This window comes from Oryzias latipes, chromosome 7 (assembly GCF_002234675.1).
Source record: "Oryzias latipes chromosome 7, ASM223467v1".
Taxonomy (NCBI): Eukaryota; Metazoa; Chordata; class Actinopteri; order Beloniformes; family Adrianichthyidae; genus Oryzias; species Oryzias latipes.
The window spans coordinates 13455039-13599217 of NC_019865.2; the positions used below are offsets into that span (position 1 = coordinate 13455039).

At 38.7% G+C, this 144179-nt stretch overlaps 9 protein-coding genes across 14 annotated transcripts; 3 read left to right on the plus strand and 6 right to left on the minus strand.

The window, feature by feature from the left end:
* Nucleotides 1–1248: 1248 nt before the first annotated feature.
* On the minus strand, nt 1249–3853 carry LOC101156409 (transcription factor Spi-B-like). Its single transcript, XM_023956637.1, has 5 exons — nt 3779–3853; nt 3076–3283; nt 2869–2987; nt 2549–2702; nt 1249–2387 (listed from the first exon to the last, which is right to left on the minus strand). Exons 1-5 carry the CDS (start codon nt 3797–3799, stop codon nt 2080–2082), a joined length of 810 nt encoding a protein of 269 aa, XP_023812405.1. The 5' UTR covers nt 3800–3853; the 3' UTR covers nt 1249–2079.
* Nucleotides 3854–29917: 26064 nt separating this feature from the next.
* On the plus strand, nt 29918–64679 carry lgr6 (leucine rich repeat containing G protein-coupled receptor 6). The gene is made up of 18 exons (NM_001278833.1): nt 29918–30135; nt 44790–44861; nt 51255–51326; nt 53094–53165; nt 55784–55999; nt 56121–56192; nt 58854–58922; nt 59331–59402; nt 59537–59608; nt 59991–60059; nt 60317–60388; nt 60643–60708; nt 60827–60898; nt 61735–61806; nt 61980–62105; nt 62611–62765; nt 63356–63436; nt 63541–64679. Exons 1-18 carry the CDS (start codon nt 29918–29920, stop codon nt 64677–64679), a joined length of 2787 nt encoding a protein of 928 aa, NP_001265762.1.
* Nucleotides 64680–65746: 1067 nt separating this feature from the next.
* ube2t (ubiquitin conjugating enzyme E2 T) lies at nt 65747–69295 on the minus strand. The gene is made up of 7 exons (XM_004070482.4): nt 68836–69295; nt 68544–68653; nt 68143–68212; nt 67963–68068; nt 67707–67805; nt 67356–67439; nt 65747–66029 (listed from the first exon to the last, which is right to left on the minus strand). The coding sequence occupies exons 2-7, from the start codon at nt 68650–68652 to the stop codon at nt 65922–65924; spliced, it is 576 nt and encodes a 191-aa protein (XP_004070530.1). The 5' UTR covers nt 68653; nt 68836–69295; the 3' UTR covers nt 65747–65921.
* Nucleotides 69296–69439: 144 nt separating this feature from the next.
* LOC101157291 (uncharacterized methyltransferase YdaC-like) lies at nt 69440–72056 on the minus strand. Its single transcript, XM_020704697.2, is given in 5 exon segments — nt 69440–70451; nt 70555–70735; nt 70914–71033; nt 71035–71171; nt 71943–72056. Coding segments are annotated over 4 exon segments (633 nt in total). The 5' UTR covers nt 71170–71171; nt 71943–72056; the 3' UTR covers nt 69440–70254.
* Nucleotides 72057–72206: 150 nt separating this feature from the next.
* On the plus strand, nt 72207–75753 carry LOC101156654 (transcription factor ETV7). Of its 2 annotated transcripts, none has more exons than XM_011477151.3 (9): nt 72207–72399; nt 72527–72677; nt 72783–72947; nt 73017–73190; nt 74172–74285; nt 74372–74515; nt 75096–75238; nt 75340–75440; nt 75533–75753. In XM_011477151.3, the coding sequence occupies exons 1-9, from the start codon at nt 72370–72372 to the stop codon at nt 75687–75689; spliced, it is 1179 nt and encodes a 392-aa protein (XP_011475453.1). In that variant the 5' UTR covers nt 72207–72369; the 3' UTR covers nt 75690–75753. The 2 variants fall into 2 exon arrangements, with proteins under 2 accessions (XP_011475453.1, XP_004070775.1); XM_004070727.4 differs by having other exon boundaries at nt 72208–72399; nt 72524–72677.
* Nucleotides 75754–77523: 1770 nt separating this feature from the next.
* Nucleotides 77524–82277, plus strand: LOC101156893 (patatin-like phospholipase domain-containing protein 2). 2 transcript variants are annotated; one of them, XM_011477152.3, is made up of 9 exons: nt 77524–77845; nt 77921–78153; nt 78508–78573; nt 78655–78867; nt 79216–79276; nt 79359–79580; nt 80035–80152; nt 80757–80884; nt 81812–81923. In XM_011477152.3, exons 1-9 carry the CDS (start codon nt 77638–77640, stop codon nt 81814–81816), a joined length of 1254 nt encoding a protein of 417 aa, XP_011475454.1. In that variant the 5' UTR covers nt 77524–77637; the 3' UTR covers nt 81817–81923. The 2 variants fall into 2 exon arrangements, with proteins under 2 accessions (XP_011475454.1, XP_004070776.2); XM_004070728.4 differs by having other exon boundaries at nt 77526–77845; nt 80757–80879; nt 81812–82277.
* A 12008-nt stretch (nt 82278–94285) lies between these two features.
* On the minus strand, nt 94286–111255 carry LOC101157131 (potassium voltage-gated channel subfamily A member 10-like). The gene is made up of 2 exons (XM_004070729.3): nt 110715–111255; nt 94286–97345 (listed from the first exon to the last, which is right to left on the minus strand). The coding sequence occupies exon 2, from the start codon at nt 97178–97180 to the stop codon at nt 95441–95443; it is 1740 nt and encodes a 579-aa protein (XP_004070777.1). The 5' UTR covers nt 97181–97345; nt 110715–111255; the 3' UTR covers nt 94286–95440.
* Nucleotides 111256–113708: 2453 nt separating this feature from the next.
* LOC101157775 (potassium voltage-gated channel subfamily A member 2) lies at nt 113709–122036 on the minus strand. Of its 3 annotated transcripts, XM_011477154.3 has the most exons (3): nt 121407–122036; nt 120589–120681; nt 113709–120027 (listed from the first exon to the last, which is right to left on the minus strand). In XM_011477154.3, exon 3 carries the CDS (start codon nt 119897–119899, stop codon nt 118412–118414), a length of 1488 nt encoding a protein of 495 aa, XP_011475456.1. In that variant the 5' UTR covers nt 119900–120027; nt 120589–120681; nt 121407–122036; the 3' UTR covers nt 113709–118411. The 3 variants fall into 3 exon arrangements, with proteins under 3 accessions (XP_011475456.1, XP_011475457.1, XP_011475455.1); XM_011477155.3 differs by lacking the exon at nt 120589–120681; XM_011477153.3 differs by having other exon boundaries at nt 120589–122036.
* A 16506-nt stretch (nt 122037–138542) lies between these two features.
* On the minus strand, nt 138543–143881 carry LOC105354379 (potassium voltage-gated channel subfamily A member 3-like). 2 transcript variants are annotated; one of them, XM_023956618.1, is made up of 2 exons: nt 140696–143881; nt 138543–139325 (listed from the first exon to the last, which is right to left on the minus strand). In XM_023956618.1, exon 1 carries the CDS (start codon nt 143450–143452, stop codon nt 141857–141859), a length of 1596 nt encoding a protein of 531 aa, XP_023812386.1. In that variant the 5' UTR covers nt 143453–143881; the 3' UTR covers nt 138543–139325; nt 140696–141856. The 2 variants fall into 2 exon arrangements, with proteins under 2 accessions (XP_023812386.1, XP_023812387.1); XM_023956619.1 differs by having other exon boundaries at nt 138543–139342.
* Nucleotides 143882–144179: the final 298 nt, after the last annotated feature.

Genomic DNA, 144179 nt, shown 5'->3' on the forward strand with positions numbered 1-144179 from the left:
AAAATTTTTGTTTCCAGGAATACATTCTGTTTAGCCCCCCCCCCCCCCCCCCCCTCATAAATACAAACATGGATTAGCTTCCTGTTACTTAACACGAGAGGCATTTTCATATTTGACTGCAGCCCCCTCTTTGGGATGGTGCAATCATGGACCACAGATTTGGCTACTGATAATGCATTGGATGGAAGACTATGTGGAAAATGTAAATTAGCTTCCAACAGATTTTCCTGTAAATGTTTGGATGAACTCAGACTTGCTAACATGAAATGTATGACAATGGATTACATGGAATTAAACAAATGTTGATTTAAAAAAAAAATGTCATGCTGAATGTAAATACTCGGTCTCTCAGACCAAGTGTTGATTAAAGGGACTTTATATGTGGAGAAGATGGTTTATCAGTCACAGAGGAATCCAAAAGCATGTTAAGACAATGAGGCAGTAAAGCTTGTGTTTCAGAGCAACGTGTCTGCAACCTCATCATCAGGAAGGGGGGAAAAATGAAGATACAAATAGAAGCTTATGAGACGAGGTGTAGTAGATTAACAGGCCATAAATTGTAATTTTACTAGAAAAAAAGAAATAACAGTAAGATGAAAGCATTCCGGAACAGCAGCCACCAGAGTGTGGCCACGACTGAGTATCTGAAAACAGGGAACAGAAAAAGGAATTTCTGTTCCAAAAAAGAAACCATAGCCTCATTTAGAGTTTTGAACTTTGCAGTGGCCACACCCCATTTAATCATGGTGTGTATCTGGAGGCATCAGCTTTACACAGAGGGGTCAACAGGGCACAACAAGCCCAGAGGTCGGTGTGACCCAGCAGCTCACTGCAGGGATCCAGCGGCACCGCTCAGTAACACCTCCAAGGAAACCAGGAAGCAGAAAATCAGCTCCAAACAGAAAACACAAATATTTGCAAAATAAACTACAACAAATCTGACTTACAGAAATGAATCAGTCCCCTAACACCGTTGAGCCGTTGCTGCAGGCAAGAAAAAAAAGTACTTCTCTTTTTTTGATTTATGTATTTCAGAAGGACTAGAGAAGCATGTTGATTTTTTTTTTCCGTTTAAAAAAAGAGTAATTGATTATACAAGAGGATGTGGATGATCGCACACAAAGAAATGGTTTTAATTATGAACTGTTGAGGCATTCACGCACAAATGCATGATCCAGACTGTTATATAAGGAAAGATTTATTATGGTGTTTAAAAATTTGATTAAAATTAAAACAATGCCTTAAAACAGATTTTACTTTTTAAACCAGAAACAGTTCAGCTGCAATGTAACTTAAAATAACAGATGTAACAGTGCGCTGAGCCGCAGAGCCTGTTGCTGTACTTTTTAGCCTTTAGCTGCCTGTTATGTAACTAAGGGAATGACTACTGTAACTGAAGTTTGACCATTTAAGTCATAAAAATAGGCTTATACTCAGCATCTGAACATGTTTTATGAATGAGGGCTCTTGTTGTGAAGAGCTTATTTTGAATACTTCATTACCATGTCTATTTGTGGTGTCTTTTTTATTTTTATTTTTTTTACATGCAATTTGAAGGCAGCACATCTGTGTACACCTATGTTTTGTGCATGAACCAAACCAAGATCATAATGGTTCCTCGTTCTTGCAGACAGGCAGAAAGAAAGGCTAGCTACAGACAAGGTTTTCTGAAAATAATTTAAAATTTGTTTTATCTTAAAAAGAAAACTTAGGGAAAAAATACATTTTTACAGGTTAGGGTTTTCTAGAAGTCTAACACAAATAATCTATTTACAAAAAATAGAAAACAGCTTTTATTTTTTTGTCAAAGGTTCAAGTTCTACTTATGAAGTAGATTTCACGATATAATCTTTTAGATTCATTGATTTCTCTTTATACTATTTCCATCATATGAGTCTTCTGGTCCAGTAGAGTTCTGCATCAGCAAAAAGCTCTGACGGATGTTTTTTTTTTCTTTACTTCATATTTTTCTAAATACTCAGTATTCATTCCTCCAAATATTCCTTAAATAAGGAATAGGCAGTGATAGAAAGAAAGACATTTCTAACTCATTCTACTTCTGACATCCCTACTTGTTGTCTACAGTGCATTAGAATTTCCTTGTAGACCTCTCAGTGTCTTCTCATCGAATCGATAGGTGAGCTTCCTTTTCACTTTGTGAATTTCTCCTGTGCGGGAGTAGTTCCTCAGTGCTCGTGCCATCTTCTGGTAGGTCATGGTCTTGCGGTTTCCTTTTCTTCGACCCCAGAGCTGTGCTAGGCTTTCCTTGTTTTGGGAGGAAAACTGAAAGGTTCCAGAGGAGGACTGGACCCACCAGATGCAGCTCCTCATGGAGGGCGTCTGAAGCATCTCAAACAGGAACTGGAACAGGCGCTCCTTCCTCTTTCCTGCAAAAGGGGAAGGAGGCATAGATCAAAAGTCAGGTCACAACTTTTTTTTGTGTTCATGTGACAGGGAAGTTTGTTTCTGTATGAATTGGTTGATATTTAGGACTTGCATGCGTTTTCCTCTTAAGGTTGGGGTCAAATGTATTTTTGTTTTGTCATACCTGACAGTGGCAGAGGTAAGGAATTTCTGCTTTTTCTGTCCCTGCTGTCAGACGGTGGTGAAGGGGAATCCTGGTAATCTTGATACTGGGAGCTACTTGATTGTGAGTCTGAGTCAATGTATGCAGGAGCCTCGTAAGAGTATGCAATACGTTCCTAAATAAAAATAAAAAGAATTGTTTCTTCATCTATAGCACAGCCACACGATATGGTTATTTTGCAGTAATTCTCAGAAACAACAAGGCAGTAAGAATATTTTTTTTACAGATTGAAACGACAATAATTCTCAAATTTACAGTTTGTAATGAGTTCTTAAACTCACCCACTGGTTGTTATGAGGACTAGACCAGGCTGGATGTGGTGTGAGTCTTTTGAATTCCTCGATGGGAGCGTGAGAACCGCAGTGCCACTCATACGCATGCTGGCCTGACCAGCTGTTCTCTGCGGACAAGCAAAAACGGGTTCAACTCAGAAAACTTAGACACAGTTTGTTCCACTCGTTGACTTTTTGCCCAATTCTTGTCTTTACCTATAATCCTAGAGTCCTGGTGTGTGTGCGCTTGCTGCCCCACGGCAGTTATAGATGATGTCGATGTGTGAGCAGGCTGGATCTCAAGCAAATTCTCCTGGAGATACTCTTCTATGACTTCCAGGTCCACATCAGGGCATGAGGAGGGAGCTGCTCCGCTCCAGGCCCCGCGGCTTCCGCTTAGCTTAATCTCAGCTCCATAAACCATCTGACAGACACAAAGCTGCTTTTAGCTGTCAGCCTCAAGCAGGATCTATGTGTGCGTAAATCTTTTATGCTTCTTTATCTCTGTCTTCATCTATTGTCAGCTACAATCTCTGGCGCTATCAGACTAAGAACCTGCTTTTTTGTTTCAAATCCATCATCACAGATTCATTAACTCAGTTTTGTTTTCTGGACATAAACACGTGTTGAAATCATCCAGATCCACCTCAGGTTTTGAGCTGGTAAAAGCAGCAGCGAGCAGCAAAAATACATACTGCCTTTAATGTGTGTCTTAGTTTGACTGCCAAATGTATGCAACTATTTGTGTTTTCATCTGCATAGATAACATTCATGTGACGGTGAAAAACCACTGAGCACCTGGAAACAACTGGAACACTATCAGTGTTCACACACCTGTGTGGACATTTCAAACCTCAATGGCAGCATCATAAACACATTTATCTTTAAAAAAAAAAAAAAAAAAATATTACACACTCACCGTCTCCATTTCTGTCAACATACTTCAAGAAGAACCTGAAAAGAAAAAGAGCGTCCTTCAAAACCCCAGAAGCAAATCTAAAAGTCAAAACAGGGAAGTGAAAAACATTTTTGCAGAGCCCTGCAGAAACAGCATTGTTCAAGTGAAAAGAAAAAACAAACATGTAAAAAAAGGAAGAAAAACAAGTATATCCAAAAACTGATTTCTGTACCTCAGTGGGTCTAAAATCCTGTGTTGAATCCTATGAAGTAGAACGCAACACGCTCACCTGGATGCTCCTGCACCTGGATACTATCTCTTCAGTATTTGTACACATGACCTCCTTCCCTCTCATTGGTCAGTCAGCGATGAAGTGGGAGTGGTGGGAGGGTAATTCTGGCTGTCTGTTGATCTAATGTACTTTTTTTCTCGAGCAGACTATTAAATCCCACAATTTTAGAAAACACTAAGGATACACTTTTTTTAAAATTTTTCATATCTTTTCCTTTTATTCAAATGCTTCAGTCAGTGCTTATTCCTAATTACATTTTATCTGCTGGAGTGTGGTTTCTTTATCACTGCATAAACCACAGATAGTGGAATCTGTTAGCATAATCTGAATATTGGTGCAATCTAAAATTATGCTTGAAGGAATATGTAGATTTCATATTTTTTAAATTGCAGTAAAAATGTTGAAAAGACAAATTTGCCTAGTTTTCAGCAGTGAACAGTCTAATTTTCATGACTTTTTTGCTAAAAAGCCCTACCAAAGAAAAGGTCTGAAAGCTTTTTTTGTTAACAGGGAAAATTCAGCTTACTTACAGTACAAAGCTTTATTTGTTTTACAATGATATATTGATGTGTGACAATTTTAAACACTTCTAAGAGGTGTTTGTGTTTTATTGAAGAGAAAATATTGCACAAGGTGGTTTTACTGTGACCTTGCCTTTAAGGTGGCCACATTTTACTGACTTTCCATGGCTCACAAGTGCACAAATACACAATCCCTCGCTTGTAATAGATCACAATGAAAAAAAATGTAATAAGATGTTGGAACAGCTACTGCATTTACAGCATACTAAAAAAAATTACGTTTTGTTTTCTGCATTGGTACATAGACTTGTGAATTAAACTGACCCATTTTTTTTCATGAATTTGAACCCATGACTGAAATGTATATAGAAAAAGACACTATATTGCAGTTTAGTAAGTTATAAACCAGTATTTAAGCACAGAGAAGCCACCTGTCAATTCTAAAGTGGGCTTTGGATGTAGGTCGACAAATAGACGTCAGTTTCAGAAAATTTCCCATAATTATCCATTTACCCACCAAATGTGACTGACAAAATGACATCTATAAAGACGCAGACAGCATGACATTGCATCACTGCACACAAGTCTGTAAAAGTTCATGCTCTACATTGCGTCTCTTTGTTGACTACCTTCCTTTTTTGTACTGTTGTCATATCAGACGTGGATTCCAGCAAACAATTGGCAGGGCAGTATGTGTCTTTTTTGAAGGTAGTGTGCGGCTGAGGGATTTCCCCAACCAAACCCAACAAACAGATGGATCCAAAGAGCTTGTTGTGTAAGCAGATTCTCCAGCAGAGCTGTCAATAGAAAACAACCCTCATGTTTCTCATATTTGGAGACGAATGAGGTGCCCAAAAAAAAGGTTATATATCCATAGCAATGTGGTTTATAGGGACATAGGAGTGATATTAAAAAATAAAGAAACAAAGTTGCACTCTTTTTCTTCAAATAACTATGTTTTCCTGCTGTTGAAGACAGAAAAAAGTCTTACTTCTATGGACTTTCTTATGTGAGATTATTGAGATTGAGAGTCAGATGCAAACTGTGAAAAACGTAAGATCAGAGGCTTGTTGCATCCAAACTGACCATGTTATTGCATTGCTGCTGTGCTGAAGCACTTACAGGGTCATAGATTGGTTTATATTTATCCTTTAAGAAAGAGAAAAGAAAAAGGACAAAAATGAATAAAGATGTAACAAATCAAAACTTGTGTGATCTGTTTTTGTACATTTTAGGTGAAGCACCATTGTTAACCTCCTTAGATAGATGATAGATGATATACATTGGTGGACAAAATTGTTGGTTAAAAGAAAGAAAGTCCACAATGCTCACTGAAATGACTTGAAACGTTCAAAAGTAACAATAAATTAAAATTTATTAAAAGTTGAATAATCAAAATCAGCCATTACTTTTGAGTTGTTGATTAATATAATTATTTAAAAAAAACTAATGAAATAGGGCTGGACAAAAATGATGGTACCCATAATAGGTAATCACTGCAATTAAACGGTTTCTGTATTTGTTAATGAGCTTTCTGCACCTGTCGACAGGTATTTTGGCCCACTCCTCATGAGCAAACTGCTCCAGTTGTCTCAGGTTTGATGAGTGTCTTCTCCAAATGGTATGTTTCAGCTCCTTCCACAGATGTTCAATGGAATTCAGATCTGGGCTCATTGAAGGCCACTTCAGAATAGTCCAACGCTTTTCTCTCAGCCATTCTTGGGGGGTTTAGGCTGTGTGTTTTGGATTGTTGTCCTGTTGGAAGACCCATGACCTGCGACTGAGACCAAGCTTTCTGACACTAGGCAGTACATTTCTATCCAGAATGCCTTGATAATCTTGAGATTTCATTTGACCTTGCACAACTTCAAGACACCCTGTGCCAGATGCAGCAAAGCAACCCCAAAACAGAACTGAGCCTCCTCCATGTCTCACAGTAGGGACAGTGTTCTTTTCGTTGTATGCTTCATTTTTGAGTCTGCGAACATAGAGCTGATGTTCCTTACCAAAAAGCTCCAGTTTTGTCTCATCTGTCCAAAAGACATTTTCCCAGAAGCTTTGTGGCTTGTCAACATGCATTTTTGCAAATTCCAGTCTGGCTTTTTTATAATTTCCTTTCAACAGTGGTGTCCTCCTTGGTCATCTCCCATGAAGTCCACTCTGGCTCAAACAACCATGAATGGTGCGATCTGACTCTGATGTACCTTGATCTAGGAGTTCACCTTTTATGTCTTTGGAGGTTGTTCTGGGCTCTTTGGATACAGTTCCAACTATCCGTCTCCTCAATTTGTCATCAATGTTCCTCTTTCAGCCACGTCCAGGGAGGTTGGCAACTCTCCCGTGGGTCTTAAACTTCTGAATAATATGTGCCACCTTTTCACCAAACAGCAACGTGACTATTTGTCTCCCTTTAAATAGGCAGACTGACTGATCATGGGTTTGAAAACAGCTGTGATGTCAATTAAAGGACATACCTGAGTTCATCATGACCCCCTGGGCAATTAGTTCTCAGTCTTTTAGGGAGGTACCATCATTTTTGTCCAGCCCTATTTCATCATTTTGTTTTTTTTTAAATAATTATGTTGATCAGCAACTCGAAAGTAATGGCTGATTTTGATTATTTAATTTTCAACATTTCAAGTTGTTCATTTTGAACATTTCAAGTCATTTCAGTGAGCATTGTGGACTTTCTTTTTTTAACTGAGGGGTACTAACAATTTTGTCCACCCCTGTATGACATGTTCACTCATTGTTATCTACTCAGGCCATCATTTTGTGATAAAAGTAGATTTACAGGAAAGTGATCAATATCTTTCCTCTTTTTAGCATAAAAAATATCTGTTAACATTTAAATGTTGCTAAAATGATAGATGACCAAGATCAGAGTTGTCAAAGTGTGAAATTATGCAGTAGGCTGAAAACCAGAGCGTCCCTAACATTTCACTAAATGTGCAAATGGTTCGATATTTTAATGCATGATACAAAGTAAAATTGGGGGATAGTCAGATGTTGTTATAGATAACAAGAACATATTTAAAAACTTTCCAAAAAGGAAATAAGTTCTACCCCCATTTGACATGCTGAGTACTTTGAAGATGCACATGCAGATAGACTGTCACACACACTTGGAACTATTATTGCCTTTAGGCAAGGTGCTAAAAACCTTGTTTTTGTTTTGGCATGGTTGCCTTATGCTGAAACTGACATGAAATTCTGCGCTGACCATCCATACGCATGAAACCTGGGGTTACCTAGGAGTATTTGTTTTTCACAACATGGCAGTTTACACAATGCTTGGCACAGCATTTCTTTTTTTTATGTTGAAGTGAATTTAGAACCACTGGAATATCTGTTCATGGGGAAGTATCTTTCCATTTGGGAACTTTCCTATACTCAACACCCATAGTGACCAAAAATTTCATTTGAATCTTTGTTTATGTGTTTCAACACATATGCATGTTATTTAATAGTGGTAAGATTTTTTTTCTGAATTTCCAAAGTCATAAAGCCTATTCCCATTGGGATATTATCATGGTTGTAGCTCCTACTTATCAGTGTTATAACTCTTTTATGGGCTATTACTGGCAAGCTTAGATGACACCAGCTCCAAAGCTGCAGCATTACTGTTTTTTATAACTGACACTGAGGCAACTATATGGCACATGCATGACAGTGTTTTGTGCACAGGTCCTGAGCTTTATTTAATGGAAATATAGAAAACAACATTCAGCCAAAATTACAGCTCTGTAAAAAACACAACAAAAACAGACTATTTGTTTAGAATTATTAGTGAAATTTTAGCTTTGATTGGCGACTCTATTAACTTTTAATGTGAATGCATGCAATAAATATATTCATTTCTGTCAAATGTTCAGCAATATTACCAAGGAAAGTCATTTTTCCCCCCTAAGGTATGTTTCCTGTATGGCTGCTAGTTTTGTGTAACACTGAGTTCAAATGAAAGTGTCTGTATGCTTCAGCAAAAGAGTTTGCACAGAAGTAGATATTGGTGAGAATTTCACTGTGGTTATCTCACTTCTCTCACTGGCCCACAAAAAATGAGAAGAGCTAGAAGTCTTGAAGAAAGGAAAAAACGTCACAAAGTCCATTCAGACGTTAAATGTCGGACGAAAAGAAAAAGTCCATATGGGGATGAGGCAGGTACATTAAAAATATGAGGGCTGATGAGACAGCTGGAAATCAGAGAGTCCGACAAGACATTTCACACCAGAGAAGCATTTTCCAAAATAAACAGGAAGTTAAAGTTTTAACATGGTTAAAAACAACTCAAGAGTCTAATAAAGAACAAGGAACTAAAGCTAATCTTAAAGGAACAGACAAGTAGCCAAATAAAGCAAGTTAATGTAACTTATGCCTTAGTCACAACTGTCCTTACTGGTGCGAAAAATGGGCAAACCTGTACTGGTTTGATAGCCTGCACAACATTTTTAGAGCGCAGATTGCTCGGTTAGCCAGTAGAGCGAAAAGCATGCACATTTTTTCTCCTAAGGGCATGCTGCGGACAACAGGTCGTAGTGGACACTTAAAGAAGAAGGGCGAAGTAGGTGAGAGGCAGATGTGTCGTACAGATTTTTCATTTCTTTGAACATACCCCTCGAAACCTGTGCACTGTGCAAGGAGCCCGTTGGTGTTGTTCCTTCGATAAGTGCACGCTCCTTAGGCACCCCTTGCGTGCTCCAAGCATCCAGCCTGAATGTTAGAAATGAATTAGACAACTAAGGTGTAGTGTTTGAGGGTATCCCATGGGCCACCTAAAGGCACTTACGTATCACCTCCACACCCCGTGCATGCAGTGCACCCACCTTTCAAATTAATAGAGTGCAGCGTTAAAGCATACTTCACGACACACTTATCACACATGCGACGATCCCTTTTCATGATGTCCCTTAAGGTGCAAGACACACCCGTGCTCCCTTTAAAATGTGGCCTTACCTGTCTACGACCCTCCACTGACAATAAAACTGAAAGACGAAACATGTTCAACTCTTTTTACCAATGACACTAAATTGGTGCGGATAAATGCAACCGATAAATTCTTTAACCCATGCTGTTGTTGCTGAAAGTATTTTGATTTTCATGACACTGACATATGCATGCAATATCATTCAAGCGTATTTTCTTCCGTGCTACATTTGATAATGTCACTGTAAAACAAATGATCAGAAAAGAGGTTGTCCCAGCAGATCATCTGAGGACGGTGTAGACAGATCTGGCTTGATGTGGATAACAGTGCCAGCTGTGGATTTAGATGTTGCACTTCAGGAACAGTCTCATTTAAAGGTGCGGCAGCTGGAATTCGAGTCACGGATTAAAACCTAAAGACACTGAAAACATTTAAATGACAAAAAAAAAAAAAAAGAAGACTCGATAAACGTGTTTGGGAAAACCCTAAGCTTTCAGGGAAACGGCTGACGGTTAGGACTCCTACAGCTCAGCTTGCACCTGGAAGAGTCAAACGTGTTGATAAGGCCAGACAGACTCTGGACGCTTGCACTCAGAGGCAAACGCAGGCACAGGAGGGAGGGCAGTGATAACTGATATTTTACCCCAACCTAAAATGTTTAACTTATCTGATCTGTGTCACTAGAAGAACCTTACATGTTTTTATTTACTGAGTGGTCAAATCTGATCTAAAAATAGATGAAAATCCAGAGCTCCAAAAATAAATGTGAAAGCAGAAATGAGGAATTTCAATTATATCAGTTTTAACAAAAAGCAATGCTGCTATCAGCAGTTCTGATCTAGCTGCAAACTTTACCATATCAATTTGTGAACCAACAGAAGTCCTTGTTCAGTTTCTGGCCGCAAGCCATGCGAACGCATTTGCTGCAATTAATGTCTGTTTCAATCACATTTGCATACTTGCTCTGTTGCTAAGCACCTGTAACATCTTCAGGTGAGTCTGGCACGCTGCACTATCAGTATGCCCCTGTCTGAGTCAGTCCTGATGTTTAACGGTCACGGAATAGCAGGTGACACGGAAAAACCGCTTGTAAATGTACACATATACATAAAAACGTTGTTGACCGCTGTTGTGTTGGATTTAAAGCAATTATTACTATTGTGGTGAATCTTATCAACCATGCCATCAAATACTGATGAGTCAGGGTGTGTGTGTGTGTTTGTTTGTGAGGGCTGATGTGGTGTGTCTGTGTCCAGGTGTAGTAAGTTTACAGTTAAACCCTAACTCCCTAGATTAGTGCATATACGCAAATCACCTTTACACATGCAGGTTACCTGGAATTCCCCCAGCGACTACATAAAATGGCCTTCTTGTGTGACTGCGTGTGTGTGTGTGCAAGGTGATCATTGACAGACTTGTTTATTTATAGAGGTTATCTTTCTATGAACTTGTCCTGGGGTAGCAGAGGTTATTCAATAGTAGGCCCTGAATACTCCTATGATGCATTTACCTTTGATGCGGGGATAAATAATTCCTAATGGAGCAAATGAATTGTACTTCGAAAATGAGTTTTACGCTCACATAAATAAGCACGGTTATTACCTGAGGACAGGTGAGAAAGGAGAGCTGTCTTAGGCAGCTGAGTAGGCAGTTGGACATGCCATAGTGTTGGCATATGAGTTGCGTTTCTGAATTATAGGAAATTATGCAAAACCTGAGGTTTACCTAGCTGTCGCCGCTCAACTCCCCTCATTCCATCTGGCCATTTGGGCTATTTTATTGTATAAAGGAAAAACAACTTTTTTTTTGCAGAATTTATTCCTATTTGTTATTATTTATTAGACTTATTAAAAAATGTTTTTATTGCCTTTATTCCCAACTTACAAATTCCTATTTGTTGGAATTTGACCAGTTATACTGTACTTTTTAGCAGTCTTGATCTGAATTTATGAAAGGCTTTCCCTTGCATTTGGCCATAAGAAGTGCTACAATCAAATGGTACTCCTTCTGGAGGATGATGTACACTACTCATATGGGAATGCTGGAGATAAGGAATGGGACTGGGAACTGGTGGGACTTTGCATTCCCACGGAAAATTGTTTGTGTCCTCCAGCGGGCAGTCCTACAATCTGTAGTCCCAATAAACACTCATAAACGATGGAGACGCGCATACGACTCCACCACTCTTATCAGAATAACATATAAACTTGAGTGCGAAGACTGTACATAAATCATCCGTTTTCACAGTGAGATAAGCACGGAAGCAAGAGAGTCCAACTTAATGTTAGCACAGAGGATGAATTATGACATTTTAAAGAGATTTTTCTCAAAAATCTATATGTTATGGTTTACCATTCTGAAATTTGTCCATTTTATGCTAGGGAAAGTCTACAGACATACACGCACTGCAGTGATCCTGCAACCACAGCTTTACTTTATTATATTCTTGTGATGGAGCCCCACACGTCCACTCCACAGCTATCTTAAATACGAAGACAAAACAATGACAATTTGTCATCTCACTGGCAACAACCCCACATGTTATGTCTGCATCTGACTGTAAATTAATCTTTCAAAGGGTGATGGCTGTCATATTCAAACAATGTTGACATTATAGAACAAGGGTTTCTCTGTAAGTTGTGCTGCACATCGTTAGGACTAAAATGTAGCTACAACACTCTTTAGTGTGAAATAGATCTTCGTTTGTTGTCATGATCAACTTAATGATTTGCCACTGAAGAGTTTTTCTGCAGGTATATTGTGTCTGCCTGTTATTACCCATAAATTCTTGGAGATCCTTAAGGAGGAAACCCAAACACAACAAAACACTAACTGGCATTCCGTCAAATTAGGGGCCTCTATGACACACCTTTGATAGTTAGTGTGTGTTTAAAAACTTGTTTCACTGGTGCAGTGGAGCCTTTAAATACCATCAAGCTACTGTTATTTAACTGAAAATAAATGCAAATTCAAACCATTTTGATGGGAATTTTTTACCTTGAGAGAAAAAAATGTTTTACGACAACTGAAACATTATGTATCACTACAACTACCCAACTACATGGATTCAAAGTACTGTACAATGTAAAACAAAAGAGAAAGTAGGAATTTATAGTCTAAAATTATTAAAAACTTACAAACTCAGATGTTTTGTCTAAAGTGCAAAAACTCAGGAAGTACTGGTCTGCAGACCTGAATGATCATAGAGAAGAATAAGGATGCAGGACATTCAGGAGATTTTTTAAGAAAACACTATTTGAACTATTTAAAGTGAATAATGGAAGTTTCAGATAGCAATAAATATGTACAGGGGCCTGACTCCCAATGAAAATTGTGTTTTTAACTTGTTCTTGTGGTGTTTTTCTCATGATGGAGGTCATATATAATGAAAATTGAGCTTAAAACTGTATTTCTGAATATTTCTTTATTCAAACTATTCTGAATTAGGAACAGACTAAAACAAAAGGTGTTTTAAAATGCTTGTAGTTGGTATGTAAAATTTTTATTGGCGGGCCACAAGCTCCCTGCTCCATTCTGATGCATTCACTTTGCAGACTCATAGATCCACATACGTCTTCGTTTTCCTCATCTGAACTGACATCTGGCTTAAAACTCGATACACGGATTGCTCCAATATTGCTTGCCATTTTTATTACACCGCTAATTGTAGGTTGGGGTTGTGTGGGACTGTAAGCTAGCGGAGAGAGCATGTAAACAAAGAAAGGATGAGAATTCAGGGCAGGGTCAGTCCGCGCCAACGATCCTGCTCAAGTTGAATTTCTAATGAACCACTGCTGCTCTGCTGAAACTAAAGAAACAACAAGAAAGAAAACAACACACGTTATTTTTGGCTTTGCCACAAAACAGCATAATCATAATTAAAAGACCACCGGGAATGCTTTTAAAATAGATCTGTATAATAATAATAATAACATAACTTGTTCTGTATGTGTTATTATTATGTACTTCACCTTTGTCATGTGATTTATCAATACTTGGGGATTTCTTAATGACCTGAATTTGTATAGTATAAATTACTGATCAGAAGTCAAAAACCGGATAATGATAATTTAGATGAGGAAAATGAAAAAAAATGAAAGTTAAGTAAAGCAGAGCAGGGGTGGGATGATATAAGTTTGCTTCCTTCCGCTCCCTTTCAAGCAATCAACTGAATTCCTTTTGACAATCTTAATATTCATCAGTTTCATTGTGTCATAAACTATATGTAAGAGAGCAAATGTGTTTAGGTATGTTTAAGAATAATAACTGAACTATTTACTAATGAATTTTTGCGATCAATTTTTTGACTAATTATTCTGTGTTTGATATATCTTTGTATGGATTCAAATTTCTATTGTTTGTTTTGTTTTTGTATGATTTCTGCTTTGATTGTTTGAAGTAAACCATTTCCATTCCAATTCAATCTAAAGATAAGTAGGACTTTAAAGTGTTGTTGTGATAAAAAAGTGCTTCACTTTGATTAACTGCTTCTGTTTTTTTTTTCCAGAGGCGCAGGACTCCATCTGGTGTACTGCAAATACTACTTTAAATCAATTTAAAAATGTACACATTGTCACAAGCACAGGCAGACGGCTGGGTCCAATTGCAGCTGGTTTATTAGCTCAACTAAAAGTTAACAAAGCTAAATCAGGGTCAGGCAGGCAGGGGTGAATAACGAGCATGAGAAGTAACAGGGGTAGTCGGGGTCCAGGTGAGAGTCAGGGCAGGCAGCAGGCAAACAGAGTCAGAGGCAAAACAGGGTCAGGAAACAGAAGTCAAGATCCAAATACAGCGCTTGGTAATGCAGGCAGAGTGGCACAAACAATAATTTGCACTGAGTGAGACTCAGTACAGTGCTTAAGTCGACTGTGACCAGAAGGGGAGATAAGAGCTCCGACATCTGACCCCCAAATCTATGCACTTTGGTAGCTTACCAAACAAGATGCAATAATTCTGCTCAGAAATTTTAGGAAACTAGGATTTTGATTTGAAGGGACTTAGGGTATAAATGCAAGAAAGCATTTCCAAACATTTCTTGTTCGCAAAGCAGCAAATAATTTGAAAAAAAAATTAAGCTGTTCTGGAAGTATTCATGTCAAACACATGCACAAATATGCAAAAACTTCAAATCAGCTCTGCTTTTAGTGGAAAATTGCTCTAGCAGGAAAGACTTAATTTGAAGGCAGTTTATGAAGCTTATCGATGGAAGGAAACTGAATTTGTTTTTTTTGTTTTTTGCTGGCTGTTTGAACTAATGGTCTGCTTAATGCTACTCAGATGGTGCTTGTGATGTATGAGATAGTGAAGTTACATTATTCTTGGGTTTCACCTGTAGGATTTTGTCAGTACAACTAAGATGGTGGATGGAAAATAATTTTACAAAGACATTTGTTCTTACATTGAACAATATAACTCACCTGAGTCTATGTGTTGCATTAGAATGCACAATAAATGATCATTTTTGACAGCATGGTATTACCTTGAAATTGTTTGTTATTAACATGTAACCTATAACACCTAAATGATAAAAGAAATTATTATAAATGTGTAATAGCTGAATAGAAATGCTTATAAAATCTGTCCATCCATTCTCTAAACCTGCTTGATTCCTGCTCAGGGTTCCAGGGATGCTGGAGCCTACCCAGCTACTGAAGGGTGACGGTGGGGTACACCCTGGACAATTTGTCTGTTTGTTCAATGGTAAGGGCTTATAGAAAAAGAACAAAGCAGAAATTGTGCAGAGGGAAAGTAGAAAATTGCAAAGATCATCACTGCAAAGCACTTTTGTCAGACCAGCGTTTGATCCATGAGACCTACATCCAGCTGGGATTTTTGCAGTAATTTCTGCCAAATTCAGGAGTGTCCAACTGAGGTGTTGTGATTGTGTCAGCCTCTGTGTGTTTGATGGTAACATGACAGCAGATGACAGGCTTCCTCTTTCCACTGAAAAACCGTAGCGCCATCAAAGCAACTGCTGCAGTATTTATCACTTCTTTTTTGCTGAAATCCTCAAACACCAAAGTTTGGTCACTGGAATGAAAAAAATGCCTGTTTGGCTTGTAGAGGCATGAGATTCGACTTCTGTGGTTTGAGGAATTTTGCTGTGAGTGCATTGAAGGAATTGTTATCTCTTCGCCTTGGAAATGCAGAACAAAGCATTTGCATAGTGATGTGATGAGTGTTAGATATCTAAAGGTGAGTCATAATTCTGATTTGGCTAAGTACTTCAAAGTGTAAATGGACTTTAAAAAAGCAAAACATGGCCAAAAATATCACTTGACACTTGAAATAATCTGCCGATTTAGAATGGAGGAAATAAGAATCTGATCCCTTTCACATTATGTCACCTTAATGGTAGGTTCATTTGTACACTTAAATAGAAAATCATAAGGAAAATCAAGAAATCAACTTTAAAGAATGTATATACATTTATTTGTATTTCATTAAACGAAATACGTGTTTTAAACCTTCTGCTGGAGAGACTTAGTACTTTGTTGCAAAACCCTTTTCAGCAGCACAGAGGTCAGACGTTTATTGTAGTTGATGAGCAGGTTTCGACATATATCAGGAGGAACTTGGGTCCACTCTTCTCTGCAAATGACTTCTAAATGACTAAGATTTTGTGGCTGTTGCTTGGAAACTCTGAGCTTAAACTCTCTATAGGTTTTTTATAGGACTGAGGTCTAGAGACTGGCTGGACCACTCCATAAACCTTGATATGCTTCTTCTCCAGTCATTCCTTGTTTGGTGTGTCTGTGTTTTGGGTCATTATTCTGTTGGAAGACCCATTCATGGCCAATTTCAAGTCTCCTGGCGGAGGGAAGAAGGCTATCAGGATTTGATGGTTCATGGCTCCATCCATCCTCCTACCGACCCAATAAACTAGCTCTATGCAGAAAAACACCCCCAAAGTATAATGGTTCAACCTCCGTGCTTGACAGTGGGGACAATGTTCTTGGGGTCATAGGAAGAATTTCTCTTTTTCCAAACGAAACAGGTTGAGTTGATGCCAAATAGCTCAATTTTGTACTCATCTGACTTCAGCGCCTTCTCTGCAGGGCTACTTTGTAACCACTGCAAGATGTTAGACACCTTGAGTGTAAAGTATATCCAGTGGTTTTCTAGGTGACTCTGGTGGCAGCTGTTTTGAGATCATCAAGTAACTCCTGTTTTATTGTTCTTGTGAAACCCCACCTGGTGACATCTTGTTTTGGAGCCCCAGACCTACAGGTGGATTTTGGTCATGTTGTAATTCTTGTATTTTGGCACCAACAGTTGTGACCTTATCCCCTAGCTTCTCACTGATGGCTCTGCAGTCCATTCTGGTCTAGTGCAGGTCTACAATCTTCTCCCTTCAATACACTGAAAGCTCTTTAATCTTTCCCATGCTGGTGAGTCTGATTGATTCTGTGGACATGTGTCTTTTCTACACGTGAATAGTTTCAACAGGTCCATTTAACCATTGTGCTATCCTATGGGGTCAATATGACCATTGACGTGTTCTCCCTACCATGACAAAGGTGGATAAAGGTGAAGAGGATTTCATGTTATCCATGGAAACCAGTGAAGATCACAAATTACTGAAGAAAAAAGTTCAGCGCACTGTCTAGTGGGGTCTAGATGACCCAACTCCCAATGTCAAAGTGCCTAGGATAGCACAAGGGTTAAAAGAGGTGACAGGCTGATTAGGAGACTCAAACTGGTCTGTGTGAACCAGAACTCTTAATGGATACTAGGGGTTTCAAATACTTATTTGCCTCAATGGAATGCAAATACATTTATATAAATTCATTCAAATAGATTTATTTATTTTCTTTGTGATTTTCTCACCGTTCAAACCATTAGACGGTCAATTTCTTTTTGAGAGGGCAAACCAACAAAATCAGCAGGGGATCAAATACTTTTCCTCCGCTGTAGATCTTACATTTTTACAAATGCCTTTGCTGCAAAAAAAAAAAGTATTGCAGTCAGTTTGTGAAGTTTGTGAGCAGCGAAACAGTGGTGGTTGGTACTGAGAGTGCCTCAACTGACCCTTCTAGCTGCTAAAGGCTTCAGATATTGCTGGTTTGAGTGTTGCAACTTTGGAAGCCGTTGTCCTTTAGTGAACCCATAATAGAATGAGTGAGTCATAATTATATCACAAACAAACACGTCTGTTGGAATGTGGGACGTAAAGGAAATTATTTTACAATCCTATTCTAAAGGATGACAGTTTTACATTGGATTGCACCAGTGGTCTAGATTTGTGATTCACATTTCTTTGCACTATCTTGACTCCTGATTCACCTCCAAATTCCCCTCAAAAACATAAACTCTGAAATACCGACCTCAACTTTATCATCCATTTACTTTTACACTCATGTTACATTTCTTTCCATGACCCATGGAGAATTTTCAAAGTTCCTCAATTAAGCTTTTTGTCTTGTTGTAAACATTTTTTTATTTGCTTTTCTTTTGTTTATGACCTCATTTATTTATGACAAATTTTTTTTACAGCTTGGAGTCCTGACAGAAAAATTAATGTATGACTAAAGATAAATGAATCTACCACTGACTATATTTAATCAATATTAGTGGCAATGAAGCCTAAAAAGCCCGCCTCAATGCTTCTCAGGCAGCAAAAATGAAATTTAGAAACTAGTTAGAAACTAATTAGTTGAACTAAATAATTGCTATTAATTCCATGTTATACCTTCTATTTTTTAATATATCTATTTTGAAACATTTATCATTACTGTTACATGTAGCTCATTGCATAAAACAAACATTGTTTTTTTTATTTGAATGTTTATGAAACGTGAAAATGATTAAATAATTGATTTTTTCTAAATATTTATTGTAGCCAATGATAAAAATGGAGGGGGGAGGGTTTTTGTGTGTAAAATCTGCTGCACTTAAAGCGCTTTTGTTGTTTTAAAATTAAAGAATAGTTTACAAAACTAAATGAACTTCACTAAAAGAAATAAAATAAAATAGATAACAACACCAGTTTAATTACAAGTAGATACAATTCATGAATGGAGCCTACTTTGGTAAAAAAAAAAAATATATATATATATATATATACATATATATATATATATATATATATATATATATATATATATACATATATATATATATATATGTATATATATATAAAAAAAACGCCCCTCTCACCACCCAGTTGGGGCCTTGAGCTTGATGTATTCATGGATCTTGGATGTTTCATCCTGGATAGTGGCTTTTACGCTCACTAGTCCTCGGCCTCCTTCCTTGCGGCTAGCATACAGTCTCAGGGTGCTGGATTTGGGATGGAACCCTCCATGCATGGTGAGGAGATTTCGTGTTTTAACATCCGTGGTCTGTATCTCTTCCTTTGGCCATCTTATTATTCCTGCAGGGTATCTGATAACGGGCAGCGCAGTTTTGCCATTGAGCTGGCTTCTCAGGACTTGCCTTACTCGTTGGAGGTATTTAGCTGTTGCAGCTTTCCTTGTTGCCTGCTCCAGGTTGCCATTTGCCTGTGGGATTCCAAGGTACTTGTAACTGTCCTCGATGTCTGCTATTGTTCCTTGTGGGAGTGAGACCCCTCCTGTGTGGACTACCTTGCCTCTCTTTGTCACCATCCGGCTGCATTTCTCGAGCCCGAATGACATCCCAATGTCAGTAGGCAAGGCAAGGCAAGTTTATTTGTATAGCACAATTCGTACACAAAGTAATTCAAGGTGCTTCACAAAACAGAAAAATGCATTAAAATCACAATACATCATTGAAATCAACGTAAAATTTACTTTAAAAGAAAAGAAAAAATTTGAAAAATGATTTAAAAATAAAGGAAGGAAAGGAAAGAAAAGTGCAGATAGGACCTTTCAGTCATATACACGGCTAAACAGAAATGTTTTAAGTCTAGATTTGAACATGAACACAGAAGAGGCCTGTCTTACGCCTTCAGGGAGGCTGTTCCAGATTTTAGCTGCAGAATATTGAAACGCTGATTCCCCTTGTTTAGTTCTGACTCTGGGAATCAACAGGAGGCCGGCCCCTGAGGTCCTCAGAGTACGAGATGGTTCATATGGCACTAACATGTCAGAGATGTACTTTGGTGCTCGGCCATGGAGAGACTTGTACACAAGCAGAGCTGCTTTGAAGTCTATTCTTTGAGGTACAGGGAGCCAGTGCAGAGACCTGAGCACAGGACTAATGTGATCATACTTCCTGGTTCTGGTCAGGACTCGAGCAGCAGCATTCTGGATGTACTGAAGCTGTTTTACAGCTCGTTTGGAGAGGCCGGTGAGCAGGCCGTTACAGTAGTCTAACCTGCTGGAGACAAATGCATGAATAAGTATCTCCAGGTCTGGTTTTGACACTATGTTTTTGATTTTGACAATGTTTTTCAGATGGTAAAATGCCGCTGATGTTACTGACTTGATATGGCTGTTAAAGTTCAGGTCAGAGTCCATGATTACCCCTAGGTTTCTGACTTGATTTGAGGGTTTAAGAGACAGAGAATGAAGGTAGCTACTGACTCTTTCTCTTTGTTTCTGTGGGCCAAAAATAATAACTTCGGTCTTGTTTGAGTTTAGCTGTAGAAAGTTGCTCTGCATCCACGCACTGATCTGTTGGAGGCAGTACTGTAGATCCTGGTGGTGTGGATCAGGGAGTCAATGGCACGCTCACTCTTAGCATATAGCTTGATGTCATCCATGTAGAGGAGGTGACTGATGTTGGCCCCATTTCTGAGTCGGTATCCATAGCCAGTCTTGGTGATTATTTGACTGAGGGGGTTGAGACCTATGCAGAACAGCAGTGGGGACAGAGCATCACCTTGGTATATCCCACATTTGATGGACACTTGTGCAAGTGGCTTCCCATTGGCTTCAAGGGTGGTTTTCCACAGCTTCATTGAGTTTCCTATGAAGGCTCTTAGAGTCCTGTTGATGTTGTACAGCTCCAAGCATTCAGTGATCCATGTGTGTGGCATTGAGTCATAGGCCTTCTTGTAATCAATCCAGGCTGTGCACAGGTTGGTGTGTCGTGACTTGCAGTCTTGAGCGACTGTTCTGTCGACCAGGAGTTGGTGTTTGGCTCCTCTGGAGTCTCTACCAATGCCCTTCTGTGTGTTACTCATGAATTGATCCATGTGCCTATTTATCTTTGTTGCAATGATGCCTGACATGAGCTTCCATGTTGTGGACAGACAGGTTATTGGCCGGTAGTTGGATGGGACTGCACCCTTTGAGGGATCCTTCTGGATCAGGATCGTTCGCCCTTCCGTTAGCCATTCGGGGTGAGTCCCATCTCTTAGCAGCTGGTTCATTTGTGCTGCCAGGCGCTCGTGGAGTACGGTAAACTTCTTTAGCCAGTAGGCATGTATCATGTCAGGGCCCGGTGCTGTCCAGTTCTTCATACCTGAGACTCTTTCTTGGATGTCTGCCACTGTGATGGTTACTGGATTCTGTTCAGGGAGGTTGCTATGTTCTTTTCTCAGAGAGACTATATATATATATATATATATATATATATATATATTATAACTGTATACATTTTCTACATTTTTTAACTAAGCTCAGCACAAACAGTTGAAGACATTGATTCCTTGCTATGCCAGGCGCCCCCAAAAGAGGGCGCGCTATAGCTATGACTGAACGTGCACAACAAGCAGGGTAAAGAACAAAAACAAAAACACTTTAAATTAATATTTATGTTCAAAGGTAAAGCAAAAGCTGATAGTTTAATTTAGTGATGCATTTATTTAATTTGGATATACTTGTTCACGTTTCTTAAATGCTGAAGTAAACTGAAACTGAACTGAAATGTTGCTTTAAGGAAAACTAATTTCAGTTCTTTTGCCAGAAATTAAAGAAGATGCAGTGTTTCAGTACATTATTTAGCTTTAACCCTTGTGCTGTCCTATGACCCCACCCTTACATTGGCGTGTTATCCCTACCATGACAAAGGTGGATAAAGGTGAAGAGGATTTCATTTCAAGGTGATTTATGAATACATTTAGGTATAATTTAAGTTTAATTTAGTATACAGTTGGTTGTTAAGTTTGAAATCTGCTTCTGTTATTGCTCTTCTTAGTGTTGGCAGAAGATGGCACAGTTTCATCAGATTATGCAGCATCAGCCTGCAGGACCAGCTCTTCACACGACATAATTGCATGACTTAATCAGATACTTGCACATACTTTGCGCGATTACACGTTTCATCCAGTCTAGGTGACTATATTCAGTTTAATAGCTGTAATTTTCCAACTGCTTCTGCTTCCTAAATGACTGGAATTCTCTTACACTGTTGTGAAAAGACCCTTCTATTGATTTCTTGTTTTTTGTGCCGAGTGTTCTGCCCTTAAACTAATGTTGTGCATGACGAAGACTTTGTGGCAACAGTGCAACACTTTTAGCCGTGGTTAAACATTCCACATCATTCTCTCTCAACAGTAACACAACTATCATGCACAACTGTGTGTGACGACAACAAAAGTCACAAAAAGTCACAAATGTTGTGCTCCAGAAATAGACTTTTTCACCAGAATGGATCTGGCAGTTCTCAATACAGCGATTTCTTGTGCTTTTCAAGGTCAATCGACTGTTTAGAAAGAGAATTAGCAGGTATAACAGTCACACACACACAAGCGCACACCGCCAAACTCACTCAAAATCACAGCTCTGGTTGGAGTGCCAGTGGCGTCGCTCAGAATATCATCAAACAGAATGGAGCATCCCTTTCATTGGCAGAGTGCATGTGCAGACCCGTCTGCTTTACCTAGCTTATTTCGCGATATTAACTCTCATTTATCACTCTGTCACTCCAGAGGAAAAAAGCAAAGTTAGGAACAAAACACAGTAGAGCTTGGTGTAGTTTAGACTGCGTCTTCAGAGATTGTTTGATGTGTCGGAAAGTGTTTGCCTTTGGTGCTTTTGCAGCTTTTTGTGCGCTTGAGATCAAGACTACTTCAAATTAAGCTGTACAGCCTGCATCAGTAGCTCAAGCACACATATAAAGGGATATTTAAATTATGTGGCTGCAGGTTCACATCCAAAAAGTAATGGAAATGACAGGAACAAACTTTTTCAAAAATGTAATCTCGATACAGTGCACCCAAACCAATGTTTGCACTTCCTTTTTGATTTTAGAGATGAAAAAAAGTTGTCTTGTTTCAAGCACGTGTGGATAACGCCTGATTTATCAAGTGCTCCTGAGTGGGAGGGCCTCCCTCTTATGTTCTTTGCTTGCTATAACACTGGTAAAGAAATGTCTAAGTAAAGTGTTGTAGTGTTTTTCACTGGGAAGAACTGGTAAATCGCAGTTAAATCCTGTAGAATCCTAGAATCCTGTATTTGATTTAGTGGAAGTGGAATAGTTCCTCAGCCTTTTTTTTTTGTATTCACCCAACAGCGTCAGGGAAAGGCTCCAGCAACTTCGTGACCTCAAAAGGAATGGCTTATGTTTAGAAGATGGATATCCTTTTAAAAATGAGTTCCAATCTGCAGTAGATTTCAAGAAATTCTGAGGGGTTAAGGCCAAGAAGAATCTGGATGAGTTCAATAAAACAGGTACTATCCAATTTTCCTTCAATCAAGCTTTAATATTCACCAATAGTTAGTGATATCATAGACCACCCGGTGTCTTTTAACTTTATTCCCGTTTTCAATATGTTTGTTTTTTACTTCTCTGAACTTTTAAATATGTACATATGCGTGCTGTTTATGTGCATGCATGCATTCCCTGTTCTTTGCTGGCCCTTTTGCTCCCTGACCTCATTCCACTTTCTTTTGCGGCTCTTTCCTTTTATTCATTTCTTTGTGCAGTGAGATGCAGAAAGGGGGGTGAGGGGAAGGAGAGGGACCTTTTGTTAGCTTTCAGGTGGTTTCACATGAAAAGCCAGAGTACACACCTAGGTTGCCGCCACGGGCTATCTGCAGCGTCTCCCTTGCTTCCGCTGAGTATACCTGAACTAGCCTTCAATTGCCTCTAAAAGCCCAGGTACACACAAATCAGACAAAGGCAGAGTGAGTGCACGCAGTTATAGAAATGTACAAACAGGTTGTTTTTTTGCAGAAGGGACAGTTATTTTCTTTATGAGGAATTATGGGGTGTGGGTTGTGATGGACGGGTGCTGCTTGATGACTTTCTCTGTTCTCTCCTTGAATGGACTCCTATTGGCCCAAAAGAGCTCAGGTAGCCTTGTGTGCGCTTGGATTTGCGTGTGTGTGTTTTGCCCCAAAGTAGACCACGGTGAGTGCTCTCAACTTAGTGTCAGGTGTCAGGTAGCTACTTGTCTTTGTGTCTTCAAGGCTGAGGTTGCTTGGATAGTGTTTACAGTTCAGGAAGCACAACGAAGAGGGGGAGGATGGAGCAGGAGTGTGGAGGGCTCACCGGCTTTGATCTGAAGCTGTTGGTTTGATTGCATGTTTGAGCGGGAAAGTGAGTGTGAGAAAGAGTGATATTGAGTTATAATGTGAGGGTATCAATGCTTTTACAAATGTTTGCACAAGTGCAACTGAGTGTTTGTGCTTGCTTAGTGTACTGTATGCTTAGGCCTTTCACTACTTTCAAAGCTGGTGCTTCCGTTCAGGCGTCTTCGGCAGAATTTGACTTGACATTTTTGGCTATATTTTAGAGGATTGATAACACCCTTGGGACCTGTTTAGGCATGATAATGAGACAACCCTCAAGTCACCTGAAAACAAGAAGACCACTTTAGACATGTTAAGTTGGTCCAGATCTGAACTGTTCTCACAACTGCAAACGTTAAAAGATATTCAATTTTTTCACCAAACAGACTGGCGACCTGTCCAGGGCATCCCCTGCCTTCGCCCATAAGTGGCTGGGATAGGCTCCGGCAGCCCCGTGACCCCAAAAAGGAAAAAAAAAAAAATGGTGGGTGCCATCATCCAAAGATTAGGCCATATGTACTGCTCACTGATCACCTGTAATTCACACTGATGACAGGGTTAAACGAGACCTAAATGCATATTTCAGCAGCATAGTGGTACTGTGGCTTGCACAAACTCTAGACTGAACTCAGCTGGTTTGCAGAGGCAGCAAGTTTTCTACTTTCTGGCTTTTGTAAAAATCAAAATTTAGAAATTTTTAAATTTGAGGGATCCTGTGTTTGTTTGTCTGTTTATTACTTTCCCATTACTGAAGCTACTAGTCCACAGTTTTCTTTTTCATAATTATCTTCATCCTGTCCCCTCATCACATCAGGTCATAGGAGTCTGGCTTTTTGCTAACTTTTCTATTCAGAGATTTTCCTCTCCACTCATCTTTATCTTGCTCATTATGTGGATTATTCATTGACATATTTTATTGGTCACTAACTTTAGGTGTTCAATGAGGATAATCTGTTATTTTTGCTTCATGTTTATGTTTTTATTTTTTATTTGTTTAGTGCTGTGAGACAACCTTGGTTGTGTACCTGCTCTTTATTAAAAAACCTGATCAGTACTGAAAAAATAAACTTGACACAAGAGACACCAGTTTTTAAAATGAAGACAGTTAAACCGCAGCAATGGTGTAAAAGAGGATATTTATGTTGGACTATGGAACTGATGTGTCTGGAAAGTAATAAAATCATTCCTAACAGGTAAACATAAACAAACAAATATTGTCAATCTCTCGGTTTACGTTGCAGAACCAAGAGTATTTAAGCCTTGTCAGAGATTACACAATCTTTGTCCTGGGACTTTATTGGTCAATACCATTATCCTTCACTTTGACATGACAAAATTTCTCCATTGAAATGGAAACTGGATAAACAGTTCAGCTCAATTTTGATTTAGTCACCAGCAAGTTCAAATCAATTAATTAGTAAAATGCAGAAAAGACATGCATAGGCTACATCACATGGAACATTCCTGAGCTTCTGGCCCAGTCTTCTCTGATTCAGTGCTCAAAGTCCCATCTTTACAAACAACACAATGTTATACCCTAGCAATTTATTGAACTTTAACCCACCAATTAGTGATAGATTAAACAGAGAATATTTTACATCACGTCAAAATTAGATAAATGAAACAGAGCGTCCCTTACGCAGGCAGTTTAACAGACGTTTTACTTTGAAAATGTGAAATGTTCATTGACTTTCATTCAGTTGATTTCCAGCAGATCTATTACACTTATACTGACAGTCTGTATTCTCAGCAGTCTGTCAGTCTGAAAGAGGACTTCTTGTTAATGTCAAAAGTAGAACCTGTACTTGTTAAGTCAATTTACTGGTGTTATTAAAGTTAGAGTGATCTTTTTTGTTCTGACAGGCGACCCAGTCTTCCAGATGGTACCAATTGTTCACTTCAGTCATGCTCCAAATGGGGACCAAGTCTACCAAGAGTACTTGAACTTTTCTAACCCTTTTCTCATCCAATTCATCCTTTGACGTTTTGATTGTAAAGAAACAAAGAGTACAAGTAATGCTAATGTGTTTTTTATTGAAAGAAAATGTTACTTTCAGATTTATAGACCAGTTGTGATGAATTTTAGGTGAGCGGCCAGTGACTCTGTATCCTTTAACTAAGAGTTTACATACTGTATGACTACATCATATGTTCATCACTTAAAATTCAATTATAATGTGAAATGCAAGTAGATAGACACATTTTTCGATGTATTTTTCTTTTGAAAGTGTGCACTGTATTTTTGAGATTGGATATTTGCAGTGCGCTCATTCAAACCTTGTTTCTTTGTGGCTGAATGAATGTACACTGGCATATGTACATGCAGGAATGTCTGAATGAATGGATTGATGGTTGGTTGGTTGGTTGGTTGGTTGGTTGGTTGGTTGGTTGGATGGATGAATAGACTTGTTTAGATGTTTTCTTGCATTTTCTTAAGAATGCAAGCTGCTTGAAATGACCTTAATTATGAACTGTCTCTTTACAGATGAGCTAAAGGAAGAACTAAAGTGCAAACACAAGAAACCAAAAAGGGAAAATGACTTCCAGGAGAGTAGGCACGCACGATTTATAGAGAACACTGTGTGCCAGTTAGGGTTTCCCTGAGGCTAGAGACTTAAAGTGCATTTAAAAAGATGAGTGAGAATAAGTGCCAGGAGGGGAGAGGTAGTGGTAGTACAAAGGTTTTCAGGTGTACGGACCACATAGTTCACGAGCTGCCTGGAAAAAAAACATCCCTATTGCTTGATGGCAAAATACAAAATCACGCAAAATTGACTTTACAGCCCTTTAATGAGTTACTGACAAAAATGTATTGAATAAATGAAACAATTTATACAGTTTTTTAAGCAACAATAGCCAAAGCAATAACAAAAACTGACTACAAAGACGGATAATGGAGAGGAAGAAGGGAGAGTTTGACAGATGGGAGCAAGAGAGAGACATTGTGGTGAACAGCTCTGAAAGAGTTTTTGTGGGGCTGCAACAAAGGCCCCTCAGAAAACACAGTGGCACAGGAATGTTAATTAATTAATGAGAAACTATTCAGGCTACAGAGGATTGTGGAAAAAGAAAGACATAGAGGAAAAAAGACAGAGAAGCAGACAGACAGGCCAGAGGGTACACTAACCTCAAACAGGGTGCAAAGACTTTCATCTGTACAGCTTTATATTTTCAATAGCACATTGTTGTGTTCATTCTAGGCCCAGCAAGCATGAATGGTGCCTTTTGAGGCGAGTCTGTATGTCACAAATGTAAACGCTGCATCTTTGTGTTTGGCTTTATGTGAGTACACTTGAATGCAAGCAAGATTACCGCTTCATTTGCTGAGCCTTAAGATTTACTTCATTCATACCAGCATTGGTAATCAAACAAAAGCTTAAAAAATGATGAAAACAAAACAATTCTGCAGGAAAAAGGATTTTATTCAAGTCTAAAAAAATAATGGTAGACCTAAGGGATAGAACAACTGTTTTAAATGACAGATCACTTTAAAAAAAAATGTTGTCTAATTTATGAAAACGAGGGAATGCATAATAGGACTGTTGTGCAACAAGCTGTACTTTTAGGTGAACAACACATGATGCTGTTGTGCAACAAATAAAGCCGAACTTTCTTGTCAAGCATTCTGTCTCCATCTCTCTAATCTCTCTGACTCACACAAATCAGCACTTTTTCTTATTTCGTTACAATGTAAGCCTTTAAAAGGCAATAAAAAAAAAAAAACTTTTTTTTTTTACTTTCTTTGTTTTTTTATCCACAAAATTCAAGATTGTGTCTTACAGATGAGGCAATTTGGACTGTTACTATCATTTAATGTTCTGCATCTTACTATCAGCTACATTTTAAACATAAAAAAGCACTGTTATAGTCACACTGGATTAGCAATGATGTAAATCATATTTACTCTACCAAAGACCCACTCCCATTAGAATTGTGTTCTTGGTGTGCCTGATATATTTTTGTGGCATTATTGTCATGATGGAGGACATATTTAAAGAAAATCAACATTAGAGTTGCATTTCTGAGTTTTTTTTTCATTTAAATAGTGAATTGGGAGCAGACAAAAAAAATGCAGTTGGAAAAACCTTGTATGTGTGACATAGAACCCACAGCTTCAAGCCACAAGCTCCCTGCTCCGCTCCATTCTGATACATCCTTTTGCAGACAAGTAAATCCATATGCGTCTTCATTTTCCTCATCTGAGCCGACATTTGGCCAAAAACTGTAAGGCTGGATAGCTCCAATATTGCTCACCATTTTTGTTGCATCAGTGATGTCAGTTTGGGGGCGTGAGGACCTGTAAGCTAACAGGAGACCAGGTAAAAAAAGGAATGATGAGAAAATGGGGGCAGGGCTTACTCGATGTCAACAATCCTGCCAATAACGCAGAGTTAAATTTCTGATGAATTTCTGCCGTTCTGCAGAAACTATGTCCAAGAAAAACTATAGTTTTTTTAATATTTTCTTTATTTTGGATGCAAACGGCATATTTATAATTAAAAGACCACTGGGATTGCATTTAAAATGTATCAAAAGATGATCGTGGGGGACTTTAACAGCCAAGTGTTGACGAATCCGCTTTTTGTCCCAGATCAATAACTTATTGTAATTCTGCTCTGTCTTGCTTGTCTTGTTAAACTTAAAAATGTTGTCATCTTTTCACTGTACCTCCTACATTTTACTGTAAGGGTGAAAATTCCAAATAATAAATAGTTTCATTTAACGTTTGGTAAGCTAATTTTACACTAATGTAACTTTTTGCAGCCTCTTTTTAAATGAAACAAAAAAAAAATAACTTAAAGAAGTTGCTAATAAAAAAATTTTTAAGGACTTTTTTTTCAGTTTCCTTCCATTTATCATCTTTATCTGTATGTTCCAACTGCACCTCAACTGTCTTTCCAGTTTACATGTTTAAGATAAAACAGCAAAAACCAACCAACTTTATTTCTACATAAAAATAGGTTGATAATAATTTTAAAATATAATAGTCAATAGTCAAATATTTCTCTACAGAATCATCCTCCTCTCAAAATAGACCCGAGTGTGTGTAAAGTGTAAATAACGTTTCCCCTAGTCACTCTAAACCTACTTTATCTTTATCTAAAAACATCTATGAGTTTGAGTTTCTGCATGTGTTATCTGCATTCCTGTTAAGGAAACCTGAGAAGGTGATGAATTTGATTCTTCTGCAACGAGGGCTCCAGAGGCGTTGGAATATTATTTTTTCAGTCACCTCTGAACTGTCACCAGTCACATAATCTGACCCTCTGTGTTTCTTTCGCTCCCCTTAAACCTCCCTGTGGCCTTCATCTTCATCCTTCACAGCCTCGCTTTAACTCTGCCCTCATTCAGCTTTGTTACTATTTCAATTTAAAAGATTCCTTGAGGAGCAATACTTTCTCCTCATTGCTGTATTGTATCACCATCACCTTTTTCTATTCTTTTTCCGCCCATTTCTCATACTAATTGCCCACCCAATTTCCTCAAACTTCTTCACCAAGTAATACAGGGAGGGGGGTGTGTGTGGGTAGCGTGAGGGAGAAAAAAGAGAGGGAATAGTTTAAGAATTGTGGGCCCCTCCCACTTTCCGGAGATGCTCCAGCCCATCCCTAAATTGCAGACCAATGAGGACAGCTCATTCGCAACTCATGCACTCCTTCTGCAATAGGTAAGGAGAGAGAGACAGAGAGAGCAAGAGATATATGAAAAGAGACAAACAGAGGAGGGGGAAAGCTTTAAATGTGTCTGTGGAAGAGAGGCAGTGCATAGAACAGGCCAGATTGCAAGATTAAACAAGACGTTTGAGCAAAGTGGAAGCCCATGAGAATAAACTAGAGCCTGAAGGATATGCAGATGAGCACAGATGAAGAGGTGGACCTTGTGACAGGATAGTTTTACGGTGCGGATAACCTACAAGAGGGAATTCAGGCAGTAAAACAAGAGAAAAACTTTGGGAAGGCTCAGTGTTCATCAAAGCTGCCTCGTAAAACATCTCAGAGGACAGACAGGAAATCTTGAGGCGCAGGTGGACAGACAGTCATGCTGCTCAGGCTTCTGCTTCTGTGGGCTGCTGGAGGACTTTGGGGGCCCAGCGCCGTATGGGGGTACGGAAAGATTCAGGACGGAGAGGGACCAGAGGCGCCTTCATGCCCATTTCACTGCCACTGCGAAGAAGATGGCATCTTCCTCACGGTGGACTGCTCTGAGATCGGACTGTCATCTGTACCAAGCAATCTCAGTCCTTTCACAACATACCTGTGAGTAACAGATGCAGTCGTTTAGGACTTTCTGATGAGTTAGATCATGTCCCATTTTATCAAAAGCAGGTCTTTTTTCCCCCCTATGACACATAGCAAATCCTCCATCCCCAAACCTTCTCATTTGTCCTGACTGCATGCTATTTCAATTAAAAATGTTGACTGAAAAATGAAACATTGCTGCCGAGCAGTGGCCGCTCCTTTATCATTCTGTGAAAGCAGAGCTGAAAGCCGTGGTCAGTTTGACGTGTGACCAGAAATCACTGGCATGGCCCACATATAGATAAAAATGGATGGGGTCCAGTGGGAACATGTGTATGTGAGACATTGAGAAAGAGCATGTGCTGGCCACTGTGGTGGAATAACTGGACCACTTTCAGTGTCAGGTTTCCATCACCAACTGGAGACTGAGAGCGCCAGTGCACTTGCGAATGACATGGCTTTTACGTTCATGTATGGATGTGTGGGAGTGCAAGCTTTAGTCGAGTATGGATTTCTGTTTGAGGACCTAGTGTTAATAAACACACTTAATTACATGGGACTAGTTTTAGCCTGTAGATCTTTTAGAGGTTGTTGGGAAAGTTGACCAAGGTTCTTACCTCACCAAGATAAAAATGCTTTGCTGGGATTTATTCAGCTAATGTGTTTCTCCAAGTACAATTAGAAAATCTAAAGAACCAAAAAAAAACAAACAAAAAATAAAATTCTGCTGTATAAAGAGGGAGTCAGGAAAAAAATTAGAAAAAGGTTATGATCTGTGTCTTACATCCTGTGGCTCAAAGCCAGACCTTTCAAATTGCATCACTATGTAAGCCCTCAGAGGACAGATTACTGACATTCTACGATAACCGAGATTGAAGTTAGGGAAGTCAAATCCAGGAAACAGGGTGTGATGGAGCAGCGCTCACCAGGGGTTCTGCAAGTATTATGTCAGAGGGTTCGATTTCAGAAAGATCAACAGTTTATGTAGCAACCGGCTTTATTAGTGACGCATGAAAGAACTCCTCTTGAACGATCCCTGACTCTTTTGGTGTTTGGGGAGCCTGCGACAGCCAGATTTCCCCATGTTTCATGTGTTTGCAGTGTTTGAAAAGTTAAAACACGTGTACTGTTTATGGTTATGAAATATGTTCTGTAACTCCGTCCAGGAATCTGCTACCTATGGGAGCATCTGGCTTTTGGCTTAACAAAGGGGCACAGCTCAATCAGCACAGGCACACACCCAAACAAGGCTGAATCTTTTAGAGGAGAACGTGCTGAGCATCTGAGTCTTCCTCGGAAATAAAAACTTTGATGACCTGATGACTCCCTCTGGGAAAATGTACATTTCTGCACACAAACACACATCATTCCCGGCGAGCACAAGCTTAATTGTTCATTTCCCCTCGTTACCTAACAGTGGAACTGACCAATTAGTGAGTTTGAGGACAGATTTAGAATTAGATAAATAAACCCAGCGACCAACTGCACACGCCCACACAAACAGACTGACACACAGATTTCCTTCGTACAATAGACAAGAATTTGGAAGAGCTGAAGAAACAGGGATGACATAAAAAGGGTTTTGTTTTCTGCACCTATAAACAAAAAAAAAATTCACATTCAAACCCTTAAATTAATGTACTTCTCTCCCCAACACGCACAGTTTTGGAGCATTAAGGCGGATCAGGATCTAAAAAGAAATCATGCTCTGCTCTGCAGGCTGCCATGGTCACAGGGAATTACTCACGAACAGTCCACTTTACAAACCACATCCTCACAAATCTGAGAAAGCACTATCCATTGAGCAATATCCACCCGTGTTGCGGGAGAGCTCCTCAAAGGGGTCTGACATTTATGATTCAGAGGTTACCTCATATTCAATTGATGATATTAATGCAAAAACAAAACAAAAAAATGTGTCTGAGAATGTTTCAATTTCAATGCTGTAGTTGAATTTAGTTCCAATATGCAAAGGAATTTAACTACTGCAAGGCAAAGGTGCTAAGAATGACCAGGAGCAGAGCTGATAGAGATTTATGACAATAATTGTTTCCGTGGGCAAGGCTTCAAATGAGCTGTCATGTGAGACGCTTTGGAACCTTCTCTTTGATTTCAGATTAGGAAGCAAAGACAGCACCTCAGGCTGTGTCTATATGACTGGCTGGATGTGTGTAAAGGCACAGAAGAAGAAATACAGTTGAAGGAAATAGAGATCTGTGCTTGCCATTCGTGATGTAGGAGATGGATTACACAAAATCAGTTGTTTACTAAGAGAATTTGAAAACTATAAAATAAAATATCTTCTAAATCATAGTGTCATGATTGTGTGTCTGGACCGCTGTGTTAGAAGCTCACACTTGCGATGCATGTGCATGAAGAAAGGAGCATGGATGTGGGACTTGGGTTGAGCGGCGTTTAGGTGATGCTTTTGGTAGCGGTGAGTGCGGTGAACTTCTAACAATGTTTTGGCCTTGGCCAGGAAACCACAGCTAGAGCATTACCAGACAGAGGAAAACCGAAGGGAGCAGGAGCATGTGTGCGTTTGTATGTGTGTGAAGACCACCCACACTGCAGCGCGGGTTTTAAAAAACTTCTTTTTTTTTTTTTTTTTAGTCAGTGAAGGTGAAGTAAGCATATTAGAATCATGGGGAGATGGAATATTTAAAAAGGAAACAGAGAAACCGAATGTGCATTGAAGGAACATGAAGACAGTTTAGGCAATGTTGCACACACACAAACACACACAGTACATGCAATCGCAGGGGACAACATCCTGTCTTGGCATGGTGGCCGTGACAGTAACAGTCGTGTGCGTGTCATTTAGCTATTATGCTGCTGGAATGATTCCTATCAGGAGTGACCGGGGGTCACACTGTAAACATCATGTCTCAGAGACAGGGAGAGAAATGAGACAAATTGTATTTAAAAGAGAAGGAAGGGCATCGGAAATAGGAAAAAAAAAGTTACCAATATGAGAAAAATGAAGAAGAAAAAAAAGCAGTGAGACTTCTTGAATGTGTGCATAATAACAGTTGAGGGTCCGCCATAGAGCAGCTATCATCTACAGCATCAATGTCCTGGCTCCAGACGTCTCTGGTCGCCCCTCGCCTTAATTACACTCCTGTCTCTTGTTCTCTCTGTTTACCCTGCCATACCTGTTCTCCTTTCTTCACCTGTTTCCTGTTGTCTCGTATAGGCTGAATAGGAATTTACGTATGTGTGTGTGTCCTTTTATAGCAGGTGTGGAAAATGGATACACAAGTATGAATATAATATGAATATAATATTTTATTTGTTCAGAGTTTAACCCCCAAAAAACAACCTGAACGCGTACAGCTCAGGGTGGTGGAATGACTAAAGTAAAGGGTGTGTACCAGAATGCAATGGTGTAAATGTTTTGCAAGTGTGTGTGTGAGCTGGGGGAGGAGCAGCTTTGGCTGCGAGCCAAGCAAATATCGGAGAATTGCACTTCTGATTATACAGACGCCCAAAGCGGTGTCATGGACCGTCATGGTTTATCTGTTCCGCTAAAAAAGTTTTAGAGAAAAAAAGAGCTGAGTATAAAGGCCTTCTTCTTGTTTCATGTCTTCTGCTGTTCATCCGGTCCTTTGTTCTTCTTCTGCATATTTTACGTACACACCTAAAGTGTTCTCAGAGTTTGAATTCGTCATTCAACCCCCACCCCCCCAAAAAAAAAAAAAAAAGACAAAAAAGCCCAACAGTGAATACTAGCAGAAAAAGAATTTCCGCTTGCTACAAAAGAAATATTTGTGCCAGAGGGGTGTTGGAGGAAAGGAATAGGCAGTGTGCATCAGATACTACACTGGTCTGTGGTTTCCTGAGAGCAAACTGGGAGGCTTTTAAATTCCGCTCAGGGGACACAGACAGCAGGTAAGCAGGTACAGGACAACAATGAGAACAATGACGTTTCCCTTGGGAGAGGCAGGCAGTGAAGACACAGAGGCCATAGTGTGCTCTTCCGCTCCATATCCTGTCCTTTAGAAAAAGGAAGAAAGCAATCCTGACATGAGATCTTGAAGGGACCAAGGGTGGAGGAGCAAGAGATCATTAAAGAAAGTGCTCGCAGTCCCTCCGTGTATTAAAATCAACCCCGTTTGTTATCAGACTGAATATGTGATTCCCTGTCTGATGGCGTTGAGATGCTCGTATTAGGAGAGGGTTAGGAATGTGCTCCTTGGGATAGGTGGCTGTGGGGTAAACGGCTGCTTCTGACTGAGAATTCAGATGGCCTGCATGGCCCGGATTCCAGTTCGTCCTTTCCGACCCTGTGAATCCATGGGAATGTTTGTTTGCATGTGTGTGTCTGTGTGTGTGTGCCTGTATGTGCATGAGTCTGTGCAAATGTAATAGCTTTCTCATTTTACTACAGAGAAGGCATTGTCCTATGCTAGGAGGGCCATAGTCAACCTCCCTTACTGTCCCAGTGTAAGATCATGCAAAAAGACTGATTTGAACATACATTCTATGATTTGATATAGATGACACTAGTGGCCTAAAATGAAAGTAAAGCCCTGAAATTTAAAAAAAGCAAATGCAACAAAAAAAAAACTATTTTGACCCAAAACATAAAGTGCAAATCCAATTTGACATCCTAATGAAAACAAAAATAATGGTCCACACAGTGAGGCACGAAGGAGAACTCTTTGCCAGCGCTGACAGCAATGTGTGTAAGACATAGTTTTCAGAGTCCCACCCAACATCCCAGCATAAGTCTGTCTCTTTCTGTCTGCCTGTCTGTGTGATCACTGGCCAGACCTGCTGAGTAAAGTGGCTCATGCAGGGCTGGCAGCGTGCAGGTGATGACTAGTAGGGTGTAATGATACTTAATGCCCTTTCCAACAGTGCGCTCACTTAGTCCCATCTAAATAAGAGTCTGAGATGCACATTAGGTAACATGTTGACTGTGCGTGTTCACATTCACATGTCAGGATGGATAATGTGTCCAAACAGCTCGCAGAGCTCACCTCAGCAGAATGTGACCTAGCTCATGGTACAGACATGCATGAATGTGTGCACACACTAACGTTTGACCTGATCTGAGGAAAAATATTGATTTAAGGGGAAAATGCAACATCAGGCCCTTTCAGACCAGTACAGTACAAATTATGCGGAACAAATGAGCAAAAAAAGCAGAAAAGGTTTTGACTTCCACATAATTTGCTGTTTCACTGCACGGCAAACCAAACTGCCCAAAAATGTCCCACAGTTACAGCTGCTGCTAATTTTGGGGCATCTCAAAACGATAGTGCACAGAAAAACACATCAAACCCAAAAAACCTCTGCAGTTTTCTAGTCATCATGTCTGAAACACCTCTCTGCTCAATGTTTGCTGACAAAACACTTCAAAATGTCAGTAAAGGTTCTTAGTTATCTAGGTGATGTCTTGAAGTTGAGCCATGACATCTAGACTTAAGATCTTATTTCTTGAAAAGTTGTACCACTCACCCAACTGACAACTCTTCTTTATTAATTAACTAAAAATGTCGTGCTCATGCCACATTGCTCTCACCATTGGATTCAGTTAAATTCAACTGCATTTATATAGCCCAATAGTCGTCTCAATGGGCTTCATACCGGTAACTTTATAAGAAGTTGAACTAATCTTCGATAGATAATTGCTAAACTAAACAGACTAAGATAAACTGGGTATCCCTGCCCTTAGACTCTCCTTCTCAGAAAGGAAAAACTAATAAAAACTGATTCTGAGAAGAAAAAAAAAAAGACACCTCAGGGATGATCTGTTGGATGGTCTGACCATGCTGATTAGGTAACTCGCAAAAGCCTACGATGTGCAAAGTTAATGATCAATACTGCCATGATGATGTGACTTGTAATACATGAAGAAATAGGAAAACAAAAACAACTAAAACATCATTTCTATTTCCCCGCAACAGTTTTATTTATAAAAGCATAATTTATACAGCAGGATTTCTCAATGGGTGACAGGTAAGGACTTGTATGTCGATGAAACAGACCAAAGAACTATCGACTACCTTTCTGGTAGTACTGGCCAAAACTAATATGGACAACAATTAAGAACAATGTAGGTAGTGTGTGCTTGGGCTTTAAAAAAAAAAAAAACACTGTAATTTGTGATATGCACATTGCACAAGCTGATAAAGCGATGTTGATAAAACAGCCCTGATTTATTTGCATAGTGGACTGAAAACTTAGTCAATGACATCTTGAAGTTCAATTGTGTAAGTTAGAACAGAGGTGTTTTTTTTTAACCTGGTTGATTCATTGTTTTAAGAGTGAAGAACCATCTCTTGATAATTACATCTCAACTGTGGATGGAAACGGAAATACAACTGAAATAAACATTTGGGTTAAAAAACACTCTGACATCTTGATGAAATTTAAAATAAATGTGTGCTTTAAGTCCTCTCTCAGTGCCAAAACTTTTGTAGAGAATTCTTCTTAACTGATTTTTTTTTCAAAACTGGACATCACAGGTGAAATTTCCATTTGTTGTAAAAGAGGAAAAGAGGGACTTTTACTGCTGCGGGGTCTCTCCAACTGCAGCCAGACTTACTCACATCTCTATTACATGTCTGAGAAGGAATAAAAGAGGAAATCTGGACTTTTTACATGGATGGCAAGAGGCCAAGCTAAATCTCTTTAAACCAACAGCAGTCACATGCCTTCTTTGGTATGGAGTAAGATTTCGTTGAGCGCTGATCTAAGTCCAGTTCTAGATGTTATCCGCAAGTGCTATTAAATATTTGGGGCACATGAGATGATCATAGATTTGTGGGTGTAAACGCAGATAGCCAGCGATGGATTTAGCCAGGGTTCCTGTTAAATCCGGTACCCTCTTCTTTCTGCCACCCAACCAAATAAAGTCATGCAAAAAACTTCCCACTGATACAGTTTAGTTTTATTGTTCATGCTGAGAATCTGCTTCAAATAATCATTAACTTTTATGGTTATAGGGATAGAGAGTTGATATTTGTAATATTTTGGGATATCTTGATGGGATTGGCTAGCTTTATCCTTTAAATGATTTAATCTAAAGGCTTTTATTAAAAAAAAAAACAAGCCCAGACAAAAAAATCATGCCAGAGCAATAGATTAGTGCTCAGGATCATGAATGCCTTTCTGCCTGCAGAGCTCCGGCCCGCTCACAACAGCTGCCTGTCAGTCCTGTCCACATGTTAGAGGCAGTTGCATGTTGTGTAGCATCGACTGTTCCAACACTTCCTGTTCCATTACTGAAGTGCTTGACCTTTCACCCCCCCCACCCCCCCTTGACCGTGTGCTGTGTGGGAGTACGAAGAGCGGACGTGGAGTGTGTTTGTGCACGTGTGGATGTGCGTGTGCAGTATACCAGGGTATGAATAAGTCCCAAAGGGCACAAGCATGTTTCCCATGACATGGCCTCAGACTAAACAGGCACTCTCTCTACACCCAGACATCCGCCTGCCATTCTCCTCCAAACCGCAGCAAGTACAGAAGAGCGCAAAACAAGGAGGGATCTTCTTTTTCTCTCCCATTCACCCTTCCCCTCTCTGTTTCCTTGCACTTTTGTGGTCGAGTTCTCCCTATGGCCTTCCTTGTCCAGGTGAAAGACTCATCCTCATCATCTTTTTTTGCTCATTGCACCCCATGAATAAGAGACAGAGAGAATGAAAGAGGTAAAGATAAAGAAGGAGTGCCTTTGGACACAAAGGGCAGCGTACCCCTCCCAGGAAGTCTGGGAGAGAGGGAAAAGAAAAAAAAAACATCTTCACAGGAAGGAGGAGGGAGGACAGCATTGTACCTTCCTTCCTGATTCTTTGTGCGTTTGCGTGTGTGTGTTTGCGCGTGTGTGTCATGTGTGACTAGGAGTGAAATCGAATGCCAGAGCAGTCAGTCTATTCCCATAGAAAAAAAAAAGCAAACACATTGAGACCTCACCCTCACTTTTAGTGCACACATGCTGCTCTTTCATGCAAATACACTAAATGCACACAAGCATTTAGCCCCTCTTAAAAGCACAGACTACCAGGTTCATTGTGTGGAATAAAACATCCTCTTTGATCGTGCCTCAACAGTTTCAAAGAGCTAAGCAGAGAGGCTCAGACTTAATCCATCTGAAGACGTAACTGTCATGGTTATACTAAAACAGAGCCAAGGTGCGGCTCAAGTGCCCCCCATTGCTGAACCCCTTCCCTCTGGGCAAGGCTCTACTGATTTTCACTGTAGACTTATTACTCTAATGTTCTTCACACATAAACCAGCTTCAAACGCCTGAGCTTATTGCCATTATTGGCTCTTTGGTTAACGTCTCCACCTGAGGAATGGACAAAAAGCCTAGAAAAGAGCCAAGAAGTGCAAGAGAGAAAATGAAGTCAGAAGGAGTCTTAAGGGTATGGCGTCTCTGAGTTCAAGCCCCACTTTGATCATCTTTTGGTCCATTTTAACAGTGGTCTTGTAACCCTTGTGCTATCTTAGATGACCCCACCCTTGCATTGACGTGTTCTCCCTACCATGACAAAGGTGGATAAAGGTGGAAAGATTTCATGTAATCCATGGACACCAGTAAAGATCACAAATCATTGAAGAAAAAAGGTTCAGCGCACTGTCTAGTGGGTCTAGATGACCCAACTCCCACTGTTAAAGTAGCTAGGATAGTACAAATTAATCATGATGAAACCTGTCATTTTCTAGGACAATGATTCTGCAGTGCAGCAGTAATTCATCAGAAATTCACCTCTGAGTTGTTTGCATGTTGGTATGGAAGCTACCCCAAGCTAACATTACCTGTGCAACAAAAATGGCAAGCAATTTTGGAGCTATTCAGCCGTACAGTTCATAAATTGGAAATGTAATTTTGAGCTCATTTTTATATATATGTATATCTTCCATCATGAGAAAAATGCTACAGATGCAAATTTAAAACACCAAGAACACAATTTTCATTGGAGTGGGTATTTAAATTTCATAGAATAATGACAAATCTACTCTTGCAGACAGGATGCATCTTAGACAGGTAGACAGCAGGTTCTGGTACAGTCCTATACTAAGTTTGCATGAAACTGTTTTTGCAGTCTTTTAGGCATAATCCAAAACTTTAGTTTTCACAAATTTGTGACAGTATGGCATGGTCTTTGCAACATTTATCAGCATGCAGGCATAGCAGATAAACAGGATTTGCATATGCTTCATATTGTGTTGGTGAATTAACCCTTTTGGAACAAAGAGTTTCCTCATCAAGGGGAAAAAAACCTGCAAGAAAGCAAAATGTTCAATACCAATAAATTATCATCACTTCATATAAATAGTGCAGTTATTTAAGAGAGGTGTAATCCATTACTTTGAGCATGCAATGATGCTGTATGCAAAAATGAGCTTCAAAAGAGGGCCATATTATAGTAAATGATAAAAATTGTTTGTTCAGTTACCATAACTGTGTGATTATGTGACGACTAAGAGAAATGAAGAAGTCTATCAACACTATTTTTCTTTTTGATCAAACGTCTTTGATGTCATGTCGATAAAAATTACAATCAATTCTGAACCCAACATCTAAATTCATCTATTTTAGATTATTGAAGCACTTTTGAAAAGAAAAGTAACTGGCGCCAGACACAATTCACCAAAATACCTGCTAGGAGTCATTACTAATGCAAGGAAGTTCCATTTTAATCTTTCTAAAATGGTCTAGATTGCAAAAAAAAAAAAAAAAGGAAATTAGGTTTAGAGCCTCATTAAAAAATACTTTTTTTTGTCTTGATTTTTTTTAAATAAAAACCTGGAATAATTTCTTATTTCATTTGAATTCTATTTGACCACAAAACTGGTAACAAACAAGGACAATACAGAGCCTTTAAGTTTGTCCAAACGTTTGTCCTCTGCTTTTCAAATTAAAAGCCAGGCGACTGTCATATCAAGCTAACAGCAGTGGTTATAGAGGTTAAAAAGTGGTTTATAGTAACTTCTGTAAATCTCAAGGAATTATAAACTGACTGGTGAACTTTCATGGCTCCACTGGTCACCAGAATGTAATACATGTGAAATCATGTGGTTTGATACACCAGCAGCTTTTGGAAAAGGGTATGTTTTTATATTGAGTCAGTTTATTTCCCTAAATTAAAACCATCTTTCTTCAGCTTGCTTTTGCTCATCTTATCTGATTGACACATTTCAGCGCTACAGCGCTAATGCTAAAAACAGACACCTGACGGCCGATGCTATCTGTGCTATAGGCTGCGGGTGTTTTCTTTCATCAGGGTGGTCTTTCATCCACCCAAAAAAAAACAACGAGCGTCTGGAGTGTGCATGGCTGTTTGTGGCGCTAGCGTGGGTGTGTGCACCTCTGAACAGAAAACACGGTTGTTTTTTTGCATGTGGCGAACTGTTTAGCTTTGCTAAATCACCAGCTCTTGTGAAAAAGGCTTCCAGTTTGAAACTGGCTACAATGGAGCTAGGGGCACATTCACACCCACACACACGCACTGCCTTTGATCACAGAGGCGATAGCATACTTCAGTAGTTCTACTGAAGGAGAAAAGGAAATATGATAAATCACAGTATTGTAACGACAGGACTGTGTAACCTCATGCTTCAATTGAAATTTTAAACAGAGATGCAAAGAGAGAGAATGAGTGGATGAGATTGAGTGGAGCGAGGGGCTGACTGAAAGGGCCGGAGCTGATGAATGGAAATGTACCTCTGCTTCATGCTTCTGTTCTTTTCTTAAGACTAGCTCCTTTCCATGGGTTGGTCCATCCATCACAGCACAGCACAAAGCAATCAAATACCTTCGGTGCTTTCTTTCTACTTTTGCCAAACCTTCCTCTCTTACACTCCCGTACTTACAAACGCACACACTTTGGAGAGGAATGACTAAATCTATCAAAGCAGATTGTATACCTGCAAATCACGAAACAACGGTGGAGTAGGAATGGAAAATCGTCAATTTCTTCTTCTTTCCTCTGAAACTGGCGTAAACTTCTCTCATACGTGCACAAAAAAGTAAAATTCTTCTCCAGGGAAAGAGAAATCTATCTTGTAGACTTTGTTATTCCTACAAAATCTATGAGAGGGGATAAAAGGAGCAATTAAGGGGTACATTTGTGAGTATGTTTGTTGCTGCTTTGAACAATGTTGAAAGTGTATTTCTTTTGTCATTCAGTAGCAGAAGGAGATCTAAGTGGATGCGGTGGTCTGTGTTTGTCCGCTGTTGAAAGATTTGTTGTCTTACAATCAATAACGGGGCTGATTTCCTAATACTGTGATGTCCGAGACACTTTTCTTGCTCTCACATAAAAATGAACAGGAGAAGCAACATGTGCTTCCATTCTCACACCAGCGGTCTGCTCCTATGCTCATTCAGAGCCCGTGCATGATGCAGTAAAAGGGCCACTGGCGACGATGCCCACCACATCTGCAGGCTTACTGGGAAACAATAGAAGTGTGAAAACGAACGACAGACATCTAACCACTCACACCACAGTCACCACAGTCACCTATAAATGGAAAGAACCCACACACCTAACACATTCTCATACAGACACACTGGAGACACCCATAAAGTGAAAGCCCAGTTCTAATTGTAAAACTCCCAATTCTCTGCAAAGCCTGAATAATTTTTGAGCACTCCCTTTTTTCATTTCTTTTGCGGCTGTTTATTTACGCTGAAAATATCTGCACGTCACTGCGCCAGCCGACACAATGCACATGTGGTAGTCATCAATCATAATTATCATGGTTTAAAAAAGCCACAGCTGTTATTTGATTTTAAAAACAAGCCGTGGTGCGGTGCCTTCCAACGATACGTCAAGCTGTCAGCGGAGGCCTTGGCCTGCGCAGCAGAAATGTCTCTCTTTAGCTTCCTTCTGAGTTCGTTGGAGTGCACAGAGCTGCATTCGGCCTTTCCCAGTGACTCGCCAGCGTGTCTTTATTTTCAAACATTTGTTTTTACTCTCCCCAGTGCTGTGTGCTTACTCTGTCTGAGTGACTCTGCCATTCTAAACTTCACACAAACTTTGTATATGGCGCCTTTAATCAAGAGCAGATAATGGAGTGCTGCCTCCATCTGTGGGCGCATCCACAGAAGCTGGCTATGCATGACAGCCTAAGCCCTTCTTTGATCATTCCATCTCTAAAATATCTTTTTTCCAATCAGAATTTTAGCACATGGATGATAAAGAAAGTTTGACGTGTCTATCAAGCCAGGCATATTTTTATAAAATTGTTCATGATGTCACTCTTGCTTTGAGTTCTTTCTACATTAAGGCCAATTTGTTAAGGTCAATTCTGTTTTCATCCTTAGTTGTTATTGAATAAAATCCTTAATGTTTTAGCCAAACATCCTTAATGTACATTTGATTTCTAAACTTTAACATGTTTATGAATTATTATTTGCATTTTGAACTATGATCCATTTGCTTCAAAGAAAAAAATGTGTGAAAACGTCTGAAACGCAAAGTTGATGCTTCTCGATGTTTTGCTTTAAAGCATTTATCTTTGTGCAGAGATATGAGTACTAAAATGCACTCATTTATAAATGTGAGATAAATGCAGTTGTGTTGTTACCAGACTGGGCCATTTTATATTTTCAATAACATAGTTTGCTATGTTATAACATAACATAAGGGCAACTACCAAAATTGGATCTGTAGGTTTGTAGCAAGAGATTTTTGATATATAATTTTCTATTGACTTGTTAGAATTTTACTTGTTTGTCTTAAACTTTATTTTAAAAAATGTGAAAACATTGTGAGTGATGTTTACAATTTTTTCTTTTTCTTTAAAAAAAGAGCATATCAGATTTTTTATCAAAATGACATTTATTTTTTTTAGGCATATATTTAGTCATTGGGCTATTCTCAAATTCATTGGTAAGCCTCTTTTTTTCTCATGACCCTCAGTTAGATCACAGAAATGCTTATTCATTACCGATTCCATTTAGGTATTCAATATTTTTGAAGAATGAGAATTAATTGTTATAGATTTTAATACTTAACAAATAGGCTTTTCTGTGTAACTTCTTCCCATCTGCTTGCTCTTTACCTAACTATGTTTAAACATTTATTCCTATCTGAAACAGTTGTAGCTTTAAAAATGTATTGCTTTTATATCATCCACTTAACAGTTTCATGGCGTGCAAAAGCAATGTTTGGAAAGTTCAACTTTGTTTAAAAAATGCCTAAGTTAAGTTACAGCACTGTTCATTCACATTTCCCGTCTCCTGCATGTTCTATGCAGGTTTTTCCTATTCTTAAGAAAATAGAATCAAGCATGTTGACTGAAATAAACATATGTGAATACAACTAATAATGTCATTAAATCATTTAAGATGTCAACGCCAAGGTAACGCTAGTCTTTTGCAGACTGTCATTAGATCCCATTGTTTCTCTCAGCGCGCATCAAACACAACCTTGAAAAACTCCTTTGATCTTTTGCTCGGCAATTGACCCAACAGGATTTCAAACCAGGAAATTCCCATGCTAGAAAACTAGCAAACCATTATCATTCTTTCATGAAAAATTATTAATTGGATGCAGATCTGTTGAAAAGCCCCATGATTATCTGACCTACAAAATGTCATATTGATGAGAAACATTGGTTGGAGCCTGAATCCCATCGCCTGATGTTAACTGTTATCTTTGACAGGATACCAAGCTCTCGGTGTACCAAACTTGTCTCATCTGCTAATTATGACAAACAGATTTTTAAACTAAAGTATCACCAAGCAGCATTTTTTTTCATTTTCCACATACTTGAGGACAGATCCATCCAGCCTCCGCTGTCAGCCCGGCTGACTCGACAAACAAACAGAGAGTGTGTCAAAACTCCCAATAGCGAAGAGCTTCTGAGAGCACAGTTTACACTTGCTAACCCGGTGGTCTGGCTTTATGAGCAATGGTTAGTGTCTTACACACAAGCATAAACACATGCTTATATGAGCTTCTCTGCTAAAGAATCATGCAAAACCCAGAGGACTGGGAAAGTAAAGGAGGTGTCATGTCACACATTCTTGCTTTCACTGTGTTTAAAAAAAAAGAAAGACCTTACATGACTAAGGCCATTAGGTGAGATATGTTTTTCACTGGAGGCTGACACAGGAGTTGCCTTACAGTTTTTAAAAACGTTGCTCTAGGTTAGCATGAGCATGAATGCATCGGAACATCCTCTCCCAACGCAGTCGCAGCAACCATTCCCCTGCAACACACACTAATGGTGGGGTGTGTGTTTGTCAGGGAGGCAAAGAAATACAGTGTTTCTGTATTTTGGAAGGGAGCTAAGGAAGAAGAAAGGAGACTTTTGAGAAACTGAAGACAGGAAAAAAGGCTGCAAAAGGGAAGGAGAAAGAGACAGATATGAGGGGGAGGCTGAAGGGTCAGATGTGAGAGAAAGTAAAGTGAGACATCTGGAAAAGAGAAAGAGTCACTGGGATGAGAAGGAAATTACAGCTGCCCAACAATGATTCATTGGGGAAAATTCTCTTCTGCATCTCCGCCCTTTCATCCTTCAACCTCTCCGCCTAACCTTCTAACCTCTGCCTGTCCAATGTGCTGCTCTTGATGATTGATTGCACGGGGAAAAACACACTCCAACCATTTGTTATTTCACACCCTCAGTGCCTTCAAAGAAAAACAACAAAACTATACACTGATTGACTTTTTCTTTTTTTCATAAAGCTTTCTGTTTTGTATCTCCAGGGACCTGAGTATGAACAACATCAGTGAGATCCAGCCCAGAGCTTTTCACCACCTGCACCTGTTATCAGAGCTGTGAGTACAAAATCACTCAAGCCACACTTAAAGTTCACAAACCCCCAATGTCACAAGTCGCACATGATGAGGATTGCTCATTTCCTGACCTGCTGCTACGTGCAGACCTCAGTGACAGGATCTGGCCTGCCTCTGATCTCCCCCACAAAGAAACCGCCTGCAGAAATATGCTAGCAGATCCTGGAATGGCTGTAGAACAGAAAGAGGCAGAACCTGATAGTCAGAGAGAGGGAATATATGGCCCTCTAAGTATTCACAGAGTGGGTTATGTGCTCGGCAGTCAAACTGTATCTTACTCCCCCACCACTTGACTGCATTTCAGCTGGACAACTTAGCTGAAGCAGTACACACGTAGACGCAAAACCTTCGCCAAATCAGATGCACCCAGTGCAAAAACTGCAGCAAAGCCAATGTGATACATGAGCACTATCTGCAAGTCAGTCTTTTTTGTTTTGTTTCGTCTTAAGCCTTTGAGGAAGGCTCTCAAAGCTTAAACCAATCATTTATCAGGCTGATGTGAAAGAATTTTGATTGGCATATATTGATAAATTGTTCAATTGTTTTAAAGTTAAATTTAAGACATTGTAGGATTTTGTTTTTTGGGTTTTCAAGTAGTTTCGCTGATATTTCTTATTAGTATAGAACTTTAAAGACCCACTCCAATAAAAATCATGATTATGGTCTTTTTAACATGTTCTTGTTGCATTTTTCTTATGATGGAGGACACATGAAGAAATCTAAGCTCAAAATAGCATTTCGGGGTATTTCTTTCTTTCTTTCTATCTATTAAAATTGTGGTGAATCGGGAGCAGATGAAAAACAATCAGAAGGCAACAAGCCCTGGTCTATCCTGAAACATTCACCTGTAGACAAATTAACCCATAAATATCTTTTCTCATCTGAGCTGGTATCTGGCTCAAAACTGTACAGCTGGATTACTCCAATGTTGCTCACAATTTCTGTTGCACCACTAATGTTAGGTTGGGGTGTGAGGGGCTGTAGGCTAGCAGGAGAGAGTGTCAACAAAGGATCATGGGAAATGAGGGAAGGCTTAATCTGCACCTAAACATCCGCTCACAACTCTGATGAACTCTTGCCACTCTGCAGAAACTATGTCCTAGAAAAACAAAAGTTTTTTTATTTTTATTTTTTAGTTTAAAACGACGATTTAGTTTAAAACGACGATAATCATAATTAAAAGTCCACTGGGAACAATTTTACAATAGATCAAAAGATGATTGGAGTGGGGATTTAACAGCTTAGAAATGCTGGAGTCAGTTTTAGCCAAACGTTCTACTATTGGAACAAGCTTCAATATAAACACAGTTTTTCCAGGACTGCTGCAAATACAGAGCAAACTGATTATAATCGTAATTTTATTTGACATTCAAAATGAAATAAAGATGAAATTACAGAATTTGACCCTGGCTTTGATTTGTCTACTGTGCATTAAGTTAATACAATTTGCTTCACAAAGAATAAAGTGCAAAATTTCGTCTTCATTGGTGAAAAGTAGACTACTTAGCAAATGTGCAGAAACTTTTAGAAAGCATTCTTCATCAGCTTTGCTGGTATTTGATCTGACCATTCAGCAGAATTCACTTAAGTCTCCGTTTGACAAAAGCAGCCCACAACTTTATCCTGAGGGTGCGATTCTGTGGATGTCAGTCTTCACATGATTATTTTTCCTTCAGATCCCACAGAGTGTGTGTCTGCATTGGATGTTTGAACAGTCTGCTGTTTTCCTTGCTAATTCTTGCGGCTGCAGCCTGTGAGGCATGAGCTACTTATGATGAAAGTAAAGAGGTTAGATGGATAACCATTCAGTTCATTTTAGGTCAGGGTGCAGCTGTGTTACGACAGCAGAGCAAAACGGAGCAATGAAACTTTTTGACACCTTAAGATCTGAATTTTAGATTCACAACTTTGATTTATGGCAGAGCTGAACTTTTACTTTTGTAAAAACAAGAATGCTCTAGCAATTCGACTGGTGTAATAATGAGAAACAGGTATGGCAGGGTGATCCTGAGCACAGACGCTGACATTTCATCTGCTGGTTGAAATGGGAGATAAAGCTGCACCTGCAGTGTTTGTCCAGTGTTTTACAGCCTCATTGATCTGCATCACTGTGAAGTTCTGGCACTTCATGGAGACGTTTTAAATCCTTTGTACCTCCTCCAAGAAGCATTTTTCTGCCCTGAAGCCAGATTTTGTTGCCTGTTGATCATTGATCATGATGCTCCGAGGCATGGAAAAGTGCGTTTCTGAAATCCACTTCTGTCTAGAGGGTTCAGAGAGATGGAGCACAACAGACTAAGGTAAACAGATCACAATTATAACAACTTATAGTGCTTAGAAAAACAAACCAAGGCTCCGCGCACAAACACAGACTGTTTGAGAGAGACAGCTTTTGATGTGGGACTACCCCATCGGTTGGTAGCGCAAGGAGACACAAGGGCCAGGCATGTTGTGACTGGCAGAGTGATAAATTGTTTGATGTTGAGCTGTACTTCACTGCCTACCCTCCCTCAGCCTGCCTCTCTCCCTTTTCAGTACATTTCTGCAGCTCCCCATATTCATTTTACTGCAGGCAATCGTCACTGCCTTTGATATTTTGTTTCTCTCTTTGGCTCCCGCCACATTCTTACAGACCAAAACAAATCTGCTCCTGCCAAGATCTTTGATCGCATTTTGCAGAAGTGAAGAAAGAAAATCTTTAGTGTCCTGCAGAAGCACGGCTCTGGAGCACAGGCTTCTGTGCAGCTTATCTCTCTCTGTTTGCTTCTCACCTTCTGAAATGACAAAAAGTAAAGAGAGATATTCCTTCCAAGCTTCCAGTAAGGTAATTAAGTCTATTCAGAGGCAAAAAAAGCATTCAGGACACAGCTGCCTTTGATGCTCTGCTGCACTGACACTGATCACAAGAAGTATAATCAGTCCTCCCTCCAGCTCTCTCTTTGCCTCTAATTTCTTGTTTTTTAATCTTATTCTATTGATCTGAAATTCCGCCTATTAAGCCATCATTTAACACTTTGATCAGTGAGTTGCCCTTTTCATTCAAAATGCACAGATCTGCAGGATGATGATGAGAGGCGGCTGAGAGGTAGACATCATGTCTGTGGTTAATGAGAGGGCAGTAGTGCCCGCATTCAGGTACAGACTCTCAGACTTGTTACTTGCCTACCTGACATTTAAAAGACGGCTCTTCTTCTTTTCGGGTGTTTCGTATCAAAGATGCGCCCATTTGTGGTCTGGCTGCAACTTTGCTTAGATGGTAGAGGATGGTTGCAATGAAACTGAGATAGATGATCTTCCTGTAAGCCACTTTAGAAAGCGACAGTGCTTCTTGCCTATCATCTTCATCACAGACTAAAGCTGATGCTTTTCATGCCCCCACAGATCATGTTTCACTTTGCTTTTGAATCTACACATAATCAGCCATTTCTGTGAGTCTTTCATACTTATCATTATCTGCTGCCATCAGTCAGCCACTACCGGTAATTACAGAGCTGAAATAAAATCATTCTAAGAGACCTGATAGACACAATAGTCTTGCTTCAAGCTGGCTTTGCATCTACTCACTTACAATATTGCCACATTAGATTAAAAAAAAAAGAAGGTAGCGGTTCCCAGTTTTGTTCTTATCCACTAAACCTGATCCTGTTCTCGGCACTCCCTTCCTGACCACCAGCAAAACCTCTTGAATGTCCATCAAGTTCTCCCACAACCACACTCCATGTAGCTTGAATACAAGTGGGGAGAAGCAGTAACTGGAGGCTAGTGCTGCCTGGTTTGTCTTTCCAACCCTGATAAGATTGTCTGCAGATATGCCAGGAGTCTGACGTAGGGCAAAGGCTTTGGAGGTCACAATATTGACTCTCTTGATTCTCCAGGTGTATCCCACTGCTGGTAATAGCTCTAAGTCTTTCTGGTGGCCATAAACTCACAGCTACATGCAAAAACAAAAGCTTGCTCCCCATGTTCTTGTAGTATTCGTTAATTGCAGGTATAACAAATTCTTAGGATGAGCTAGACCTTAAATGCTCAACCAATCACATTACAACTGATGAATAACATGGATCAAAAATCACACATGGGCAAGTACCAACTGAAAAAAATACCCACACATAAATTGTCCTCTCTCAGACAGGACCTGTTTACCCCCCCCGTCTCCTTTCATCATCACTCCTATCAGCTGCTCAGGGCCTGCCGTGCGTCTATCTTCACATGATTGTATCAAAAATATGATGTTGCTGCCTGTCTTTGTTCTCAAACTCTTTAATCTGTCAGCTTGTTTATTATTCTGAGGCAAGAGGACATGGTGATACGTAGAATAATCAGAAGTTGCCATGCTTCAGCAATGTCTTCTCTGAAGAACAGGGTGGTCTCACCTTTGTTGCACGCGGCACCACCCCCGTATTTCTCCCTCACAGTTCAAGTACACTGGCCTCTGCTGTTGTAGTCACTGCAATGGATTTCAGTCAAGCTGAAATATATTGAGGCACACATTTTATCTATACAGCTCAGGGGCCAAGAACAATTCAAACTATCCCCAAATCAAATTAAAAGAAAAAACTTTTTGGAGCCGTGGTTTGACAAAAGCAAGGCGCCTTCCATTAAATGAGATTGATGTGGGACGACTAAGAGGCTAAGTGTGGAACATTCCCTTAATCGCACAACCAAATACACACACAGATATCATGGAAAAAGTTGGTCAATAGCAACTGCATGCGCTCTGTTGATGTCTATCAAGAATGTCTCAATATTTTTTTAGCATCTGTCTTTACCTTTGACATAATTACTCATTTGACAAATGAGGTTTGCAAAAGAGGAAAAAAAAGTAAGAAGAAACACAATTCTAGCTTGTTTTGGCTCAGATGCTGCAGCTATTAAATAATGGATGAGTTGCCAGTTAGACATGCACATCCTATTATTGCCTTAACTACAAAGTTTGTTTTCTAAAATTGAAAATTACTGGTGTTCCCATTTATTTTAATTTTGGTGCTTCCAATATCTTATTTCCTTCCAGTTCGTCTTTAACATATGCATGCGCCCGAGCAGGAAACAAAAGAAGGCAGATGAGGTTCAACAGACTGAGAGCAGATGCCTTTTACTGAAGTCCTGAGCTATGAAAACTTACTGAAACTATTCCCTCTGGAAAGTCAGCTGTTTAAATTGTTCTGAGAGACCAGCTAAAGCAGCATAAAAAACTGAAATGGTCCTCTGGTTGACAGTAAAAGTAACCACACTCCTTTATAATTGAAAAGCTGATCTAACGGCAAAATGGACTTCATCTAAATTTACTCAGAAATGAAGTCAGTCTGGGTAAAGAATTTGATTTTGAGCAAATGTGTACGGAGACAGTGTGAGGCGTTTGAATTGAGGCAATACTGAAGTTCACAACAGTTTGGATGATAGTTGGTTTAGGTAGTTTTTAAATTCAATATGTTAATAGGTGCATTTGTGCTGATAAGAAGAAGCGCTGTCCAAGTTCTACTTTAAGCTGAGTGTGAAATCTGGCAGGCGTGAGTGAGGTTGAGTGGCTGGCCAATGCACGGTTATGGGAATGAGGGGTGTTGACACCTGTGTCAGATGTCAGGCAGAGCTCGCTTTAAGCCGTCATCCAATAATGACTGGATGATAGTGGCTTAGTAAAGCAGACAACATTGATATTCTGATATCCTGGAATTAATGAAAATGGGTTTTGTCTAGTATAAGACAGAGCGTCACCTATCCAGAAATAGTTCTAGGTACATGAGGGTGCCAATGACTAAACTTTAACGTATGTGTGTGTTTAATAGAAGTGGGTGGTCTCGAGCTGTGAAGGCCAAATCTGTGTTTAGCTGTGTTCAGCCTGTGACCTTGAGTGTTTCTCTGTTGTACCAAATGGTATTTATTTTGACAACTTATACACACTCACAAAATGACCATTAGGTGCTGTGTTTGATAAACAAACTGATTGGATTGCTTGTGTGAATGTGTGTGGTTTCTCTCTATAGCTGTCCTCAAGGGCCAACGGAATGGTCCCAATTTTACCTCAAGGACATATAAATTGGCACGCACGTTCTCCCCACTTACATGTTTGTGTGTATACACATACCAAAGTATACGTCTCACAAGACATCCATGCATACCCTTGCAGTGCACTTGTTGACCACGTCTTATTTGAGTTACCTGTGTGTGTTTTGGGTCATACTCAGCCACAGTATGGGAGTGTTGTTATTTGCATACTGACCCAACAGCAACCCCAAAGCTGTAAGTCTGGAATGAAGTCATGTTACAGCCTTTTCCAAAAACACTGAATAAAGCAAATGGCAAAACTACTCTTGTGAGAATTGAACAATTTCTTTGAGAGTGATTTCATTTCATTTTTTTTAACTCATGTTTCTCCAGGCGAATCTCAGGGAATCAGCTGAGGTATATCTCAGGCCAAGCGCTCCAAGGTCTTCACAACCTCAGAGTTCTGTAAGTAACTCCCTTCTTCGTCTTATGCACTTGAAAGTGAATACGCTCTTTTCCAACGCAAACCCATTGTGGACTGTTCTACAGGAGTGGTTCTCTTGCTTTAAATAAAACACAAAGGCTACACATCATTAACCAACACTAAAGTTTATTGGTGGAGTTGGCAAACAGCTTGAGGCGAGTTTCAATTTCAAGCCGAATGACACTAGCACATACACACGTCCACAGGTGTCATGCTGAGACCTCTTAAGTCCAACCACACACTAGGATTACAGCAAGTGGCAAAAAAATTGACTTTAGAGTTCTAGTCAAACTGTTCTTTTAACACCCCATTTCTCATACTGTGTTCAGTGCTTTATGATCCATGGCCACTAACTGTTACAGCTGCTGTAAAGCATTAAATCACAAAAATGAGCAGGGCAGCAATAAAATACATTGTACCTTCTGACTTGCGGCATCTAATGAGTTGCAGCTATATTTCTTGAAGGGTTAGGACAAGGGTTTTAAGATAGTTTTCATGAGCATTGGCAAGCAGCTTCACCTCCTATTTGACTTTGGCTGAAAACATTAAGAATCAGTCCTGCAGAGCATGAACCTAGCTGGCAAACTATGGTTTGAAACATGAGGGAACCTGGATAGGTACCAAAGATACAACTTGATCTTTTTTGGAGATTGCAATGTGAAACTCACCAAGGCAAAATGAGTGAACCAGCAATAAATCCTGGGATATGAATCTAAAACATGGATTATTACATGTCTGAAAACCAAAGTTCATGCTGTTCATGCAGCATCACCAAAGCAAATGTAGAGTCTCTGTGGCCTCATAGCACCTCAACTGTTGGCTTCCTTTTTAAATATTTTATTGGGAGTCAAGTTGTGTCAAACAAATACTCTCCTAAATCTTTTGCACAGAAGGATGGGATATCACCAAACTCACACAGCCTCATACACGAGCAGCTCTAGATTGTAGTACAATATCTTATGTAGGGATATCAGATAACAAAACAACATTCCAACAGTTAAAGTGTGGACAAGGGAAGACTTACCATTAGGCAAAAGTAGGTGTTGCTTGGGGCCCCAAACACTTTCAGAGCCCCTGGATGAACACTGAATTAAAAAAAAAATGTTTCAGATAGTTTACCTACCCACAATTGGTCAATCACTTCATAAAACAGAACACTGTCTGGACTAGCTTCATTTATCTCAGAATTGTCTCTGTGGGACGAACAGCCATACAGTTTGGATGAACTCTTTCAGAATAAAGCTTACAATTATGGCCTATTACTCATGCTCATTCTGGAAATATAATATACATACAAATATTTAAAAATAAATGTAGCAAGTGTGCTGGATATAAAGACAAACTACTTTTTTATGAGAACCTTTTAGGAATTCTCTTTCATAAAATGTAGCTGTGTTCTTACAGAACCACAATGAATGGGTTTTGTGGCATTGGCACAATGTCAAAATTAAAGTTGAAGAGGGCAAATATAAAAAAAAGAAAAGGAAAAAAGGGTGAAGAATGAGCGAAAGCCATTGTTTGCACCATACGTCCTCCTCATATTTTCTCCATTCTACTGAGAATGACATCACAGCCCACCCAAGGAGGTTCTCGCTCTATTTCCTCCGTCTCTGCTTCTCTTCAATCTTACTCTTGCCTGTCTTGTGTCAGATTCCCTTCACAATAGAATTATTTGGTTAATGCTTTGTAACAAACACGAAATCAGCCTCACACCTGATGGCAAGAGCTGAATCCTGTGTGTCTTTTAGGATGCTCCAGAACAACCAGTTGGAGAGACTTCCTGATGATGCTCCATGGGATCTCCCCAACCTCCTGTCCTTGTGAGTCTCTCTAACACACATGCACTAATATTGCTCCTCTACCTCATCCAACAGAGGAACGAAACATCCCCAGGCCCACCCACATATCTCAGATGTAACCACAGTGCAGGTATAGAGTACCACTGACAAATTACAGACCGTGCCCCGGTGCTGGCTGCAGCAGTTTTGCATTCACTGTTACACAGCTCTGATTGTGTCAGTCCAGTTCATGGCAGCATCTGGAAGCCATGAGAGGAACAGCAGACACTGCGAGCCAGAGAGAGCATCTCCAATGAGCTGTGAAACAACCCCATTTTCCATCAGTTCCCCCTCTCTTCCTCCTGAGCTCCCACTCCTCCGGTATTCTCCCACCACCCACTCTGTTATCCCCCTGGCTGATGAGAGTGTTTGGTGGACTAATTGTCTAATCTGTGGTGTCAGAGTTTGTGTGTCAGTACGCACGCTTGGACGAGGGCATGTGGACCACCTGCATATTTACTAATTCCCGAACCCCACAGACTGCCATGAAACTTATTTACAATGTTCAGCATTTCCCTGCATCTTTAAAGCAGACTTGTTACCCAGTAAGTGTATCATGAACAAGTCCATCCACTGTAGTTACGCATTTGAGCTAACTTTACATACCGGTTATTATTTTAATATCTAAATGAATATTTTGTTAAATCCTCGTCTTTGTTTTCATGAGTGTGTGAGGTCCTTTACTCTCCATGTTTTTTTTTTTTTGATAGACATCACCTCCTGAAATGAAAAGCACACATATTCAGCAAACCCACAGCCATTGAACAGGCGTACCATCTCATTAAAATAATGATAAGCTCATAGGAGAAAGATTACTGGAAAGCCTTTAGATTGTGAAGCTTGTCTGCACCTCTCACTGGCATGAAATATAAAAAGACAGATGGACGGCAAATGAGTCAGTGCATGGATTTCACATTGTTTTAGTATATAAACGACACATTTAATGCAAAGTAAGTTATGAGTTAGCTTAAAAAAAAACTAAAAAAAACATCTCTCACCTTTCGGGACAGTGCTGTGGGTTAGTTTGGTGCCATTGTGTGCAGGAGTTTTGGGTCCAATCCCACAGGTTAAGCTTCATATTCACCACTGATGAGTTTCACAAACCAGTGGTATATCAGTGTAAAGCCTGTTTTCAGGGATTTGACTCCAAGTTCCTTTTTTGTGTAAAAACTTTGGCCATCTGGAGAATTGAACCAGCACAGGCAGGTCCCCAAATCTCCTAGACCATTAAAAAAAAATTCTCTCTACGTCTTACTCCTATAATCAGACTTTGATGTGATGGGTAGGAAATAGCCTGCTTTACTGTCCCCAGTGAAACATTCCCCATTCTGTCTGGACCTTCTCGAGACCTGGTATGTCTGTCCGAAGGAGTGATTATATTCTGCCCCAGAGAACAACCTAGAAAGTTGAAGGCCCTTCCGCAGCTTTCATCCTCTGATTGGGGTCAGGGACAAACAATGTCCTCCGCTGGAGCACACAGAGGAAGATGTTTAATACTGTGAAAAATGCACCTTCACGAGGCAGAGACAAAGACATTTTTGGAAGTTGTTTGTGATTGTATATATACAGACATTACATATTTCTGTGAATGTCAGACAGCGTCTCAGTTAGTACCTACATTTGAGCTTCCTGTGTATACAATAGCTGTTCTAATGGAAAGTTTTCCAGGAGCAAAAATTCCAAAGTTCAGACCCCAAGTTCAGATTTTTCTTTGATGATGCTCTCTTCCTGGTGAATGAAAAAAAGATGGCAATTGAAACAAATAAGGAGGTCACAGCAGTTGGGAGTGCATCAGTGACCAAGTTTGAAACAAAATGTGTTTGAGACGGGCCACAGGGAGCAAAAGGAGATTAATGAATAGCTGTGAAGGGGCCAAGGAAAGGAGAACAACAGGAGGAAGTGGTCTCAGCTTGTCGATTCTGCCTTGAGGGGATCATTTATCAATATCAACGCGTATGAATGTGTGTGGGTCTACCCTGGGTGTGTGTAGGCACTGTTCCTTGGGTTTGGGGAATTGAAGAAGGACAGATTTGTTGGAATCTGTATTGTTCGCAAAAAATTGCAAGTGCATGTATGAAAGCATATGTGTGACCACTGTCATAGCTCCATTAGAAGAAAGCAGTGCTGTATGCGTCTGAGGTGTGGAGGGTTCAATTTCCTGCATGGAAAGAATGAAATAGGGAGGCGAAAGAAGCATCTTCAACTGCGCTGTCTGGTTTTCCCTTTTTCCAGACGCTGCGTGTAAAAAAAGAAAGTCTGGTCTACCAAAGCAAGCTCACCCCAGCCGTTCCTACATGTCTGTGTCTTTCTCATCCTGCATTTCATACTTGTCTGTGCTGGTATAGATAAACATGGCTTATTTAGCATAAATCATAATGAAGAACTTGTAAGAGGCTGCAGTAAAGATGAAAGAAGGAGAGTAAAGAGCACCTAATTCTGATAATAACCTCACCGTAAGCCAACTCGATTCAAGGCCATGACACACAACCACTACTGCACACAAAAGCACTGACACACAGGCACATTTAGCAAAAAGAAAAAAAAAATCTGCACTTGAGTTGATAATTATTACACTAAGCACAGCTTCTTTTACCCCTCAGGCGTCTTGATGCCAACCTGCTGTCTGATGTTCCCTCTGAGGCTTTTGAAGGCGTTCGCTCCCTGAGACACTTGTGGCTCGATGACAACTCCCTAACGGAGATCCCAGTGATGGCGCTGGACTCTCTGCCGTCTCTGCAGGCTATGACGCTGGCCCTCAACCAGATCACACACATCCCAGATTACGCATTTGCCAACCTTTCTGCTCTTGTTGTGCTGTGAGTTTTTATTTTTTTACACAACAATACATGATTTGTTCTGCTAAAGTGGGATGGGGGCAGTTATGCACCATGGAGACTGATTGGTTCATTACTGAAAGTGATAATGAACTTTCTCTAGGCATCTGCATAACAACCACATTCAGAGTATGGGTTCAAGATGTTTTGAAGGTTTACAGAGCCTGGAAACACTGTGAGTATATTGCTTTTTTTATTACTTTTCATACTTTTGGATGGTAGCTATCATAAAATGTTACATTTTCAGTTCTCATTTTAAACAGATTTTCAGCTGTTTTTTTGCTGTTTCTGAACACAATGTAAGCTGTGTGTATCAACATTTGTTTCCAATGATAAAGATCATTATTAAAATATGGTCAAAACTGACTGAATGTAACAACACGAGTTAACACAAGCTCATCACTTTATGTCCCACACATTTCGTTTGCAACAGAGATGGTTGTTCATAAAAAACTACTTGAATCGAGATATTTCTCTTGCAACATATGCCAAAGAAAACATTAAATTGGACAGTCATAATGATTAATGTTCTGGTAATTCCAGCAGGTGCTTGAACCTTTCGGAAAACCGCAGCTAAAAATCGAACAGCAGGAACGTGAAGATGAAAAGATCATCTTTAATTGTATTGTTAAAGCATTCCTGTGTGTTCTGTTAAGGCAACTGCGTAGCAAAGCTAAGGTCATGAACAGCCCATTGCGGCGCCGGCGGGATTGGTTTTTAGAATATCCGTGCCATAACTTCCATAACTAAATCCTAGCCACACACCAAAATGGAAACTCAGAGAAACCCATGCAGACGTATGTAAAAAGAAAGAAAGAGCATGGAAGAAAGTGTTATAGATGCAAGTCATGGTGGTCTGATGAAAACAGGGTTTCTGGCATGCTGCTTAACAACCTGTTGAAGTGTAAAAAATTGTGTGTTCCTTTTTATGACCATGTGTGTGGGCACATGCAAACATGTGTGCGCATACATATTGCTGCACGTGCAATCATAAGCGCAAGGCCAGCTTTACACCCAACTTGAAAGCCAATATGCATGTTGGGAAATATGAAGAACTGGGGCGTAACTCAGAGTAGTCACAGTTTAAGGGAATGAATGAAAACCAGAGAGTGTGAAAGAGAAGGATGAAGTTCTCAGGACGAGAATAGTGTGTGTTAAAGTGTTTGGGCTAGCACCAGTTGAAGAAACAGATGATTCAGCGGGGTAAGATGACAGGTGTCTGACGTGCAGTTTGTGCTGGTATGAAGGGTTAATCGCTCACAGTGTCCTTGCTTATGAGAAGCACTAGAAACATGAGAGACCATCTGTATAATGCCGCCCACCTCTCCCGCCTCTGTTGTATATTATAAAATGATTACGTACTACCAGAAGCCGTCCAAGGAACTGCTGGAAAACAGCAAATGCAAGCAGGACTGAGCAGAAGCAGACAAGAGATAAAGTTTTGCATCAGCTACTGAAAAACATTCAGTGAATACACAGTTTAAATCTCAGCTGCAAACATATCTGTTTATTTCTATGAAATTGGGCTCAGTATGATTGCATTTTTAGATCTTATTAGAAGCAAAATATTTAACAGGCATATTTTGATGAAAAATGTAGGTGGGATTTGATCATTTAGGACATTTTTCAGAAAAAAACCCAAAAGAAAGATCTGGTGGACTTGGACATAAAACTTCAAAAAAATCCTGTGAGAAGCACAGAACACATAAAAAAAATGTATATAGATGTTGTCGATAAAATGGTATAGGGCCCCTGTGACTCAACCCTTTGCTCCAAGGGCGTGTCATTGTCCTTTTGGGATATATTGGGTCTGCAACAGTAATTAAAGGCCATGTCACACAGCCAATGCATATAGTACGTTTTGTGCATTTTTCATGTATGAAATTTCGGTCTTTCGTGATACATGAACGATATACGTATTTCATAACTGTTTGTTGCATTCGTCATTTGTCAGTGTGCGCAGATGTCCGAGGGTTTCAGCTGACGGGTTTTAACTTGAATTCGGTTTTGAGCTTCTAAAAACTTTTTGAGAATTACGCAGTTTACTCATGTTTTATAGGTTATACGGAATAGGGGAATCGTACGCAATTGTACGTGACTTTTACGAGATGCACACACAAATTAGTGGCTTTCCATGAACGTTCCATGTATGTATAACGGACTTTTCACGAATGTACCACCGATTTATAACTTTTATATTGTGTATACGGCGCACATATCATGTTAAATTGTGTAATTGACGAGTAAATCACTAATGAATTGCACATAAATCACACATGGTTGCGTGTTCTACATTGATTTATGTGTTCTTTGCTTGGTTTATTTGTACTGCTTTTATGGTTTTAATGTGGTTCATTAGAGATCCATCTGGGAAAATGTTCCTGTAAAGACCAAACTTCTCACTTTTTCCACTTATATTCACGTATCCATGCAATATGTGCAAAATGGCTGTTTGACGTGGACTTTAGAAGGGAAGGTGTGTGAAAGAACAGAGAGGAGATGTCTCACTCTATGTCCCTCACCTGTTCTACTTTTTCTACTGTTTTAGATCACTGTGGTGTTGATAAAAACAATAAATTAAGCAAGATTTAAGATTAAGTCACTAGAAATGATTATTTAACTGTTAAAAAACAAACCAGTGACCAACAAAGGTCAAGAGTTGGAACTAGAATTTATCCTCTAGTGGCCACCCACCCAGCCCAGAGAAGAAAAGGCTTTCTCACACAGATTTAAATAAATTATTATTTCCACCGCACTAAGATATAAAACTTCCTGAATGACTTGAACTTAATGACTTTAAACATTATTTAATCAAAACTGTTTATCTTTCTTGCAGGGATTTAAACTACAATGACTTGCAGGAGTTCCCTGTGGCCGTCAGGACACTGAGCAAACTTCAGGAACTGTGAGTACATCCACATAGGCAGAAACACACACCTGCCTGACATGACTATCATGGTTGCTTTATCCTGAATAATCCCGCTAAGTGATTTTAATGTGGCACTCGGATATAATCTCTCTCGCTCCAAGCAGGTGCTGGATACACACCCACGCAGCCGTCTGCACATACACACAAAAACCGTATTTACTCAGCTTCAGCAGATGTTCCACAGCATGCATATGTGTCACAGATACTCTGCATATGTATGTGTGTGTGTGCTAACGTCTTATGGATCCAAAATTGTTTTCCAGCTGTACAGCGGCAGGTGCAACATGAGGATGTCTCCTCACTCACAGCCACACGTTGTTGTGCCTCAAAAAAACAAGCGTACTGAAATAGCGTTTCATTAACAGCGTGTTTTCATTTTGTCAGGGGCTTCCACAACAACAATATCAAAGCCATCCCTGAAAGGGCTTTTGTGGGAAACCCTCAGCTCCAAACCATGTGAGTTCAGCCCCTACTCTTAACTGTACTATGCACACTTGTAAAATAAACATCTCACTGTCCCTTGCACCACTAATCATCTTCAAAACCAAATCAATGTGTCAACATCAGTATTCTCTTCTTTTTTTTTGCAGTCATTTCTATGAGAACCCCATCCAGTTTGTGGGAAAATCCGCTTTCCAGTTCTTACCAAAATTGCACACACTGTAAGTTTGCGGTCAGCAAAAACCATTCCAGCAGGTCAACCCAAACACAGTTTAAATCATCCTCTGTCCCTTTCAGTGAGAGTGGAGTGGACATGTTTAATAGCTTACTGAAGGATGTAGTGTTAGCATATTGCTGCACTGCATGCTGATGTGCTAAGAGAGTGTGCTGTAAGAGCATGTTGAAGAGTTTGACTTATGATGTCCAGTGAGACCGCCAAAATAGCCTGTGTTGATGTTGGAGAATCAGTTTGATGGCTGAAATGAGCTGTTAGACAACGTCTGGCTTCAACGTGTTGCTGTGTGAGTGTTGGAGGAAAGAATCAAAGAAAATGGAAGCTTTTGAAATGACATTTTTTTTTACCCACACTGTGTTTGACTACAGTTCCCTGAATGGTGCAACCCAGATTCAAGAATTCCCTGATCTGAAAGGAACCACCAGCCTGGAAATTCTGTGAGTGTCATACACACAAAACATCATTTCACTACAAGACAGAATGTGGAAAAACACTTGGACTGTGGTCTGCAAACGTGCATTTTAGGAGAGGCAAGTGAAAGGATAGAGAGGGACGGGCAAGTTATTCCAGTCAGTGACGGGTTTGGTAAAACTACACAGCTGCTTGTCAGGCCGAGTTAGACTCACAGAACTGGGAGATCTATTCCCTTGCCTGAACTCAAACAATGATCAGAGGATTTTTTTGCTCTGCATAGGACGCTGACTCGTGCTGGTCTCTCAGCTCTCCCTCTGGATCTATGTGAGCAGCTGCCTCGCCTCAGAGTCCTGTGAGTATACCAGAGGAGGGCGAGAGGCTCAAACTTGATACACAAACCCCAGCTGTGGAGAGCTGTGCCCCCAAGCAATCATTCATGCAATCACTTTGCAATGAAATCCAATTACTACCCCCCACCCCCACCCCCCAAATAAAGTTTTGTCCTGCGGTGTCTTCTTGCTGACAGGGCTGGCACTCAAATAAACCTGACACTCTATAATTTCCCACACAAAAAATCCACAGCTGCCAACCGTGTGTGTCTTGCAGGGAGCTGTCTCACAACCAGATAGAGGATCTTCCCAGCTTTTACCACTGCTCAGCTCTGCAGGAGATGTGAGTGCCATTATGCACACAACAAACACGTGTCAGCCTGCACTTGAGTCTCTCAATGACATTTTGCGTTTTAATGAGCTGTAAATGAACTTGTGTGTTTTTCTTTTTCCTTTAACAGAGGACTGCAGCATAATAAGATCAGGAGGATAGAGTCAAGTACCTTTCAGCAGCTCACCTCTCTCAAAGCCCTGTGAGTCAATCTCTTCCCAGTGACAGTGAGAATGGATTCAGTTCAATTATCTTTACCTTTAATATATAAAATAAGATAAAGATACTTTCTTGATGCCAGCTTGGGAAATTGGGTTGTTGCAGTGTCCGCAAACAGGCTCAATACAAACACACAAACAATGGGTGACAATCAGAAAAAGAAAAAAAAACCTATAGCTTGAATATATTTTCTGTGATATTATCATGTATGCGTGGGTTTTCTCCGGGGACTCTAGCTTCCTCCCACTGTCCAAAAACATGCTTCATAGTTTAATTGGTTACTTCAAATTCCCCCTAGGTGTGAGTGTGAGTGTGCATGGGTGTGTGAGTTGTGGCCCTGCGACAGACTGGGGACCTGTCCAGGACGTCCCCTACCTTCGCCCACAAGTGGCTGGAAAAGGCTCCAACAGCCCCGTGACCTCGAAAGGGACAAAACGGGTTTAGAAAATGAATGAAATATTACCTCTGTATATCAAGAGGAGCAAATTTGTAAACAACATAAGATAATGCCAAAAAGACATTTTTCATTAGTTTTATTTTATGTTTTACAAGTTAGTAAAAGAAGTTTAAAAAATGTTTCACACACTTTACGTAATCTCAGCATTGTCATTTAAAATTTTTGTATTTGATGACCTGTTAAAAAAAGACTTTAATTCAAACAAATACAAATCACAACAGATTCCTAAAAAAAAAAGCTAAAGCATTGATGATGCCTAATCCGGAAGATGAACATCACATTACTGACACCTGGTGGAGATACACTACTAGTCTGTAAAGTGGGGCTGTTTTAGCTCAGTTCCGTTCTTTTTTTCTTCTCAGGGATCTGAGCTGGAACGTGCTTGAATCGATCCACCCGGATGCCTTTGTCTCACTTCATTCTTTGATAAAATTGTAAGTAACAGCCCTAAGCCGTGACAATTTTGTGAATGGGAGATCACAAGTACACCATAGCATTGGGCTTACATAAATACTCATTTGTCTACATTTTGCTCGTTACTTGATGTTCTTTGCAACGAGGAAAAATTTCACTTCAAATGTTACATTTTGTGTCCTTTTCAACTTAGGGACCTGTCCGAGAACCGTCTCAGCTCTGTGCCAGTTGCAGGTTTGGGGGGTCTCACTCATCTCAAGTTGAGAGGAAACACATTTTTGTATGAAGCATTTGGTCCTGATCACTTCCCCCACATGAGGTAAGATTAAAAACACATTAAACAGCATGCTCCATAATATGGTGTCTGTTTAAGCTTGAATAAAAATTGTTGCAAAGATCCAGATGTGTTTCTAAATGCATCCTTTAAAACTTTTGATTCATTTCATAACCTAATCAAAAGAGACCAATTCTGAAAATTGGCTAATCATAGAGCAGCCGTTCAGGATTTCAGAAATGACGAGGTATTTCCTTGCAAATGTATTCTTCTCACGGAAACCTTTGAATTTTCCGGAAAAGTAGAGCGAAGTGAAAGTGAAAAATGTGATTAATAAAGAAAATTAAAGCAAAGCCATGGCAGAAAGCCATTTACTCAGAACAAATGTGTAGGTAAAAATGCAGCTTGGACTGTATGACTATTCCAAGTGGATAAACAAAACTCCCCAATTGTTCCTGCTCACAATAATGCATAGAACTGAAGAAAAACTGCTTTGGAATGCTTTTTCCATAATGTTATCATCACTGTTACTCCCATCTGTGTGCTACAGAGTGATTGAGATGCCTTACGCCTACCAGTGCTGTGTATATGCATCCTGTGATAGCTACAAGCCAGCGGGCTCATGGGACACGGAGCAGAGCAACGCTCACGAAGACCTACAGAAGAGGACTGTAGCCGTGTACCAAATCCACGCTGATGCTCAGTGTAAGACAGTGAACGCTCCCATCTGTGAAAGTGTGCATTTAGCATCCATACAGTCAGGATGTGAGACGGAAACCTGAGCTCTGGATGTTTACTCTTAGGCCTCAGTCTGCAATATGTCAGAGCCTGCCAGAAAATCACTGTTAACTGGCACCTGACACGCTCTTTGGTCCATGTAAAATATACCCTTCATTCCTGTGGGTGGAATCAAATACAAACAAAAATGAACCATAATTAGGCTGAAATCAAACCAATAAACCTACATCACTGTAACTGAAAACACGCAACCACAAGGTTTACCTATTTGGGAGCGATAACAAATAATAATCAAGCCATGATAAATCTGATTTCAATGTATTCCACTTTAATTTACGTATAAACATGCAACGATTATTACCTTTTCTAGAGGTGCCATTCGTCTTCAACAAGTTTTGTCTGTCATTGGAGAGGAATGTTAGAAAACCTTTAGTTGGAAGCACACAATGTAATCTACCAGATGTAAACTGTTTGGCTGTCTAACACACTTTATGAGGCAGGTTTCTTGAAGGCGTTGGCTCTCCCAATTCTGATTTTTTAACAATGCTGTGTTCCAGACGATCCATACTTGGAGGATTTCCAGTTGGAAATTGAGGAATCTAAACTGCAGTCCAGTGTGCAGTGTACGCCCACACCTGGTAATGCAACATACAGTTTAGCTCGGAAGATGTGAAAGCTGAGACAGAAACTCATCATTGGTTCTTTTGCTCTGCTGATGAGTTGCGTGTTTGTCGTGTTGCAGGTCCCTTCCGCCCCTGTGACTCCCTTTTAGGCAGCTGGCTGGTCCGCATCGGCATGTGGTCCATCTCTCTGGTGTCTCTGTTGGGGAACTCCCTCCTGCTCCTGTCTCTTTTTGGATCCTCGGGAAACCTGTCACCACTTCACTTCACTGTGGCTTGCATGGGCGCTTCCAATCTGTTGACAGGCGTGTGTACATGCACCCTGGCCCTCATGGACGCTTTCACTATAGGACAATTTAACCACTATGGAGCGCGGTGGGAAGGGGGTCTGGGGTGTCAGGCGACAGGATGGGTTTGGGTGTTTGCCTCAGAGGCGAGCGTGTTGCTGTTGACGCTTGCGGCGGTGCAGTGTGGCGTGAGCGTGACCTGTGCTCGGTTCTATGGGAAATCCCCATCCCTTGGCAGTGTGCGCACATGTGCCGTTTTTTGCCTCTCTCTTTCCCTGACACTTGCTTCTCTCCCGCTAGTTGGAGTGGGAGACTATGGGTCCTCACCCTTCTGTCTCCCCTCACCCCTGCCTCCCCCTGCCTCCCGCCTTCCATCCTCTCTGGGTTTTCCTTTGACGCTCATTATGATAAACACTTTTTGCTTGCTATTAGTAATAAGTTCATACATTCGGCTATACTGTGAGTTACTAAGAGGTGAATGTGAGGGATTATGGGACTGTGCGATGATCAAACATGTCGCCTGGTTAATATTTACTAACAGCCTCCTCTACGTACCTGTGGCCTTCCTGTCTCTTTGTTCTCTTTTGGGTCTTCTCTCTTTGGGAGAGGAGGTTTTGAAATCAGTTCTTTTGCTTCTCCAACCTTTACCCGCGTGCCTCAACCCTCTCCTCTTCCTCCTTTTCACGAGAGACCACTCTCACTTTTTCTTCTGGCCTCGCCCAAAATCACGTCCACAGCTGCGAAGAGACCGCACCCTGGACTCGCTGGTTTCTGTGGAGACAGAGAAGAGCTCCTGCTCCGATTCATCAGCCCGGCTGTCACTCACAGATGCTGATGCCATGTACAGTGAGGGCTCCTCTTTTCAGGCTGGACTTGATCCGATTCGATTTTCCCACTGCTCCTCCAGTTCGTCCGTCGCCCTCATTCCCTGTCAAACACCCACTCTCACTGGTAAGGAGAGGGTCGAAGAATGAGGGAGACTAAGAGCTTGATCAAGATGCATTTTTTCTTATAGTCTGTCCTGTTTGTGCTCTATCATGACTCATGTCTCACCTATGAGCCAAAAAAAAAAAAAGAAGCTAGCTATATCAAAATGTGGGACACTAGGGGCATTAAGACCATCATCACAATGCGGCAGCAGCACCATCTCTGAGCTATTGGTGCATCAGCTCACTAAACGGAGTCTTTCGGAGCGGTGGTGGATAACAGAAGAGGACAACATAACAATGTCTTTACAAATGTGGAGCGGGACTGAAGCTGGTTTCACAGAAAAGACATTCCTCCAGAAAATGTCAAGACTGTTGAAAACTGCAGACAAATAATAGTAAAACAAAAAAAGCTGTAAACTGCAGAGAGAAGGGGGGGGGGGGGGGTGGACACACTACTCAAAGTTAAGGAGGAAATAAGATTGGTTATGTTTTGTAATTTCAGGTCAATAAAGATAACTTGGATTGTTTTGTTAGTTCAAGAAAAAATTCAAATGGTCCATTATTGTTGCCATTTTTTAAGTAAAAGCTAAAGGGTTTTATTCAGAAAAAATGGCTAAATCGAATTTTAGCTTCTGAAACCATCTAATAAATGTTGTAATTTTAAGAATGTTATTCCTTTGGTGGCAGAGAAATGCAACGGGAAATGAGTTGTGTGTTGTTTACACAGTTTGATCTTAAATATGCAACTCCACCCAACAGGAGTAAGTACCGGTAGTCATATGGGACATAGCTGTTTCTGCAGAATTTAAAGTTTGCTAACGATATAAATATATATACATACAATGTTACTACCTCTGAACTAGCATGGTATTGATTCACACAAAGCCTTATGTTGTCTTCTTTCATAAACAAAATATATAAGTGTATATATTAATGATAAAATGTTAGTTTGTTTAAAAAGAAAAAAAAGAAAAAAGGTAAATTTAAAAAAAATGTGCCATTTAGGTTGTACATACTTTGTATACAGTTGTTAAGCATGTGTGAATAAAACTATCATCTTCTTATTGTTTAAATCTCAAGCCCTCGTTGTTTATAAAGACACGTCACGTTACAGGCCATGAATCTACACTTTAATATGACAACAAACATTTACAGCAATCTTACAAATGTGCAAATACATCCATTTATTGACGTACACAAATGGAGAATGTCTAAATTAAAATCTGTTTCTAAAAAATAATTGGTGTACCAGACACGGTTTGATATGAAGTTATTGTGAAATAAAAACTATGTGCAAGTTCTCTTAGGTGGATCTCCTGCTGCATTCTGCAAGTCTCTCTTTCGGGATGATGGGTTTGGAACCAGTGCGTTTTCCTTGTTTTGCTCCACAACTCCCTTAAAAGAACAACAAGATTTGCCATTTAAGTATCTGAATGACATGTGCAGGTTACATATGAATATGAATTACACTGCAATCAATGTCTATGAAGACTCATGTCTATGAAGACTCTCATAGTAGTAGATTATCATAGATTGGAGATGACAGACAGTTCCAGGTTGAAGTGTACAGAAATCCTACTCACACAGATCAGTACCTGTTATGTGATTCAAACCACCCTTTACAGCACACAAACTAGGTGTTATCAGGACTTTACAACACAGAGCCCAGGAGGTGCCCACAAGCTCTGACGGAAAGAAGAAAGATGAGCAACATATCCATCAAGCCCTTCAAACCTGTGGATATCCCAACTTGGCATTCACCAGATCACAGTTCATCTCAAACCAATTAATACTCTCAGACAAAAACTGGTTCATCCAAACAAACAGAGTAATGTTGTGTACTCTATCCACTACAAAGAGAACTTCAATGAATAGGATATAGGAGAGACCAAACAACCTCTACACAAGCAGCTTTACCAACATCGCAGAGCCAACCCAAGTGGACCCGAGTCTGCAGTGCACCTCCACCTGAAGGCCATAAACCACTCGTTCGAGGACAGTGAAGTCCAAATTCTAACCAGAAAGAAAGGATCATTTGAGCGAGGAGTGAAAGAAGCCATCTTTGTCAAGAAGGATAAACCTTCTCTTAATAAGAATGGTGGTCTCAGGTTTATTCTTCCATCCATTCTCAGCAGTGTTCTGAAACCCAAACAAACCGAACCAGTTCCAACTGGGTCGTTAACAGCTGAAAAAGATGACCGATTTGGGGTGGGAGTCCCTGGCTCCCCAACCCCAGCTGAGGACAAAGGACTCTTAACGACCCGAAAACACGCAGGCTAAGTTGACAATACCATCCAGTTTCAGGTCTGACTCCTCCTCCATGAGCGCGTATATACCAGCTCTTTTGCCAGCTAATTCAGAATTGACAAAGCCTCTTGAATAAGAGGTGAAACGTCTTCCAACTTTAAAAAACTAAGTCCAGATGACAGCCCCTAAACCTAGTACTATGACTGGAATCAATGACAAAAGTGACATATCAAAAGATCAAAGCACAACTGCCAGGGGAGTAAACTGTGTGGTAAAGTGATCCACACTTTACAGTATTTGACTGAACTAGATACTAGACTGCATTTCTCTATAACCTAAAATGGTCAGATTCCAGTGGTTTTGTCAGAATTCAGCATTTTATCTACCACAAGCAGTAGATAAAAGATGACATTCAAAATCTCAAAAAATAAACATAATCATAACAGTGAATCGTCCACATATCTGTTGACTTACAGAGGTTTTCTGAACAGCATGTTCCTGTGTGACCTTCCTGGCCTTCTCCAGAAACATGTGTTTGTTGTATTTGAACTCTGATGACTAAAAAAAAAAAAGTATGTTACAATATATACTTCATTACATGCAGTTTATTCATTTAAATAACCATTTCTTCCACACTGGTTTGCCTCACACATGTTTCATCAGGTGTTAAAAACATAAAGAAAGATCCTTATTTATTGCAAAAGTTCCTCAAATATTCAGTAGTTAAACATGTTTTGAAAATGTTTCAGAGTAATCAAACTCATGACTGAATTGGTAAATGCAGAGAGCATATTTTGACAAAAACTTTTTTTTAATATTACGCACTATGTCAGCCATTAATGGGTCATCTGGATTGGGCTCAGCCATAAGCAGCTGAATGGAGGTGAGAACCGTAGAAATGTTCAAAGAAGGTCTCCAGGCGCCCTAAAGAAAAGGCCAATAAACAAACATTTTTAATTTTAATAAATCTTAAAGTTGCCAAAAACAGACTGAAGACATAACAAATCACAAATAATGATTACTGTGAATGTTTTAAACATTTCAGGGAAACAAAAGAAGCCTGTTTGGTGCAAAGTCCAACCTTTGGGGGAAGTTTGAGAGCATCATGACAGATGCGCCCCGAGTTATCTATGTTCGGGTGGTAAATTGGCGTCAAGAATCTTATATTTGGAGGCTCAAATGGATACCTGTAGGAGGTCAACATCAGGTAAGTTAGGATCAACACCTTACAGATGTTTTTGCAAAACAAAAAAGACAAAACCTTTCTGGAACTTTGATCTCCAAAGAGAAGAGTCCACCTTCATATGGAGTCCCTGATCCACCCACGATTTCTGCAGTGGAAAAAGAAAAATGCAGTGCCTGCTGTAAATCCACAGGTAATATTTTCAGACACACTGAGCCGATCACTCTTATCTAAACAGTACTAAATACATGTGATCACCAAAAATATTATTGTTGAAGTTAAAATGATGGGTCCTACTAACTACTAAGTACACATAAAACTGTCAAAGATTTTGTCACTCTTTTCCTATGATTCTCCTTGTTTGCATCTAGGAGAGACCTTAGCATTCAGATTAGAGACGTGCATTTATGCTTAAAATAACAAGGAGTACTTAGTCACACCAGTAGATTATAAATTGTCGATCAATCGATAAGACTTACGTGCACGGAGGTCATCAATCTGCTCGTCGTTTTGCCAGCATGTTATCCCAGGAGGAGGCTCGGTGCTCAGCATCTGAAGTTCGCGCTTTAAACGAGAAGCTCTCTGCATTCTTGACAGGGATTCAAAAGATGTTTTAAAAAATCAGCTAACTGTATAACGTTTCTTCAAAACAAAACAAATTATTCTATAGATTAAATATGTGCTTATAAACTGGCAGATGAAATACTACTTATTCGCGCGCTTTGAAATCAGAAAGAGAAACATGTTTATTGTACTTCAAACGGAACTCACTTGACACTTTGAACCACCTTTCAGACGTCGAATTTTCCTGCAGCAAGCGAGATGCCTCAGCTTTTGGTTTGGATTTCCCTCGCTTTGTAATCGAACGTCAAATGCCGTTCTGTTCTTCTTCTTCTCCTGCTCTACTTCAACGGGCACACGATCGCCACCTACAGTTCTTTCCCGGTATAAATTCAGCCCGCAACATTTATTTATGTATTTGTTTGTTTGAATTAGGACGGTGCATATTACACAATGTTTCAGCAGCTGCTTTGACATAAATATGCCAGAGTTAGCACAGAAGCTAAATTTCATCCGTTGTCCTAAGTCAGGATAAAAGGTTCAACAATTACATTTGCAACACCATAGCACAATATTAGTGGTAAAAATATTTCCAAAGGTTATTTACAATAAAAAGCGAGTCTATACGAAACCAAGAAAAACACCAAGAAAAAATTGACAAACATCAATAAACGAATAAAAAAAAGTTTTTTTTTCTTTACCCCCCCCCCTCCCTTCCTCCCAAAAAGTAGAATATAGCATATGAAAAACATCAGCTTCTGTTTCAGTTTTGTCACTTTTTAAAGATGAGAAAAAAGGAAAAGAGGCAGCTGTCTTCCTGTCTAAATGCGCTCTGATTTGAAATGTGAGAACATGTTTATTTTTGAATGTTTTTAATTACACACATCATTATGTATTTTGTAGTGTTTGAAAATATGAAAGAAAATACTCTGATAATCCCATTTCTTGAATGAAACATACAAACAAACATTCTCAGTTAAACAAATTGCTTCATTCATAGAAAATGGAGCAAGTTGTCACTCAGGTGCTGTGATATTGATGTCTACCATTTGATTAAACTTCCTCCTCGTTTTTGCAACATAAATTATTTCTTACCAAATGATTAGAGCAGATATTTTGAACATGTATATTTTTTAGATCCAACTAATTTTATCTTTAGTGTTGTTTTTATTTTAATGGTCATCATGAAAGAAATGTGACAACCAGCCCTGTCTCCTGTTTCTTTCTATTATTGACCATATATTTAATGCAACTGGTTAATACTGTAGTATGTCATGAATACTCAAAAAGTAGTACTGAATTTGCCATATTTAAGCAAGAAAAGACATTTCAATATCATAATCAACATCATTATCAATCCCAAAGAAGCAATTTATATTTACACTAAAAGAGCTTAGATCAAAATATGATACTTTTAAAATACATATTTTTATATATCTGGCATAACTCTACCAGCAAAAAACAAAGCTTCAATTTTTAAATTAACGCATTAATTACTTAACACTGTGCTGTGGAATGCCTGAGCAACAACCAAATAGCACAAAATGGTTTACTGTAAAGCTAATGTTCAGTTGCAGGCACATCATTGGCAATCTTTTGGTTGCACGTGTGAGACAAATACACACATGATCATTTGGACGCAATAGCAAAAATAGCTTGAAATGTTAAATCATGGTGTTGTTTGTCTTCCATTCTGACATCGGTGAAGCCACAGTCTCTCAGAACTGTCATGTAGCCCTCTGGGCGCCAATTCTCTCCTGGCATCACACCTTTGGCTCCCAAAACAGCCACATGTGCTAGCCTCAGTGTGCTCACCATCAGGCCTCCTAGGTGGGTTTAAACTCAGTTACTCAAAAAGTATTGAATTTACTTTGGATGACAGATGCATGCAGGAATAAAAACAAAATAAAGTGTCGGCTGTAAAATTACCAGGCTTCATAACGCGGTGGATTTCTAGAGCTGCCTTTTTCTGGTCTGGCCAAAAGTAGTAGCAGTTACAGTGAAAAACTTTATCCACACTGCTGACTGCGACAGGCATCGCAGCTACATCACAGAGGTGTAAGGTAACTTTCCCAGTGGCGAGAAAATCCTTCATCCGTTCCTTTGCCATCTGTGACAAAATAAACAAAAATTCCAAATAAAATTTTGTTTAAAACAGTAGCTACAGTGTGAGCTTTAAACTTGAACCCAGCCCAATGTATTTAATTCTTTATGTTTAAAAAAGGTATATTAAAGAAACGTAGTTAGAAACAAATATCATTTCTGCTTTGTGAATATTCATTCTTTACCTGATGCATGTACTCAGAGTAATCCACTCCGATAAGGTGACCCGTAGGACCGGTGAGCAGTTTAACTGCCGATTCCAGACCAAGTCCTGGACCATGACCCAGCTCGAGCACGGTGTCCCCCTGGCTGGATCCCACACAGCTGCACAGCATTCGCCTCAAGGACCTTATTGCGAACCTTAAACAACTTGCTGACCAGCCATCCTGCAATTGACTGAGTGGGGTTGCCTAGCTGTTTCCCCAATTTTTCAGCCCACATCACTAGAAAAAACAAAAATATAATATAAAGACAAGTTAATCAAACCAAAATCCAGAAAAAGTTAGAACAATGCTGAAAACAATGAACCATTTTGGACTGTAATTTAATAAACATCTACCCCAAAATATTTGCACTACTGTATCAGTTTAGAGGAAGCACATTTGTAAAGTTGAGAATGCATCGCTGATTAAAAATATGTTTAAAAATATTTATGATTTTTTTTTCCATTATACGTATGTACACTGTGCAGTTAAAAAATATGAATGTTTTTATGTATTTATGAAGCATTATGATTATGTAAAGTCCCACTCCGATCATCCTTAACCATTGAAAACTTGTGCTTCAACGCTTTGTGTGAAATACTTAGAAAATTGTCCACTTTTAAAACAAACGAAGGCGGCAAAGCGCTGGTGTGGTCAACAAATACTGCTCGTGTAAAAACAAGGTACAGGATCGAGAACCACATTCTGCCCTAGAGCTATTTGACGTCATAAAGAACGGGGTTCTGCGCAAAACAAACGAGTTGTGCAAAGCCTTACAATAAATTCAAACGTCGTAAAAAAAGATTCAAATGCCAAGTTTGATTGTGCACTAACAAAGTAACCAATAGGCTAAAAAATAATCTGCACCTAGCTATGCAGAATAAAGAATGAGCATGAATCTACTAACTTGCGTGTTTCTGTTGACCGTACAGGTTTGTGTGTCTCTTCCTGTAAGGAGGCGGAGCCTCTCCTGTTTACGCAGGCGCAGTGTGTCTCCGCGCTTCCACTCACCTTTCCGCACTCAGTTTTCTATTTACTCATTTCCTGCACTCGTGTTTTCTCTTGCCCCTCTTCACGTTAAATTATTTAACACTCTGTTAAAATTCAAATCAGAGTTTATCCCCCAATAACCTTAAATGATTAAAAATAATGCGCGGTGTCATGTCTGTAAACAGACAGTGTCGCGCTGTTATCATTTGGACATGGTTCCCTCAGTCTCTGTTGCACACACCCACTTTTAAGGATTTTGTTTCTTTCGTTTTCATTTCCCGGAAAGGTTGAGTTTTTGTCCGACATTATGATTCTGTTTCTATAAAAAAAAAGGATTTCGGGGAGATGTGAACGTACTTTTTGTATATTTTACTGGGTTGTAAGTGTATTCAAATATACAGAAGTAACTTGGTTTTCTCTGCAATCGAAGATACAAGAGACTTATTTCATGGCGAGCACTCCCCCGTCACCTCTAAAGGTAAACGTAAAATTCAAGGAGAGAACGCGTGAATGGTTATAGTACAAACTTATTTGAAAGGTTCTTGTTTTCCGCATTTTGGGTTCGTCTCATGTTTGTGCGCGTGTTTGTTTATGTTGTTTAGCAGCAAGAAAACAGTGCAAATAGCTTGTCATCTGTACACGAGAAGCAAAGCAGTCTCAGTCTGCCTCCAAATGTGCGTCACTCCCCCCACAATCAGGATCCAGTGGTCAGCCCACCCCCTCCTGAGGACCTGTGGCATCTACCTGGACGGCTCAGTGAGCCATTCTTCTGGAAAATTCAATTCAACGTTGTTTAAAATCTGTATCATGTGAGAAAGATGCTTTTTTTTGTTTTTGTTTTTTTTTTAAAACGCATCTTAGGAATCAATCCGTCTCTATGGGATAAAGAGGATGTGGCCCTCTGGCTCCACTGGGCTCATAAGGAGTACTCACTGCAGCGTGCAGAAAAGGGCCGCTTTGAGATGAATGGAAGAGCTTTGTGTCTTCTCACCAAAGAAGACTTTAGACGTCGCTGCCCGAGTTCAGGTAGCATGCAGTATTTCATAGTGTCCCCCTTATTTTTTTCCTCTTTTGATAATCTCTCTTTTTTCATAGGCGACGTTCTGTATGAAATCCTTCAATGTGTGAAGCAACACAGGAGAGGTGTTGTCTGTGAGACCCCCATTGTGTCTTTGGGGTCATCTGGGAACATTCAGAGTGAAGTCAGCTGCCCGGTGCCTTTTGGGACTGTTCCAGAGCAACAGTCTGTGACAATCAGTGACAACTCAGGTCTGTGGCTTGACAAATTAAATTAGAGTTTTTTTGCATTTTGCAGGTTTTTGTCAAAACTCAGCCACAAGAGTGTATATGCTTCTCTGTACTTTGAGAAAAAGCAAACAAGATACAAGCACTCATTATTTTGAGATGCAGAAATGTGCAGAAAGATGACAATCTGGAGGGATATGTAGACATATGCCTTTTTTTTTTTTTTTTACAAATATTTGCATTGAATATTTGCATTTAATAAGGACAGTGTCAATAGCAAATAGGCATAATCAACTGTGAGCACACTGCTGGTCCTTTAATGTTTGTGCAATAATAAATAAATGTATTCCTTTTTAATTATAAGGAAAGCAAAAATACTTTAGGAACTTGTGCAAACACAGTAATTCCCTTTCTTGCGTTATTTGAAAGTTTCCCTAAAAAACAGTGATAGAGCTGGACCCCACTTCCTGTTTCCTTTCAACTTGAACTTCAGCCAGGATGTGTTCTGTTCTTGTCTACATTTCTTCACAGTTTCATGATTTCTCAAATCACTACAAACTTGATAGTCAACATGTTGTCCAAACTCCTATGCATCTTTAATGCTAAAAGTATTTTTAAGAACTATTTTGTGTACAAGTATCTCCAGCAGATACCTTGGCTATCTCTAAATACCTGATTTCTCCCTTAAGTGTTAACAAAGAAAGAAGTGTTAGAACCGTAAAGCTTTGCTGTCTTTCCCTCCCCCATGCCTGTTAGCAATAAAGACAGTAACTTCTAATGAAAGTAAAATGTTTGCCATGAGGTTTTGGCAGCTTGAAAATCAACTTTTTTATTATTTCAATCCAGACTCCAGTATTTGGACCTGCATGTAAATAAAGATATGAAATAAGGTTTTAAAGTTATTTTTTTTTTTTAAACGGCTATTCTGCAGCAGACGCACGGCTCTAAATTTAGTTTTGCTTTCTGTTTTGAAGTTTATATTTCCTCATATTTCATTTCTTGCAGTTTCCACTGTTGCCACCACTGCAGTTTCTGCAGCTCTCACAGCCACTGTGAGCAGCCGGCCTGAGACGCTGCTTAGAAATCCCCTGACCCTGGTTTCTTACCCTGCATACAACAGTGGGTGCCAAAATAAATATTTCAGGACTTTATTATGATAATTTTGAAATGGCAAATTATCTTCCCCTTTGCTCTCTTTCTTGTAGATGGATCAGTTGTGCTCTCTGTTGCCCCCAACAACCAAGTTGCATGTCTGCCACAAACAGAAAGCATCCCTCAAGAGCCTCTTAATCTGTCCGGCCGAGAAAAGCCAAGGAGTCCGGTGCACAAAGCCAACGGGCGCATTCCAAGTATTGTTTCAATGCACAGAGTTACTAGCCTACTGAAAAAAACAATCAAAATGTATCTAAAAAAATCTGAATGTGCTTAAAATTGCATTTAATTTTTGTAGTAAAGTTCTTCCAGACTATGTTTGTGAAAACATTTGACCAGAACCAGGTGAACGGATCACATTGCTCCTATTTTCAAATCTTTAGAAAGGCTACCATGTAAAAAAAAAACGATACTAAAGTTCCCCTTACTGGTTCTTACACCACTCGTTGATTTAAGGCAAATACCTATCAGAATATACTCTAATCACTAATCAAATAGCCATTGCAGATTGGCAAGAAACATCAATTGGTAGAAATTTGGGCCAGAACCAAACAGGATAAAAAGGTTGCCCCTTTTTGGTGCACCCTTACTACTATTATATTTGTTTGTGATCGTTTTTATGGTAAGGCTTTGTTTTGATCCTGCTGGTGCTCTGAAACCACTCGTTCTTTCACTTACTTTTTCCCTTTAAACACGGGGTTGTTTTGTTTGTTAAAATGTCTTAAATATTTCAATTCAAGAGATCTAATATAGCATGTTTAATGTGTGTTATTGTAGGGTGTAGATTACTTTGGGACTACGTGTATCAGTTATTGTGCGATGATCGCTATCGAGACTACATCCGGTGGGAAGACGAGGACAGCCTGATATTCAGGGTGGTTGACCCCAATGGATTAGCTCGTCTCTGGGGGAACCACAAGGTGAGCTGAAAGCAAACATAAAGAAAAAGGGCAATTCAACATAGGGGCAGAGTTCAGTGATCCAGAGCGTGGTGTTTGTAATGTATGAACTCTATTAACAGAACAGAGAGAACATGACCTATGAGAAAATGTCCCGTGCTCTACGACACTACTACAAGCTCAACATCATCAAAAAGGAGCGAGGGCAAAAACTCCTCTTCAGGTCTCGGTCTTCTTCTCTGTAACATTTACTTGCAGTCTTTTTGCAGAAGCAAATAATGTCCTGGTGACAGCCTCCCCTCTGTGACCTTTCAGGTTTCTGAAACTACCACAGGACATCCTGGAACAGCAGGGGGATGCTCCTGTATCCCCGGATCACACTCCGCCTCCAGATGAGTTGAGTGATGATCATTTTGAGGTTTCACCTGATCGAGCTTCTCCGCAGCCTCCCACAGGTGCCCCAGTAACATAGAAAAAACATGGGAAATCACAATACAAACTGTGTAAATATAAATAAAATTGCTTTGACTTAATTATTTGAATGTGATCCAGCTAAACACTAAGTCATAGTAAATGAAGTGGCAAAAGGACACCATTATGCAGCTAACTAATCATGTAAACTTTAATTTTACAGACTTGCCTAACCTAATTACAATAGAGATGCTGACATACCGGTATATATTTTTTGTATTATAGCATACAATTATACAAATCTTGAAACCTGCAGGGGCATGATGTTAGACTGCTTCAGTTTTACAAAAAATGAGTATGGGATAAAAAGGATCAAGCATCCATAGCTGTATTTGCACACAATATTTTGAATTTGTTTAAATAACAGTTTTTGATTTTGTAAAGCTAAGCTATTTTTTTTCTGCTTTGGAAATTAAATATTTTATACATCAAACAAAAAGTGTCTTTTTTTATTTTAACAAGTAGACTAAAATGTCACTACACATGCATCAATCTACACCAAACAAAAACCAAATTGGGTCCAAGAGCATAGACTGCACTTAAAATACTAAAAACACTCAAATTTAGTGCTAAAAATGAAAGGAAATTCATGTTCTCCCTTGTTTGTTGTGTCACAGCTGTACCTGTAGAGAGTGCTGCAGCAGCAGTATGACTGAACTGGCATTTTTGTTAATAATATAATAACCAAAAACAATGTTTTGTCTGATCTCAATAGTTTATAGTTTAAATTCTTTTAAAGGCCATTAAATATACAGTATATATTATATTTATATACTGTATATATATGGTGACAATGCACATGGTAGTAGCAGCAGATATAACACACAGAAATGGTATTGGACCCCTGTGATGGACTGGTGACCTGTCCAGGGTGTACCCCACCTTCACCCATCCCCAAAAGGGATAAAGTGGGTTGAGAAAATGGATGGATAGTTTGGGATTTTGGGAAAGGCATCAGAGCATCCTTCACCATCAGCGGCATAACATATATTATCTAGAAGGAGATCCACAGCTGCAGATTGAAAATTCCTGGTATGAGAATAGTAGAAATTATCATTTGTGCCTTACCTAAGGAGCCGGTTTAGCTCGTGCTGGTTTGCGGCACCTTCCGTCCGTGAAACCAGGGTTCAAATCCGGGCTGCTCCCTGTTCCCTTCTCTATTTCTGTGCCGGTCCCAAGCCCAGTTGCTTTGAGAAGGTTGCATCAGGAAGGGCATCCGGCGTAAAACATTGCCAAGTTTACCATGCGACTTGTTCGCTGTGGTGACCCCTGATGGGAAAAGCCGAAAGAGAAAGAAGATTATTTGTGCCTTACTTCCTGCACTGGCAAACATTTACAAAGGTCAGAAAAGTGACTAACATCCTCGTGGACCCCTCTTTTTGTGCCACCTCCTTCCTCCACAAGCATCAGGACCTGGACATCCAGACTGTACAACAGCTACTTCCTTCAGAACAGTTGAGGAAATTCCTTAAACTGCCATCACTCTCTTGTTGCCGTCAGGGAATACAGCACTTAGTCACAACCACAAAAAAATTAAAGTTTCCTTTTCAAGGTTTTGCATTTTTTTATTTGGCAGTGTTTTATCCTTGCGTCTTTTATCCTAAAATTTCTTGTATGGAGTTTTTGTTCTAGAGAACTGAGACAGGGAACAGAATATCTTTTTTTTGCTGAAAAACTATGAAATGGAAGTGATTAACTGAACTGATAAGTGACAGCTATCTTTTCCAAGTAGCTTCGTCACAGATTTAAGGACTAAAGGTGCTTTGTTAAAAGCACAAAAAAACATTCACTCTAAAATCACATGGGCAGAGCTAATAGGACATGTCTAATTGTGGTGTATTACAAAACTGGCTTAGTAGCACTCTGCCTGACTTAACTTAGTCTCTTTGTAGAAAGTATTTCACAGAGAACTTCAAAGAATTATTGAGTTTTTGAAGATATTTTGACAAATGGCTCCCAGTTTACCTAACTGTCGCAATCTGAAAGTTCCTCGGGACATCTCCTTCTCTGGATCTGGATTCCTGGCCACCTACCAGCTAGGAGTAGCCCTATGTTTCTTCAAGTACGCTCCCTGGATTCTGCGCTCGGCAGTCTGCATCCTTGGTGCTTCTGCTGGATCTTTGATCGCTACAGCTGTGGTCTGTGAAATGAACATGTGTAAGTGACAAAAAAACCTTAACATCTTGTTTGAAAACAAGTGTAATTCTGGAACATTTATTCTTTAATTCACAGTCGCCATTCGTGATGAAATCCTTCAATTTGCCAAGCATGTGACATCGTTTATTCTCGGACCATTTGACCCTTCAATTAAAGTTGCCAACTGGTTAGAACGACTTTTGGACAAATATCTTCCTCCTGATGCGCACCGCTGGGCCAGAGGTCGCCTTGGTATTGCAGTGACCCGTGTGACTGATGGGAAACAGTTGATACTATCCGATTTCAATTCCAAAGAAGATATAGTGCAGGTAAGTTAACGTCTGCCGATCAATATAGTGCAGGTAAGTTAAGGTCTGCCGATAAAGGTGATTGCCATGGGTTTAATTTTGGGGAATAATTTCTTTTAAACTCATTTTTGTTGAATGAACTCCACACACATGCAAGTGAAGATTGGTGCAAAGTCCCATGTATGTGAAGTTTCTTTTTTCTAGAAAATGTCTTAAAAATATGAACAAATCCACTTTAGAGAAATACATCTAATGGTCTTCCACAGATATTTCAACTCTTACAAAGATTTGAAAATAAATGCCTATAAATTAGGCACAAAAAGGTTTCTGTCACATTGTTTGAAGTCTTTAAACTGTTGTCTTTTGACTGTATAGGCTTTGCTTTGCAGCTGCTTTGTGCCTGGACTTAGTGGCTATCTGCCCCCAACTTTCAGAGGAGAAGTGAGTATACTAAAGTAGACAAAGTCTCTTTCTTTTAGATCCCTTTTTAAGGCCTGATGTGTTGGCAATTGTATCCAACAGCATTACATAGACGGTGGTTTGAGTAACATACAGCCCATGTTGCCCGACTCATCTGATGTCACATTGACTGTTTCGCCATTTTCTGGAGACGCTGACATCTGTCCCGCCGACCCACCCTGCAGCCTAGAAATGGTTGTAGGCACTGCAGTGTTAAAGTTCAGCAAGATGAACAACTTCCGAATCCTTAATGGCCTTTACCCCACAGATTTGGGGGTAAGGCCATTCTTTATGTTGATGTATGAGAGCTTTGATTTGACTTCATAGTATGGTATCAAATGACCTTTCTATGTGGATTTTATATGTTCTTCTTGTGCATGCATGAATTTTCTCCAGACACTCCGACTTCCTCAAAGTCCAAATTGTTTTTTTTTTTTACTTCAACTAACCTGAAATACAAACTTGAAAGTTAAAATTTGGCAAACACATTATTTGGCTCATTTAAAGTTTTCATTTTTGTTATCCTTAATTGCAACAACTTTAGTCTTTGAAAGTTTAAGCACACCAAAGTGTTTATATTTTAAACAACATTTTAAACTTCTTGTTTTTTTTAAATCTCTGCAGACTATTGAACAAGCTTTTTACAATGGCTTCAAAGACGGGATCCGCTTTCTTCAAATTAATGGTGAGTTCAATGGAGACTAAAAAAAACTTGTTTGCAGAAAGTCTCCAGAAATGAATGTCAATTGAACTTTTTCCCTGTGAAGATCTTGTCCCATCTACAATGAACGAAGGTGCTGAAATGACACTGAGGGATGGCCAAACCAACATGTGGAAATACCTGGAAGCTTCCAAAGCAGAACTGGAGGATCTGGAGATGAAAGTGGAGAACACAGCAATGGAAAGCTACAGTTCCATGTGGACAAACAGCTCCACTGAGCCACAGCTCTTTAGAGATTCTCATTTTCACTTTGATGTGGTAAAAAATGGTAAAGTTGGCACCCCCCACCGCAAAATTGTATAATATTATTATTCAAATCTCCTTTAATAGTCCTACTGTTTGCTGTACAGTATTTTTTGCCAAATAACTTGCAATGAGTGCTGTTTGATCCAAGTTAAAACATCTCATAAATGTCAGAAAAAATTTAAGAGTAATAGAAAGAAGGATGTTGGAAATTATGTTTAAAGGACATTTCTTCTTTCTCTTTCGGCTTTTCCCATCAGGGGTCGCCACAGCGAATCATCTTTTTCCACCTCACTCTATCATGGACATCTTCTACCCTAACATTAGCCAACTTCATGTCCTCTGTTAAGACATTTACTTGACAAAAATATCCTATTAGTACTTCATTTTTTGTTACTAAAAACCTCAACCAAAACACCAAATGCTTCTATATTAGTTTTGAACCTTTGTATTGTTGTCTGTTGTGATTTTTCTTTCAGTTCTTTTGGGAAATGCTTCAACCTATCTGAGCATGTTGAGACTACCTGCAAGAATTTTATCAAATCTGCTTCTTCCTCTTGTGGTGTCTTTTTATGCACTTCTCCAGAGCAGACAAAGGTAATGTTGCACGTGCACTTCATCAGGGATTTTAGAAGGGCAGGTGCTCAAACCTGGAAAAGGGCAGCAAAAACAATTTTGTCTTTGTCCTTTAAACATTACGGAAATTAAGTAACATTTAAAAAAACTGCTAATAGATAAATACTCAACTATGTGACCTGTGTAGGTGAAAAAGTATACAATTGTCATTTTTTTAATCAGAATCAGAAATACTTTATTGATCCAACACGTGGGAAATTTGTTTATCACCATAGCATAAATACTCAACTATGTGACCTGTGTAGGTGAAAAAGTATACAATTGTCATTTTTTTAATCAGAATCAGAAATACTTTATTGATCCAACACGTGGGAAATTTGTTTATCACCATAGCAACTGACAGCAGAAATCTAATGTACACAAATTATTGTCAACATGAGTTCCTTCACTTTATCATGGACTTAAAAGACATTAAAGCAAGCAGGGCAGGCACTGCAGGGCACCCCTAGGGCCCTATAAGTGCACGTGCCTGCTTGACATTAGTAGCAACTAACCGTGGTAACATTTTCTTTCTTTTAGGTAGCACATGGCAGTCAGCCTATGTTTTTTTTTATTTTTTTTACAGAATGGAGTTGGTGTTCAGACAACTGCCTGAATTTGTCTTTTGGACATGGCATGGTGCCAGACAGTGTTTTCTGTTTCTTTTCAATATAGTTGTCCAAACCCTGAAGAAGGACATGGAAAAAAGGCAAGGTTTGGCTCCTAAATTTTTCTCAATTGTTTTCAGATCAACATTGCAAAGTTAAACCTTCATTCTAGTTAGGGCAGGGTTGATAAAATCGATTAATCGATCTGAATTTATCCAAGCTTAATCGATCTCTAAAGTAGAGATCGATCTTTTATGCCTTTCCTTTTCCGATGATCTAAGGCGTTACAGCAGTAAAGCCAAAGTCCACTAGCTTGATGCCAACGTATAACGGAATTTCCGGGACGGCTGATGCTAAGGCTTGCTAGATACTAGATACATTACAGACCAAAAGTTTGGACACACCTTCCCATTCATTTGAATGAGAGGTTTTGTCCAAACTTTTGGTCTATACTTTACATTGCTGACTAAATGAACAGCTTTATATACTCACAGGAATGATTTTTTCCAAAGTCTTTCAAGTAATTTTTTTTTAAAGCAACCAGTTGTGAACTAAAGCACAATTATTTGCTCAAATCTGGAATAAAGTGTAATGCTATAGCGCGAGCTCCACCTAATGGCCAAACTGAAACGCCCTCCAGGAGAGGCGGAACATTTCTTTTTGTAAGATGAAGAAGTTTAAAGCCTTCACAATATTTTGGATTTGCACATTTTTGTTGTAGCTTCTCCGTTTGAGAAATCTTGTAACATTGTATGCTGTTAAAAGTCTCATTCGTATTTCAAAATTTTTTAATTATTATTTACTAATAACATTTTCAGTATGTGAAGTGTATCAGATTTGTGTCAATTTAAAATGTAATGAAATCGAATCGAGTGAATCCATAAAAATCTATTTAAATTTGATTGAATTGACTCTGGTAAATAAAATAGAATTGATTCTAGAATTTATTGGTGATACCCAGTCCTAAATAATATCACCTGGACTTTATTGGCAACTTTATATAACCAACGTTAATTGTTTCTTTGTACTTTAGGGTAATGAACTGCCTCCTGTTTTTGCAATGGCTGAACGTTTACTCACATTATGGAAAATGACCGTCCAAGCAACTAAATTCACAAGATGGCCTGTTCTGGAAAACAATGTGTACCATGTGAAACCAACTTTACAAAAACGGATGGATGGCGCTTACAGATGTGGAGAGGTTTTGGGATGAGCTGAAGACTGAGCTGACATGTGTTTGCCACAAGACAAGCAATGGTCAGTGTTAATAATGGTTGACTTTCTTTTAGACACTTTGACCAAAAACCTTTGTCATATACCACCAAAAAAAAAACCCAAAACCTTCTATAAAAATCTATGCCAAATTTAAAAAGGTGTTGTGTGAACACTTAATATTTCCTGTTGCACTTTGCTTTTTTTCTAACTTCTGTTATTGCACTTTGAGATTTGTATTTTGTGTCTATGTTGTATTGCTCAATAAAACTTCTTCCTTGTTGAAACTGAATCCAAGTATTTATTGTTACAGCCTTGGGACCGCATGTTTATCACTGACAAGTTTTCATATTTGAAGGTAACTGTTTTTGTGGATAATAAAAACAACGGACCAAAGTACTCATGCAGCTATGCTCTACCTTTATCTGTGGACCCTTCTTGTTGAAGTGTAAACTGCTCACCAGTGCATTGATCCAGTTCCATCAGTAGCTTGTGGTTTTGCCTTTACTTCCCTTTTCAAAGTAGCTGCAGAAAATTCAAGAATTCCGACAGATACTGTGTTTTCGCTTTGACGATTGGTCATAATAATCCTTCAAGCAAAATCATTAAGTCTTACTCTTTAATATATTAGAGGCAACATTAAAAAGATGCTTTGTATGACTGTTTTTACTTCTACAAAGTGTCTCTGTTTTTCTCTGGTGGTAGTAAATGAGCTACCGGTAAACCTCTTAAATTAGCAGTTAGCTTCTATAAAAAATGAGGTTGTACAAGCCTTTGAAAGCAAATAATTCTCTGGACTGCAAAACACAATGTTTTAAAGACCCATTCTAATCATCTATAGATCTATTATAAAAGCATTTCCAGTGGTCTTTTAATTGTGATCATGCCATTTTGTGCCAACAATGCTTTTAGTAGTAAAATTAGAAAAAGGTGTACTCCCATTTACTGCAAAGGGGTTGTAGCCCGGTTTGTTATTAGCAATGTGAAAGCTGGATAGAGAGTAGATTAGCATGTGAGCAAGTATACTCAGATCTGTATTGATTGCATTTCTATAAAGTACATTGCTGCGACCACCATTTATATAAATGCTTCACATATTTGACTCAAATAACCTTTCACATTACTACCCTGTCAATACAGTCAACTGCACACATGTTCACACACTGAGAAAGCGGGAAATCCAACCAACTTTCCAGCTATGAAAGAGCTGCTCTCTCTCCTGATGCATAGCTGCAGTTAGGTCAACACAAAAATGTTATAGCACTGTATAAACAATATATACTTTGAATATCTTAAAAAACTGTCAAATAAATATGGGGGTGTGGAAGTGTTTTCATTTGTTTTTTAATTGTAAATTGTAAATTGGGAGTCAATTGTTTGTCAAACACTGTAGAGGCTGCTAAGTAACCTTAGCTGTTCTTTGGTATTCTAAAAAACAAAACACCCTCTAGATCTGGAATATCCACTCCAAACAAGCCTTTTTTCCTGTTTGTTTCTTTTCTTTGTGACTCTAAGGTATTTCTTGCCCTAACTTTGGGATAAACTATTTTAGTTTTTTTGCTTGTGACTAAGTCTCCTCAACAATAATGAACATTTTCTAAACCATTCTCAAATGAGTTATTCCACTCTTTTTTAATTTGTCTTTGCATTGTGCTGTATAGACACCTGAAAGCTTTAGACAATCAACTATCAAAACTTTTTTTGTGTCTGACTTTACACTATATTTTGTGTTTATGTCATGTATTCACTTTTCAACAACTTAGTATTGTATATCCCCTTTATTAATTCTTTTTAAGGAAATGCTGCATTTAGCTGCCACACACTGTGCCATTTAAAGTGCATTAGGTTTTTTCTTTTTTTTGCTTTATTGGAAGAAAGGAATTTTAATAATATTATTAATAGTGCAAACACTGTTCTTTTTTCCTGTAATTTTAATTTTCAGGTAGTCACGTTTCCACTTCTTTTTCTTTTTCTTTGCAATGCTTCTGGGCTGGGAAAAAGTCAGCTTCCTGGTATTAATTCTTAACTGCAGTTCCATAACAAACCCACAATATGTGGGACTGATCACAAGACTGCACAGAGGTAAGTTGTGGGTTAACTGAATTTGATGAGCTGTGTCACGGAAAAGTTTGGTGATAAAAATATTGAGAAATTCAAAAGCACATTTTTTTCCTGGAATTTAGTGGATTTTTTTCTACAATAATTGGAGACATTTAATATTTTATTTTTTATGTTGTTTAGAATATGGAATGTATTTTTGTCAATTTTACATTTTCAGAATGTTTTTTCCCCCCTAGCAATTTAGGAAGAACCACTGGAGTCTCCGTCCTGTCTAATTCAGATGGTTCATTAACTGCTGAGTGATCCTCTTATATAATGAGTGCTGATGGATCATACGGATATATTACACTCCTGTAATCTGTAATCACATCTGTTGTTCAGCCACTGATCCACCAGCTGGCTTTGAAAAGACGGCTCAGTCACACAGTGGTGTCACTCCACAGAAACACAGAGGAGTTTGAAATGGAAGCTTATTTTTTTTTAACTTTCACAACGTTTTTCCCTTCCTGACTTTTAGATTTAGTCATTTAGCAGATGTCTTTATCCAAAGTAACTGACAAACAATATGCACAAAAACGTTTTTCAAATGCAATGAAGCACAACTTTACAGTAAAGCACGTCTGCACGTGTATATATATATATATATATATAAAGAAAACATACACCAATAAATCAATCAAAAGGTTTCTGATTTTATATTAACTGAAATTAGTGTGCAACACTGTTGGAGTCATTTGTTCAGCAATCCTGCTTTCATTTCCACATTTGCAGTTTCCCAGCTGTACTTAATGTGGTAGATGTTACAGCTGCCTGACGTCAGCACATAAATGTCACTGAGAACAGGAGAAAATCTCTGAGAGCATGTTTTAGACTAGAACACCTGTAAGAAATTTAGGCTATAGAAAGATCTTTACTTTAAGATGCCCGTTTTTAAGATCAATCTATGATGGATTGTCTAAAACAAGAATAATTTAAATGAATTGAGTTTCAGTCAGCAGATGAGAGCAGGCATGAACTTCCGGAAGTAAGTTTGCGTTTTTCAACAAAATAGAAGGGTTTGTTTTTGAATGCCACAGTCTATTAGATCTTTCAAACCTGTCAGCTGGACTCTGTGATCCAAGAAAAGCAGACAGATTTTTAGTTTGAAGGAGCAGGATGCTCAGGAAGCAGCTCAATAGTCTGCCACACAAAGCTTCAGTTGTTTGCTTCCCTTTATTATCAGCCTACAGGTTAAAGATTCATTAAATGAAAAACGGCAGCCCACGCAGCTCCAGATGTTATTAGAACATTCATGAATGTGCAAATGTACATGTTTCTAAAAGTGTATTTAACCTGGACAGCAAAAATGGAAAGAAAATTATGGAGACATAGAAGCTGGCCACTACATTTTTACCTCAACATTTTTCCTTCACTTTCCAATGTCTTATGAATAACCCCAAAATTATTCGTAGGCTCACCATTCTAATCTCAGACAAAGCGTTAGAAAACATTTTCTACACTGCATTTATCTTCTGCATAGCTATAAAGACATTTTGTTAACTCTTTTTTGCTATGTTGCTCCATTTAAAGAGGTTTATTAGCTTTCACTTCTGCTTCTTGTGAAATGAACTGCTGTTTTACTGTTTCTGTACTTTGGTTTCTTAGTTATTAGTTATTTTAACGTACTGTTTGTGACACCTAGAGGAAGGTCTTGCACATTCATCAGTGAGTGGTTCTCCATGAGCAGCACTCTGCTGCCTGCACTTAGTTAATGTTCTGTTTAGACGTGCTTTGAGCATCCTCAGTGTTAGTCTGTTCTGTTTCCAATCTAATGAGCTTCTTTTTTGTTTTACCAACCACATTGAGAACAGATAAACCTTTTCATTTTGTATATTTGGTCTTTCCTCCCATGCTTCTGGTGGAGTCTCATACTATTACATTAATATGGACTTTCTTCAAGAGTTTTTGCCTAAGTTATTCTTCTGCACCTGTGTTTTCACTTTTTCATTTATAAGACACCTTACATTAGTTTTATCTTGTTTTGTTTTTAGGCACCAGCTGTTGTTTTTTTTCTTTTTTTTTATTGTTTGTCACTGTGTCTGCTCACTCTGTTGAGTCTAATGTGCTTTATGACTACACTGGAATTGTAATATTATGAAATATTATCAATGATCATCTCATTGACCTGAAGGTGCTCACATGGAACTACTGCTGCTGCATTTTTGACTTTTTTATTTTATTTTATTTTATTTCTTTATTCAGTCGTGTCTATTTATACATACAGCTACCTTATATCTACCTTCTTTTATTATTTATCCTTTTTTTAAATCTTACACCTCACACTTTATATACCTTGCTAGTTTGCACAAGTAACTGAAGACAAATTCCCTGTACATGCGCTGTACTTGGCAAATAAAGTGATTCTGATTCTGATTCTGATTCTCAAGCTTCAGAGTGCTTGAGGACATAAACATTTTAGTTGAGATACTGTTTGGTTTTTATCAAACAAGGAAATGTGATTGGTGCCCTTATCCTTTCAGCTGGTTTCCTGAAACATACTTGGCGATACCTGTCAAGTTCAAGCTGTAGCTCTTGGAGCTATGTATGCGTCTGTGAACACTGAGATGTCAATTGGATGAGACATCTACTCCTGGCAGATTGGCAGATTTCTTAAAATCATTTGCTTTTCTCAGTAGTCTGCTGTACTCAGAATTGGAGATGTTTTTGTTCCAGATTAAAGTCTCAACTGTGGAATAAGGGGGTACTGACGATGATTTAATAAAGTAAAAAGAAGTTAAACCAAAACAAATCAGCTGCACTTATATAAAAAAGATAAGCAGTCACATAAAGAAATACCGGTATGTTCCAGATGAAATGATCACCATGATCTTTTGTAAGAGGTTTCAATCTTATGACAGTCTGAAATGAACAACACTTTAGTTGTGAAGTGGTTTCACAAGAGGAATGCAAGGACATTGTGTCCTTTTGGTTTTTTGTTCTTGGTTTTCTCTTCTTGTGTACATAAGATGGAAAAGTCACAGAGTACAATACTGCAACAGTTGCCTATTTGGTTGTCCTTTTACTCCATTCATCTTGAGGGTTAAATGTGAAAATCACTCTAATTCATTTTATTTTCTGCTTTCCATCAGCAAAGCTTGATCATAGTCCAGACTAAGATGACACAGAGCTTGTAGAAATGGAAAATCCTTTCCAGGAATACATTTTTTAACATTTAAACTACTATTTTTAGTTCTGGAACCAATCAATGTATGACTCTTCAGTTAGAAAATGCTTCAATTGAAAAAAAAAATACTGTGAATGACAAAGATAAATCTTGTAATTTTTTGTGTGCTTTCATGCTTCATTTCTTTCTGATTAATTAAGTAATGTCTCAATGTTTTCCGTTTTCTTTGATCAGCTTGGCCGAATATAAATCATGCACATTAAAAAAAGACATTGAAAATAAGTTTAACCTTTTGAACATTTCCATCGTAAACAAAATGTTTTTCCTTTTAGTGTTTCTGCTATTTGTCATTTATTAAACACTTTTTTTGTATGAGAGATGTATACTGTACAAAGTAGTTTAAAGGATCACACATGATCAAAACACATTTTCCAAATTTGCTGTTTTAAAACAGCCTGGCCTTGCTACTGGAATTTGCTTGATTAAATAATTACCAACACATGTACTATGAGACGAAATACTCGCTTTAATCAAGAGCATAGTTCTTAAATCTAAGAGCGTACTTGAGCGTACTTATTGCTGTGCTTGGTCTCAAAACCCTTCTTTGTGTCTTTTATACAGCTAATCTGTTGAAAAGTGACAGGTAGCACTATGTAGAGGATGCAAGGATAAGCTTCTTAAAGAGGAAATAACAGGTCTGTGAGGAACAGATTTCTCTCTTATTTTCTTCACTGTCATAGAAACAAATTCGGCATCATGTAATCTGCTTTCCTGAATCTTTTTTTAGTTTTTTTATTTGATCCCTTACAGTTGAAGTGTACTCAAGATGAACAGCAGACCTGTCTCGTGATTTTACATGTGGGCAATTTGTTTGAAAACCAAGATTTTTAAAGCTCAGCAAATAACAATATAATATTTTTCTTTGTAAGTTGGCATGCATTTCAGGTGGTTGTGTAAGATATAAGTCACATATATATACATTATACACATGGTGTACAAATTAAAAAATTAAAATGCCGGCACAGAGGCTGCAACATATTTTCAAAATGAAAACGTTTCAGTTAAAATATTGTTGGACAAATATTGTTTGACAGACATCTATTAGAAATATGCAAGTGGTATAAAGTCTGCAGTTGAGAAAAACGTATGGAAATGTAAAATTATCTGAAAGAATCAATGAAGGTCCCATTGGGGCCTGATTGAAATAATAATAATTACAGGATAGTATTTGCAAGTAAATCAATAATTCTTGATCAGAAAAACTGTCCTGAAAAATAATTATTTCAATGTTTTAGCAAAAATACAAACATGTTTTTTATGTTATGTTACTATTAAAGCTTGTAATTTTTATTTATGTCCCATATATTATTTTTCAACATAATTTAGATTTTAGTACATATTTTCTTTACAGTTTGATTCTGTTATATTATTACAATATTAGTACATTCAATAATAAAGTTATCTCAGTTGATTGTACAAGATAAGAAAAATATAGATTCCTCATTTAACAGATTTTTTGTTTTTGTTTTTAAGGGGTGCAACTGGGATTTGAGGTTCTAAATTTGAAGTCTAGTAAATAACAAGTCTTTAAATGTTGCATTCCTCTGTAAAACATTTAAACTGAAAGAGGATACAGTTTCACTGCTAAACTGTATACACAATTTGACATTGACCTGTTCTCAAAAGATTGTCTTCATTATGGATGAGCACACTTACACAACATTGGCATGTTCTTCAGAGGGGAAGCCCTTTGCCAGCAATAAAATGTTTGCCATTCTTCTTGGTTAATCTCTTTCCACTCCACTCCTTTTGTTCCTCATTACCTCCCTCACTCCTCATATTTCTCTCAGTTGTGGAACTTTCCATCAAAGCATCTTGTTAGTGATGAAGGAGTCTCATGTATCTTTAAGTACCTGACAGGGATCTTTAACTGGGCAGTTCCAGTCAGGTCATCACACAAGCATCACATACTTTTGCTTAAATCCCACACCATGGTAAGTCATTACTTCTTTTACAAAAATAAAAATAAATACGCAGTGAAAAACTATTTATGTATATGCATAAAAAAATATATTTGCATTTTGCAAACCACTCCAATTTAATTAGGGGGTCACCAAGGAAAAGTTTAACTAGAAATTAGTGTCTGGCAAATAAAACAGGATAAATAAATCATCATAAGCTGGTCAATGAAATTACAATTGTGAGGATGTTTGCAATAATATTATTGATTAGAAACTTTTTATTTAAAGCGGAAAAGCCTAGGACCAAGTTTATATGACTTTGTGCTTCAGGTAATGTCCAGGATTAAGGGGATTAGTTATCAGAATGACCACAAAATCCAGGCTTGAATGCTAGTGCAGTTCTTTTTTCCCCAACTGTCAAAGAATAGTTGAAAGAAAAAAAATATAGATCTATCTATCTATCTATCTATCTATCTATCTATCTATCTATCTATCTATCTATCTATCTATCTATCTATCTATCTATCTATCTATCTATCTATCTATCTATCTATCTATCTATCTATCTATCTATCTATCTATCTATCTATCTATCTATCTATCTATCTATCTATCTATCTATCTATCTATCTATCTATCTATCTATCTATCTATCTATCTATCTATCTATCTATCTATCTATCTATCTATCTATCTATCTATATGACAACTGTCCAATTAAAGCAGTTTAATTTATCCCAGAGGGAGGATATTGCATAGACACCTTAAAAAACATGATTCCTTAATCCAAAGAAAGGCACAGTAATACACAATAAATATAAATAACAGAAAGGGATGGTGTGCACATGTTCAGTTTAATGGATCACACCACTTTGATTGAGTAGATAATTATTTACAATTAAATGATGTTTAATCATTCAATAAATAATGTATTTTATGGAAAAATACAGTGATCCCTTGCTATATCACGGTTTACTTTTCACGGTTTCGCTACTTCACGGATTTGGATTGTGCATTGTGTTCTGCATTCTGATTGGCTAAAAAGTCACTCAGCGAGTAGCTCAAGAATGGGACCCTTTGATGAGCCGTTCATTACAGTTCTCCAACATAATCGATGGGGGCATGTCGGTGTATAAGGATCTTATAGCAAAGAAGAAAAAAGAGCGACAACAACTGCCTATCACTATGTTCCTCTCCCGAACAAACACACCTGCAGCTGCACCGCGGGCTTCAAAAGGAAAAAACGCTGCAGAGGATGCAGCGGCTCAGTATGAAGAGCAGTGAAAAAGAAGACCGGAGTCACTATCTGTCCCACTGTACTTTTTTATTTTTTTCATAATCATTTTAAATTTTCTTCCGTTTAATCCACTCGGGTCGCGGTGGGCGGGGCTAATCTCCGCAATTTAAAGCCTTCTGTTCTTATCGATGATTGAAATTATTATTTGACAGCACACTACAGAAGTTATTTGTTGAAAAAACGTTTCTAAAGTACTTTTATTCTTTAAAAAAACAATTGATTTAGCCTGTTAAATGGTTTGTTCTTTCTTTTCAATGTATAATAGTGTATTTCATTGTATAATAATTGTAAAAAAAATAAAGGTTTCTACTTCACGGGTTTTGCTTATCACGGGTTCTATTTGGAACGTAACCCCCGCGATAATCAAGGGATCACTGTATAGGAAATATCTGAAGCTGTCAAAACTATTGTATAACAGTAACAAAGGTGTCTTTATTGGATAATTAATGATAAAATGCTATTTCACCCATGTCCTTTTTGATCTATTTAGAAAACCTCTTTGGTGATCGGACATTTTCTGCAAGTCGTTATGGCAATAGCTTTTATTAGACTATTTTTAAAAGTTTACCAGTCTCTGCTGTTGAGGTTAACTTGCAAAAAAATCAAAGCAGTTGGAGCAACAACTGTATTGGGTGTGACAAGTGTGACACTAGCAAAACTATTTGCTTATAGCTAGTGTTTTATAATGTCTTCATATACCATTACTTACAGAAACATTTCTTTTTTTCTTGTTTTTATTCTCCATCTTTTCAAAGCCTATGTAAGGTTAACCCAAGCTTGTGGTGTTAAGCTAACATTGAAACAGACTAGTTGATACTGTAAAATAAGACAATCTTATTGGGGATTTAATGCTTTCATGTTAAAGCTTTTCTTTAAAGAAAGCAAGTTTGTCCTGTGTTGTAAAGTAGTTATAATGTAAAAGAGGGAGGTTTTTCGAAGTAAAAAAGAAACTTGAATGCATAAGTTATAAAATAATTGTGTGCAGAATATGGACTGTTATCATCCAAAAAACACATCAACGCAAACTTGAAACTTAGTCGTAGTTATAAATATGTGAAGTGTATAAAAGTATGTTAATCTTACCTTACAAATTAAAGTCACTTGGTCAAAGGTGGTGTTTTTGTCAGCAATTTGTTTTTATGTAAACTATTTTCTTACCTGCTTAGACAGGTGTCTCACCCGCGGACAGTAAATAACCTCAGACAGGGTAGTGTGTGAACACACAGCTCTTGTTTCTTCCTGAGAGTAATTGACACCTCCTTTCTCTCCTTTCATTTGCAGTTCTGTGTCATTGAATGACCTTAAATGCATCTTTTGTCATCACCTGTAGTTGTTATCTTGTTTGTATGTATGAATGTATATTTTCACAATTTTCTGGAGAAAACTGCAGTTTCCTCTATAATTTAACTTGTAGAACAAACATTTCATTCTTCTTTTTTGCACCTTAAATATCAAATGACCACACAAAAGAGTTTTTCTGTTCAAAAACTAATGTTTAACTGTTTTTTTTTCAAGTTTGTACATTTTTCAAAATTTCAGTGTCTGAATTAAAATTAAAAAGTACTCGTTGTAGGTTAAAAACGAAATTACTTGCAAAGAATGGAGGGGTATTTTAAAGAAACTGAATGAAACCCAAAGATGATTTACCAAAGATTAATGTGTGGAATCTGATCACTTGAATAAATAAAAAAAATAAAAATAAAAAGGTAAAAAAGAAAAAATTTAAATAAGTAAAAAATAAATAAAAAGGTTCAAAAACCTATTTAACTCAAACATTTTGAAATCATTAAAAATAAACCAGTTCAGGAACTAGCTCAGAAGAGCGATATTAATTAATTAAATGCTATAATCCTTTCAGAATGCCTAGTAAAATCTAAAAGCATTCAAAAACTGCTAATCTGAGCAGCATTCCAGAGACTTCTCCCTGAGTCGTAACCCTTGTGCTATCCTAGGCACTTTAATATCACATTACTGTGATGCATTACTTTTGTAATGTGTTACTCCAAACACTATTTATGTCCTGTTTTTGTTGGTGTCATTCATGTCCTCATTATCAGAAGGAAAAATTCGCCATGCAAACTCTCTTCTTTGTCTTTTGATTGCAACAATCACTCTGTTCGTAACCCTTGTGCTATCCTAGGCACTTTAACATTGGGAGTTGGGTCATCTAGACCCACTAGACAGTGCTCTGAACCTTTTTTCTTCAATGATTTGTGATCTTCACTGGTGTCCATGGATTACATGAAATCCTCTCCACCTTTATCCACCTTTGTCATGGTAGGGTCAACACGTCAATGTAAGGGTGGGGTCATAGGATAGCACAAGGGTTAAAGGTGTATTTAGAGAGCCGGGTATCAGGTTAGGTTGGTAAGCATTAATAAGTAGGCGACTGTTCCTTGTCTACCAGAGATTGGCATCCTCTTGGTACCTGGAGGACTTCCAGTGACAAGGTGCCATGCATGCTTTATTCGCGACCTCTATCTTTGTGACGATGGCACTTACATTACAGTGAAAGCAGAGACAACGAAAGTAAAGCTGAGACCGAACAAGTGGGATTTTCTTACCTGTTGGGGATCTCCAAGGAAATCCAGTAATCATAACTTCAATTCTCTCTACCTTGATTTGTGTCTAACAATTAATGCACACCATCATGCAAATGTGTTTTCTCAAATACATGTAGATAAATGAAGAGACAGGACATTTTTTTAACAGCAGTGCTTGCAGTTTACTAACTGAAAGGCCATCATACATAGAAAAGGAGCAATTCTAATGGTGACAGCTGTCTTTCTCTGATAAATTGTAAAACAAAGGACATCAAAGCCTTTTTTGACAGTTAGAATTTAGCATTTAAAATTCAATAGTATTATGAAATCATTATTTGTGTAGCATTTTTTAAAATAAAATATGACATTTTAATATTTATTAGACTGAAGTTTCACTAAACAGTATAATTTATTTGATGCTCTGGGAAAACAGTACAAGAAAAAACTTTGAAATGTCCTTTTAAAACCACATTTTGAGACCAAATAATTCAGAAAAAAAAGTTAGTTTATGCATTTTTGTAACTGTCCAGTTTTTATTCTAATCTAAAATCTTTACTGAAGCAAAACACAAATGTAAATTGTGTTTCAAATGGAGAGGACTTACTATAAACTGAACATTTTTGAAGCATACTTTATAAATGCTTCTGAAAAACAAAACAAACCTAAGCACGATGTTTGTCACTTTTTAAAACTTCTCTAAAACTCATTCATTCATTCATTCATTCATTCATTCATTCATTCATTCATTCATTCATTCATTCATTCATTCATTCATTCATTCATTCATTCATTCATTCATCTTCTTTACCGTTTATTCCCTTTCGGGGTCACGGGGTTGCCAGAGACTATCCCGGCATTATCCTATTTTCTTCATGATAGTTTTCTTTCTGTAACAAAAATTATGAACTGACCAATCAGATGCCTCAATAAAAGTATGTGGTCGAACGCTCTAAACGTTTGATTGACAGATTCTCCCTAGAGCCCACTTTCAAAAAAAGGGGTGTGGAGTTCCATCAAGCTCACTCCTGATTGAATAGAGTGGTTGACATAGAAACGTTTACTCAGACTGACGTGATCACTGCTTACTGATGAAGTTTGGTATTGTGATAAAAATAGGGATTGAATTTACTTCATTTTGCTTTAACCCAAAGCAAGTCCTTATATGGGTGACGTCACACTTATTGGGTCAGTTCCCATAATAGTCACTACTCAGTATGACTTCCCCTCCATGGGTTCTTATCATCTTTTCAAAGTCTTTATCTCTTTGTACTTTTTTTTTTTTAGTTTTGATTTTGTGACATATTTTTATCTTTTGCCAAGAGTATATTTTTATCCAGTGCAGTATCCTTGGGTGTTCTCATTTACACTAATAAATAACTATTATTATTTATTAATATCATTGTTTTCATTATTGATTTGCAACACAGGCCACCCCAATACTTGTTGCAATGAATAAGAGGACAAAATACAATAATGCTATAATTTATTTATGAAATAGCAACAAGAGTCCAATACCACTAGTTATAAGTCATGACATAACCAGAAAATCAAATATTTTTAGAAATGTTTTTATGCAGACCTGACTTTTTCTGTTAGGAATGGGAAACCTTGTACAGACATCCGACCAGAAGCATCAAAACATTTTTTTTTTGTGGAAGTTAAATAGAAATCTACATCTGTCACATTTGAATGTTAGTTTCTTTGGCCAATGTTTCAGATGTTTGTGCTGCACCCACACAGTGGGTAAATCAGCTTTCAACGAGCTGTGGTCTGTCACAAAAATGTCAAATCTGTCAAGCTAAAGATTTGTTAGACAACACCAGAAGAGAAGACCCATTTTCATAGGTTCAAAAATGAGTAAGTAGATAATGTTGTATCAATAATTTACATGTTCTGAATTTTACTGTTTCATTTACGTTTGACCAAATCTGACAATAAACATTTAAATATCAAGAGAATAACAGTAGAGCCAAAGAACAAAGAAAATACTTTGACATATGATATGTGTAATAAATATACAGTCAAGCTGGAAAACATATACACCTTGGTAAATTTTGAATATGTTGTCTTAGATGTTAGTACAATTAAAGAATCATGATGCCTCTTTGTAAAATCTTCTGCGAGACGCCTTTGTCAGTTCCCAGTCAAAAAAAATAATCTTGATGCTTGATTGTAACTTCAAGTCAGAATTTGCTTGAGGTATGAACAATTGATAACAGGTGAATACAAAATTGTTCACAGAAGTACAGAGTCCTCAACCATATGATCTTTTCTGATTTATCATACAAGTAGTGCAGCCCGTTGTCAATATAAAACATACATTTCCACAGGAATAATGAAATTTTAATCACAAGAATTCTTCATCTGAGGTGACTAAAAGACTAAATGTTCATTTTTTCATTTTCTTCAATTTTTTCTTCCACAGTTAGTTTCCTTTAATCTGCCAAATGCCATTGGCTAGATTGAGTGAAGTGTTGCTGGCCTGTTTGCTGATTGCTTCAGCCTTCATTGCTTGCTCAAGAGCTTCTGCCATGGGAAGCTTGTCCTCTGCTTCCGTCTCTCTGTGGTAGAAGTAGTTGAAGTTTGAAACAATGACAGGAACAGGCAACGCTATCGTCAATACACCTGCTATTGCACACAAGGTGCCAACAATCTTACCCGCCACAGTAATGGGACACATGTCTCCGTAGCCTACAGTAGTCATGGTGACCACAGCCCACCAGAAGCCGTCAGGAATGCTAACAAACTGCGTGCTAGGCTCATCAACTTCAGCAAAGTAAATAGCACTAGAGAAGAGGATCACTCCAATGAATAGGAAGAAGATGAGCAAACCAAGCTCACGCATACTGGCTTTTAAAGTCTGCCCCAAGATCTGAAGCCCCTTAGAATGGCGTGAGAGTTTGAAAATACGAAACACTCTGACCAATCGGATTATACGCAGAATAGCCAAAGACATGTTCTGTCCAGAACTCTCTTGTGGCGTCGTGAATGTTTCTGTGATAACAGTCACAAAGTAAGGGATGATGGATATGATGTCGATAATGTTCATGATATTGTGGAAAAACTCACTTTTACTGGGACAGGCCACAAATCTAACACACAGCTCAAAGGCAAACCAGACAATACAGGCAGTCTCAATGAAAAAGAAAGGGTCAGAAAAGGTTGTGAGCTTTACACCAGGAAAAGAAGCAGAGGGGAAACTGCTGGACTGGTTGACAGGTTTTACAGGGGTGGCCACAACTCTATCAGAATCATCTCTGAACTCTGGAAGTGTTTCCATGCAAAATATAATAATGGATATCACAATGACCAGGACGGACACCAGAGCTACACCACGAGCGGCATTGGAGCTCTCTGGGTACTCAAAGAGAAGCCAGAACTGCCTATGTATTTCATTAGTTGGAAGAGGGATATCAACATCTTTTATAAATCCTTCATCTTCTCTGAACTGCTCAAGGGCTTCTTGGCCAAGCTCATAGAACACAATTTCATCAGCAAACACATCAAGCGGCACATTAGCTGGTCTTCGGATTTTTCCCCCAGACTGGTAGTAATACAAGATCCCGTCAAAGCTCGGCCGATTCCGATCAAAGAAGTACTCATTCCGCATGGGGTCAAAGTAGTCCATCCTCTTCAAAGGATCTCCTAAGAGTGTTTCCGGAAACTGGTCCAGTGTTTTGAGTTGTGTCTCAAAACGAAGACCGGCTATGTTGATAATGACTTTCTGGTCTCCATCATCCAGCCCTCGTTTATCTACAAACAGGTCCTCACAGCACTCTTTGGTGAGCCGGCTGAAGATGGTCTCACTCTCCTTAACTCCCTCACTGCTTAATAGCAATTTCCAGTTAGAAATCATGCTTGCACAGCTACTGCGGCCCTTTTGGCTTGGGGATAGCAACACTGGAGACTGGGGTATACCCAGTGTATATGTTTGTGGAATAGGTAAAGATGAGGTGGATTCCCACATATGGGATGGCATCGGGCTGTACTGGGAAGGTTTGGAGGATAGCTGGGGAGCTCGGAGAAGGTAATCAATGTCTGGGCTGTTTGGCTCAGGAGGCATGTCCACTGTGAGAGCCAAGGTCTTATCAGAATAGGTGTCCTCATCCTCAAGGCTGGCGTCAAGGTCCTCCAGGCTCTCGAAGTTCACTAGAGCTACCTCCATGGCTGCAATTCAGCCTTGCAAGGCCTGGGATCAGCAAAACAGGAGAAGAGCTCTCTAATCAACAGATGAAGCTTGAGTGGTAGCAGCAGCAATTTAATAAAGCATGAAGTCTTTGGCTGGAATTTAGACGTCAAACGGAAAGCCTGGATGGTTTCTATATTTTACCTGCAGAAAAAAAAAGAAGACAAAATAAAGACAGTCAGTGTGTTTCTGTCACTACTCAGAGTTAACAGCTAGCAAAGAAAAGAATGTCAAAAATAAATGTTTAAGAGAAATGCATGTTTAAAAATCAGAGAAAAATCAAATACAAATAAGTTTATAAGAACATAGTTTGTTAAAAGAAACTGAATTTTTTTCTTCTACAAACAAAAAGCGCTGAGAAGCAGGCCCTGAAGTCACATTGCTTCTAACGTAACCAGTTGTGCACACCTGACAACATTAGAAAAAAAACTTCAATTATCTCTCATTTTTTATTATTATCTTGATAGATTTAGCTAAACTGATATTTTTAAGTCACCACAAGAGCCAATAAGATAACTTAAAAAAACAGGCTAACCATTAAATTTTATAAATAATATCAAATAAAGTAAATGTCCAGAAGGAGTTAAACATCAAAAATGTGTATGTTGTACATCAGAGCCTTGGCAGTAATATCTATTTAAGTGGATTTGTAGACCTTTTTTTTCTTATTATACTGTGGTGTACTACATTTATGATGCATTTGACCACGTCAAAGGCTTTCTACAGAACTTATGAAGTACACAAAAGAAACATATATTTGAATATAGTGAAGTTTCATTAAAACAAACCAAAAAAAATTGCTCATTCTAATGCATTTATTTTTTATGACAATAGATTTAAATCATTTGTATGTTCAAGAAGAACCTTGTTTGACAAACATTCTATCAGGGAACATTAATCACTAAAGTGCTGTGTTTGATATATATAATTATCTGCCACAGTAATATGCACACCAGGGAGAACTCCCAAAATAACAACACGCATAATGCAACAGTCAGAAAATTTCTCTGAGAATTCTGGGATGCCAGTAGTGTGCATAATTAGTTTGTTACCAAACAAAAGAATTGCAGAGACGTGGGAGTGGAGGATAGTGAAGGGTAACTGGGACTGTGCATACATCAGTGCATAATTAACAGACTGTACAGTGATAGCGTGAGGCTTGATCCGTCCACAGACCAGGATTCCCGTTTGCTCTGTGCAATAAAAGCCCAATTTTGTTTGTCCTAAAAATGTGCCACTTGTTTTTTGTAGATGTTTTAATATTTGTGCTTTCATTTACATCTGACATTAATTTCCACACTATCTCTTGCTAGATACAAATGGCCACAGTTTCAGAAAGTGTGTGCCACTGCAGATATTTAATTAAAGACTCAGAGGTGAGTCACCCTGTGCCAGTGACACTGACCTGGGAGAGCAATGGACCGAGACAAGAAAGGGACTGAAAGGATAAGAATTGGATGGATGTTCTAAAGAGTACATGGACAGAGCGATTTTTTGCAGGAAAGTAACAATAAATTATTGTTTTTATTGTTAGATATACTGATAAATGGTGACTCATTTTGAAAAAGTAGAAGTTATGGTTAAATAAGAGAAGTAATCAGTACATTTTTCTGATTAAAGATCTTCAGGATTTTCTGTCTTCTTAACCTATCAAAAGAGTTATACCAAAAATGCATCTCTGCTTGAGCTGTACTTGGTGTTAATTTGTTTATAATGCAGTCAACCTAATTTAAAATTGGTTGTTTTGCATCTGCAAAAAAGAGTTTAAAATGCTTAAAAAATGTCACCTCTAATCCTTTTTTTATAATTCTGTTTTTATAGAATTCTAAATATGTATAGACACTATAACTTTGTTAATATCTTGTATGAAATATTTCAAAAGCATTATTAAATAACTATTAGTAATAATCATAATGAACTAGAGAAACAGCACAAAAGGGTGCAAAAATGCCCATAGCAGAAAAATATCCAGGCTACAGTTAACTTACCTTCATTCGAGATATTAATAAACCATAAAATAAAGTGAAAAAAATGCAACAGGTAAAAGAGGCAAAACTGCAGGTTCTGCTCCTGCTGCTCCTTTTTGCTACCTTCTCCCCCCCGAGAGGAATGACTTGTCTTTCATGGCTGAAACTGGATAAGCTTACACTGAGTAGAAACTGAAGCCGTGGCAAAGGTCAAATCCACAAACACAAGCAGGTAAACACATTTGCCGTCTTATAAAACAGTGCACGTAAAATAGTGGAAACCAAACCCTTCAGTTTGCTCTTTTAGTTTACTGTAGTGTGTGCAGCTGTCTGTTGACATATGCGCGCCTCCTATTGTGTGTCATTAGATATCTCTGTGATTTAAGTGATGTGCTCAAGGCTTTGTAGACTGGAACAGTGATTAGATCCTCAGATTTCTCCATGCTTGACTCACTTACCCTACACCCGGGAATGTTTTATCCTTATTTAAGGTATTACAATAGATCGCCAATAACTAACCACCTAAGAACCATAATTCAACAAGTTTAGGCCACTTGGATTAAAAAATACATAAAAACCCCTTCCTTACAAGTAACTGGCCTTTCACTCACAGCTCATCTTCTTTATTGACAGCTCCTTTAACGGTAAACTCTAAGCAGCACACCTAGAGACCATGAATCTTTAATTACAGTGAGACTAAATTACTCTCTAAAAGGTTCCATCATTAAAACAGAACACAAGAGGACATTTGAACTCTTAAGGCTCCATTTGCCTTGTCTGTCTGCAGATAAAGAAATTTTGGAGTTTACTTTTTAATGAAATTCCACCACAAAGCAGTAGTTGGCATATTCTACAGTTTATCGTAGTTATCAGTACCCTAGTGTATTCAGACTGAAAATGTATTACAGGTTATCGGGTAAAACGAACTCTGGTTCACTCAAAGCGGACCCAATGTGTCCAGTCTGAATACACCCTAAGGCTTCTTACTGTTAAACAAATGATCTATATGAAGTCGTAAAGTAGAGTTGACAAAAATCTGTTGATTGATATCAGATTGATCTTTATTTAGAAAATTAATGCCTATTTATTGATATCAATCATAGCTCAAATAACCCTTAAATTGAAAATCTCAGGTGACAAAACTCCTTTAGTTAATTTAATTGGAAGATTTCATATTTTTTTAAATGCAAGTTTCACCTTCATTCTGTCTATAGTTCTAGTTGTGTGAAAAGTGAATCAATGAAAAATTGAAACATAAATTGATATTGAATTGTGCACTGATTCGTGAACTTGTAAATTAAATTGAATGTTATTGTGCCCAGCCCCATAGGCCATTTATAAAGGCTGCTATTTCACTTTGAAGTCTGAAAAAAAGAATTCCAGCAAATGTTTATCTTAAACCAGATAAAAAAAGTAAACACTTAAACACTTAAATACTCTAGTCCACAATAAGCAGAGAAAATAACTTTATACTAAAGGTAATTGGAAGACTGCTTTTTTGTGTTAGTCATTACCGGCAATTGCTAAAGTACAGACATTTTTTTTTGGAGACCAAGTTACTAATTGATTCTAAAACTGCAAGTTTTTTTTTTCTTCTTCTTTCCCATGGTGAGATATCAAAATTAATTGCTTGATGTCTTACTGTGGGATACACCCCCTGCATATTCCTCAGAAGGTGTTTGAATTAGCAGAGGACATATTTTATAGTGGTACATCTCACTCATGCCACTCAGAGAACCGGGGCTACACGAGTAACCCAAAGTTTTTTTTATTTTACAAGACAGGCTCATGAAAACAAATATTTAACAAAATGTTTCTAAAAACTTTGCAATGCTTGTTTATCTGACTTTTATCTGACTTTTGTTGCACTTTATTTATGGGAAAAGCCGAAAGAGAAACAACAACATTCATAAATATAGAAACAATATATATGAAATGATAAATGTGCATTTTTAAAAGGTATCCCCTTTTTTTTAGTATTTAATCAAAGCTGTACCATCCCAAATGCATGCTTGAACAATCTACTCCAAAGTAAGCAAATGTAAAGTTTTCTTGTGTGGGGGTTAAAATAGCTATTTCGTAACAATTTTAGCCAAAGCTACATCCCAAAATAACTGTAACAGTTTGTGCACACAGTCTTCCTCACAGTGTTTGTGCAAACCAGTTCCAACCCTCAATTTTTCTTGGGAGAGGAAGTGGCTTTTGTTCAGAAAAGGAATCATCAACCCTGACATGGTGACAAGAGGGATTTAGATCAAACTTACAGGTTCTTGTCACAGGTAAGGATTAGACACGATACTGGCATCTGCCTTCTACAACTATGTGATCAAAGAGAGTAAACTAGACCTGAATGATGATCACAAGCTTTGTGCAACAAATTATCACAATTGTTGTAATTTGAATGTAAATTCTGTAAAAATTGTACTATTTTTTTGGTACTTACTTAGGTACTTGTTGCTCATTTGTTCAGAAATCCCATCACATTTATTTTACTGAAACATTTTGACCAAAAAAAACACAAACATAATTTTTTTTTTTTGTCAAAACGTTATATATTCCCATAGTTCATCTCCCATAGGCGCTTATTGCTAACTTGCAACTTTTAATGATTCATTTTTTAATGAATCTCCTTTTTTGATCTATTTTAAAAATTCTCCCAGTGGTCCTTAAATTATGATTATGCTGTTTTTAGCCTTAATCAAAACGCTAAAATGTGTCGTTTTCTGCAGAGTGGCAGTAGTTCATTAAAATCGTTCCTCTAATTTGGGGGCAGGACAGTTGGCACAGAGCAACCCCGCCCTCCTTCCCTTCCTTGATGCAAAGAGCATTACTGGTGCAAAAAAATTGGCGGACAATATTAAAGCTGACCAGATGTGCAGTGTTGAGCCAGATGTCAGCTCGGACGAGGAAAACGAAGACGTGCATGGATATGGTCATCTACAATTGGGTGCATCAAAGCTACAAGTTTTTTCAAACTGCCTTTTTTTGTAAAAATACTCAGAAATACTCAGAACATATTAAGCTAAATTTTCCCTTGTGCTATCTTAGATGACCCCACCCTTACATTGACGTGTTATCCCTACCATGACAAAGGTGGATAAAGGTGGAAAGATTTCATGTAATCCATGGACACCAGTGAGGTTCACAAATTATTGAAGAAAAAAGGTTCAGCGCACTGTCTAGTGGGTCTAGATGACCCAACTCCCAATGTTAAAGTGCCTAGGATAGCACAAGGATTACTAAAAGTCTTTCATCATGTGCACACAGAATACGTTTCAAACACCATAAACCTGATTTTCATCAGAGTGGGTCTTGATAGTTGTATTACTATACAAAGCCTTGATTTGTTTCATAACAAGACAGAAATGTCACATGCCTGCTTTCAGTGATGCAGTTATTTATCTAAGAATACACACAGTCAGGCTGGTAGAAACCCATGTGATGAAATCTCATCTGACATTTAATGCCCTAATCCTCACAAACATTGAAAAGTCATGCTCTGAGCACAGATTAAAATGTTCCTGTTAGCAACAATAAAGTGATCTTCGACTGATATGTGCTAATGCATGCAGAAGAGTGCAATGTAGTTAATCTGTGGCTTTATTATATGTGTGCAAACGCAACAGATGTTCCATCTCAAGTCAAACCTTTTGCACAAACTTACTTTGATATTATGGTCAAATATATCTGATAAATTGAATGCATACTGTGTATTTTTAATATATGTCTGGAAAAAGCACTGTAGTGGCATTGTGTTCTGTGACATTATGTGAAGTATATATTTATTGTTTTTTCTCACCATTAGAAAGCATATATTCTGAGTTCCTGATCAAATAAACTTATGAAAATAAATATATCATGATTATCTTTTAGTTGGCAGGGATTTTATTAATCATATTCTGAAGAGCAGCAGTCATGACAACTCAGCATTCAGATGTTCATGCAGTTTTGTTGCTGGAACTAAATGGATCTCCCGCTTAAAGGCACAATGAGGCCAGACCCATTGTTATTTTTTGTGGTGTCAGACAAAGGGAATGTGTTAATAGGAATTGCAGGCTCTGGTGAATCAAATTTTTGTTTCTATTAAGCAGATTAATGCGGGCTGGGCAGCTCAGTGCCATAAGCCGAAGGATCTTTCCAACGGATCAACACAGATACTGCAGTGTCATAACAGATGAATACATGAAAGAAAAATGCAAAAAAGACAAACATAAACAAACCTAACCTAAGCCCACAACCTGTCTTTTTGTTTAATATGACAATAAGACTAAAACTGTGCAAAAAAACAACAACATTTTTTCATACAAATACATATTAGTTCAGAGATACTATTTTGTCAAAATGTGTCATCCGCACAATGTATTATTTAAATGTTTTTTTCTTAATCTACTTTTATAAGTAGATTGAGGAAAACAACAACAACAAAAATGTGTGTCCACCAGTTAAAGAAAATTATTTAAAAAAAACTAGAGCACATGCTGTGACCTCTATGTATCTCAGAAACAGTTTTCTCCTGTTATACATTAAGGTAATTCATACAAAACATGTCATTACACAGTTCATCTACAAAGAGTTTTTTCCACAAGTTGCATAAAGTTTTTTTAGTTATACATAAACACTACCTTTAGTTCTGTCTGTAAATGGATTTTGCGGGGATATTAATTGTCTTTTGCAGTTGTCCGCTGAATAAATATTAATTTAGACTTTTCTTTAACGCCTTTGTCTAAATTCTAGTCAAGTTACATTTAAATAAAAATGAAACTTAAAACTGGTTAATGCTTTAGAGAGAGATATAAACATGCTAAATACCTAAAAAAACTTTTAATTTTGTTGATTTCTGTGGTGTAAATGATTTTTTTTAAGTTTATATTTGTTTCTTTTTGTTTGGATGTCTGGAGCATTTTATTTTATACATAATTTCTAAATTTAGAGAGACATTTTGGTCACATATAAAAGGTAGATCAAGATTTTTTTAATCCAATAGGATTACTGATTAAATTGTTGAAACATGGGCTAATATGCTTTCATTTGGTCTTAGATTTAATGTTTTTTTTCTTTTTTGCTTCTGTTTTTTTGGTTTATATGTGGAAGTCCTGCCTTGTGTTCAAATTGTCTTTTAAATGGTTTCTCCTGACACGATCACACCAGGTTTCATTTGTCAATTCATTTATAGTAAAATTAGGACGATAGATTTCCGTTGCGTACTGACATGTCCCTGTGTCTTCATCCTCTTGGTTTGGGTTTAAGTTTTTTTTTTTCTTTCATATTTAATTATTTGATAAAGTTCCTATCCACATGTCTGTGGGTTTTTTTTTTCTGGGTGCTACATTTGACAGCAATTGTGTTGATTGGCACACTATGCATACACACAGAGATCCATAACCACAGATAATTCACACATTGAATGTGTATTAAGTATTTATGGAATAAAAAAAAAGAGTTCTGAAAATATTTTCAGACTGTAACGCAGAGCGAATCAGAAAATCCTGCTGTTGCTTTCATGCATTTATTTTCCAAGTGACAGATTTTTAAATAACCTTTTCCCTTTTGGAGCTTTTAAATCACCAACTGTAATGTGAATTACTAATGCCCATTTGTTAATGCAGTTTGAATAATCTGAGCCAAACGCAGAGTTAAAAATAAACGGGAAGCGGATGTTTACTGGCCTTCAGTATGTGTACCTACTGTATTTAGTGTATGAGGGTGAGCATGTGTTTGTCTCAGTATTATTAAAATGAAAAGGAATCAGTATTTCTTTTTGTCCAGTGTTGCACATCATAACTGGATTTGCATCATCTGCAGTGGGTTAATGTTGTTAGCAGTTTTTTGTGTCGCACAATCAGGACGACAGTTGGAAAATTGTTGAGACAAGACCTAAACGGCTCTCTGCACACTGTCTTTCCTGGAGATTGGACTTTTCAGGCTTTTTACTGTATCTTTCCTATAACTTATGCTGAATTCATTATAATGTTACAGTTTTGTTTTTAATAATCTTAGTTTTATGTATAAAATTCAATTTGATGTTTACTCTTGGTGAATGAGTAACAGATTGTTTAACATTTTGTGATTTATTCGGGATGTTTACACATATTCAAAGAAGACAATCTCAAGCTAAATAAATATTATCCACAGCTCAGCCTTGAAAAATGAATTAAATCTCAGAAATGTAGTGATGAGATACCCATGTTTAACACAGAAATGTTTGTTTGATCCATACACACAACCCGTATATGAAAAGGTGTTGAACTGCTGGAAGACATCAACTAACTATTTTTGTAAATAGTATGTCTTCTGACTTACTATGTCTTGCTGGAGCAGAATGGTTTGTTTGCATGTTAGCCCTGCAAGGCATTCATAAGATGTAAGCTGCTGATGTTGACATGAGTGTGTCTGCAGGCGTCAGGCCAAGTCTCAGTGCACAGCAGCTGGGACCAAAATCCTCCCGTGGCTTTTTGACAGGACACACATGCATAGATTGACAACAACAACAGCAAAGGTCAGCCAAAATCTTTTCCTGATAAATTAAAAACTTCCTGTGGAGCATTTTGAATAAGAATATGGGCAAACTACAGCAGGACAGGAGCATGAACTTACAAAGGAGTTCAAAGTTCTGAATGGCCTTACGACTTTGCCTGGAAAACTTAACCACAATTCCTGACCACAGATGTAATAAATGCTTTTGTCTACTGCTTTGCTGTGTTCTTGGTAAACAAATCCCCCCACATTCTCACACTATAATATAAGGGTATGTATTGGCAAAAATCTGGCAACATGATATGTTTCATGATAAACATGTCATAATGCAATATATATCGGGATACATTCCAACACAGTATCATAAAGAGAATATTTCACCATTTTTCAAAGAGTGTAACTTAGAAAAAACTTTGTCAGAATATTAAAAGAAAAGTAAGATGCTGAAATAAGATGCATGCCACAGCGAGTATCTCGATATTTCACTGAATTATTATTTTCTAAGACCCACAAGATTTTAGAAGAAGTGACATCCCCAAGCGGCAAGGAACAAAAAGCCTTCGCAAAAGAAAAATACAATCCTATCTTTTTCACTGAGGTACCAGTCGTTAAACCTCGAGAGTAGGATGCAGATGCAAAGCAGGAATGTGTGTTGATCTACTCTTCCGTTTGTAGGACGTGTGAGGCGCGTTTAAATCAGGATAGACAAATTATACAAAACCAATAACTACATCTGGATTTTTACAATCTTCTTCTTTTTTTTTTTAAATTGGTTTATATCTGCAACCTTCAAAACCTGCTTTTTTAAAAACTTTTTTTAAACTTTTTTTTAACTTTTTGACACAGATTCTACATTATGAACTTTGGTACATTTGTCTGACTTTTTTTTTTCTTTTGTCAGAAGTCCAAGCAATGCCGTTCATGCAACAACTTCATGTGTCGACCCTGCAGGTCAAAGTCTTCACTGCAAATGGCTTTTTCTGACGCTGTGGTCCTGTGATCATGCAGCTGTAAACTCTCAGAACCTTTTCCCCTGATTCAGTTGTTACTGGTCTGGCAGAGCTCTTCCTGTCAGTTTGCCTCCTTTTCTGACTGTCTTTTCATTATATGCAAAAAACCTGTGGCTGCTGTCCCATTGCCTTACCGTACTCACTGTACATTTTCCAGCTTAATAATGGTCTCTCTCTCTTTCATAGTTAGTTGCTTTATTTCTTGCCATTTTTGAAACTCTACATTAAGCTGTACAAAACCTGTTCATCCAAAACTCAAGAGGGTAAAGTATCACAGCGTGTTCCAGCACCTCTTTCATCTGTACTGTAACAGACAGTGAATAATCAAAAGTTGGAACACCTGTAGGAACAACAGGAGCAACAGGTCTTTAGGTTTAAGGTCCCACTCCAATCATCTTTTGATCGATTTTCAAAGCGTTCCCAGTTGTCTTTTAAATGTGATTTTTTAGCCAAACCAAAGGAACCTGTGTCGTTTAGTAGGACATGGTTTCTGCAGAGCGGCAGCAATTATTTGAATTGGAATTGACACAGTAGAATTCTGCCTCTCCTTCTCTTCCCTGTTGCATGAGAGCTTAAAACAGGGACCTTGTGTCCCACCCATTGTATTTTCCATGTCAAAAATCAACGTTTTTTTTTTTTTAAATGACCTTTTTACAAATATTTGATTGAGGAGATCCTCAGAAAATCATTTTGAGCTTAATTTTCTTTCTATATGTCTTTCATCATCAGAAAAATGACAGAGGAACATGTTAAAAACACCAAAAGTGCGATTTTCATCAAAGTGACTCTTTAACCAAATTCTACTACACACAGCTTTCAATTGTTGATCTATTTCTTGGTCATTGAGAAAGTTTCTTGTAACTGTGAATTATTCATAATTTTTCAGGCACAGGTAGCTCTGTAGCATTTTAAGCTATTCCTTAGATTACACCACCAGAAAAAACAATTTTGAAACACAAATTCTAAGTTTGTTGTTGAAGTTGATCTTGGGTGATTAAAACTACGCAAGAAGCTGCAGTTGCTTACACTTTAGGGTTGTAGGCTGTTGTCATTATTATTCTGTAAAGTGGAGCTCTTCTGTAAAATTCAAGCTTTTAACCACCCGGTGTGATGCAACTATCGTAGAAACATTGTTAGGAAGGGGACCTAAAAGAAGGATGGAAGGGTGGGAGATTGGAGGCACACACCCTTTCGTTATTCACGGTGTAAGGTAGATATTCCAGTATGATCATCAAATTAACTATCTCAACCTTTGCTGTAAAAACTGATAGACCAGTCTGTCACTTAACCACACAAACATGACCATACGGCTATTGTCAAAACTCTGCTACTGTTGAAACTCTGGATCTCATTACGTATTAACTAGAAAATCCTTTCTTAAAAGAATTGTGTAACAAAACTGTTGTATTAACTGATACATTACTTCATTTATAGAAAGCCCCTTTTGTTAAACAGTCAAAACATTGAAAACAAAAAAAAATGTAATATGCCCATCTGTCCTGAGTATTTATTACAAATAGATCCTGAGTAAAGCCAGCAATTGACATGCATAAACACGCACAAGAGCCAACACTCGATTCCAAAAGTTATTGTGCATATGGAAGTGTGATTCCACATCCATTCACAGAAAAAACATAAGTGAACTGGTTCTCAAAGGACATGCTACAAATCCACAAACGGACAATGTTTAAACAATGAAGACAGTTGATATTTTTTTAAGATATTAAAAATTGGCGACAGTTGTACTTTGTATGCAATGAAACTGAGTTTTGCACATCTGTTTGTTGACTTTTTGTTTATTCATTGGGTGATTCTGACCTCTGGGTTCTGCCTGTTGTTTACATCCCATTTACCATGTAAAGTCTAATCAACAGTAACGGCCTCATTAATCCGTTAAATCAGATTGCCCTCCTTGTTTTGGAAGGGGAATCACTTCATTGACAGTAATAGCCTGCTATGATGGAAACGGATAGGTTCACTCTCTGTCAATTGTGTTACCTTAACTAACTAGATTCTGCTTGATCAGAAGCTTTGGAAAATAGGCAAAATGTTAAAGATCAACTGAATGTTACGCACTGGAATAAAACAGCCTCATATTTTTACACCTATTTTTTTCGGTGACACAACCAAAACCAACAATGATAGAGTAGCTTCTTAAACTACATGGCCAATAGAGTTACAGCTTGTAACATTAAAATCTGGAGCAACACAGTCAAGAGAATCACAGCAAGAAGATGGTCAGAGTTCAGGTATGATCTCAAACACCTGAAATACAATTTTTTTTCCTGTTGATAATTCCACTCACAAGTAAAAAATTGTTAAACTTTTATAGATTTATGTGGCATTTTCCTGTTTGTTAAAAATGGACAAAGTCAAAGAAATGTCTCAAAGCTAACTTGAGCGTAACTGAAGGAGAATGACCAAATATTAATTTAGCAGCCATTCCATTGAGCTTTTTTAATAGTACTCAGTTCAAGAAAACTTACCTATAAGTTCCACTTTAAAATAATGTTGGCCTCAAATTAAAAACATTGCTAAATCTAACAACTGTTCTTAACCATTTTTTAAAATGTAAACTAATTTTAGGATCTTAATATAATATATATAAAAATGCAGGTCTGAGAAATTTTTGGGACTAATTAGTCATCTATTTTTATTTATTATTTCATTTTATTTATTTAGAGCTGTTTTGTGGCATTCTCGTTTTATTATTATCAAATATAGCATTTAGCAATTTAACATGGACATGTCAGGAATTATTGCAGTCTTTGTTTTGTTTCAATGCTTTTCAGAAACTTTTTAGACGACTTAACCTCTCAGTTTGTGATATTTTGGAAAATAATGGGTCATTTTAACAACTTTTATGTTATGTGTTCTTCATGCTGTCACATGTGCACCAATGTTTCAGCAATATCTGCTATATTAGTGTAATATGTTAGAACACTCTTAAGTGAAAAATATATTTTCAGCTTTCCTAAAAAGTAAAAATCATATAACTGTTTACTGTTCAGTAATTAGGCCAACATTTTTACAATAGTCGTAAGATTTATTCATAAAATATTCATTAAAAATATCTGGAATTCAGTAATTTGATCAACTTTTGTTAATTCAATTAATGGGAAAATTAAATGAACTTTATATTCAAGAAGGAAAACCAGACATTGATAAGTTAGCTTTAGTTAGTTAGTTTGTTTGTTCAGCTTTTTTAGATTTGCTTTTATTTAAAAAAAGAATACTTAGTATATCATTTAAAACACACATTTAAACGGTGTATTCTAAATATCTCCTTTGAACATCCACTCCTAACTTACAAAAACAAAAAAGTACAGAAGAAAATGCAAATGCAAATAACCCTCGTAGCAGTTACAATATATGGTCCTTGCAGTCTGTGATTGCTGCGGGCCATAATGATGCAGAAAATACATACATTCAGTGTTAGATGTATTGTTTGTGGTAAAACAGACACTTTAAAGTAGGTGATGTGGCAAAAGCACAGAAACATATATCACTACATTTGATATGAACATCCATCTATCCAATGTGTTTGTTCCTGATTTATCCTATAGGGTTCTTGGGGCTTCTTCATAATTTGTAAAACAAACCTCAAACACATAATATTTAAATATATGATTTATTTAAGATTTACTTATATAAGACATATTGTACCATGTATATACTCTATACATGTATATACACATATTAAATGTAATTACCTTCTTTAAAAAAAAAAAGAAAATAAAGAAATTAGGCCAAAAAACAACAAGTCTAGATATTCACAGTAAGGCAAAATCCAAAAGTTAAGTGGAAAGTATGAAATAGCCAGCTCTTAAAGAAAAGAGAAACTTTTTAAGTTGGAACAAAAACTTGACAAAGATTTTTATGAGATTTGCTTGTAAAAAAAAGCACACACATATTTGTTAGTTTATATCTGTTCTTTATTTAACCTTTGCATTTGCTGTTCTTAAAGATCTTTTAACAGTAGGTCAGAAGATGAAAATACCAAACAGTATCCTCACACATGAACCTGTTGAAGCTGTTGGTAGAAAGAGCAAACCAGCTTACCTTCAGGAGCACAGAGAATCCTGGCAACCTCAGTGCATGTTTGTAAATGTTAGGACCTCCGGGCCCTGCCGGAGGCATGGGTAGTCTATGGAGCGCCCGGCCATGATGTCTTTCCTGCCACACACAGGCTGACCCGGCTGACAGCCGGCAAGGCTGGCGTCAATGGCCAATCCGCCCACAGGGGCCAGATGTGAGTGACATAACACCATGGTTCTGTTTAATTTGGCCAATTCTTTTGCAAAATCCCTGCTTTACTCCGTCCTTCAACCAAAGCTGTGTCATTATCACAAGGGGAGGGGGAAAGAGAGAGGGACAGGGAGTCAGGGCGAGAGAGAGAAACATCTGTCTGTCCCTTTTTCTCCCCTCTTGAATGAATCATCCCTGTGCAGAAAAAAAGGTTTTGCGCACCTGTCATTTACTGAATCTGATTTTGTTGTTGTTTTTTTGTTGTATTTGAAAGCTTTTGTTGTTTAAGTCAGTAAAAAAGCAGTGATAACAGAAAACAATCTCCAGAATATGACAGCTATTGTATGTCCATTTGTTAAATGTAAAGCAAATCAACAAAAGTGAGTGCACATTTAAAATTTAGTTAAATGTTCCACCTAACACGATTTGAATTAACCTCAATTAATTTGTCTAATCTTAATCTAAAATGATTTTTGAATTGTTCATCTGAAACTGTTTTTTCATAGTGATTACAATTAAACAGTGGTGGAACTTTTGATTGTAGAATTGTTCTTTTTTTTTTTACAGTAAAAACTAACAGAAACCTGCTTTCTGTTTTATTTGTCAAAATACTTTTCAAAGTGTTTTTGTTTAAGTGATTAATGTTATATTTTTCATGTGAAGATCAATTTGATCAATTTCTTTCAAACTACAGTTCCTTGAACATCAACTACTCGTAATCTGATCTCTGTTTATACGCAATTGACAGACAAAAAGGAATGCAAGAAAAATGCGTGTTATATTAAAAATACTGAAGCAACAGGACTGTGTGGTTATGTGTGATTATGTAACATAACAGTATACGATCCAATGATGGTTAGAATAATTGTTCTCGCCGTTTTTCTATTAATACCTGCTAAAACTTTCTTTGGAGAAGTTTTGATGTATTTTCCATGAAAAACGAAATGGATGCTGTTCATACTATGAGATGATTCTCTGTGTCGTGTTGATGAGGTACTAAACACCTTTGTAATGTATCTATTTTTGGATTTATGACCCTGAATAATGAAGAGAGCCACAGGTTTTTTTAGAGATCTTTTTCTGGTTTCAGGCTGACCGACTAACAAGAGGAGAACTGAAAAACATGGGGAGGTGTCCCTCTGCAGGCTAGCAGAGGTATGGCCTTTTGGAAATATTAAAGAGATAATGGGAAGTAGATATTACTTTTGAATAAGTCATTCTATTTTGCAAATCCAAATTTTCTGCATGTGTGGTTGGCTTATCTTATAAAGTATATTCCAATTCTTGTTTCTCTTAATCTATTTGGTCTAAAAAAAACAGTAAATTAAAGGCATTGTTGCATTATTTGGTAGATTTGTAGCCACCATGTTTTAGATTTTGTCTTTTTTTCCCCACAATGTTCTTTGTTTTTATGTATTTTCTGGTTTATAAACTAGAATTGCCCCCTCTCTCATGACATTAAACATGCTTAATTACTTTAACTTTTCCTGAGGCTATATGCTAGTATGATGAATTTCATACTTCATCCCGGTTTTTATTTTCTCTTAAACCTTGTGATATTTTCAGCGCTGTGTCAAGCCTCTTTCCACCTTGGAACAATAACGCCAGACTTTTGGCAAGAAAATTAAAGCTGTGAGCATTGATTTTCACAAAGGGATACATAGTTACATACAGTACTTGGTTCTTCCAACAAAAGGCTTAGTCCCTCCTTGATGGAACAAGTAGTTGAGCCTTTCAGTTTGACATGAAGTATCTGAGAGTCAATGCTTTGCATTTAAAAACACAATTTGAAATTCTTAACGGAAATGTCAAAACTAAGAATATTCAGACAGACTCGTCTGAAACTAATCATAGAATAGTACTGCAAAGCCAAAGACGGGAATGGGAGCGAGGAGGATTTAAACAGATGAATTATTCATAGAAATGGGATATTTTGGGTCTTCCAAACGATGTCTTTGAACAGTGGTTAACAAAAAACCTATTAAGAAGATGATTCTTTTGCTGCTAGACCATTGAATTTTTTCCACACAGGTTGGACATACATTTTCACAAAACCCATACATGTAAACTTTTCTGAGGAGTTATCATTTGCATAATTATTTCAAATGTGGGACAAAAACAAAAAGCATCTTGCAGTGGATGTTTTCAGTTTTCCCTTCAGACATAAACAAATATACCCTGAATTGAACAGATAAATATCAATACAGGACATTTCACAGATTCCAGCTTGCAGCCATAACACAGCTGACCAAACGTGCACACATACTGTAATGACTTATATTGGGCAACAGGGGGCACCATTGGCGATTTCAAGATGTCATAAACTGCTAAGAATGTTTCTTGTGATTCATAAAAGTGTGGATAAAGCCTATTGCACAGCCACAGCTCAATATTTTTGTTATTTGAGGGGGAAAAAAAACACACAAATTGAAAAACGTTTTTTGTATTTTAATGTAAGGAGCAAAATATGTTATTCTCTTAAAATTACTTGACAAGTAAAAAAAATACTATACATTCTTTAGATAAAAAAAGGGCCATCTGAAAAGGCATTTTTGTAAAAATAATATGGCAACTTTTCACATTATAAATAATAAACATGCTAAAACTAACCCATAAGAGGTCCTGTTGAAATGCAAAATCACACAATTTTTTTTTGTTCTTAAATTATCATGAATTCTACTTTTAATTATTCAATACTGAATTTTGACTTAAACAAACTTCAAAAAATATCAAAAGGTAACAAACTGCATAACTGAAAACATTACAATAAAATGAATGTAACTATAACAGGAAAACAGTGCAAGTTTAGTTTTTTTATATAGAGGAGAGGCTACTAAATAACAAAACCATAGTTTGATAACATTATAATAAACCTTAAAACAATAATGACATTGAAAACAAATGTATGGAGCTTCCTGTCCTCAAAGTATCTACAGAAACACAAATGTGCACAAAGTGGTCCATAGGCTTCTACGATGGCAAATGGTGTGCTATAAAGAAAGTTCAGGTTGACAGGCCATTACAGCTGGTTATAAGCCTGTAAATCAGTTGTTACTGCAACAGGAAAGCGTTTCCAGCATGTACAGTACTTGGTTTACTTGGTGTTGCCTTAGAGAGCATACAAACACAAATGCACTTTGTTAGTCTGAGTGAGGAGGATGCAACCAGGATGGAAAGGTTATGGGAATATGTTTTGTGGATATTCATAAAGAAACACCTTATATTTAATGAACATGTTATTTAATTTGTTAATTTATTTCTGGGTGACCTGAAGAGCATGGAGGTTTTGCCGGATGCGTCCTTGACATTTTGACGATGATTTACAAAGTGTAGACACTCCACAAATCCTGCAAAGAAGGTTCTGTCCCGTGTTCGTGTCGTTTTTATTTGCTGTTCAACTCTCTACATCACATGCAAGAAAAGTCTATAAGAACTATCTCATCAATCTATGGGAACTTTGACTAAAAAAAATAAAAATAAACATCTTAACCCTGAAGGTCACAAAAAAAACCTTATGAGAACAAAAAAAATCCCTATTTTTTCCTTTTATGAACTCAACGAATGACATTTTTGTAGTTTAAAAGTGACAAATAACGTTTGTCACTGCACAATACATAAAAAGCAAACAAACAAATAAATAAATAAATACTAGTCCATTATCTTAAAAGCTGCCAGGCTTATTTGCTCTGCTAATGTACCGGAACCCAGTGGAGCTTTCCATAGGGAGCATTGCAATACACAAATGCCTGGGAAGAGAATCAGATCACCCTTTGTACATCACTTTAATGCTTCTAGTTACTGGAGACTGAGGCCAAAGAGTGCACAAAATTTTGTCTGGGAAAATAAATGTGAGAACTGCGAAAAAAAAAAAAAAAAAAAAAGTGGAGGAAGTGCAGGAAGCAAAAGGAAAAAGTAAGACAAACCTGAGAGTTGTGCAAAATAGCAGTGATAATAACAGAGTGATCTGAGTTGAAGGGCAAGTCAGAAATCTTTTGCTCCTTTTTCTCCCCTTGACTCACTGCTTTACTCCATTTCTAGCTGGTTTTATAAATAGATCACTTTGCTTTCCCAGTTATCCACAGAGAACACAACAGTCACTCAAGAGGAGCTGAGAGAGAGACACAAGAGACACAGAGCAGTCAGGGATGTAAGACATGAAAGCAGGTGCTTTGGCTGTATTTTCATCAATTATAATTTGTCTTCACCTCTTTCTTTCTTCTTCAATGAGACCTCCATTTTGGAAAATGGTATTTGCACACAAGAGTTTTATTCTGCAAACTGAAATAAAATATCTTGAGCTACATATTAAAGGCAAAAACATGTTTGAAGGACTTGTAAACACATGTCAAAAGTATAAAATCCCCTATGTAAAAATTACTTTTTTAAAGTCAGCCTTTCAATGAATGTGTGTAAATGTGATTGTTTTGACCAACAACATTTGGATTTGAGCAAATTCTCTGTTGTTCAATAACATTTATTATAGGCAGTCATTGTAGAAGGTGTGGCAATGCTTCCTTTTCCTGACAATGTACAGGCTTGTTTTCATGTACAATTCTTTTTTTATACAGTTAAATAACAACAAATGTTATACAGATGTGTCGAACAGTCAACATTTTTGAATAAATAAAGACAATTTAAGGTACAAAGTGTGGAGCATACAGTCCTGTTTAAACTCTAATTAGAAAACACATTTGATCAAAAGAATTTAAATAGCTTTAATCCCAACATAATAAATTAAATCAGTAAAGACATAAATAGAAAACAGCTGTAAACACAAAGATAAGACTTTTGATGATGGAGTGAGCCATAGTACTCTTAGAAATGACATTTATAAACATTTTATAGGTTCTTTGTACACATTGGTACCAGGAGCATAATTAAAAAAAACATTTAACCAACTGTACAGCTTGACATTCTTTGAACAGTTTAGAAAGCACACACCGTTATTCCTTATTGCAAAAGAATCTACACATGGCAGAAGCTTGTTTTAAAGCTGAAGCTGTACACATTAAGACATTGTTGACAGCAGCTATACTTCTTGGACACAATGCATGGCTACAGGAGTGCAAACTTGTTGGAGATTCTTGAGGTTTTATAAAGCCACTGATAAGGTTTCTATTCTTACAGGAGATGTGTTCACTAGAGTTCACAGGCAGTATTTTCAAACATGAGATATAGGCTTATACACGTCCAAACACCCTCTGGATGTGTGGGAGTACAAACCTCTACTTTTTGTGCTTCGGAATGTGGCAAAGATGTGTTTTCGGCAGATCAGATCTTAATGTCCCATTGGTTTTTCTGAGAGAGATGTTCTGTCTTGACAGTGTGTCACTTCAATTGTGCATCTGATAATGAGAAGTGAGCAGACACCATTTGAAATGAAGCTCAAAACGGCAGGTGTTTCAACACACAAAAGACAGTTTGTAAAAAATGCAAGCACACGAGGAAGAGAAATACAAAAGGAGGTGTCGAGCACTTTGTCTAACTTTCGTCAGGACATTTCCATGCATTTTTCTTCATTTCCGCTCTTTGGCTCTCATTAACTGGCATTGTATCATCTTTCATAACACTTTCAAAGCTGTGGGTTATCTGATCATAAGGCACACAGAACACAGCTGTCATTCAATGGAAAAAAATAAGCTATCTCTCAATGTAGGGGCCTCAAACTCACAGAGAACCCATCATTCTAAGCACACCAAACTTGATATTGTCTGTATATTAACTAGACTGGCAGCCTATAGCTCTTGATGTTGTCCCTGCTTTATTACACATGTTCACTTGATGGTTTGTCAACATTCTAAATGAAGCAAGGCTATAAACATTAAAACTGAAGATTAGAAATCCTTTAATATCTTGCTGACTTTCTCTCAGACCTTTTCAATGATCCTCAATTAACCTGCTGTTAAGTCCAGGATCTTCCTAACAAAGATGGCTGTCTTTGATGTGTAATCTTCCCTCTGTGAGTATTTCACACTAAATGCAACACAACTGCCAGTGCCTCTGACACAGGATTATAATTAGGTTAATGCAATTTTTTAAATATTATTCCTAATAGCGCATGCTACAACTTTAGAAGGCATGCAGTTCCACTAAAGCGGAAAACGATTTTTGTGGATATAAAGGCTCTGTGTCTGAACAATACTGTACGATATAAGAGTTTTCGTAAATCTTTAGCTGTCTTATTTTACAGGTACAGCATGCTATGTTAAAGTATGCAGCAGAATGCCAAAAAAACAATTCTTTTTTTCTTATTTTTTAGACAGGCAAATCTAATCAATTTGGATTTATTGCTTATAAATAGATAAATACAGGTGTGACTAGTCATTCCAGGACAAAATAATGTGTTTTCAAAAAGGGTTAGGCCTTAGACACTATCCTATCTCTTCTAGATAACATTGCTGTAAAACGAATTGGTCTGTTGGCTTCAGGAACAAAAGCAAACTGAGTTATTCTCATTTTAAGATGGAATGATGTGAAGTTAACAACAGCAACATTTACATTGGGCAGTGGCATTTAAGCCAAGCGACACTTAAAGCTAAACTGGAGTAAGAGGCAGTTACTCTGAAGACTATTGTGAAAAAAATCCTCTATCTGTCATTCAACATAAATGTTTAACCATGTAAATGTATATAAAAATATATATACTACGGTACACAAGAGATTCCTTAAAAAAAAAAGATCTTTATCTTCTAGTCTGACACAAAAGGCTAGTGTTGGCTCATGTCTCCCAAAAAAACACACAAAGAAAAAAAATCTATGAATCACAAAATCTTTTTTAAATCCCAGGACAAGAACATGTTTGGTGCCAGCATAAACAGGTTTAACAACAAATTTTCAATGTCAGCATGTTTACTTATTATATTCATTATTGTCATCTAACAAAATCTTGTCTTTAAAATTAAATGTAAAGATAATAATCAGACTTTCAGCCAAAATCATCAAAAGACATTAACACTTTTAGTAAGGAGATACTTGAGCTGGCCCGTCCTCACTTCTGAGAATTTTTTTTCCTAGTTCTACAAAACAAGAGCATGAGCAGTTGCTTATATACTGAATCTCCCTTAGCGCTATGGCAGGTGACGTGGTTAAGTTGTGTCTAAACTTTGATAATATTTGTTTTATTAAGAAATGACGTTAGTTAGTTGTTTTTTAGATTCTATGCAAAACTAGTGGTCCCTTTATGTTGTTAATTTTACTGGTGTGGCTACTATTTGGCTACTGTTACAAGCAGAACAACTACTGTCACATACTGCATGTACTGAAAAAACAACTCCATGCATACATTGACAATGTCCATAATAAGACAGGTGGCAGTTATCCCACATATGCAACACTTCTTCCTCATGACATGAGGAAATGTGGGTTCCTCTCCCCTCTTTCAAGTGGATCTCACTCTGGATCTGCTCATCCCTCCCATATTAGGAACCACACTTTGGACAGCTAAGGAAGACTCATCCTCTTGCTACTCCCTGCAAATCCTGATAAAGTTTATCTGTTTATGGACATTCACTTTATACATCTGTACGAATCTTAGTAATGTTTATGTAATTGGTGTTAGTCAAAGTGCAGTTTCCTGTTTTCATGGCTTCTGGTCTGAAGTCCTCAGTACTGTGGTTCACAGCCTCCTGGATCTCCACATAATCAGACTTACTGAGGGTGGATCCACTGCCACTCTTCTTTAGATCATCAGCTGAGCTGCCTTTGGGCACCATTGGGAGATTGAGATATTGTGCCTGTTCTTCCCCCTCTGTCTCTCTGTGGTAAAAGTAGTTGAAATTTGATACAATGACGGGCACAGGCAGGGCAATGGTCAGCACACCAGCAATTGCACATAGAGACCCAACAATTTTTCCTCCAATGGTTGTCGGAACCATGTCTCCATAGCCTACAGTGGTCATGGAAACCACTGCCCACCAAAAAGCTTCAGGGATGCTGGAGAACTGGGATTGTTTCTCATCCGCTTCTGCAAAATAGACAGCACTGGAGAAGAGGATTACACCAATGAACAGAAAGAAGATGAGTAGGCCCAGCTCACGCATGCTGGCCTTAAGAGTCTGTCCGAGGATCTGGAGCCCCTTTGAGTGACGAGAGAGTTTAAAGATCCGAAACACTCGTACTAATCTTATGACACGAAGGATAGCCAAAGACATGGCCTGCTGACCAGACTGACCGTCTTCCGGCCTCTCTGCAAGCTCCGTGCCCAGGGTGATGAAGTATGGAATGATTGCAACAATATCTATGATGTTCATGATGTTCCCAAAAAATCCGGCTTTGCTTGGGCATGCAAAAAAACGTACAAGGAACTCAAATGAGAACCAGATGATGCAGAGGGTCTCCACGATGAAGAAAGGATCTGTGAAATATGTTGAACTATCAAAAGTAGTGGTTGAGTTGGACATGACCTGGTATGAAGAATACGGATCCTCCTCATTTCGGAAAACTGGCAGAGTTTCCAAACAAAAGCTGACAATGGAAATGAGGATGACCATGACAGAGATGATGGCAATGATTCGAGCTGGACCTGAGCTCTCTGGGTATTCAAACAGAAGCCATACTTGTCTTTGAAACTCATTCTCCGGCAGTGGACGCTCCTCCTCTCTAATGAAACCTTCATCCTCCCTAAAGATTTCCATGGCCTCTTCTCCCAGTTCATAAAAGCGGATCTCCTCGGAAAAAATGTCCAAGGTCACATTGACGGGTCGGCGCAGTCTACCTCCAGACTGGTAGTAGTACAGAATAGCATCAAAACTTGGTCGGTGACGATCAAAGAAGTACTCATTTCTTAGAGGGTCAAAATATCTCATCCTCTTTTTAGGATCCCCCAACAGGGTTTCAGGGAACTGAGAAAGGGTCTTCAGCTGAGTCTCGAAACGTAAGCCAGAGATATTGATAACGACTCTTTCACAACAGTCATGGTCCGTCTCTGGGCCATACTGGTCATTAGGCTGACATGGATGTGCAGCTGCTTCATCCATAGGGTCGCTTGTGGCAACAGTCATAGTGGAAGGATAAGTGGCATGCAGCTTTCAGACTGGGTGGAGCCACGCTTGGCCAAGAAGAACTGTAGGCTCCACGCTTTCAGCAGTAAGCTGATCTGTGAGCTGTAAGCTGATCTGTCAGCAAACAGCTACAGGAAGAGAAAACAAAAGAGGACATCACAAATTTGTTTCATGTATAGGTTATGAAGGTAAAACATCATACAGGCATTGAACAAGCAGAGCATCTTCTCACACTTTCTGAAACCCACTAGAAAGGAGGGATGTTCAAAACAGCTATGTGGCTCCTTAGTGTCTGTTTGTATGAGGCTAAGGGTTTCCATCCATGTGAGAACCCTGCAAGCTCATTTCTGTGGCAAGAATTACTGTATCTTCTCTCACAGGGTGCATTTCCAACCAACAAATTTAATTAGAAGCTGAGTGCTCCACACTATCTTTCATATGAAAACCTTCTCTGTTGGTTACCAGCATTCCCTTCAAGGATGAGAACAACACTGCAACAAGTCAAGTAAAAATGCCATTACCTATTTATCCTATATTTAAGAGTTATCATAAAGTGGAGGATGAAACTTACTGCAAAATAATTTTTTTTTAAAATGATTATCAATACTGTAAACTCCTTTGTTGTATTTTTATGCCGCATTTGGTTGTACAGTATAACAGCTTATTGGAATGAAGGTAAAAGCTCCTACCAAAATGTAGGAGTGTTTTCAGCTGAAGTGTCCGGTCCAAAGTCCCATACCCCTCCAGCAAAAGCTTGGTTGTCTGTCATGAATCGCCTACAGCTTTGCAGCAACGCGGCAGTGAACACAGGAGGGGAACAAGGTGTGAGGATCCTAGATTTGTCTTTTTCTACCTCCCGAAGCAGTATGATGGTGAGCATGTTTGCGATACAGCCACAGGTAGAGACACTTAGGGGAGAAGGGATTTTCTAAGGCAGGGCTAAAACTGCTATCTTCAGCTCCATTTAACACCCCTTTCCAAAACATTATGTTGCCTTAAGCAGCAACAGCAAAGATGCTCTGCAACCTGCACTCGCACAGAGTGTGGAAGCTCCGCTGTCGACAGCATTCTCAGATTCGTCAGATTTCTATCGCCTTTGGGGATCATTTTAAAGGTTTAAATTGAGCTTTAAAAGCAGTAGCAAGACACCCATTCCACAATATTTTCCCTGGTGGAGGATAGGACTTATACATCAGTGATGTTTTTGCTTGCATCTCAATTACAGCTATGCAATGCTAATCTTATTAGGTGGAAATATGTTGCTTCTTGTTTCTGCAGTAATTGGATAAATCAGCAATCCATGCATTAGGAATCTCAAACATTTAATGGCACTTGTTTTCCAGATAGTTTGAAACAGCAGGTGCAAAACATGCTCAAGCCATTTGCAGCCCCTTACTGTGTGGACTATGTGCAGCCACAACACAGTCCATGCACTAAACAAAGCAGCATAGCAACATCCTTCGGACTACAGCATTATTTCACATGGTTATGACATGCAGGAATTCACCGCGGTTCTCTTGTTGCGCAGACGTGTGTGTTTTATCCAGTTTTTTTTTCTTCTTTTAAGTTGCCTTCAAGTCCTTCGCCTATTCCGTCTTATGAGCCCTGCTCCCCTAATTTGACTAATCAGTGCAGCTGATGCGGCTGTGTCATCTCATCACGACTGACTGTTTTTGAGCTGCCGGCTGTTCCTCTCATAGATCACCATAATTTACCACGAGAAGCGTGAGCTGCAGTTGGGCATTGCAGCGCATACTAAAAGCTTCTGGCGCGCCTCGCCCCATCCCTCTGCGCTCTCCTATCCACAGCTCTCCCGCAGCCCACTCACTGTTTTCACATTAAAGAGGAAGCATCGCCAACCACACAGCAGGAACACGAGACAATGGAAGATCAAATGACACGTTTAAATAGAGGATAAAGGAGGGGGGGGGGGGTTTCCAATATTACTTCACTTTTGATTATTGACGAGATTAGCACCTTGGCCAAAAGACACATAGATAATAACTTTTTTAAGACGCACAATTCCACACAAAAACACCAGGTTGTTCCCTTTCAGCCAAAATAAAAGCAGAAGACTGAGACTGGAGAATTGTACATGAGGATAAAAAGCAGAGTTATTTTTAAATACTTGTAAAATGTACTTTACTAAAAACAAATACACACATATATATATATATATCTATATATATATAGATATATATATCTATCTATATATATATACACATTTAAATTATATATATAAAAATTATTCAACTTAATTTTTTTCCATTGCTACGATCCAATGAAATCAATCTGCCCATGGCAAGTTAGTCAAATTGATTTAAACAATTATAAGATTGTTCTAAAACAAAATTAGTCAATTTCAATATTAAAATCGATATTGGAATTTACCATGATTTAGACATGGTAGTTTTTTTATTTTACTTTAACGTAAAACTGATCAAGTATCACCACAGTGGATAACACACAGGATGTGATGGCAGCAAAAAATGACAGGTCCATCATTACAGTTCGTTGTTGGAAAACAGTGAATTTAGCAAAGACATGTGACCATACAGTGTGCTAGTATGTTCTAATGATGTGCTGCTTGTATTAGTTTTATGTGGAAAAAAAACAGTGGGCTGAACTTTATGAAACTGAAATGTGAATGGATTTGGCATAAATGCTTGTTTACTTGTTTGTTTGTATACATGTTTAATTTAAACAGTACTATCTTGCAAGAATATACAAAGAATCAGGAAAACCTCACCTGTACTGTTCAGTACTCAGGTATTTAACTCTGAGTCACACCGTTTGAATTTTTCCTAAAGATGTCCTGGATTGATTTTCAGGTCAGTGAATCAGATTGTTCAAAATGAATTAATATTTACTATGAATCGTATTGTCACCCACAAATCATGATATGAATCGAATTGTTAATGAATTTTGTAACCCTCAATCTTTCTTAGTTATATGATATGTAATTTTTTCTCCATGACTTTGTTTCCTTTCATTTGTAAAAGTGGGCCAAGTGAAAACCCAGATATGTCTGGAGGCAGAATAAAGGAATTTCACATAAAGCAGAAAGAGATTCAGTATACCTGGGGAATATTACAGCAATACTCTTCCTATCTTTTTTTTCTTACTCTGCAAAAACTTTCTGTACTATCCAAAGTCTTGTTAAAAATGTCAAAGTCCCTTCTGATTATTAGGTTGTCACAACATGTCCATAAAGTTTTGTTATTATTGATTTAATAAAACATTTTCTATTTTTCTTTGGCAATTTTGGCAAATCCTTTTTTTAGAATATTTTACAGTGATGTTTATTTGGAGAACATTTTACTTTTTGCTTTTACATTTTGAAAATACAAACTACTTTATTGTGCAAAAAAAAACAAAAAGTTGACCTCAACAAATTGACTCTACCACACTGCAAACAGGCAGAAGCAGTAGGATATTTAAAGCCTAAAAAAAGTCTTTCTTTGTTGCATCAGTGTTGGAAAGCAGATTTACATCATTTCCAAATGGGATGACAAACATTCATTTTTGTTTTAGTTTGAGAATTAGTCAAATCTTTTCTGTCATTGGCAGACAGTTTTCCGTGTGTATGTCTGTAGACTCATGTTTTTAGGTTCTGATTCCTTCAGGTGCTGACAGTCTGGTGAGCACAAACACTTCCGCGTATGGGACCCCATGTGTCCAGATTCGGACTCTGGTGGTTGGATCAAAGCATCAAAGATGTGAAAAGAACTGTGCTGATTGCCATACAGAATATTTAAAATGTTGCAGTGGATACAGTGAGATGGAGTGAAGCATCATAAGACAAAACAAGGTTGGTAATCTTTAAAGCCAATCCAAATAATATCACGATGAGATCATATAATTAGTGTAAACCCTGTATCTTCACACCCTAAAACAAAATTCTGTCTCTGTTTTATTATTTTGTCTTTTTATACTATGTTGTCAAGATGTTTTTCTTTATTTTCAACATTGTTTCCTTGCTGAATTGTTATCGGCAGGTTGGAAAATAAAATAAAATCAATGACTGCCCCTCTTTGGGATTGCAAAGGCCGATCTAAGAGCGTGATCCCGCCCTACAGTGGTATTGTTCACTTGTTTCCAAGAAAAGAGTGCTACAGACCTTTTTCAAGTGTTTATCAGACTGAAAGTCTCTTGTGAAGATCCCTTGACCTGTTTTGTTGTTCCATTTATACAAAAAAAAAAAAAAGAATTTAAACTTGTTTTTTTAGGCATAGAAAGGAGGAGTGTACTCATAATATAAAACAGTAACTGATTTTAGAGGTAAGATGGATTTCCTCATAAACATAAATAAATAAAACAATTACAGAACAAACAAGGTAAAAAATGTTGGTTTTCAGTTGGTTGTTGCCTTTTCGTCCCATATTTTACACTTGTAACTGCTTGGCTAAGAATTTGCAATAACGTGTGTGTTGTTGGTTGGATATTTACATAGTTGGTTGAGTTTTAAACTACAATGCTGAAGCTTTGACACAATTTCCACAGGGAAGATCTATCTCACTTACAGGTAAGCTGGGTTGTTGGGCCACTCTACACATCATTATCAGTTGCGTACTTTGAACCAATAGCTAATGATCCGCCTTTCTTCTCAGCCAATCACAAACATATTTTTGCCTTTAAATTCATGAATGGTTGTCCTGCCCTGCATTCTAGATAGTTCGCTGTCATCCCTCCACCTCATTCTCCACCTGGAGGGATGCTTTGGAATGGTCTGGAACTCAACTCCCATCTTGGCTCTGATTTCTACAGTTCATTCCAAGTTTGCAAGACGTTGTCAGCTCAGAGTTTAACCGCCAAAGATCCTGGACTTATTTCATGCACATTTTTCTGTAGCACAAATAAATCTTTACTAGCACAAGTATTGAGGGAGACATCAAATCTTAGACTGGTAAGACACTGTCGTCACTTATTGCTCTTAAGTATGTTTTTCTTGGACTAAATGAAAAGTGGAAAGCATTAGTTTGGCTGCTTTTCCAACAGAAGTTCCATTTCAGTCAGACAACTCTTGCAGTAAGAAATATTTATTTGACATTTTTCCACATTCTTTAAGTTGGCATTCACATATTTTCGTTTGGCATAAGGCTCCGTTCAATTCCATAAAACTTCCATAAAATTCCATAAAATTTCCATAAAACTTTCGGGTAACAAAACCCCCCTTTACGGAGCCCACAGGTGGAAGCCGGGGAGGAGGGTGGGGCGAAGAATGAGCGCTGAAGGTAAGAAAGAATGAACAACTGCGCACCTGGCTTAAATAGGAAGCTGAGCAGGTGAGTTAATTAACTGAACCGCCCTGGGGTATTTACCTGAAAACACTGCTTCGAGTATCTGCCCGAAATACGATAAATCGTCATTTCAGTCAGACAACTCTTGCAGTAAGAAATATTTATTTGACATTTTTCCACATTCTTTAAGTTGGCATTCACATATTTTCGTTTGGCATAAGGCTCCGTTCAATTCCATAAAACTTCCATAAAATTCCATAAAATTTCCATAAAACTTTCGGGTAACAAAACCCCCAACACTAAAATCATCCAGAAGAAGAGAAAATGTGAATGTATAATCAGTGTGTAATAAAATGGGGTGTGTTTTCGGCAGCATTCCATTTTCATTTCATTTCCCAGTATGACTGCTATGTGTGACCCGGCACCATTGACCGTTTGGGCCGCCCCCGTTCGAGTACAGCGCCACGAAGGGAACATGCTATCTAGTGGATCTGCTATGTGTGACCCGGCACCATTGACCGTTTGGGCCGCCCCCATTCGAGTACAGCGCCACGAAGGGAACATGCTATCTAGTGGATCTACTATGTGTGACCCGGCACCATTGACCGTTTGGGCCGCCCCCGTTCGAGTACAGCGCCACGAAGGGAACATGCTAACTAGTGGATCTACTATGTGTGACCCGGCACCATTGACCGTTGGGCCGCCCCCGTTCGAGTACAGCGCCACGAAGGGAACATGCTATCTAGTGGATTTGCTATGTGTGACCCGGCACCATTGACCGTTGGGCCGCCCCCGTTCGAGTACAGCGCCACGAAGGGGACATGCTATCTAGTGGATCTGCTATGTGTGACCCGGCACCATTGACCGTTGGGCCGCCCCGTTCGAGTACAGCGCCACGAAGGGGACATGCTATCTAGTGGATCTGCTATGTGTGACCCGGCACCATTGACCGTAGGGTCGCTCCCGTTCGTGGAAACCACTAGAGGAACATACTATCTGAAAGAGAGAGGGAAAGAAATAAAAGGGGAGCCAACATAAAATTACTTATACGTGATCTTAGAACGTAAGCTCACTTCCGCAAAACGCTGTGCAGAACTATAATTTAAACCGCCAAACAACCCGTATGATACACTAACTTAACATCCAATCCAAAGCTTCCGATGGCGTATGACATGCTTAACAGCCATTATTGGAACTTCTATTAAACCAAGAACAAGTTTGATGGCCATAAACTCTTCCATTTTGGCAACTATATATACACGCGCTTAAGTAACATCCATTATTTCGAAGCTCCCAACGACAGTACCACGAACGAGCTTAATAGCCATAATTTTCTCCATTTGGCATACCAATTATAAGCGCTCAAGGAACATCCATATAATGAGGTTCCATCCCAATATTAAGAACGAGTTCAACGCCCATAATTACTATGCTTCTTTGGCATACTACAAACAAATGAGCTTAAGAACCAGATTCGAGCTCCTCGCAGACTATGATACAACTTAGAGCAACCTAAATTTTGAGGCTTCCACCTGGCTATAATTTTTTTTTTTTTTTTTTTTTTTTATTTTATTTTTTTTTTATTTATTTATTTTTTTTTAACATCTATAATCGAAGAATTTACATTCATTCTGCGGTTGACATTGATTAATTAATTCAGTCAGAAGTGTCATTGGAATGCAGAGGAGGTCCGACGCCCCGTCACTTTCAGTGCAGCAATAGGTACGTCGAGCAGTCATCGTTGCAGCACCAGATCAAGGAATGCATGGGTGACATCATTTCCTGGAAACGGAGAAGCTGATCGGGGCGTAGGTGTTCGCAGGCTCAGGATGCGATGCATAGATAAAAACAAAGCAGTATTAGTCTTGACAAGAATATATAAATAACCCAGAAACTGATCAGTTTCAAAAATGATTGAGATAAATTAAATAACAGTGCTTTTAAAAAACAAATCTGAGAAAGTGAAATTTAGTAGATAGTAAAGGTAAAGACCCATTGTGGATTTATCGCACCCTAGAAACCACCATAATTACAAATTCCAACAGTGAAATGATAGTGAAATATATGACCTGCACGAAATCTTAACACCAATTTTTTATATATTCCAATGATGAGAAAAGTAACTTTTGACAGTTTCAGAGGGACGCACCTTCAGGAGGCCATCGAGGAGTAGTAGATGGGAAGAGTAGCCAAGGAGATTTGTAGATGAGGAAGGTCAACATCCCACGTGGCAAAGGATTACAGCTCGGCTGGATTTGATGCCTTGTATTTGATATAAGTGGTTCTCAAATTTTTTAATTAGCCAAGGGCGACTGGATACTGCAAAAGAGAACTTGAGAGCCATGAGGGATCATAGGTTTTGATAGTATTTTTGCTAGACTGAACCTTAAGCATTTAGAGGCGGAGTATAACAAGCCTCTAAATGGGGATGCATCTAGCAGAGTGTCATCTGCTTAAAAAAAAAAGCAGATAGAAGACTGACTTGTGGACACAAGATTTAACTCTTGAACTAAGCTTGAGAGCGCAAGTGATATATATTTCCTACGGTCAGGGTAGAAGTTGCTCAAGGTGTTATTTAAACATTAACCAAGTCAACCGATGACACAATACTATCATTTAATATTGAAACAGCCTTAATATAATCTCCAAGGATGAAATAACCGGACGACCCCTTAAGAACCATCAGAGCCGTAGATTCTGGCGGCCGGACAAACACAAACCACTCTTCTTAAATCCTTTTCCCCCAAACCAGAAGGCGCAGACTCAGGAGAACAAGTGGAGGGAGCCTGAAGACACAACAGGTATCACAAAACCACTCCAGGCATAGAGAGGGAAAGATCAAACGCAAAACACGAAAATCCAGAACAGGAACACGTGGCCCAGGATCGAACAACCCAGAACAAGAACACAAGATGAACGGATGACCATAGGACCAAAGCTACAGCAAATGTCAGGTGGCCCAATCATTGACGAATCATATCCAACCAAAATTTGAATAAACGACATGCTGCACAAAAGCTAGAGATGACATAATGGGGAGAGACAGGCATCAATGAACCACCCAAATCTATAGAAGAAAAAGAAATCCGTACGGGTGGAGGACCGTACATTATAGATAACGTGGAAACCCAATTTTGAAAATAAAGTTTTTTCACAGAGATTCAAAAGACCAGGGATACAGAGGAAAGTTGGCCACCAAGAAATCATCGATAACATGCAAAATGAAGGGCACCCATCGCCTACAAATATCCAGTACAGGGCGATAAAGTCGATTTTATGAGGACTGCCACAACAACGGAAAGGTAAACCGGCAAACACCTCGAGCGCCAACTGAAGGCCAAGAGACGCCACTGAGAGGCATAGAGGCAGAACAGTGAGACCATCAGTGACAGTCATCCTCAGCCTTATATCGCGTTCGGAGGAAAATCGTGGAGACAGCATGGGGAGCTGAAGAAAATGTATACTAATCCTGAAGGCGCATGGGGAACCAGGCCACTGATGCCCAGAAGATTAACTGCGAGGCGCTAACAGGTCCAGATCAAGTCACGTCAACCTGAACACTTCCTAGGGGCCACCCTCAGTGGCGGCTTTGAAAACGATGCCCCGGAAGAATCCATCACATAGCCCCCACAAACCTCCAACCAAACTAGAGAGAGAATAACAAATTAACTGTCCAGCCGAGAAAACAAGGCCGCGACGAGACCGACACACTCACTAATGCGGCCGACGCAAGTCCCTGAGGACAGGGCAGGACCCACTGGGGTACACAGAGCGGGGAAAAACAGGCGAAGCAGAACCAGATGCAGAATGTGCGGGGGCAATGAACGAGGATCGCTGAGTGAATAAAATGAGCCATAGACGCTGCATAAGAGAGACCAATCATAGGGAAAAATGTCCACAGAGCAGAGACGGGTCCAAGAGACACTGATTCACATTCTAACTAACCAGCAGCTACAACAACGAAGAAAACAAACAGAAGAAACGCCATAATAATAAAGCCAGCATCAAATTAAAGATAAGATTTACACACAGCTCCCAAAGAAAAAAACAGCAACAGAAAACAAATGCTAAAAGCCACGATAAATTCAGCCAGCATGAGAAACCTGTCCAAACGAGGACTGCCAGCCTTCACAACCACAGAAAGGACCCCACAACCCCTGAAAAAAACAACCGGACGACACAGAACTACGCAGCAGAAAAGGAATCAGAAGCGCATCATGAAGGACCCAGAGTCAAAACCACAATTCCCAGGGTCCTTAGGGGCGTGACGTCACCGAAGTAAACAGGAAGTGAGACGCAGCCATAGAAAACTACACGGGAAAAGTACCGCATGACGCTCACCGCGGATAATTGGGGTGACCACGGCAGACGAGAAGACCCGGACTACTCCTGATCGGGGGGCACGGACATCCAGAACATCGCGGAAAGCACACCCCTTGCAGATGCACGCGACTGCGGCGAAACGAACGCGCTGTGCGCCGTCAGCCGCCCGCGGATCGGAGGAGAAATTAAGGAGAGCAGACGCGGCGAAACGAAAACCCCACATCAGAAAGATGGGGATCATCCATCCGAAGGACGGAGGAACACAGCAAGACGCCGAAAGAGACGGAGACCCGCGGCCTCGGAGACCGGCGAAGAATGAGCGCTGAAGGTAAGAAAGAATGAACAACTGCGCACCTGGCTTAAATAGGACGCTGAGCAGGTGAGTTAATTAACTGAACCGCCCTGGGGTATTTACCTGAAAACACTGCTTCGAGTATCTGCCCGAAATACGATAAATCGTCATTTAGTCTCTCATATACATATTGACTCTGCACTTAGTCTGCAGCGTTTTTTAAAGCGCTCACTCACTTGTTATACATATTCACACTCTGAAGGACACTTTAGTGGAGTTCAGAGTCTTGTAAGAAGGACTCACTAATGTGCAGACTGTCATGGTCAGAAATTACTTTTACCATTTTTCATGCACAAATGTCAATTTTAGCTTTGTTGAGAAAGTACATTTTTGCTTGCCCTTTGCACAAGATGCTGTGTTTGAAAACTGGAGGTAAACCTGAAGCAAAATAAACGTTGAACTACTTGACAGTGTGGCTGACCTAATTTCTGTTGGGTTCATCTTTAAGACTCACTCTCATAAAGGTGGGGGTCATATTGTACTAAAATCCTCATTTTGCCAGCATAGAATTTTTGCATCGCTAACCCCTGAACCACTTTAGGACATCATTTCTGTACAGATGGTCTTTCAGAAATAAACTGTGGAAGACCTTCTTAATATTTTTTAAACTTAAACAAGTCTGGTATTTCTGACTCGACTATTTAAGTCACAGGACTTAAACACATCAAATACTTGTGTTTTAGTACTCTTGGAGGAATAGACAAAGTAATATGTGGGAAGTAAAAAAAGAGATTTAACCATTTCCTCAGCAAAATAAAGAAATGTAAAATATATTGTGATATTTTGTGGCTCTACTGAGACAAACACCCAAAATACCCTTTCTCTGCAACAGTGCATGAGCGAGAGAAAGATGGAGAGAGGGAACAAGAAGGAGAAAGAGTGAAGGTGAACAAATGGTTGTGCCAAACAGCAGGGAGAAATCTTTGTCTTAGATGACCTCTGCTGGTGCTGCAGCCAGAGATGGCTCACTGCAAACCACAAACAACCCACACAAGGTTAAGAAAATAACTTTCTTTAAAAGGACATACTTAAATTGTTCCCCAAAACTTACACAGTGGCATTTGAAGCTTTCTGAACAGTAAAAACATATATACGCGAAACATTAACTTTAGTAAGTACTTTGGCAAAGTACTTATGTTTAATTTTTAGTTTCTTTATTTGTTAATTTCTATATTTTTACAACTCAGACTTTGAACTTCTGCAATGAGTAGACCTATTTTTACTTCACTCAGGTCTATAGAAAGGCTTAGCCTCTTGTGTCTGATGATAAATTTTCCACTGTCTCATGATAAATGTTTGACACTTTGCTCCTTGACTATGAATATTTTTAGCAGTGACTCGGCTAAAATTGCTATTATGGAGGCCACTGGGGGATAGAGGGCATTTGTCTTTATTATATGTTGGGCTCACATAACCATTTTAACTTTTCTACTTTGTTTAAACTTTATGAAATTATGTAGACATAAAAAAACATATTAATGCTTTTTTTTGACAAACTGGGACTTTATGAGAATACTTTGTACCACCAATATGTTTGCAAGTATGCAGTATGCATACTTGCCAGGTTTGCATACTTAAGTACCAGTATGCAAACCTTGTATTTTACATATTTATGTGTGAGGCTGGCTCCACTCTGGAGTTCCAAAACTGGTCAAGAATCTTGTCACTTTCACACAAACATGCATAAATGCACATGGTAAAACAATTTAACACATGTACGATCAAATGTCTCAGCGTAGAAGTGTTTTCATCATTTAAAAATGACTCCTACAATATTTATCCTTGCAAAGACCAAACCAAGGAACTTGAACCCCAGCAGCTTGTCAGAAACCATCTGTTTTGTGTCTTGATTTATCTCAAGTCTCCCTTCACATTTCCCTGTGGGACCCCAGTGTAATTAGAGGCTGACCTTGGAAGTTCTCTACCTGCTTGCAAAAGTCAGCAAGGCCAGTGTATGCCAAAGATATGCCTACATTTAGAGATGAAGGGATGGGGGGGGGGGTGTACTCTCTTATTGATTTGGTTTCACATTCTGTTGTTTTCTGAACCGTTGAAAAGCAGGAAAAATCAATGATCGTTCAGAGTTGTGGGTGAGCTCGGAGAGGAGTGCATAAGTGATATCTGCTTGATCAGATATGCACAGCTAAATGTGCCATTTCAACCTTTACATGGGATTTAGTGTCTGAAGAGATATCTCTTCCAATAAACGTTTTCTCACACTGCAGGCAGCAGTTAAATGCCATCTGTCTGGACAATGCAGGCAATGTGGGCCATCGACAGCCATGTTGTCATCCTCCTAAGCTATCAGCGTTTCTGCCGAATGATGTGTGGGTTTTATTCAATTTATAGAAGCACTGGGTGAGAAACAGTATTCTCACTCTGAGAAGAGATTCACGACTATCTCTAGGAAAAATTCCAACTGGGCACGACTGAAAGAAACACCCAAAACAGCATGAAATGGTTGAACTGATCATGTATGATGGAGCTGAAGCAGAGGAGGTGTGCCACAGTAAAACCGGCAGGAGGACAAAAGTGTGCTGAAGATGAAGGGGAGGTGGAGGAACAAAAGAAGTGGAGGGGAATGGATAAAGGTCACTGTGACAGTGATGAGTCATCCAGACAAGAGCACAGCAGCATCTCTGTCTGTGTTTCACTATCACCTTCTCCACCATCTGTCGATTTGCTATGACAGCAAAAACCGTGACTGACATGGGCAGCAATTCAACAGATTCCCACAGCTAGAAAACAAAAACATGTCTGAACAATAGGATGCGACCAGCGCGTTCTAATCCGTTTGCGCATTCAGACATTAAAGCTTGAGATTGTTTGCATCTGAGAGTGAGAATAGTTCTGATTCCACTTTATGTATTTATTTGAAGACACGCAGCATCTCTGGAAAAGGAGTCCTGCCTGGTCCTCAGTGTGATCAACCAGTCAGATTATAGCAATAATCAGATTTTTGTGAAAGCACTGGCAGCATCATTATCCCCTGCCTGTGGCTGGTGAGCAGGGAAGTCACACAATGTTCCACAAGGCACACTGTTCAAAATTCAGGGTATTTTCTTATTTTGAAATACATCATACCTGAAAAAGCTGCAGTTAATACAAAAAATGTATATACAAACATATTAAATTACTTTTAGAAAAAATCAAGGTGATGATGCGAAGAAGAAAAAAATAATTTTAAAGATAAACTGCCAATGGGGTAAGAATTTTTGACTTATTTATAATGGGTCTAATTTCTTGAGTTGTTTGTATTATAAAAGTAGTGAACAATTTTTTTTTAAGAAAAAAATCTCAAAAAATGTATGTGCACCTCTGCCGTTTTTCTGGAAACATGCCAGGAGTGTATTTATGGCTCCGGCTTCCGGTAAAGACAGCATTTTTCCCATAAAGTGATCGATAAAAGGTTGGATTGATGTGGATTTAAGACTAAGTGATCTTGCGTTTGCAATGACCTTAAAGGGCATATACCATGCAAAATCAAATTGTAAACTTGTAAAATGTTTTTGAGTGTAGTATAATGTTCATTCTTCACTTTAAGAAACCCCAAAGTGGTATTTTGGATCCGTTTGCAGATTGCTGAGTATTCCTCTAAAAACCTGAGCTCTGAGCACCGGCCCCTCCCAACCCACGAAAATGAGCGGGTTCTCACGAGCTGACCAGATAGAGACCACTGAGAACAGCCCCTTCCAGGAAGAGTCTGTGCTGCCTGCACCGCCTCCAGGCAAACACACACACACACTTTCTCTGTGGAGCTAGCAGTGTTTGGCTACATTTATTTCCTTTTATATGCACAATATGCACATCTATCTTTGTAAAAGTTTGCATTTTGTTTGTTTTTGTGGGCCAGATGTAGACACGCTGCTGAAGCCGACTATAGGTGGACGTCATGAAAAGGGCGGCACCCACACAACATGAAAGGCGGCGCCTCAGAGATCGAGTCGTCTTACCTCCGGGTTGGAAAGGAACTCAGGAAAATAACTAATATTTGATTAAAAAGTTATTTCTTTTGTGTGCCAATGGTAATATTATCATATGCATGGATGTGTGTCCATATGATAAAGGCTTAAAGTCCCCCTCCAATGAAAATTATGTTTTTTGAATTTTTGTCATTTATGTGTTATGAAAGAGAACAAATGTAATAAAAAAATCATAAAAGTTAGAAAACAAAAAATCAGGGGACCATTTTTATTATTGCCTCGATAAAAGAAGAAAAATATCACAAAGTTCAGGAGGTCCAAGCAGACTGGTTCCCCATCCCGCAGCGGTTTTCTGTCTGAGTGACAGCGCAATAGCTCCAGCTTCCTCTGCCCTAACAGACTGACCAGGGTGTACCTGCCGTGGTTTAGATGATTCAGACAGGTACCAAGTCATGCGTGCCACAGAAATCGCGCTGCTGCCAGACCTACACGCCGCGCCCACGCTAAAATCACACCGCTCAGATCGCATCTGTACCGTTGACTTGACATTGAAACTGGCCACCTCTGTTTTGTGGATCACGTTCGGTGTGAATGCAGCTCAGCCTGTAATCCTAAACTTAACCATTCCCCTGGGTTCGTGCGGCCAAGAAAAAAGTTCCACGCTGGCTTCACGTATTTGGAAAATAACGTGCAAATAGTCACTTTTTTATGGCATTTCATTTTATTTGTTGTGCAAATGAATTCAATAATTTGCATGTGCCAGCATCAAATCAGTTCTGAGCCACAGCCAGTGCTGCTTGCTGGTGCAATATAGCCTAAATTATAATGTAATTCAAAACGTTTTTCATTTTTTGTTTGTAATTTTATTAAACAGAAGGATCTGGTATACACATTCACTTCACTTTCTTTACTCCAAACATTGTTCCAAAGGTGTCCATTTGGAACCAAAAACTTGTCACTTATTGATCGCTGAAGAGAAACTTATGAGAATAGAGACTATCAGTTGGTGTCGTTTTCACTCATGCAAGACACAGCTTGCAGAAACGGGCAATCAAGGTCAGGACTACTCAGCTCAGCACCAATGGCCACGCAATGTGAAAGGATTTTGGAAACAGCAGCTTCAGATAGACATGAAATATGGCTTTTTAAGACATAGTTGTGGGATTTTAGTTAAAAGCTTCATAATCATAATTAAAACACCACTGGGAACGTTTTTATAAAAAACATATAGGCCCTTAAATAATGAAAGTTTCAAGCTACTTTCTTTGCACTATTGTTATTTCTGATCTCCCTGTTTACAGAAACTAAATGTAGCCACTCTCTGATGGTCAGAGTGACCAAACAAAACAATTGCTGCTATGTGAACCAAATGATTGAACCGTTGCTTTTGCACTGCAGACATTCACATGGACCCAAAGTAGTGTACTTGCACACAGGAAGTAGATTGTTCATGTTGGGAGCTGCATCCTCTGCTGTTCCAGGCTCACCCTGGAACAGCAATGTGGAACAACAAATGTGCAATTCTCCATCTGGATTATTATCTGTTTATTCCATTTGTAGCCACTCTCTGATGGTCTGAGTGACCAGACAAAATACAATACAAATCCATGCAGGATTTGTATTGCTTTCCCTCTGCCATTACAACAGGGTACAGAAGGGAAGCTACAGGGTAACAGGATTTTACAAGAAACTGAACAAACCAGTTTGCTGCATGAAATTGAATAGTGTGTGTGAAATTGTCATGTGTTTGGAATAAGTTTGAAAAACATCATTTAAGTTGAGGGGTTTGTAGAGGATAAAAAATGGTATGCTGAAGAGTTGACAGTGCACACTTGAATCATGTGTGCTGATCTTCTGGGAATAAGATTGGGACCAGAGGAAATCGATGTATAAATGGAAACATTGGAAAATTGCAGCTTGTTCCTAAAAACATTCCTGCAGTTGAGTGTTGAAACACAGCGTTTCTGCTGGTTTCCATCACAATTTTAGTGATGGCTGTCAAAGTGGCAACCATAAATATGATGATCTGTATTTACATTTTTTGTAATAAAACAGCTGCTGTGTTATTACCAAGCAAAAGCTGTGTTTACGTCATTTAAATGTGTTCTCTTGAGCTAGTTCCTGCTAACAATCTTGAAGAAGCTGAAGACTTTTTAAGGAGCTTTTAGGGCAGGCTGCTAGCAAAGAGTCACAGTAATAGATGTAACAAATGCATGAATGAGTTTCAACATCACTTTTATGATATATTTCTGATGTGTGTTGCGTTGGTGCGAAAATGCAGTTTTACAAGCTTGTGATATGTGAGCAGTGATTGAAGCTGGTATTATATTAAAATTCTTACTTTAGACTTGCTGACTCTCCAAAAACGTTAGGTAAAATTATATAAGTGAGGTTACGTCATAGCTTTTTGATACCATTGATTGAATGTCAGTTATGGCTGCAAACAGGACACATTTGAAGCAGTGATGGAGAGGAGGTCACTGAACAGACTCCTTTCAATCATGGACAACCCAGAGCATCCTCTCCACCCTCTTCTGAACAAACAGCGGAGCTCCTTCTCTAGGAGGCTTAGACAGCTCCGCTCCAAAACTGCCCGGTACCAAAAGTCATTCATACCCAATGCAATAACCCTGTACAACAACACACAATGCAAAAGATAACCTTTGCACATTTTTTTATTATCTCTTTATTTGGTTGTTTTCTATTTTGCACATTTCTTTTGCACATCTTTTTTACCTGCACTGTTCTGTAAATAGCTTTTTAAATTATAATACCTTGATGTCTGTATTTATGCTACATTTTCTTGTTCTTGCTTTTTTTTACTTAATTCTAAGTCTTTTTTTCCACTCTGCTGTCAGTTGCTATGGTGACAAACAAATTTCCCACGTGTGGGATCAATAAAGTATCTCTGATTCTGATTCTGATTTAGAAGTAGCTATTGATTTATAAATATCTGTCTGAATTATTTGTTTATTAAAGTTTTCTGCTGACTCATTTGAATGGATTATTTCAACACATCACATTCTGTCCTGACATAACCTTTGTGTTGCGAGTCCTGATGTGTTTGTGGTATAATGAAAGACACCTTTGCCAGAGAAACACACTCACACATAAACAAAGGTTGTGACACTTTGCACAACCCTGTCTTCCTGGGAGCGTACAGTAAATGCTGCAACAGTTGGCATCAGTTCAAACAACTGTGGCGCCGAGCTTTCCTTGCTTGTGCAGGGACTGAATCTGTTGCTCTTCATCTTTCCAGCAGTCTTCCCTTGTTACTATGGAAACGTTTTGCTATGGCATCTATGTGGCCCTAGCGGATGATGGTGAGCATTGCTGATGTCATTGATATCGTGGGATAATCAAGTGCACCTTTCTGTTTCATGTTTGACACTAAAATATTGACAAAGGCAACGGCAGAGTCATCAGTGGGAGGTCATCTACAGCAATCAAACAAACGTGTTTATACACAGCACGACAGGACGATGGCAGTAAATCTTTGCTAGAATGTTAATATTTACCTGTTTGGCACTGGGAATATGTGAACTTTTCCACTGGGCTTCCATTCAGTGCAGATCACAGACCTGGCAAAGGGAAATCACCATGTCTTTTTTACGGTAAGCATCTGTCTACAGCGGTTGTGGTTTTCTTATCTGTCAAAAAGATAAGTGTCTTTCATTTTGCCTTTTTACTTCCCTTAATGTTTGTACATACTGCAATATTTAAAAAAGAAGCGGATTGCAATCCGTCTAACAAAGAGATTGTCGGGTTAATGTGCTTCTCTGTAGATCTGTGTGTCAAGCTTTCATTAAAAGACTCTCCCTGTGAGGCTCATGATGATGACTAAACTGTTGCCTTTCTTGCAATAAACAATGTTTTTGCTTTAAAAAAATCTGTCTAATGAATTTGAGGATATGAGAGTGATTAGGAATTAAATACTCATTTTCAAACAAAGACAAGTTTTTTATCTAATGTTGTCTAATTGTGTTCTTCTCTGTAAATGCTAGCTTTGAATTTAAATGTCTTATATTGTACAAAAAACATAAAAAGACCCATTCCAATAAAAATTGTGTTTTTGGTGTTTATAAGATTTTCATTTTTCTGAGGGTGGACAACATTTATAAAGAAAACCAATCTTAAAATTGCATTTCTGAGCATTTCTTTAAATCTTTGTGAATCAGGAGCAGACAAAAAAATACTGTTGGAAAAACGTATAAGTGTGACGTACAAGTTTCTACGGGAAACCACAAGCTCCCTGCTCTGCTCCATTCAGATGCATCCACTTGTAGACGACTAGATCCATGAAAGCCTTTGTTTTCCTTGTCCGAGCTGACTGGATACCTCCAATATTGCTCGTCTTTTTTGTTGCACCTGTTTTGTTAGGTTGAGGTTGTGAGAGGCTGCAGCAGGAGAGTACGCAAAGAGATGGATGGAGGGAATGGGGGGTGGGCTCGATCCATGCCAACAGTCCCATCCACAACCCAGAGGTGAATTCAGAATGAACTGCTACCGCTCTGCAGAAACTAGTCAGAGAAGACAACACAGGCTTTTTCATTTTGCCCAAAAACGGCATAAACAGGCCAATGGGAACGCTTTAACAATACATCAAAAGATGATTGGAGTTGAAATTTAGAAAAACTTTATAATTATTAATAAAAAAACTCTATTTAGTCATATTTGAAGAAGTGTAGATACTACTCACTGTTGAAAACTGAGAGAAGCTAGTTAGGCTGACACTAAATGAGTATATTGTTCTTTCAGTAATTGAGTAATAGACTGCAGCTACTGTCAAATGAAGACGCATCACAATCTCTTCACATGGGTCATGTTTAAGATGGCATGTAATAACACGGAACAAATACTGGCATACACAGCCTTACCCTGACAACAATCTGCCCCGTTCCAAAAATCAAGAGTGCAGTCTGGAACAGAAGAGAGAAATTCACAAATGTGTGTGTATAAATATGCCTGTTTGCACGTGCCTTTGTATTGTTCTTAAAGTATAAGTCAAGGGAATAGCAGCAACTAGCACACGTGGCTATGTGTGCGTTTTACATATCAACAACACGGAGCACAAAGAACTAACAAAGGCATGTGGCTAACAGTCTTTGTTTTGAATCACAGTTTCATATCAGTTAATCACAGAGCACATAGGTTTTTCCTCTTGCTGACTTTTTGATGACGATGAAGACAATATGATGAAGACAGATTCTAGAAATCATTGTCAAAGTCCCTGTGATGTGAGAAAGCACTTGCTGTTTCCTAGAAAGCCAGTAACAGCTTAAGCACGAGTTTTTAAGTCACTTTTGATCCCGTGACTCCCCCATTCAGATTGTGTCAGCTTAACAATAGAAGCTGCGGCTACAAAGGTGTGTGGAAAAAATGTCAGAAGCCTATTGTGACCTCATTTTCTTGCATTTTTGGATTGATTGGTAGTCCCGCTAGAGAAGGAGATATAGGCACCACTTTTTAAGTCTTGATTTAGGCATCAGTTGAGTACAGGGAAAGAAGAACCGATCCAGAAGGATTTCTGTCTCAGATCCCAAATGTGACCCATCTATCCCATCCGGAAGACCAGAATCACTGCACACCTGTAGGGAAAGAAAAGCTACTGCAGGTTAGTGGTTTCTACAGTTGTCACCCTATGAGAAGAAACACAACTTCAATAAATAGGATATGAGAGACCATAAATACAGTTTTCAGATCGTTGTGGAAAAGGACACATTTTTGACCCCAAAAAAAAGAAAAAAGCCCCCCCACACAGACACCTCTGAATTTATTGAACTTGATTTGTTTCTTTCTTTTCTATTATTTTTCCAAATAAAATGGATTATTGTATTCACTTCCTGCAGCCTTGAGCAACAATGTTTACTGTTGAACTAAATAGATATAATTTTTATTACCATAAACAATTCATCTGGAGTGATACAAAAAATCAAAAAGAAAGTTTATCTGCCCAAAAACAAACAAAAAAAGGCTTTAGCTTCAAAACAAGAGGCTGATGTCTGGGATCAGCTGGGATGGAACTGAATAATTGGGAAGTCATCCTGTGGGCTCTTCAAATCACAATATTCCAGTGAAATTGTCCAACATCAATCAACACTGACTGCCAACTTTGTCATTATTTTGGAGCTGACAGACACTCAGAGGCACTTTTAGGAAAACACATTCCAATTCAAAGCAGAAATGGATTCTGCAGAAAAAGGAAGAAAATTGTGCTGTCCTGTCTGTTAAGTCCGTAACTATTAGAAAAGAAGAATCATCCACATAAATAGAGTAGAGCACTGTCAAAGACTATAAATCAGGAAGGCCATTTACTGTTTTCATCTTCTTCCGTTTGTCCCTTTCGGGGTCACGGGTCTGCCAGAGCCGGCCCCACCAAATGCCATAACTGGCATTTACTGTTTTAACATTTTTTAAATATTAATGTGCTTTTAGCTTATGCAAATATTTACACATAAAACATGAACAAAGCTTTATCAGTGTTTTCATTCCACACTCATATGTGCTGTCTCAAGGTGATTGAATCACTGTGTGTGGCTGAGGAAAACGGAGGACATCAATGTGTGAGACGCCTGTAACAAGAAAATAGACACTAGGAGGCAGTGTTGAGACGAGCTAACGTGGCATGCCTTTGCTGCTCCTATTTTAGTCCATCGACAAAGTCAGCTGAAGGTTAAATGCGACCTGAATGTGCAGCAAGAGCATGTCGTCATTTACCAGAGAGCAGGAGTTTTATCATAAAATAATTTTTCACATGTAAACATGCAAGTGGGGACTCAAATACTACTTTTTTTTTTACTTTGAAAAAGAAAGTATTTATATTTTTTGCCATGACAGTGTGAGGGCTCTTTGTGTAGCAGCCTTTCTGATGACACATAACCCTATTTTGAAATTCCATATGAGGTCTTATTGTTTCAGAGAACAGTGCACTTGTGCTCAGCATAAATGTGCGTCTTACCTATTTTTTTCAGTAAGGGAACAGCACCCTTTGCTGTGCGTTTGCGGTAGTGCTCCCACTTCATTCATATTTTCACGCGCCGCTCCTCCTTTCATGTTTTCAGGCACAGCAGCTCCCCAGCTTGAAATAGATTTGTTTAGAGGGGGTGATTGGGGGGGGGGGGGGGGTGTAAACAAATCTCCTCTGTAGAATTTCGTTTTGTGTTGGTGTCAAAGAGGCTGGTTGCTCCGTACATCTGGATTGGTGCTTTACGCAGAGCAGCTTGGTGATAAAACTGCCTCATTAGAGAGTGAAGTCACGCCATTCACATGAGAATCGTCTGTATAAATTCCAAGCCATCTGGGAGGTTACTGTGGAAACAAGGGTGCCATGGCAACGGTGACTGGGGTTACCCAGGAAACGACCGTCACCATAGTGACTGCATCACAGAGAGCTATATTTGAGGCATCCAAAGAGAATCACTCTCCATCTTTGATCATTGTTTGTGTGCGTACGGAGGCAGCTTTGTGCTTCTGCGCTCACGTGTTTCTTGCACAGATAAGGAGATGCTGACAATTGGCTGGATCCGGTGTTTACAAAGCGCCGTTTACGCACTGGTTAGCCTAACAATATAACCTACGCAGAGGAAATATTTGGAGTTATTTTTCAAGGACGCATAATGAAGGCATAACACGGAACGGTCTGGTTGACATTTTATATCTTCGAACCGTTTTTTTTTTCAGACATACGTGTGTTTGAACACAGACACATATTTAAATGACTGGTTATTATACATTGTCTAAGCATGACTGATCACGACGCATAACGCATGAAACAGTGTAAGTGTCCTTCAAGGAACACGCAGTTTTACGCACCCTTCACAGTAAAAAAGCTTCTATTTCTACCTGTTGTGATTATACACTTGCTACTGGAAACGCACAACAGGATCAGCCCCTCAGAGAAGAACTCATTCTATCTCTGTCTTTACGCAAGCGCAAACGGAACCTTAAGGGATGAATTTATATCACTAAAGTGAACTATCCGGATTCTTTAAACAGAGCACAAACTAAGCAGCAATACTATTCCATTCCTCGTATCTTCCATCTGTGCTTCCACACGCTGGTGTGCACCGCCAGAGCCAGCTGTATGTTGATGCCTCACCTGTTGGTCAGAACTGAAACGCTACACGTCGGTGAAAATCTTTTTGCTTATGTTTACGCAATTCTGTGAGTTGTTTTGAGTTGTAGTGGGAAAATTCGGCTGCTGCTTAAACGCGCTGTTTATCCCGTGCTCCTCTATCACCATGTACTCGCTCTTGCTGAGGGAGGAGGAGGAGCGCGTCTTCCTCAGCTCCTCTGTGTCTGCCAGAGGTTGACAGCTGCCCACGTGCAGGTATTGCGCTTGCTCCTCGCCCTCTGTTTCTCTGTGGTAGAAGTAGTTAAAATTGGAGACGATGACAGGGACTGGGAGGGCAATGGTCAGCACGCCCGCGATTGCGCACAAAGATCCCACAATCTTTCCACCGATTGTCACGGGGTGCATATCCCCATATCCCACGGTGGTCATCGTAACAACAGCCCACCAGAACGCGTCCGGGATGCTGCTAAAACCCGAGGACGGGTCGTCCGCCTCGGCAAAGTAAACAGCGCTGGAAAAGAGAATGACCCCTATGAACAAGAAAAAGATGAGCAGGCCCAGTTCGCGCATGCTGGCCTTCAGGGTCTGCCCCAGAATTTGAAGCCCCTTGGAGTGACGCGAAAGTTTGAAGATGCGAAACACCCGAACAAGCCTAATTACGCGCAGAATTGCCAAAGACATGGCCTGTTGTCCGTTCCCTTGCCTCTCTGCTAACTCTGTGCCCAGGGTGATGAAATACGGGACGATGGCCACAATGTCAATGATGTTCATAATGTTTTTGGAAAACGTGGCTTTGCTCGGACAAGCAAAAAAGCGCACCAGGAGCTCAAAGGAAAACCAGATGATGCACAGCGTCTCCACGACAAAGAAGGGATCAGAGAAGGGGCTGATGAAATATGGTACTGTGCCATTTATCACCGGCGCTAGAGTGATCACATCATTGTTCTCGTCCCTGAACTCCGGCAGTGTCTCTAAGCAGAAGATGACAATGGAGATGAGAATGACCAAAACAGACACTATTGCGACCCCCCGGGCAGGACCCGAGCTCTCCGGGTATTCAAACAGCAGCCACACCTGCCGCTGAAATTCATTCTCTGGTAGTGGCCGCTCCTCCTCTTTTATGAAGCCCTCATCCTCCCTGAACTTCTCCATCGCCTCCTCACCCAACTCATAGAAGCGTATCTCCTCAGAAAAAATGTCAATGGGCACATTAACTGGTCTCCGGATCCGCCCGCCGGATTGGTAGTAATACAGAATGGCATCAAAGCTGGGTCGGTTCCTGTCGAAGAAGTATTCGTTCCTGAGAGGGTCAAAGTACCTCATCCTTTTCTTTGGGTCACCCAGCAGCGTCTCTGGGAACTGTGACAGAGTCTTGAGCTGCGTCTCGAAACGTAACCCTGAGATGTTGATGACCACCCTCTCGCAGCATTCGTGATCCGGTTCGTATCTGTCCAGAGAGTGGTGGCCCGGGAGAGCCGCCGACTCTTCCAGCATGTTGTCACATGCCACGACCGTCATCACGTCGGTCTCTGTCTCGGTGTATCCGTGGTTCACCAAGTTGTCTCCCCTGGTTTTGGTGACGCTCGGCGGGGGTGATTGCAGGAGGCTGAGGTGGTCGTCCATGCGCGGTGGAAGACGCATACAGGGGCTGCCGCCGCGCCCCCTCCGCGAGCCCCTGTCAACCTCAGCCGCCGCCACAGCCTCGTCTCCTTTTTACGTTTCTCTTTTTCAAGCGCCCCACTTTCCCTCAATGCTGTTGCTGTTCCCGCCCACTGATAAAAGATCTAGGTTTATAAACAGACGTTCCACACGCCCACGGCGCACCAGTGCTGGCTACCTCCACTGTTGTCCGCCAATCGTGGGGCGCACCGATACACAGAAAAAGCAACAGACGGGCGTGATTCAACACCATCTTTTGGGCGTGCCCGCCCCCCTCTGTCGCTCCCCACGTTTAGGTGACACACGCAGAAAAGACACGCACACACAGGAAGCGTGTAAACAAACGCACGCACGCAGTCACGCGCTGCAGGCACAGTCAAAAAAGTCTCCTTTTTCAACAAGGTCATTCCACGCTGAGAGCGTATTTCACTAATAAGTCTAGACCTGCACACATATACACGCCGGCGCGCGCGTAAATACGCACGATTCACCATTCATCACGACGCGCATGATGCCGCTTCATCATTTCTTTAATACAAAAAGGAAGCATCTGAGCTGAAACCCAAAGCAACAGACAGTTAATAAGCTCAGAGATCAGGCAGGTCGTGGGGAGACAAAGGAACGCACTCATCACAACGAAATGAAGTCATTCATCATCGTAAAAGACACGAGAGAAATTACCTATCTGCAGGCAGACGCGCGATACTAC

Coding starts and splice junctions, on each gene's coding strand:
- LOC101156409 (XM_023956637.1), bottom strand. CDS start 3,799: ATGTTGACAGAAATGGAGACG. Junction 2,988..3,075: donor CCAGGACTCTAGGATTATAG/GTAAAGACAAGA, acceptor GCTTGTCCGCAG/AGAACAGCTGGTCAGGCCAG. Junction 2,388..2,548: donor CTTACCTCTGCCACTGTCAG/GTATGACAAAAC, acceptor CCCCTTTTGCAG/GAAAGAGGAAGGAGCGCCTG.
- lgr6 (NM_001278833.1), top strand. CDS start 29,918: ATGCTGCTCAGGCTTCTGCTTCTGTGGGCTGCTGGAGGACTTTGGGGG. Junction 61,807..61,979: donor CTTCATTCTTTGATAAAATT/GTAAGTAACAGC, acceptor TTTTCAACTTAG/GGACCTGTCCGAGAACCGTC. Junction 62,766..63,355: donor AATCCACGCTGATGCTCAGT/GTAAGACAGTGA, acceptor GCTGTGTTCCAG/ACGATCCATACTTGGAGGAT.
- ube2t (XM_004070482.4), bottom strand. CDS start 68,652: ATGCAGAGAGCTTCTCGTTTAAAGCGCGAACTTCAGATGCTGAGCACC. Junction 68,213..68,543: donor GATTGATGACCTCCGTGCAC/GTAAGTCTTATC, acceptor TTTCCACTGCAG/AAATCGTGGGTGGATCAGGG. Junction 66,030..67,355: donor ATGCTGTTCAGAAAACCTCT/GTAAGTCAACAG, acceptor TGTTCTTTTAAG/GGAGTTGTGGAGCAAAACAA.
- LOC101156654 (XM_004070727.4), top strand. CDS start 72,370: ATGGCGAGCACTCCCCCGTCACCTCTAAAG. Junction 74,516..75,095: donor AGCCAACGGGCGCATTCCAA/GTATTGTTTCAA, acceptor GTGTTATTGTAG/GGTGTAGATTACTTTGGGAC. Junction 75,441..75,532: donor GGGCAAAAACTCCTCTTCAG/GTCTCGGTCTTC, acceptor GTGACCTTTCAG/GTTTCTGAAACTACCACAGG.
- LOC101156893 (XM_004070728.4), top strand. CDS start 77,638: ATGGCTCCCAGTTTACCTAACTGTCGCAATCTGAAAGTTCCTCGGGAC. Junction 78,154..78,507: donor CCAAAGAAGATATAGTGCAG/GTAAGTTAACGT, acceptor TTGACTGTATAG/GCTTTGCTTTGCAGCTGCTT. Junction 79,581..80,034: donor CTTTGATGTGGTAAAAAATG/GTAAAGTTGGCA, acceptor TTTTTCTTTCAG/TTCTTTTGGGAAATGCTTCA.
- LOC101157131 (XM_004070729.3), bottom strand. CDS start 97,180: ATGGAGGTAGCTCTAGTGAACTTCGAGAGCCTGGAGGACCTTGACGCC.
- LOC101157775 (XM_011477155.3), bottom strand. CDS start 119,899: ATGACTGTTGCCACAAGCGACCCTATGGATGAAGCAGCTGCACATCCA.
- LOC105354379 (XM_023956618.1), bottom strand. CDS start 143,452: ATGCGTCTTCCACCGCGCATGGACGACCACCTCAGCCTCCTGCAATCA.